At 40.3% G+C, this 144,179-nt stretch overlaps 1 protein-coding gene across 3 annotated transcripts; it reads right to left on the bottom strand.

Moving 5' to 3' along the window:
• Positions 1-29,235: 29,235 nt before the first annotated feature.
• Positions 29,236-105,744, bottom strand: gria3b (glutamate receptor, ionotropic, AMPA 3b). Of its 3 annotated transcripts, none has more exons than XM_029513324.1 (16): positions 105,564-105,744; positions 104,903-105,061; positions 82,326-82,565; positions 67,268-67,455; positions 55,871-55,924; positions 54,726-54,887; positions 53,885-54,052; positions 53,406-53,510; positions 51,294-51,398; positions 49,117-49,323; positions 46,121-46,494; positions 45,377-45,575; positions 37,690-37,937; positions 36,804-36,918; positions 31,480-31,727; positions 29,236-30,124 (listed from the first exon to the last, which is right to left on the bottom strand). In XM_029513324.1, exons 1-15 carry the CDS (start codon positions 105,640-105,642, stop codon positions 31,482-31,484), a joined length of 2,649 nt encoding a protein of 882 aa, XP_029369184.1. In that variant the 5' UTR covers positions 105,643-105,744; the 3' UTR covers positions 29,236-30,124; positions 31,480-31,481. The 3 variants fall into 3 exon arrangements, with proteins under 3 accessions (XP_029369184.1, XP_029369183.1, XP_029369185.1); XM_029513323.1 differs by lacking the exon at positions 36,804-36,918 and adding an exon at positions 33,176-33,290; XM_029513325.1 differs by lacking the exons at positions 29,236-30,124; positions 31,480-31,727 and having other exon boundaries at positions 36,646-36,918.
• Positions 105,745-144,179: the final 38,435 nt, after the last annotated feature.

Here is a 144,179-nt window from a genome sequence, read left to right as displayed (position 1 = left end):
TCACTGTTTTTAGTTTTTTCACTCTTATTGCTGCTTTTTAAATTTCATTTCTTCAATAGTCCAGCATTTTGTAACTTGGTTTGGAGAAGTCATATACAAATAAAGGTTATTATTATTATTTAAACGGCCAGTAGCTAAGGAGCAGTTTAAGATTTTATGCTGCGCCATATTTCTGGACCCAAAATAAAATATTGACTCTAGCAACCATTTATTAATCAGAGCATGAGCAAATTTAAGTATACTAAATAAAAAAGAACAAAGCCAGGTTGAGGTTAACAGATATGTAAACAGAAAAATAAATCACATCTGCCTCTGCCTCTTCCCATTGTTTATGAATGTTGGATATGAGTCAGAATAGTTTGAGCCATTATCTCATTCAGATTTTTTAATGCTTTGCTTCCCTTGCCATCATCAGAGAAATGTTTACATTTTGGATTTTTAGGCATCAAATTGCTAAGCAACACCACAGTGATAGAGATAGTTTAGGCTATCTTCTTGTTGATGCTTGTATATCTTGGAAGTACTATGAAGCCAAGGCCAATAAAGAGGTGAAATATGAGCGAGATGCATGTTTATATCAGTCTTTATATGTGCCAGGATGATGGTTTACAGCCTCTTGGTTCCCTGGATGTTTTCCACTCTGCTTGTCTCTGAGGCTCATGTGAGGCTGCCACCTCCCAGAGCAGAACCTCTGCCAGTTTCAATAAACAGTTGCTACCCATATCAAAATCTCTAAGCCAGACCAACAGCATGATCAAAAGGCACACCTGAGGTGAACCCAGAGGTAATCTACTCTTCAGCTTCTCTCGCTGTGCTGCGCTCTTTCTTTATTCCTCTGTCTTTTGTGTTTTACTAGCGTCTACTTTTTCCTGGTATGAAAAGGGAATAATATTTTGCATTGTTTCTTCTTATTCGACTGCTGAGTCCACAGTCGCATCATGATAATCTAAGGCTCTCACATGCCAGGGTGTTCCATTTCTTATCTTGGACCCATTGACCTTTGTCCATTTCATATACTGCCAACCATGCACTTTGTCACTATCTCACTGTTACTTCGAGCTTAGATCCCTGTTTCCCAGCACAGTCATTGCTGGGAAGAAAAAATATCCTTCTGCTTGGGTCAGTATTCATATTTTTTTCTCCTCATGGGGTGAATTCACCTGTACTCTACAAGATGAATGACTAGAGGGCTCTCACTGGGAAATGGCTGTAGTTAAACAATACGACCCCCGCCCCCTCAATTTCCCAACCCCCTTATACTCCAAACAGTCGAATTGTCAGGTTAAAAAAATGAGAATGGTAGGTGTGAAAAAGCCAACCGCTGTAAGTAATTGCTGTTGTGTTCACTTCAGAAAAAGAACACTTACAAAGAGGTTGTTTGCAGCACACCATGAGGGCAAGGTATCACGTTACCACAGCAGAAGTGGTGCAGGTTCATTCACCTGAAGTGAACTAATTCATTTTAAAGAACAGATTCTCTGTTATTTTGATAAAATTTCTCAACACAAAGATCAGAATGAATCCTGCAGCTCCAGGCGCCTTCACGCATTGGTGATTTTAAAAGGCAGCGAGAGACACTTGTGAGAGGGTTTGTGTAATCAGACATTATTTAATGTGGTGTTGATAAACTTCACACTGTGCCTTCAGGCCAACAAACCTGGCTCACCTGTTATTGTTTTTACCAATGGACATCAGAAACCAACAGGGACAAAAGAAAGAAAAGATCCAACACGAGTCTAGCTTTTCCTGGACTTCTTTTTTTCCCTTGTTAAGGGCCTGTGCTTCACCTTCAAGTGTTTGAATTTGACCGCCAACACTCATTCACATTTACTCAATTTTATAATACAAAGAGAGCTGATAGGTGACATTTTTGGTGCGTGCATAGACAATAAGTTGTGATAAATTGCAGACTTATTTAAAATGTAGTTTGTTAGGGAAATGCAAATTTACAAAAGCAAAAGGACTTATTGTTCATCCTGCAGGGAGCATGACTGTCTATTAAATTTCCATGTCAAGAAACACTTAATCATGAAGATAAAGTTTGTGATAATATGATGATCAGACCAATGGAATCTATCCTTTGGGGGCTCAGAGGTCAGTCCAGGCTAAGCATTGCACAACAGATCAACATTGCCGTCATGGCTGGGGCTAAAAATAGGATATTCTTCTCATGCAAAAAGCCCTCGTTACTTCTCAAGCATCCAGTTACGGTTCAAAACTACTGCCCTCACAACCTATTCCAACAACTGAATCCACAATCTCCTAAATCATGTTTGTATGAGTTGCTAAGAGAGACATTATTGCTCATGTCTGGAAAGGCTGTTGTAAGGATGATTTCCAGTCAGTAATCCATCCTGTGAAGAAATAAAGTGCATGCTATCAGCATGACTACATGGAATCTGAGCCAGTGTGAGGTTAAAGCCTCAGAAGTAATGGAGCTGGTAATCAAGAGGAGGAAAAATTAACCTTTGTTAAGAGGCTTTTCAGGCTTGGTTATTGTGAAGTCATCCCTTTGACGCCAATTAATAACGTAGTTCCTCAAAGACAGGATCATCTGCAGCACAGAAAAAAGTTAAAGGCCTGGAAATAGCATAAGCTGCTGTCATGATTTAGTATGGAGACACTTTCATATACTACTTGACCTTTTTGGGTCTTTCCAGTAGTTTAAGTTCAAATTAGAAAAGCAGAAGGTCACCTGGCACTGTTTGGAGATGCCTTACCCATCTCATCTACTATATGGGAACCATACCCAGATGGTTCCCATTGGAAAGCTTAGGGAGAGGTTTCTTCATCTGATATGGAACCTGAATCTAAACAGCTGATGCTCCACACTCTCTAATGCTATTTGTAGAGGCCATGAATATTTATAGATGATTGTGGGTTTCATAGGATGTATTACCAGCTAAATTAACAATCCAGTAAGTAAGTCATTGTTTCCAATTTATTACTGCTGCCATAGTAGTTTTCAAACTACCAAGATTTAATGTTGCTAAGATTGTTTGTGAACTACAATGACATTAATTATTTGCACTTATATGAAGTAGAGCATCTGTCCGTCAGAGCATCAGTGCTTCTCTGATGTGTCTGTGGTCACACAGGCTGATGGGAGAGTTTAGAGGAAATTCAGCATTCAGCTCTAGAGGTAGAATTGCAGGCATGAGGCTGTGTTACTGTGTCATTGGCTCATACAACCCGGCTTTGACTGGACTGCCACAGCTTTTTTTTCTTAAAAAAAAAAAAAAATCAAAGTAAATTTTAATGTGGGGGTCTCATGTTCTCACCAGATGGAGAGAACAAAGGAAATTTTAACTAGTCATCACCAATTTCTCAACCAGCGGCAGCTCCTGTCACTTGAAACTATCTTTCTAACTTTCATTGTTAGTATAACTATTAATTCACATGTAAAAGAGTTTTTGCTCTAAATATGAGTTTGACCTTGAAAAGTGCCTCAAACCTCAGACTGTCACTTTGTGTTAGGGCTTTTCTAATGATGATCTCAGCTCCTTTACGCCCTCCGTCTCCTTCCCTCCATCTCATTATCTCTCCAAATATCATAACTTATTCAGAAGCCCTTAGAAGGCAGACTATACCCTGACACAGCAATATTCACCAGGAGTCTGCTAGTTCATTAAAAAACCTCATCAAACATGCACAACACAAACATGCAGAGATTCACACAAACTGGCATACACACTGAAGCTAATTCAACTTTTTGAGAAGTCTCGCTCTGTGATGCTAACAAGTTTCTCACAGCTCTCATATATTGTGTTTCATATGGGTGCAGCAGGGAGATGTTGGGCCTTTCTCAGAACACACGCATTGCACGAGATGTAGCTTGGCATAAGGCCTCCATAAGTGAAGTTTAATGTACATTTGGAAAAAGTGTGCTGTCCACAACCTGCGAGCAACCTGTGCAGCTTCGGTCTGTCATAAGCTGAGCTGCTGACCTGAAAATGTATGTCGTCAACTGTCACACACCCTGATAATTTTCCCTCCTGGCACGCAGTGCTTAAATTACCCACACCTGGTTGCCATGTTGGCCGCACATTTTTGATGAAAGTCACTTGCCAGGAAGGAATGCTTTTCAATAGCCTCTCAGTAGAATAGCTTAGGGCTTTATAAGGGACCATACGCCTGTCTGACAACACACTCCTGATGTTGTGTTAAATCCCATATGCAGCTGTGTGTGTGCGTGTGTGTCATTCAGAGCTTCTTAAGGTATGTGTGTGTGTATGCGCATGCTGTTGGGTAAACGGCCCTCTTCAGCTTTATTACCTGGCCATGAATCATGAGCCTTCATTACAGCATGCTCATTGTGCTCTGAAGGTTAAGCAAACCAATTAGAGTTCCCCACACGCCGTTGGGGTTCTCAGCAACAACTGCATCCTCACGTCTTGCATTTTAAATAGGCAAATGAAGGCTGGGATTAAAGGAAGGAAGTGGGAGGTAGGAATGAGGATGTTTAGGAGGCAGGGAAAAGTTCACACTTTGCTTTACAAGAAAGGAGAATGAAACTATGGCAGAAGAAGAGAAGGGAGGGAGGAAGCTGAGTATGAGAGAAAGAAAAGAGAGAAAGGAAGAGAAAGAAGCCCTATTAAAAGAAATGACACCGTCATGGTTCACTGAGCGCCAGCACTGGGCAGCAGTACCTCTGTGCTTAATGCTCTCTGGCTGTCAACGCCACCGTCAGCAGCACTGCCTGGCTGCTCCCAGAGGGAAACTGTGTTGGTCTATACTCTCGATTAACTCTGTGGCTTATTAGAATAGATCCCGGGAAAGGAATCAGCCAACCAAAGACGAGATCCGATAGAGTGCAGACATGGCGCTCTGTGATCATAATGTGAAGCGTAAGTTTGAGAGTTCCTCAGCAAGTCAGATCTGAGGTTTAGATATAACAGAGGTGCCATCAGATTCTTTCATCACACCCATGTGCTCCTGGTGAACTAGTGTTGACCGATGCCACAGAGGCCTTTTTGATCGTTGTCACATTCATTTTCCTTGGGTGCATGAGTTTTTAGATGTGTCCACCAGGACAATGTGAAAACCTGTGTACATCTGCATCAAGAAGAAATTGGTGCCATTTTCTGAGATGGTGAAAGCAATGGCCTCTCTCATATTTTGGAATGCACCCCCAGGGTTCAGGTACAATGAAACTGTTAAAGGAAATTTTGAGAAACAGCTAAAATTATAGCTTTCATCCACATGCAAAGTGGATAAAGCTGCACAAAATTGGTTCCTTTCAGAGGAGTTAAAGGAAAGGTCAGTGCGTTGGCGAATTTGAGACAAGGAGACTGGTGTTTAATAGCATGTGGTTGATTTGTTTTTTTTTCTTGTCATGCAGAATGCAACATTTACATGATTGCTGACCTTCTCACAAGTTTGTAGGTATTTTAAATAAGCTGGATCCAGACTCTGCTTTTGTGCCCATATAGCAGAGGAGACAAAGAGACAGCATGAGAAGGACGGAGAGTGATCTTTTCCAGGAGATGTAAAGATGTGAGGCAGGGAAGGGCTGACGCTGGCGCACTAAGTTGCCATATTAGCATTTCAGAGGGAATAGCAGAGGAATCAGCTAAGAAACAAAAAGGCTGGATCAGCACTGACTGACAGAAACAAGGACTAATGTTCAGTGGGGGGAAAAAAAAACCTCCTCCTACTCCTCTTCCTCTAGTTCCACTCAGCCAGAACACCAGCTAAAGATGAATGACTGTTAGGATTTCATGTGTCCTAGCTGCAATCATTTTTGGAATAAAGATTTTCATAATTCTACTCCTACAGTTTTGGCTAATTTTCTTTCTCAGCAGTTGAATTAATTACAGCTTGGCATTTTTCTTACGTATTTATATTTGATGTTTCTTTATATTTACACTCCTCTAGATCAAAACTAAAAATAATAATCTCAGTAGTTGCCCATTGCAAATTTTCCAATTGTCCCATTTTTGTGAATGCCAAATGGGAATTTGGCACAAACATTCATTTGGACTGGATTGAGTAGATTTTGGTGTTCAGAGGTCAAAGGTTAATGTTGGTGGTGACCTCAAAAAACTGTTTGGTCCCTGGAAATGCCTTATTGATATCTTGAAGCCTGACACATGGAGTTCACATGGATTCAACAATGAACTGATTAGATTTTGGTAGACGTAAGACAAGATCAGTGTGGCCACAAAAAAACACACTAGCACACTAACTATTTGGCCTACCATGATAATGCCAAAAGGGTTAGGTAGGGCGGGGATTTAATAATATTTAGGATAAATAAGGGCATACTCTGAAACTAGTAAGAATAGTGGAGGAGTACAACCACAATGCAGCAATTCTAGTGTGCATATAATGCATTTTCAGTCATTACCCTAAACAACAGCAGATACATTTTTATCTGCTGTGGTTTATATTCACTATAGTCAGCAACAATGTTAAATCCTCCATGTTGATGCATCAGGGACAGTAATTCATTATTATAATATGAAATAATATGCAACTGAAAGGGGTCATTGGTCATGATAAGTACTTTAACCTTTAATGAAATTAGTAAATTTTATCATTAGGATGTTTACAAGACCTGAATACTTCCACTGTTGCCGGTTATAAAATGTAGTCATAGATCTTGATTTCGTCAGACCCCATATTTACTTTCCAGTATTGAGTTGTGTTTGTTTTCAGATGTATTACAGGCTGAATGTGCAGTTCTGTTCACTGGTGTATATCACATGGCCCCAGGAGTCGTCCTGGCAGTTAGACAGTCCAGTTGTTCCGTTCTTCAGTCAGATTTTCCTCCACGCAACACGGGGCATAGAGATCCTGGCTGCTGCCCTATCAGCTTGACCTGCTTTAAAACAGCACCATCATCAGAAGAAAAGAGCCTTTAAATGCCTGTGTGTGCTGAGCTCCAGCTTCCCATTCACAACCATCTGAAAGCCCCACTCACACGAACCTGATAACAGCTCCAGGTGTCTGGGTGGCTTCCAAAAAGCTCCCTATAGTCTTCACTTTGTTAGAGTAGCTCAGTCCTAGCACCCAAGCTTTCACTGTCTCACTCCTTCACTTCCCCCCATTCCTTTTTCACTCTCCCTCCACACATCTACTAATTTTCGTTCTGCCTGGCCTCCTGCCTGAGATACTTCTGAGAAAATCTTCTCAAAGGACGATTCTGCATTGATAAACATTATTACCAAGTTTCTTGAGAAAGTCACCTCAGCCCATGTAGTCTTCAGTTCGGTGCCTTTCAGCAGCAGTTAAACTGCATGCTGAGATGGGACTTATATTTATTGCAGTCAGCAAGTTTATTATAGCTCATATTGCTTTGGTAGCTGCTGTTTCTGTATGATTTTTTTGTAATGTCACATCTCCTGAGATAGTTTGTATAAGGCAAGGTAAAACCATTAAAGTTCTTTCTCTTTCTATTTTATGGCCTTGGTACATAACTCATATGCTAGGTCATTCTAGGTAAATTACTTTGGGGTATCCCTATTCTCATATTGAACCCGGAGGATTTGTTTTTCTCTTATTTTTGAACTTTGTTGAGCACAGCACAAAGTTTTATTGCAATTGTCAGATTTTGCATTTGATAACCTGCTTTTGAGACACACGGACTTGATGCATCAACTCCAGCCCTTCTTTTGTTCCCATACTGCAGTTGTGTAAATGGTCACACAATAACTCCTTCCACATCCTGCTTGACAACTGCAGTCAATGAAGTTCATTCACTGAATTAAAACTCACTCTCTTCTTTCGAGTACTCCTGAGTACAATGCAAATGCTCAAAAGTTCTCTGTTCCATTAAGATTATGTGACTGGAATGTGAGAGTGCTAGTTCGACCCACTTTCTCCATTATCACAGAATTTTGAACATGCAGAAAAGGGGAAGATGAACCTTAAAATGAGAAGACCCAGTTTGTCCTTGAGGCATATGGCTGGAATGAAATCTACCCAACCCAGGCAATCTGTTTGCCAGGGAAGGAGACACTCAAGCCTTTTTGATATATTCATGTTCCACTCGTCCACCCAGCACCTGCCTTCGTCTAACCCTGCCTTCACTTGCTTCTTGGCTTACTCTGTAGATGGCTCCTGTCCCGTGGGGCATTTTGGCACTCCAGGTAATGGAATCACAAGGCAAGTATCAGTTAGACACAGACAATGTGAGGTTTTTTTTTCCTCAGTGAGTCTTTAGAGACTGCTGATATGAGTCCTCAGCTCCCCAGCAAATTACACAGAGAGCCATCATGGAGGACACATTCATCTGGTGAATACACTGATCAGGTAGTGTCATTACTTATTTGATGATGTTCAGTCAAAAATAACACATTTTATAAATTTAGCCCAAAGCAGATGCCAGCTTTTTGATTTTCGACAGTCACTTCTCACTGCGTGCAGTACAATTAGGAAATGATTTAATGGTCCAATTAAAATACTGTCAAGGGTTTTCAGTTGTTTGAATTTTAATTCTATTATTGGCAGCCTAAAAGGCAGTCGGTGCGTATTTGGAATGACACTCGGCTGTCACACAGCTGGGCACCGAACCAAAATGTTGGCACAGTGATCATTCACTAAAACCTTTCCCCAGTCACTGATCACCAGGTCGCAGCTAGCAGCTGTCTAGACAGGGCAGGTCTGTTAAGTCTTGGATTTCTCTGTGTTTGAAGCAGGTGTGCTGAGTTGTAACCAGAGCAATGCTTGGCATCTGGACTTTGGAGTGAGATGTCTCAGTACGAGCGCTTCCAAAACCGAAAACAAGCTCCAAAGAATAGGGAATGGAATAAACAGTGTTTATCCACTCAAACATATATGCCACAAATATGAGAATATCAAGCCAGCCAACTTAGTACAGTGGCCAAATAAGATCCAAGATTAAATTCAATCGTCATTCAATTATGAACCCCCCCACCTTTTTTTTTTTTTTTTTTTTACAGATTGTATCACTTCAATTCAAGTAGTACAAAAGTTATAGATGAGCAAAAATGACTCGCAAATTCCTCTTGCATGGTAGCTGGTGCTGAATACTACTATATCCAAGTATGTACACAGGGCTATGGTTTATGAAATACCAATCTGATGATATAATTCCTTCTTTTCTTTTTTTACTTTAATGGCAGGCTATGGCTCGTCTACTGAAAAACAGGAACAATGCCATTTCTTTGTATTCTCTCTGTGGATTGTAAACTGGTCAGGGAGGTGGTTCATGTAAATTAGTTTGTTTTAGCACAATCACATGCGTGTAGCAGTCAAAAACCAATATAACATTTGAGCCTTTCTCTGGGGTTTGTTTCAACATGAGTGAGGGGGAAACATCAGCTGAGTGGGGTTTTTAAAGAAATCGCACACCCATGTGATGTGTTAGCTAGTGAGAAAGAATGCTAATCAACTCATTTTCAGCTGATAAAATGAAAAATGTCCTTCTGACTTCTTGAACTAGCTGTCTCAGAGTTTTTGGATCTGCCTCTGTTGTCTTGTACTCCACAGTCTGTGTGAGAATTGGAAGTTTGACAGGCAACTGTAACTATAAAACAATATTCAAACAAATATTTAAAGTGACAAACTTAAACAGATGTCAAGTTCTACCTGACAAGGGAGATTTACTCTGGTGGAATTTCTTGTTATTACCAGGCAATCCAAGATTTATGCTGAAGTAATGGATGGAGCTAAAGTTGTCAGGAGGAGATGGAAAGTCAATGCACGCTAATAAAGATGTGCAAGAAATCTAAAAATAACAAATTGCTGCCTACACATTTCAGTGTGCACAAACACACAGCCTTTTTGCTTCCTGTTATGCCAGCTGTAGGTTTCAGTGAGTATTTCCACTGTTTATTCCTTCATCTCTCTCACTTATCTGATGCCTTTCACTGCAGATGGTGCAACAAACACACTGCAACTGAGTTTCAGAAAAGCAAGCTAATTATTGAAAACATATTCTTTCATCATTTGCTATGAATGACTTAAATTAAAGTGTTTTAGAGCTCAATTCCCTATGCATCACAGAAACCTCGTTCTCAGGGTCCAATTTACAACTAGGAGTACCGATGCTCGACTTTAGGCTTCCTTGCCACAGTAGGAGAGTGGTATCATGATTAATTTAGGCTTGTTTTGTCAGTGCAGGAAGCCACGAAAAAGCTCATTACAATCAGCTGGGTTTTGTCACAGTCCAGGCTCCCTCTAATCTTCCATAGAGAAGCGGAGCGATACAGTCACTCTGAATATGCATTGATGATGATTGCATGATTTATGCATGAGTCACTGCACCTTAAGACTGTCCCGCCCAATAGAAGCCCTTGAAGGTGTAAAATTAGGGCTTTTGTCACTGTTCTCAAAATGTTTGTTTTAGGCACTCACAGGACCACTCTCAAATGTGTTGGCAACACAACTAAGTAAGTGTTTAAGATGGAAGTATAAGATGACAGCGGCTTGCTTGTTTGAACATTTGCCAAATGCTTGTACAAAGCTATTAGTAAACACATTGTCGAATGGCATGTTCCCTTCCAGATGACACTCACTCTTCAGGTTGTTGTACTTCTCTGTTTGACTTTGGGCTTTCATTGACATTCACTGCAATTAGGCTATTGTAATTGCTTGACTTGTCAGTGATAGACTTAAATCTGAACGGTGATTAATGCTGGTATGGGAGTCACAGGAGTGATGTGTGCATTGACCTTCCCGGGGGCTTAACTCTTGTGGGTGATGACCCTGTGGTGATACAAGACCCTCCAGACAGCTTGTGTGTGTGGCGTGCAGGGTCTTCCTGTTAGCTTTGATAAATGACAATGCACTGGTCTGTTTCCGCTACGTGCTGCCTTTTTCTAGGCATTAAGTGAAGTAGCAATTCCACAGTGAAATGATTTCTACAATAAGACAATACTGTCAAAAGACTATAGAAATGTACAATTGTCTCTGTTTACGAAATCTGAAATGTTGTGGGTTAATTACCTGTAAAAGTATTTTCTGAAAATATCTTTCTTACCAGTCCTACTATTAATTTTTTTGCCCTGTTGCGAATTCAGAGAAGTTACTTTCGATTTGTGGTGTTTCAGCTCAGCAGAGCCATCAAACTCTACTCGCGGTGTAAGTGTATTAGATAAATGTACTACTACATTTACTATTTAGATAAAGGTAATGCCTATTGAAGAAAATAGATTTTTTTCAATAGACATTTAATGGAGGAATTGTAGACCCCTTGACTTTTCATCAAGGATCATCGACAGGCCAAAATGTTAATTCATTTGGTTTATTTGGTATTTGGTCAGCAACCAAATAATAGAGAACTGTTTCAGCTACTTGTTCTATTTAGTAGCTTACTAATTAACAAATGTATGCATGCTCTGTCACTTGCATGGCACATCTTTTTTTTTTTTTTTAGAGAAAATCCAAAAAGTCGTGTTTATTATTAGCCAAGTCAAAGTCTAATTCCCATTTCTATTACCGAAGGCTGACCATGTTCAAGTCTCCTGTCTCAGGTTAACTGCTGTGGTGAGTCTGTGCACCTGCTGGCTTCTGTCCACTGTCTAAGGATGATTAAACCAGCAGACCCAGGTGGACAGACAACAAAGTCATTGACAAATTACTGAAGGCTGAACAGAAAAATCAAGAGCCCCATGTCAGGATAAAAAATGAAGAGAGCCTTTCCTAGCTTTTTAAAGAAAATTCTTCTTCGCTTCATCACCAAGAGCAGGCTGGTGTGCTGCATTAGCCGATTAACAGCAATACTACAAAAGTACAAACCACTCTTGAGCCTTTGATGTTCGTTTGCATAGCTGCAGTCTCTCACCTCTCAGCACAGACTGGTATTTTCCCTCCTGCCCGTTTATACCCTCCCACTCTCACTTTGCTTTCCAACTTTCCTCACTCTCTCATCTCTCTCTGTTGAGCCAGATCTCTTCTATATTCCTTTTTTTGCAGGCCCGCAGGCTGATGTAGACTTATTTTAACAAGCGCCTGCCTGGCAGGCTGGGCGGTGGATGTGGCAGCTGTTTGAAGGGGCTGATGTGGCCCTCTCCACCACAAGAGAGTGAATCCCAGGCAGGGAGTCTCCAGATGGGCTCAGTTTGAAGCCATTCACCCTTGGTTCCCGAAGGTGAGCCCCATATGGGATAAAACGGCATATCTGAATACTAAATGCAGATTGAGTGTAATTAATTACCTGACTGCATTTAAGTCTTTATTTACATACTGCACCTGATACTTGCTTTTCTTTTCAGCAACACAGAGCAGTGTATTTAAACCCAATCCCCACCTAAAAACTGCAAATACCCCAATAAAATGTGTTTGTTTTTTGTTTTTCTTACATTAATGCACACACGAAGCTGACTTTGTCACAATGTATTCTCAGTACATGACAGATGCTTTGATCTATTCCCGCTTGGATGCTTCTCTCTCTCCTCTGACTTGTACAGGATGCTGGTATTCTCCCTGCGTGCATCTGTGCTGACAGTGCTTTCCTCTGCATCCCATTGATTCAGGAGCCCTGAGTGATAGATGGGTTTAATAAAGCAAGGTGCAGTCCTCCCAAATATATGAGCAAACGTTGGATTTATTACCAACATCTGCATTTCAAGGGGAGTAAACAGGGCCTGAGATAGGAAGCATAGTTTGTGGTACTCCCACTACTCTAAGTTCGCACCAGAATCATACATGAAAGTGAATAGCTGTGCGCAGATACCCCACATGCCTGCTACACACACACAGACTTACACACCGCCAATCACTGCCTTTTTTCCAGTATTCCATGCACTGTGTCGCTTAATTCTCACATCTTTTGGCATTTATCATTTATCATTATTTACAAAATGGGACCTTTTGTTTGCTGAAATTCTTTTCTCTTCTCTTTCAGTAGTTCTTTGGGCCTTTCTTTCCACCTCTCTTCTGACAGACATTTCCTCCTTTAGAAGCAACAGAGTGGGTCTTCTGTGACCCAAAATGCTCATCCTCAGTTTTTCATCTGCGATATAACAATTTAGTTTCGTTTTTTTTTTTTTTTTTTTTGCAATAAACAGCAGCTAATATTATTTGCCCTCCCTTTTTCTGCCATGGCAGTGGCACATAGTGCTTATTGGTGGTGATTTATCCAAGTGCTGTGCCAATGGAGCTAAATCTCTACTCCCCTTGGCACTGAGACAGTAGTATGCATGGTTTAATTTCAGCTCTGGAAGAATGTCTTGCTGCAGCGATAACACAGGCCTGTTTGCCAGTGATTGGACTAATTAATAGGCTCACAGATGATCTGTGGCTGTCTCACAGAGTTACTGTGGAGCGAAGGAGAGGAAAAAGGAAAGAGCAAAACACAAAGTAGCTTGACCTGTGAACTTTAGAGGCCCAGAAGAAACAAGTAGTTTGCTCTGTAATGTCTATTTGCAGGAAAAATGACAACGATTGGAAAAAGCCAGAAAACTGCACTCAGATTGTTGCAATTTATCCAAGCAAGTTTTTTCTTGTTATTGATAGTATTTTGACAACTCAGTCAACCCCATTTTGAATTTCTTTCACAGATGAAACACTTTTCTCCCCATGCACTCCCCATTGCTACCCCTAAATCTGATGCACTGACAGATGTACCTATGACTTTATCCCTCCTGCTCTCTCTTCTCTGTCATATTGGAAATGACCCACTAAAGCTTTATTCAGTGAGTGCAGCTCTAATGGCCTTGTGTAATTACTGACTGAGCTGGTGAAAATAAAAGAAATGGTGTGTTTACCACACATGCATTAATGTTTCATGAGGAAGCGGTGCCATTTGTGCACAGATTGACGGCTGATAATGATTATATATATCTTCAATTTGTCCTCAAAGCTAAAGTATGGAATTTAAGTAGCAACCTCATTTTTTACACACACATAATTTAAAAAATGTAACAACTCACTAGATTTGTGATTGTCTGGCACACACATGCTGCCTGTCTGTTTTTATATGTGAAGCACTGTACATCATGTGCAAAAAAAAAAAAAGAAATCCATTCACTTCAAAGAATTACTGTTTAAACAGAAGCAGTAGTAGTTGTAGCAGAGGCAACCATACTGGAGAGAGGGATCTTCAAATGTGTGCTGCAAAGTGCTTCTCACTCATTTGATTAACCCAGTTTATCTAGTGTAAATACTCAGCATGGAGCCAATGTGCAACAACGCAAGGACAGATGTATTCAATTTATTCTTGCTCTCAATGAACATTTGAATCTCTGCAGTGCCTGTTGATGGTAGCACATTTGTTTGGACCATTTTTAGACTGGATTTGCCCAGCTGACATAGTGCAAAAAATTTAAAGAGGTCCTGGTTTCTATCTCCCTTAAGCCACTGGACTATTGCTTGATACCAAGGCTTTTTACATAAATCATAACCCTCTGTCTCTTACCTATGTTGTATTGCTACTGATAAATTTGAGCTTTCAGTTATTCTTTGCACCTTCATCTCACCAACAATGACACATGCTGAACAAAAATGAGGACCAGACTAAAACATACCTTTTCATAACAGTAGAAATTGCCAATCTGTATTGAATTCAGGGCCTGTTCTGTCTCATGATTTTGTGCTCAAAAGTCTTTTTTCCATATCTTGTTTCTATCTGCCTGGCAATCTTCAGATGTGCAGTGTAAAAGAAAAAAATGGAAAAAACAACTCGAGCGGTAATCTTCAAAATATGTACAAACAGTTGACAGCGAAAGGCTCGGGTCACAACATGGACTCTTGCATTTTCCAGTGTTATTACATTTTCCTGGCTCATTCAGTTGTGACAAGCTGTAACTGAATATCATTGAGGATATTCCACTGCTATGTTTCCAGCTATACTGCTAGCCACTAGCTATCTCGTTAACACACTGCTCTGGGTGGCATCATTGCTGCTCTCTCGGTCTCTTTCTCCAATTTGCACGACATAACCTACTTAGCCTGTTGAGCTTTCCCTGAAAATAGCTGTTCTTTTTTTAACCAGGAGTTTGGCTGAGTCAGGCCCAAGAGGGCGACAGAGCCCTTTGTGCTTTGAAAGCCACACCTCAGGAACATCCAGGTAACTTCACAGAGGCTATATGAGCCCATCATCAGAAATAAACAGCTACAACATCTGGTAGTCTTAGACATACAACATCTTTCCGCCAACACAGGTGGGCACTAAATTATGATATATTATGATGGTTGCAAAAAAAAAAAAAAAAAAAGCAACAGATTCTTTATGAGACAAACAGCAACTCTGAGATCAGCAAAGGGAAATATCACTTCCACCCAGCAGCATTCTGCTTGACGTATTGGGGAGGTTACCTTTAGACTGGGTAAGAGCTGTTTGCCCTGCTTATCCTGACAGAGCACCACTGATTTCATATAACTTCTAACTCCCAAAAACGTCTTTGCTCATATTTATGTGCTTCTACCATACTGTTGATCCGTCATGAGAACACCAAAGAACTTGCTGTGAATTTGTCTTATCCAGCCAAACCTAAGCCAGGCTCTGAGCGCCATCAGGAGATGAAGAATGCAGTCAGCCCTCCCTATGGGCTGGACAGTGTGTAATGCTGCTTTAACTACATAACATCGCTCCTCTGCATAGACCTCAGGGGTCAAAATCATTGTGTATTCCTGAGCTGCTGGTTCAGGGATGCCTGGGGGAGTCTAAGAGCACAAAGGCATGTTAGCAAGTTGTTGGAGCATGGCTGTAAATGATTCATACTGTACAGGCACCCATGTTGATGCAAGGGCTGATTTTCAAGCAGCTGCTGAATGATCTGGAGTCCCAGAGAGGATATTCAGCCGCAGGTTAGCCCCAGTAATGAGGAGAAAGTGACTGCCCCCCTCTCTGTAATGTTGTTCACATATGTTTCAGGAGGCTTTTGATGGTATGTGGCATTGGAAGGTCTTTAGTCCAGTCATGCTCACTGGAAAGATGGGAATCTGCTCCGGGATGATCCGTGCTGTCACTGTTCCCCCAGTGGAAACATCAGTGTCCCACTGGTAAAATTAACACCTCTCATACTTAACACTTTTCCCTTCTTGTCTTCTCTGGGGGCTCATTCTCTTGTCTCCCACTGATCTCAATCTCCCTTTCTTTCCTTCTTTCTTCTACCTCCTCTTCCTCCATGAGCTTATATTTTAACTCCGTCAATCCCCAAGAAGATGGAGAGGCTGAGATAAGGTCGCTGCGTCTGTGAAGGCGCTCTTTGGGCCTTAATGAATACCATTAATTCAATCGGGGTAACTTGTTGGGACGGCCATGGCTTTTGTCCAGTCATGATTAAGCGATGCTATCAGTTATCAATCGTAATGAGCTTCTGTAGCTGTGGGAGACGGGCACCAGCTGATTAAAATAATAACATCTTGGTCTGATGATATAGCAAGTAAGGCCAGACACCTGTCTTATTTGGACTTAATGATATATGTGAGAGGCAGGATGGCCACAGAGTATCATATAGCTTGATGGAAATATCAGCTCAATGACATCTTAATGCATTTAGATATAAACTATATTTAACTTAAATGTCTTTCCTGTGAATTTTTTTATTAAAGGGGGCTATGATCAGTATCTTTATTTGAGCCCAATGGATCAAATAGTAATAATGATAGTAATAAAAATTATGACCCCAAAGAGAATCATCAGCCAACTTTGCAGCGGCTTCTACTCTTGGTTAGACTTAGGGTTAATTTGCATTTTTGACAATATACATTTTTTTTCAACATCAATATTGTCTTTTTTGACTATTATTGACTTTTGGTCGAAGGAAAATGGTTACTGGATGCAAATTTATGCAAATTGTGGGTCTATTTGTATATTTTGTGATTTTTTGGTTTCATTATATACAGTCCAACAGTATTACATATTTGTCTGATAAGGCTTCAAAGTCACAAGAATTGCTCCCTTGTGGGATAATAAAGATTTCTTTACTTGGCTCGTCTAGACTGAACTTTCACCCTTGGCGCCATATTTTTTGTTCCATTTTTTCCCCCAGCTTCAAATATTGGGAGACAATCTGGCTACTTCTGCTGAGAATAAGTATCAAAAATGCATAATACTCTCATGGCTTTCTGTTTAAATGAATAAGTTCATATTTGAAATGTAAATGTGGTGGGTTTATGTGAGTTTAAATTTAGGGAGCATTAGGGAGTTTAGGGAATTTAGGGAGTTTCATTTCCAGGAGCTGGGGCAGGACTAGCGAACGATTCAGTTTCCGTAGAGCAGTGGTTATCACATTCACTTCACACGAGAAAGCTCCCAATTCAGAACCATGCAGAAACAGAACCCAGCCATGAGGCACCAGCAAACCAGTGGTAGGCTTGTGCCGGTCCCAAGCCCATATAAATAGGGAGGGTTGCATCAAGAAGGGCATCAGGTGTAAAAACTATAGCCAAATCATTCACGTGGCAACCCCAAATAGGGAAGAAAGATATTAGTAAGATTTAGACATGCTGGTGTGTGAATTCTGCTTCCTCTGACAGCCTAAAACAGACAGATTTTTGGCTCTTCCATTTTTGGTTAATATTTCATCTTTGGGGTTGCTGCTTGGTTTTAACACCCATTAACTTGCCTATATCTTCACCTTCAAATGGCTAAATCTTGACTGGGATTCTACTGACCACTGCTCAAATTACTGTTTGTTTGTCCTGCCAGCAATTACCTTCGTACCCACAGGAACTGATTACGAATGCAGCATCTGTATGGTCTTTGGCCTCCACATTTAAATAATTCACACAAAGCACAATCTCCATTCAGTTTTTATGAGCCCCAAGTGGCTGTTCAAGGCAGTTTCAGCCTGTTTATATCACAGTACCCCTTATGTGCCCTCAAACCAGCATTTTTTAATTTTACATTTGGTTGCAGCCTGTGAAGCCTATAACCTTTATGTCCTCCTCTAGTTCTTAATAACAAACCTCACCACTATTAAAAAGGATTCTGTGGCCTTTACAAAGAACTACTGTCTTACTTAACACTGAGCAGCACTGTGATTCATGGCATGAGTTATTTAAGTGCATGCATGACTTTAAAGCTAAACCCAAGGGTAAATTCCTGGATGGCTTATGGAGGTCTAACAACAAACAAAAACAAACAACCCATCATGCACAAGCACCAACAGCAAAGGGAAGGATCTATTGCACAGGAAGGCAGCAGAGTGCTGCACCAGGCCTGGAGTGATGCACTATTCTCATCTCTCTCATAACGTTATTAAAAGTTTGAGCCTTGAGGCCATGAAGGTTTAGCAGAGGATTATTATTTCAAGCTCCCTGCAAAATAAATCAATCCTTTATCAAAGTCCGCAGTACCCATGAACTGCGTAATCAAATTGAACAGTGTTCTAGGCTAGTATCCCGTTACTGTTCTATTAAATTGAGCTATTGCTGAGGGAGATGGCTCAAATATAGCCTTCCACAAAAGACATGGGTGTTATGTGCGGACAATTGAAAAATCCCATAAATTTGGCACTGTAAAACATTTTTTCCTAAAGGATTCTATCTTTTAAGTTTTTTCCCCTCATTACCTCTTCAGTGCAGAAAATGTTTTGTGTAGACGTATGTCCAAGAGGCTAGCTGTAGCGGTTGTGTGTGTTTATAAAATGAAGCATTTCACTCCATGTACCAGAGAAATCCTCATCTGATCAAAACTCTGCATCAGTTGGGCTGGCAATAAAAACGACAACAATAATTATCATGAAATAACTTTTCCTTGATAGAAATATAAGACATGGTCAATAGAGCTCATTCCATCCATGTTTTGACAGACAACACGATCAGCCCATGATACTAAGAATAGCGCTGTGCCGAGCCAATCACGCAGCTGGAATAGAGTGGGTTGGCACACACAGAGAGAGTAGGTGATGCAGCGTCTTAAACGCAAGCACACGTGCTTATGTTTTGGCCACCAGTATGTTAGGAGGGGGAGCGAAATACGTGAAAATGGCAGAAAATGAAGAAGACACCCAGACGGACACAGCCCAAGTCTCAAAAGATGAGGACATTGAGAAGAAAGGTCAGAGGTAGTGTAAGGATATTTTGGCTATTTAAAGTCTGACAAGAAGCAGATTAGTGTACACTGCAAATTGTGTCGAGCTTTGACTGGTCAGAATGAAGATTTTAATTTATTATATAATCATTTTATTTATTTGAAATACAGTTCTACAAGGTCTGTAGTACATTTCATATGTTTAACTTCTGACAGAAAATAAATAATATTTAAATCAATATTAATGTGGTATCTTCAAATCTCACATAGAAGTAAAAAGGAACCTTTAAACTTGACAGAAATAGTTATTTGATTTATATTGTGATATATTGACTATCAATAAACTGATATGAAATGTGAAGGGATTTTGTTCCATATCGCCCAGCCTTATGCATAAGGATACCAAGAATGCCTTTCTGACATTTAAAGAGCTGGAGGAAGACATATTGGTTAGCACTGTTGCCCCACAGTAAGAGGGTTGTGTGTTTGTCTCCCAGCCTGGGGCCTTTCTGTGTGGAGTTTGCATGTCCTCCATGTGCCTGTGTGGGTTTCCTCTGGTACTCCAGTTTCCTCCCACTCTGTCTGTCTCTGTGTGTTGGACTGTGATGGACTGTGATGGACTGGTGACCAGGGTGTACCCTGCCCTTGCCCAGTGAGAGCTGAGATTGGCTCCAGCACTCCCTGTGACCCAGAAATGGACAAGCAGTTGAAGATGAATGAATGAATTAATTTCTGAACAACAATGTCTCTCTTGGTGCTTTGGAGCAGCCTCCCTCATTGGCCAGCGTACCTCTCTGCTCCCAGTGATTGGACAAGGACAGGTCTTTCTATTCAGCTTTTCCCTGTTGAATAGTGCCCATAAAGCAGCAGAGCAGATCAAGTGTTTTTGCTGTTACAGTCAATGAAGGAAATGACAGTGAATTGGAAAATATGCTGATCACTACCCTTGAAAGAGCAATTCCTGGGAATATAGAAGAGGCAATATTTCCACTACAGCCCCCACGGTTTTTCTAACAGCGTTTCCTGTAGTTTTGGCAGGGATTTCACCTTAGACGTGCAACAATGGATACAATGTCTGCCTGAGACCACACTACAATAGTGTTTTTCAAACAAAACTGAATTCCAGTTTTGTTTTTTTTTTTCCAGTCAGTTCTCTACACAACATCAGAATACACAAACATTTGGATATAAATATTTTAAAGAACAATAGCATAACTTGTGTCAACAACATCAACTGAACAGACTGAACCAGTTCTGAGGCTGAAAAAACAAAAACAAAAACAACAAAAAAAAAAAAGTCATGCACAATTTCTGGAAACAACTGGCATCTTGACCTTATGGCTCCTTTGATTTTGCATTTAAAAACCACTTCACACCTTTTACTAATTAAGACCATTAAAATAAATCACCTCAATAACGTCCCATTGAAAGCAAAGGCATTTGTGCATTGGGAAACATCCACTTTCCTGTGGAAGCCAAAATATCTTATTAAAGGACTCCCACTTGTGTAAAGGTAGCAAAACCGTTTCTCAAAACACTGATGTAGAAATTCTCTACAACATGTCGTTTTTCATGTGTGTGCTTGCACTGAGATTCATTGGTCTCCGCATCTTATGCAAAACATGCACCACAGATGACATTTACACTTTACATCCGGTCCTGAAACCTAACGTGTGTCTTTCAAAGGGAGAGCTAAAAAGCAATTTAAAGTGAAGCTTTGATTGAACTTTTGATGATTGCTCAAAGGTGTTTTTTTTGAGGTACATCCTCACTACATAGCTGGACGACAAGAAAGAGCCGCTCTGTCTCCGGAGCTCTAATTAGATTCTGGAGGAGCGACTGTGACAGGAGCATCACTTCCTGTTCAAAGATCTGGACTGTGTAGCTCAACCTGCATACATGCACATTTCTTTCCAGTAGTAATGAGCTGGGCACGTCCTTTCTGTTTTCCTCAAGCAGGTTTTGTTTTTTATACCCATTCATACACTGCAGATTATTTATTCGGTGAAGAGCTTGCCAAATTTGAAAAGCACTGCTATTATCTTGTAACTACTGTCAATTGTGAATGGAAACATGAAACAAGTAGAATATTACCGCATCTTTTCATCTACCTCTTTCACTCCCAGACACACAAATGCACAATTTTTTATGTTTCAGCATATGAACAAAATGACTTTTCTGGCTCTGCTTATACTTGTTGTTATTAATGTCTCGGAATGTTTCACTTTCTTGCTGAGAGTTGTAGTCAATGTCTAGTATTTTAAAATAATGATAGAACTTTATGCACTGTCAAATGTTGACAAAACCTTTTGATACACTGAACTGCAAATAGACTGGGGAGAGGAGAAATTACTGATTTCTTTGTAGTGGGGTTCATAACTTGAAATAATAATTTAAATTATTCTGCAGGAACTATGATAAGAAATCTATACAGGTTTATTATGAATTAAAAAAAAAAAATCAAAATTATTATGCCAGCCGAAATGATTTATAAGAAATATAACATTTTATTTTAGCATTTGGCTGTGGTCTTAAATGTAAGACAAAGTAAATATTAGACTTGGTTATGCAGGAGGATGTCATATTTTCCTTATATTCCTCATATTACAACTCATTTACTGGTTCATTGTCTTCACACTACAAAAATTTTTGTCATTTTTGCAATTATTGTTGTGTCAAATCAAGCTGTTACAGAACTGAGAAAGCCAAATATGTCTTTATGTTGGATTAAACACCTCTTGGCTCCATAACCCACAGATTAGTATCAATCATCCAATTTAAAAGTTGTAGTATCTTGTGAAATAACAAAACGAAAAAGTGTTGCAGAAATTGTAGCACTGAAAGCATCAACTGCCAGATTGCCTGTTCAGGTTATCAAGATTTTGCTCCTTTACTCTCAAATGAAGGTTGATTAGTCTGAATATATCTTAGTGTTGCTTACCCCACACCTCAGAGGAGCCACTGTTATATGAGCTCTGGCTATAATATAAAATAAATAGGCAACTGGACAGGGGGCAGCACAACCCAGACTTATGCTTTGAGGGTCTATGACCTCTGCTGAAAAAGGTTACTCCACACACATAAAATCAACAGTGGAAGTGGCAAACCACCAGCTGTTTGGGTTTTAAATCCTATAGTCACAGGCTCAGGGAGACCAAATATGGTGTATATAAACAGTTTATGTCGATTTTTACAGACTGGCAAACAGCCTCGCCCCCCCTTCCTCAGACGCCTTGATTAACAGAAAGGGAAAGATGTCACATATTGACCACAGCAATTAGTAAAACCACAGCTAGTCCTGACCTCCCTGAGGCTTGAGGTAAAACTCTGAAGGAAACATCCTAACTGGCCCGTGAGCGATGTAAAACATTTGATTTTACCTAAAGCACACCTGAACCCCCTCCCCCGCCAACAGTAATCTTCTGTTGGTGATCAGAGGATCTACATATAACACAATCAGGTATAAGCAATGTTCATTGAAAAGAAAAAACAAAAACAGATTTAGTCTTGTTTATGTGCCTTTTTCATTCAGCAATGTGTTTCTCTCAACCCTAGAACACCAACGTCACAATTGGTAGCACCATCACTAACACTGTCAATACATGGCAAATTGAAGTACTCTTCTTTTATTTTCCACGGTACAATGTCTCACAAAAAAAAGGATCATGGGGGAACCCAAAACAAACACTTCAGAATTAGAGAAAAATTAGGAAGTCATTAACAAAAAATCCTTGTGTATGATCCACAAGTTTATCACAACTTGTTACCCTTGAAAAGTGCTAAGATCGACTGATTTAATACATAAACACTAATGCTGGCGGAAATCCACTCAAACCCAAACACTGCCAGTGGAAAAGACCAGAGATGGGAGCAGGGAAACATGCCTACCTTCAACGGCTGAGGCTACCCGAGTACCCACGCAACACGTTACACCTAAAAAAAACAAAAAACAAAATGAATTATTGCTTCAGTCCGACCAAAACTGGACTTTTAAAGTACATGTCAATACATAAGCTAGACTGAAATCGAGTTTATAATTGTCGGACTAACACACCCAGATAATGCGATTGAAAGTCGATCTGCCGCTGCGTGTCGGACTGGAGTCGGAGGAAGGGATCTGCGCGTGCGTTAAAGTTTCGCGCAAAACTATGACCCGGAAGTCGACCGGCATTTAAAAACATAAACGCAAACGTAGGAGGTCAGACAAAAGAAGTCGGCTAACTGCTACGTGTCGGACATGGCAAAGTCTGCAACAAAAGCTCATTTTGGACGGATACGGAGGCTGTATCCGTCTGTGTGTATTTTCTTTCCACCTCAGCAGCGGTGTGTGACGTCATAGCTCAAGCGGTAGTGGCCCATTTACCCATCAGCCTAAAGAGTGCATATCGCCACCTATCGTAGCGGAGGCGACATGATTTCAACGAATCGATTTCACTCCCGTACAAGTGCACAAGGACAGGTTAGTCCGATTAGATGGCTTTATCGCGCTATAACCATAATTCAACTTAACTGTGCAGATAAACGTACAAAGTTGCATGGGTGAAAATCACCCAACGTTAGTGTTCTAGGGTTAATATTGTGTTCAAAGTAAAGGAACCTCTCTCAGCTTGAAAGCATGAATGCTTTATTCCAAAATAACAACGACAAAGCCATCACCTTAATCTTGGGGTTATCTTAATATGAGTATAAGTCTATTTGCTACCATGGTTTACGCTTCAAGATGCTTTTGGGAAACATGTCCCAGATTGGTCCCAGACATTATTGCATATGACTCACGGACGAGTCAACGAATTATGTAGTAACCTTTCTATGATGTGTTTATTTATGAAAATGTGAGACGTTATCATTCCCCACAGTTTAGTAAATTCCATTACGTCGTGTCGCCCCAGGACAAACTGTGATTTAGAAAATGCTGCAGTTGAGCAATATACAGCTGAACAATATACAGCTGAACTTTCATCAAAAGCCAATCAGTGGTTTCTAAAGGGATGGACCACAGCTGACTCATATTTGCTTTTGCTTTTGTGGGGAGCAATTATAACATCATAGAAAAACTGTTATGATGTTTGGATCACACATTACACTGTAAAATCCAAAGCCAAAGTTTAGTGACCAGCAAAGCCCGAACCATTAACAAAGCAATTTCCTTTGTGAGAAATAAAACAGCTTGCTGCATGTGACAGCTGTTGACTGATGACTATATCATTTCATAAATGTAAACTCAACTGCGCATTTCATCCAGGTCAGCGTGAATGCAAGAGGGATATTGTTTGTAGTTGGCTGCATGTTAAATCTGTTACTGAGTAAAAACGCTCACATATAGGAGAAGAATAATGAAGTGCAATGTCCAGATGTGAAATCACCCTGAGCTACTTGTCACTTCTAATGGGCCGTATTAATGAAGCTCCACAGGACATCAACTCCTGCTACTTTCCATTCATTCCTTCCTGATCCAGCATCGCCACCCTCTTCAGGCTGCTCTCTACATGTTCACCGAAACAACACATATGAACGGTCACATCTGGCATAAATCAAAGCAATGCACTTGAAAGCTCTGGTAAACTTTGCTGGTGTGTGGCAGGACGTTTTTTTTGTTGTTGTTGTTGTTGTTGTTTTTTTGTCCTTTTACGGTCACAATGGCTGACTTGATCGAAGTGTAGATCCAGCTTGAAGCTGCAAGAAATGCTCAACTGTGATGGATGTGGATGTTGGTCCAGATTGACTTACAGCTGTCGTGCAGTACCTGCAGATTTTTCCTCTATTTTGTAATACCACAAACTTTTCATGCTTCAGTTTTGGTTGGATTAAACAAATGATCACATGCTATTCAGAGAAAGAAAGAAATAAAGGCCAGCTATGACGCCAGTGCTTAGTTAAACTAACCAGCACCAGTCTTCAAGCTCCCCATCAGACAGGGAGAATAACAGCCCACAGGTATCACTTTACTTTAACTCCTCTAGTCGGTGGTTGTAAGCAGTAAACAACTAATGTCTGCATTCATTTTTAAGTTGGCTATGTCTTAACTCTTAATGGAAATTGAACAAACGTAATGAAAGCCAAGAGTTGTGGCCGCAAGTGTTGGAAAATTTCAGAGAACTGAGAATAGGTTAACACATTTCTGAAAGGTTTTCAGCACAGCTGTGAATGATTTGCACCAGAAACGGTGTTAAGGGGGCTATTTGAAAGACTTCTCAGATCCAAACACATTTTTTTGCTGTTGTTGTTGTTGGGAGTGGGTGTTGATGATGATGCCAATTAATTGTGTTTACAAGACAACGTTTAACGCAGCAGAAGAGGCTCAGACTCTCAAAACCACCTGGTCAATGGCATTTACTTTTAAGGTATATAAGAGCAGTTACACCCATTGAAATGGAAATTGGAAAAATGGAAAAAAAATGGAAATGGAAAAGTTTCACTTTTTTCTATGTATCTTTACGTATATTTTGTTTTCAGTATTCCAAAGTTGTGGATATTTTCATGTAAAGTCCATTACAGATTACAGACATGCAACACTGCTCCTTATTCACTGATGTTTCTCTGCAATATCCAAGTATCCAAGTGCATTTCTGCCATCTTTTGCAGACTTCTCCTGCATTGTCCTTGTGTTTAGGCTCGGTCTTGTTTCTCTTCTTCACTTCCCTCTGTGCATGGCTGACTTCCTGGCCTGGCGAGGTGGTAGGTTTATTTCTGGCTTGGTATGGTACAAAATGTGAGCTACACATGGGTACCATTAAGTAGTCTCATATTTTATTTTTAATCTACCATTTTTGTTGTTGGTCAATGGGGAAAAAAATATGATTGTCTACTCTGGCATAGTTTTAATTCATAGATAAATATGGGGACATTTCCAGGAACAGCTCAAGCGGTAGGTTGGGGCACCAGACTCGGGGACTGGCAGCAGACGGGCTGACGCCATGAATACTTCTCTCTGGTAATAACAGTTTCAGGTAGAGTCCACACAACATTCATGTGTGCAGAACTCTTTATAAACTATTAACACTTAATCTCACCGTTGTTATGTCGCAGCAGAAAGAAGGATTTGTCATTCGCCTTGTCAATCTCACCTAATCTCGCTCTTTAAGGTTCTCTGGTTCTCAGAAATGCACTTGACTGACTGTACGTGTTTTATATATCACAGCATTCTTTCTCTATTAATGCTGAGAACCAAACTAGTCTAAAGCCATAAAACTCTTACGAGGGCAGCTGTGCGTGCACATGCTGCAACTGGCACATCTATCATGCTGTCTTCATTATCATTATCACCACTCTTCCCCATTCAGGGTTAGTCAATTTGTAACAATATCTCTTTTTACTATCTGCATGGTTTGTGTGACTCATACTTTCATCCCTCATCGTCTGCTGAAGTGAGGTTTTGCATAAACAGCACACGAAAGTACATCTTTTATATAACTTTTATCAGCATGAACGGTGTTGTGTTCATGTGCTTAATCACCATCTTCCATTGAGTACAGGATACTAATGGCATTTTTTCATATCTCATTATTTGGGAGAAGCCCTTTAGGCTTCACATATGAGCTCTGTGTCATATCACCATGTATCTGTATCAACTAAATACTTTTGGAAAAGCAGATTAGTGGACTACAACAAACAGATTAAACAGCCATAAATCTGAAAAATTGTTTATATGGAAGTCAGTCCAGAAGGTATTGCTTCATTTATAAAAATGCCTTTGGACTACTTTTTTTTTTTTTTTTAATAATGGGACATATATTTCGGAAGCAGATCGATGTCAACTGGACTTGAATGTAAAGTGCATTTAAGATATCTTAAGAGCCAAAGTGGAGAAAAGAGGGAAGTGGAACAACTGAGTTGGAATGTGATCTATTCATTGTGTCCTTGGAGAGTGAGGCAGCAAGAAAGACTGCAGTATACCGCAAAGTGAGGGAGCTAGTGAACCAGAAAGTTTTTTTTTCTGTGGCAGTAATCAAAGCATCCTTCCTGTGACACGTCCTCCTTCAGCCCTCTGACTATCCTCTTTTCTCTCTTTCTTGCGTACACATGCACACACACTGCTTTTCCTGTCACTTGAGCACACACATAAACCCTCCGACTCCTCATGACAGAGCCCATGTTGGATCAGATTAACTTCCACAGTCGCAGGCCTAAAGAGACAACAAGCATGAGGAGCTGGCTCTACAGTCACACAATTCAGCACATGCAAGAAGTGTGTGGTGAAACAGCAGGGGGTGATTAGTTTTCCTCTGCTGGGAGGAAACACGCTCCCCTGCTCCTGTGATTAGCCGGCCTGTTTCCGTGTCACTCCCTGAATGAAAGGCATCATCCTAATTGCTTGTTGCCGGTTGTTTCCCTATTCATTGCTGGACAAATGCTGTCACTCTGACGCCTTCTTTGATAGGTGAGTAAACTCACGGTCTCATGAGTGTTGCGTACTGCAGTGCAGCGCCACCCTCAGACACACACACACACACCACTCCCCCATATTGTTTTTTCCTGTTTGGAAATTCCAGGCATTAAAAGAAGAAAAAAAAGGTAGAGGTAGAGGCAGTGAAGCAGAAGAAGAACAAAAAAGCAATATCCTTTCATGCTTTGTCAGAAATGGGTTGTTTGGATCGAACAGTAGCATTTCATACAGACTGAGTCTGTTTCACAGGACTGGAGCAGTGAATAAATCCTGAATCATAGTGTCTGCATCCAAAAATGAAAGAAAAAAATAGCACTCTGGTCTTTTGCCATGTTTGTTGGATTTGCTATTTGAGCCGTAGTCGGCTGGATCTCTGGAAGTAGGAATTCATTTAACTACACAATGCAGACCCAGAGACCAGTAAAATGACACAGGCTGTCTGGCCAATCTATTGGCCATTGTGCTGATTTACTGTATATGAGACAATTTAGACTATTGGAATGCAGTTTAAATGATTAATTGTCTCTTATTTATTGCATATCCCCAATGCTCCCTAAAATACAGTTTTTAGTTCAAAAACCACCGCTAGACAACACAACATCCATGTACAGTTTGCTTTGTAAGCAGTTGTTGGTTATATAATACATTATTGATTGTGTCACGGGGCATCTTATAAAGAGAGAGCCAGAGAAAGATCACATGCCAGATAAAGCTGTCAATGGAGCCCTCAATCAGTGGATGCACAGCAGGAGAGCGAGAATGAAGCAGATGGTGCTTACTATTGATCCAAAACATACACACATATTTCCACACACACTAACGGCTCAATATCAGACTATTATAGGAAAAAATTGTCTCTTTGTGCGTTTGTCTGCAGGGGATTGCTCAGGCTGCTGATCCTCCGTTGGCGCTGCACTAGAATCAAAGTAAGCAGTGTGTTTAACCTGAGCACACACGTGCTTCTGCAATTCCTGCAAAACAAACACCCCCCCCAAAAAAAAGGTGGACGGTTTGTTGCTAAATGATACTGACACAGACACAAACTCTTTCTGTACATTTTATTTACAAAATGTATTAAAATTCTCTGTACAGTGCCTCACTAATGAGGTTCAGCAAATTATGCATGCATCTCTTGCTCTTTTGTACCCACGACTATGCCTGGTGATTTTTGATTTTGCAGAAGGTGAGGTGTCCAAAAAGAAGAAGAAAGAATAAAACAAAGAAAAAGGGGACGATGAAACCGATTTACAAAAGAAGGACCAGGGCTGGATTTCTAAAGTTAACCTAAGGTCAGTTTGTGAGTAGCAGAGCTTGCCAAGCATCACTGATTTCACATGCAATTTCTTATAAAAAAAAAAAGAGAGAGAAAAAAACAAAATGGAAAGCAATCGTTCATCATGTAATATAAATAATTTTCATTTATCTAAATGTACACATTTGTCTAGCTATGCGTTCCTTTTCTTCACATTTCAGATCATTTTTTCATATAAAACTATCTGCCCATAGTTTCAGGTGATTAGATAAGTATCGTCCTAAATCCTATGGAATCACAGTCTTTTTGAAAGAAAAGAAATTATTACAGCAATATGGAAATGTGCTAAGCTTCAGGACTTGCCCTGGTATAACCTTGTATAAATCTATTTTCTGTTGTATTCATATATTTTTTAATTTTCATTTTACTAAGTGAATTCACCAAACACTGTAATGCTCATTAAAGGAAATCAAATCAAAAGCAAACCACAGCTCATTGTAAAATGTGCAATTGTGAAAGAAAGTGGTAAGGTAATCCAAATACTACAGTTTAAAAGCCATTACTGTTATCCTTTAATTGGATTGCAGTTAATCTACAATTGAATTACCCTTTTTGTTTGGTTTTACTTTCATGTACAGAAGACTTGAATGACTCTAAACTCCAGGGAAAGACTTTTTGGAGCAGCAAACCTCAGCGGCAATGCTCCTTTGATATTTTACAAACTGTAAATCACAAACTTTTTTTTTTTTGTTTTGTTTTTTTAAATCACACATGAATTCTTTGCTTTACACGACTTTATTCATACAAAACACGCTCTTGGCAGTATTGGAAGTGCGAAGTATGAGCTGGTTCTACAGTGCGTTAGAGCTAGACCAGCTCATCTTCACATCTTCATGAGTCCCATCAAACCTTCAGAAGACTGTGGCAGCAGCACCAGAGTTTAGAGTACAAACATCACACTCGTCATCGATTTGGGCTGAATGGCATTTTACTCCAATAAGGTCAATCTTTTAAAACAAGTACAAGGTCACCATAAGTGCCTTACAGTAGTATAAAAGCTATTCTTTCATAACCAGTGTCTTACACTGCGCTGAGTAGATCTGATAAACTTATTCGAACACACAGAACCAGTGAAAACCTGGCAGCAGAAGGATGAAGAGAAATCTGATCATAGTGATGACAAGAAACCAATTAGACACTTGTCATATAAGATTTGTCGTCTGTCTGGCACTTCAAAATGTGCTTAGGGTTGCAAATGATGGCTTTAGTTCTCTCATTCATTGTAACGTCAACAAATGTGTTATATGTAGATATATATTCTTTTTTTTTGTCACTGCACCATTCTTCTGTTTTGTATGAGTTTCGAGCAAAAAGCAATATCATTGTGAATGAGTTGCATTGATTGGACTCAGAGTTCCATAAGGCACTGACAGGAGGGGAACCGTGTTGGTTCTTCCCAAGACCAGTCCAGTTCAGTCGTGTCATCTCTGCAGATTATCGTGCTGTGTCCGTGCCAGAGGATTTGGCATGGAGCTCAATTCCCGTGATCCCGTCCTTTCATAGTCACAGTTGTAAGGGACAATGCAAATGTTTCCTAAACCTGTGTCAACATACAGAGCAAAAGCAAACATGGGAAGATTTGAATTTTTTTTTTTTTTTGGTGGCTACCAAGAAGAACTGACATCTTCATGAAAGATGGTAAAAAAATGTGACTGAACATAAAATTTCAATGAATAAAAAATGTGATTTTAGTGAAGGACTACACACTTTAACTCCATTAAGTTTTTAAAGGCCCCAAAACATCAACTCAAAGCTCAATTTTTACTGAACATCAAATAGTTATGATTAAATTAGCAACAGTGAAATAAAAGTTAATAAAACAAAAACCTCCTTAGTAATTATTCGTTAAGAGTTTAACATGCAAACACTCTGATCTTCTCCATCTTTACTTTGTGGGTGTGGTTTAATTAGACGTGATTGATGGCAACGCTATTAAACCCAGTCATATTTTGTCTATTTGTTGGCTTTGTATGACATCGCTTTCCTCTAACCAAGCTCCACCCACCTCCAACCCGTGAGAAGAGCATTGACAAATAACACAAACACAGACGTCTCTCATGTCAGCAATAAAAACTTTTCTACTTTGGCACTAAATCGCGTGTTAGAAGTTAATTGAGAAAATATGTTTTCAAGGCTTTTAGAATGTGTTGCTGTTGTACAGCTTTTCTTCTGTAAACAGGCTTGTCACATTTTCAGTTTAACGAGAAGCAGCAGCACAAACATGCAATCAATTCAATCAAACAAAAGACTAGCAGTTCATTTAACAATGGTATGCTCCCTTTTGTGCAGTGCAAAGCCGAACAATTGCAACATAAAATCACTTTGTGAATTCCCAGGTACTTTGTGGAGCGTTCACTGGAATTAATTTTTAAGTTTCTCCAGAACAAACAGTCCCCCAGGCCTAGAGCAATTCTGCATTCACAGCTTGTTCTGCTGCCCCCAAGTGGGGAAAAAAAACATGTTGCGTTGAATTTAATTTTTTTATGAGGTGAGAACCGCTGAATTCTTCCTCCACTGTGAGAAAATATGTCTTTTAGCGTTTGTGAGAGCAGACCAGCAGTTTGTCGACACTGCACCAAACAAGAAGTTGAAGATCATGTGCTCTAACCCAGAAACAGCCTCGGGCACTATCCATGAAGCTATGGGTTAAAAGGCACAAACAACACTTTGTGTTTGGGTGGGCATGCGTATTCTGTGGAGTCCAACCTGACAACCATAAACAATTTCAGCGAATTCACAGGAACACACACATGAATCATTTATTCCCACTTATATGACAGACATGAGCTGGGATTGGCTCCATGAATGAATGAATGAATGAATATATGACAGACAGAGAAATGATCCAATGATTCATCTCGCTCAGTGCTCTATGACGGGAGGAGAATGTCGTACCTCTAGATCTTAACGCTCTCAGTTCCGTATACGTTGTAACCTTCTCTGTATGTGGCAAAGTTCTGCGTGTTGGTCGGGGGAGCCGGCTTAAAATTCTGGGCATTCTTGGCCAATTTCAGCCGTTTGGTTTCTTGTCGTGATTTATAACAGAACTCTATCAGAGCCACCATCATGGCCAGCCCCAGCCCTCCGACCAGAATATAGAAGACACCAGCCACATTGCTTAGGCTGAGAGCACTTGTCTTGTCCTGAGGGAAAGTGAATAACATAGTTCAGAGTTTTGCAGTGGAACAAAGGCAAGCAGAACAAAATGCAGCCTGTCTCTTTCAAACTGAGCCTTACATAGCCTTGGCTTTCAACAGAGTAACTGCCTTAGTAAATCATCATATTCTATCTTACTGATGCTCTAGATTATGGATACTAACAACTAGAAGCAAACAAAAGAATTAAAAATGTAATGAATTGCTAAGGCTATAATTTTGACTGAACTGATTTCCCTGTGGTTCTTACAAAGTTATGAGGAACTTCAGACGGCCATATTCAAACCATTCTCCAGTAAGGAGAAAGAAGTCGCCTCTTAATGCTCTGTTGGCTGGTGAATGTAGATCTGACGCTTCCCTGCGCTACGTATATGTTAAATGGCTTCTGCTCTTGACCATGTTAGGAAGGTGGTCAGTATCGCATAGGTCGACAGCTCTGAAAATCCCTGTCTTTGTTCATCCTCTTAGAGACATGTACGTATAACTCTCACGACAACAATGTCATACAGTACAGTCAAATTCATAGTAGATGAATGATAGCTCCATTAAAAGTTAAATAAAGCACTAAAGATCAAACCATTTTGCTGCTGCTTACCTACCAAACATATTCATAAAAAATTTGTTCATTAGAGTTTTACTATTTGCAGTTTAACCCTATGAGTGTGGAGATATCATGAAACTATCTAGCGACCCTGACCAGCGATCCGAGGCTTTAACTGTATCTCAGAGGGTTAAATAGTGGGTTTATTACATTCCTCAGCTTCTTGTAATGTGCAAACAGAACCTCTAACGTCAACTCAGAGCAGCCAGAAGATTTGGTGGACACCCTACAGTGCCCTGGCCTCTTAGAAAAGCTGAATTTAAGTAAGTAATCACAATAAGAGGCTTCACTTGTTTGTTACACCACAGGACGCCAAAGAATCTAATAGACACATCTCAATGCAAACTAGTAACAACACAAATAAATCAAATTTTCATTAACAGTTTGGTAAATAGAAACAGCAGCATAATGGTCAGAGTATCATGAATGTCAAGAGTGAAAATGAGCAAAAATAGCATTTATCATCAACGGTTAACTGCTGTGATTCAGCTGAGACTGTGTTACTGAAAGGCACTTGGGCAAATTCCCCTCAGCATTATCATTACAGTTGCCATAAAAAAAGAGTTTCTACAGTTTATATTGCATTAAAAAGTGACTCATTTCTATAGCATAAAAGAAAAAAAATGAATTTGGGGAAGCAGTGCCATGTGTTAACACCACATGTGAACTGTGTTACAGTTAGTGGCAGAAAAACTCAAATACTAAAAAAAGAAAAAAATATGTGTAGCAAATAAACAAAATGTACACTATAGATGTTAGAGAAGTTTTGTCTTGCATATGAACAGTACGTCAAAATGCAATTTGGAATCAGTACAAAAGACCTGCAGCGACTGACCTTACTTCCAGAGTCCTTGGTTCCACATTCACCCTTATCGTACCACCATTTGTTTTTCAGCTTGTCTAAGATGCCTTGTTCACTGAGTTTCAATACTGCAAGGTTTACAGGAGTTCTTCACGTGGGAAATAACATAAATAACATTATATTATGTTATTTTATGTTATTCAACTTTTAAACTACTACATACTTTACAAAGCGATAAAGCAGGGCTCCTGGCCATGTCAACATCACAGAGAGCAGGCATTCTACCTATTACCTTTATAACCCCTAGTCTAAAGCCAGGGCCTGCCCATATCGCTTTGAGTAATCGGCAGACGCTGTTAGCAAGGCAACAAGCAGGTACTCCAAGTACAATCTGCAAGTCAATAAATACCAAAAGCAACTGGTTTACATTGGCTTGGGGGGGCAAGTAGTAGATTACAGGGGCTTTCTGAAGACCATTTAACAGGTTCAGTCCAACAGGAGCTTTGTTGTAACAAACAGAAAAATCTAAGTGGCAGACACTAGTATCAATTCATTCATTATTTTCCACAATATCTGCTTAATCCTGCGATTGCTAATGACTCCGTCGCTACGACGACACAATCAATTTTGGAGGTATCAGAACCAATTTCATATATGCCCCAAAGTGAAAGTGTAATTATTTTCCATCCCAACATATTGCTAAGAAAACCTTATCTCCCAATTATGGCAGATTAGTGTCAGATGAGTGTGTCCAAACCAAAACTGCACAGAGCTGTAAGACTGTGCTCAGATGTATCAGCAGAATAATTCCTCTAATATTTGCCTGTAGCTGCATAGTCTGTCTGACCCAGCTGTTTCTTGCTGTTTGATGAGAGTTGGTGTAAGAGTTACATCCAAATAACAAACACTACATGTTGACAAAAATCATCAAAATATTCTTTTGCACTAACTAACTAAAGCTGGATGAAGATCATACCTTTTGGTCATAATCTAACAGCGGATTGTTACATCAGTGTCACTCTGGGGGCCTTTAGACCTTCCTCTATGACAGTCTATATTTAAAAAGTTAAAGTTTAAATACTGTTTAGTTGTTGCTGCTGTAGGCTGAGACTGCTGGGGGACGCACTGAGCACCACTCTCTCTCATCCTTACATGCCGCTGACTTTTTCTTCCCATAGTCTGTATTTGTCCCTCCTGTACTCTCTTTTCCTGTTCTCATCCTGCAGGTGATGAATCATCTCTGCTCCGTGATGCTGCTGAAAACCTGCTGCTGCAATAGTTATTAGTCATCATCAACCACTAATTATCATTTCCATTATCACATCTTTTCCTTTTTTACCTACTGCTAATATTTACTAATGCACATTTAGTGGTACCAGACATGAATCCATCATTATATCTGTATGTTTTTGCTTATTTTCTCTTAGCTGCTTCTCTCGTTCTCCCCCCTTTGTCTCTCCTGTCTCTCTCCTTGTCTCTTTCTCTCCCTCTCTCTCAATCCAACTGGTCGAGGCAGATGGCCACCCATCCTTATCCTGGTTCTGTCCAAGGTTTCTGCTTCTTAAAGGAAGTCTTTCCACTCCACTGTCACCAAGTGCTTTCTCGTGGCAGGGTTTCTGTGCTCTCTTTAAATAACTCTATAAAGATTTTGGTGTAGACCTGCTCTAAATGTTAAGTGGCTTGATGTAACTTTGTTATGATTTGGTGCTATTTCAATAAATTTGATTTGATCTGAGTTTATAATTTGCTGTTCAGGTCAATCTCTGTAAAAGTGAAAAGCAAATTGGAGGCAAAGAAAAATAGAGCATCAATAAATGAGTGACCCGACTACTCCCTGGGAACAATGTCCCCCAAGGGCATCCATGCAATGCATAATGCACTGAGAGAAGATTACATTACTGTATATCCCTCATAGCCAATCTGGAGAAACGGACTGTGAAGACCAGACCATTGTCTTGGCTCGGAGAGACATTGATTAACAATGCAATTACCCTGTAACATGCTCTGTGTCTGAAACTCAATCTAGCCTGCGCTCTGTTGTGCCTGGGGGTAAGAAAGAGCTGTGTTAACTGTGTGTGAGTGGGTGTGTATGCAGCGATGTGCATGATTATGCGTATCTCCTGTTGTCTGTTGGAACGCTGAGCTGATCCGGATGGGGCCAAGCAGTGTACCGTTTGGAACATGAGTGCTCCAGGCCGCTTTATTCCACCTAATCAGGCCTTTCCACTGAGTCCTGGAGAGTCAAAACAAGCCAGGAAACAGACACGCGATACATACCTGGGCATGATGACAGCACAAGAGACAGATACTTTCAAATGGCTTTCAAGCTTTGAGCAGCATCGGGAGACTTCCTGAATTCAGTGTCTACAGAACATAGCAACATTAAAATCTGATCTTAGAAATGAACGACAGGCATCTGGTGGGACATTATTTGGTCTGTGTCTCATGTAGCCTCTTACAGAGATGCTGTTTTAACAAAGTCACTACAGCTTAAGTGTTCGCTGTGATCCAGGCCAATCTATGACAAATGACACTGAGGGTGTAATTATATAATCTGGAGTCCACAGGAACATGCAGTTTGTGTGTAATCCAGAAAGTTATCTGACCTACATCACCAGATGTGTGCTGACGGCGTCATTTGTCATTAAATTGACCTGCACTGTGAAGAATGTAATACCGCTGCCATATATGTAATTTAGTGAAAATAGCACAATGCTTCATGTCACATAATCTAAGTAACATTACACTAAATTGTCACGGATGAGTGGGGTTTGAGCCATTAGCTGCCATAATGGAAAAATCATTCATCATCTAATCAGAGAAGAAGGTGTAGTCAAAAGGGTCAGAGCAGTGTTATTAATGGGGTAGGAAGCGCATGTGGTGGAATAAAACTAAAGGTGGTTTATCAGATCACCCATTAAAAATGAATTATGAGTCTTTTGTTTAATTAGAATTCTCACGTTTGCGTGCAATGCTTCGTCCCCTCAAGACGCCGCTGTTCCCCTTGCCTTCCTATTGGCCTCGGCTGAGCAGCCATTTTGAGGATTTGCTTTTCAGGAGAATTTATTACATTGGCTTTAGGGCTCATGGGTTCTGGGCCAGTGTCATGGATGTGAAGCAGCTGTGTGGTGAAGTGCTGAGGAGCCTTCACTTGCAGGATTAGCAAACTTCACCTTCATGATGGCCGGCTGGAGGTTACAGACTTTTAAACATTTACATGTGTGTTACTGCAATAGGAAATATCTGATACTTCCAAAACTACTGCGACAGATTCCTGACAACTGATACCAGCTGATCTGCCCTACAGGTGTGTAAAAGTGGATAAACCAAAGCCCAACCTTTAACAACTGCAGGGCAGTCATTCTCTGCTCACCATAGTCAAACAGTAAGAAAACTACTGGATTCATTCTTGTTTGCACTAACTTTATAGCCTTAATAACCATGAAGAATACTTTTTCTGTTGGCTAAAAAAAGGGCTCCTTAGTTCGATCTGAGCTGTTAAACCGTCCTTTCAGACTGTCAGTTAATTTGGTTGATCTGCCTTGGGGCAGCAGCAGGTTGGCTGGGTCAAACAGTTGGCTTTGTTATGGTTGGGTTGGTGTAACAGCCTTGCCGATTACTCTGCACTATGGTACCCGATTGTGGTGACATCGAGGCTGACCTTGGAGTCACCTCCCCCGCTGCCGCACTCTCCCTTGTCGTACCACCATTTGTTTTTCAATTTGTCCAAGAGGCCTTGCTCATTCAGTTTTAAAACTGCCAGGTTAACAGCATTTCTTGAAACGATAAAACATAACTTGTAAGAAAATGCACAGGTCCGTGAGAAATCTAATGCAAAGTAAGAATTATACTAAGCATCATAATGATAGGTAATGGTAGAGAGACTACCACTGTCAAAGCAGGGGCTTATGCACAGAGAACCATTAATCAGAATGGTCTAGGAAAGGACAAATTGTTTAAGAATTTAAGGAATATGGAGAGATAAAAAAGGCTCATATAAGGTAAAGACAGTGTTAAATCTTGGTAAAGGTGGCATGAAGGATTACGTAGAACTGAAGTGTGCGGGATGGGGACACTTGTCATTGAGAAGAAAAGTAACAACAACAAACATCATGCAATTAACATTCGTCACAAGTGACAGCGCAGCTTTTAAAGGCTAAATTGAAAAACCATTGAACTGTTAAATTAAAAGTGACAACACAACAGTCAGGTAGGACAGCACATGGGACAGAAGGAGAGATCGAAGGAGAGAGAAAAGCAACAGTAAGAGAGACATAAATATGAAATGATTGTTAGCTTTAGCCTTATTGTCTGGATTTGACCCGTCTACTGTAAAATTGCAACACATATATAAGGATATATACATAAAAAAAAATAGTGATCATCATTATAAAACCTTTGAATCCAAGTGCACTGAAAGGCATACTACCGTTACCTCTGTGTCCATAAAAAAACAAGAGGAAGAGAAGAGAATGACAACAGGGGGACATCAGGGTAGGTGGAATACTATAACAACATGGAGGATATTGTTATATTATTCCACCCACCTTAATGCTGAGCCTTTGGGTGTCGCCACACCGTAGCCTTTCGAGTCGAGGTTCCCACCCACTTTCATGGTGTCGCAGGGCTTCCGCTGCTCGATGTACTCGTTCATGGTGGACTCAAGGAGAAAGGCGAACTTGCCCTTTGACTTTCGTACCCGGGCTACACCATCTGGAGTGGTCTTAACAAACACTGAGGGTTCAGCAGATTTCATGTATGACCACATCTTCTCATACACTGCTATTTTGGATCGCTGTGCAGAGAAGAAAAGGAGGAGAGAAACAGTTTAGGCACCAGAAGATTGTTTGTGTTCAATGGATTTTGTAGGATTTTTGTGCTTAATGATCACTTTATTTAGATTAGCACGGTGAAGTATTTATAGACATCTCCGGAAGCGGTAATGTGATATCTTCAAATACTTCTCTGAAATATAGCTGGTGTGAAGATCATGAATTACAAAAATTTACAAAATCCATTTACTTTCATTAGTATAAGTGTACTCTGTAAATATTGTATTGCAGCTTGAAGCTGTAGACTATATCTGAGAATCACAAACAACCTATACAGCTAGTAAACTGGGGTTTAGTAGAATTACTGGCATTTGTAGGTTTGATTGTGCAAGTATGCGCCTCATAAGGAAACATCAGTGACAGTGAATCGCAGGTAATGAACATTTGAACACTGATTAGTTTGTTGAAAATACAGTCTCAGTAAATTTTGAATTTTAATTTATACTCCTAATTTAACTTGTAGAATTTGTTAATTTCAACAACATTGTCCTGAATGTAACATCTCAATTAACCCAGAGGCGATGTGCAGAGGAGGCGATGGAAGTGAACGCAGAAGCGCATTACACGCCCATAAGGCAGCGCATCACAGAATGACATAGATGAGCATTTTCCCGGCGCCCAGGGTCAGGCTTAGTAAGCCTATGAAATCCAGGGGAGTTGAGTTCTATCTATAATAAGCATCAATTAAATTATTCAATGCTGCTGGATTTATTTTGGCATCGGCATTTTATACTCTGCACAGATCCTGGTCCAACCAGTGATGAGCCAGTTCCTGAGTGGCACTGAGTGTGCTACTGAAGACTGGATACCACATAAAAAATATGCTTCCTTTTAGCTAAGGCCAGAGAGAGAGAGACGAAGGGGTTGGACAGTTTTCAAGATTTGGCTGAATCAAAAGATCTACTGTCAGGCGATGGGTTTGTGAACAGAATATGGACGAGCTGTTGATATACCAACATCTGTCAGAGATTCTTCCCTGTGGCCCTTGTTTCTAATCTCACATGGTCACAAGTCATGTATCAACAGTGCTGAAATTATTGTTTGATATAACTTTGATGTTCAAATGATCCTTTGAGCCATTTATCAGGCAACAAGACTGTCTGCTGCTCCGTAAGGCACAGTGGGACTTTGAGTTAAACGCTTTATCTTTCTCGGCATGTTAATATGCTGAGAAAGATAAAGCTGATGTGCGGATGTTTGACCATTATAATAATCTATTTCCACCATATTTGAATGCCATTCAGTTGGAAAGTATTTGTTTATGAGCTGAGTATTGAAAAAAAAAAAAAAAAAATCAAACTGCTTTTTGGTCACACCAATTCAATTTAAGTGATTAAAGAGATTTTTAGTCACCAACTTTTCCTTTTTTTTCTGCTTGATATAATAATTTGCTCTTATCAGAATAATATAAACTTTATGTCTTTGGGACACTTTGTGGGACAAAGCAAGCTGGCAGCGTGACCTCATTATAAAGTTTGGCATTAACTGTGTTTTGACATTTTATATATTGTGTTCAAGCATCGGCATTAGTAATTCAACAACCAGATGTACTGATCAATAAACAGAATCATTAGTCCCCTGAACTGGTAAAAGCCCCCTCAATAACAGCATATCCATCACTAATGCTTTTCTATTCATAAACAAAAGAATTAACCTTGACATAGCGTACTTCACTGGCTTCATGTAATCACATACAATTTGTTTGTAGGCATCTGTCACAGAGCATCAGGCAAAGGCTGTCGATGAGATGAGACAGCTACATAAAAAAATAAAATAATAAAAAATTAAAAGTCTGCATGATGAATGTCCCCTGCGCAGATGAAAAATCCTTGAAGTTGAGGTGATGGTTGTGTTTTTTTTTTTAATGCTAATACGACAGATGGTATGAGGGGAAGGGCATGGTTGCAGACAGAGGCAATGGTTTTGTCTACAATCTTGTTAAATCTGTTCATCATGGAAAGGACACTTGTTTCGAGGACAATTCCCCCAAAGGCCTAAGTCTCATCTGCTCGATATGAGGATGCTGCAGACGCATTGTCGGATGAACAGAAAAGAATGGATCAGGCCATTGATTACCTCTGTGCTTTATGAAGTGAACTGATTAATATCCGAGCGGGGGACGATATGTGACCAAAACCTAAATTGGCTGATTTCAGTGCAACTTAAGTCACCATGCAAGTTGCTTAAAGCAGATTCTGACAGAGAGAGAGAGAGAAAGAACAAAATGCTGCGAGAAACCTTGGCAGGGGAAAATAAATATTTGATTATTGACTTCCAGCACATCAATGTGCATACACATACATACATAATAGAAATACAGGCAAACATACACACACACATATAGATATATGCATATCCTAATCTAGACCACTCTCATCTACCAACATTCTGGTCTGTGGTGGCCATTTAACATCGAGTTACGGAATAATGACTGCAAAAGTCCATCATCAATGAAAAGACTATTTGTTGAGTGATATTATTCTTCCGTAAACAGAGTTTCATACATGTGGCTCCCCTTAACACCATATTATGGCTCTATTAGAACAGCCTGCTGTATTCTAAATGACTTTCCAGATAATTAACACAGAGTGGCTACATTTATAAAGTGAAAAGTAACACGACTGTACGCTGGGTAACTTGCAAATGACACATCACTCCTCTAAATGCCTTCACATTATACTAAAGCAGTCATAATGTTGCTGTATTCATAATGAAGCACTCAAATAGCTGATCTCAGCCAACCCTCCCACCTAGGCGACACAGTTACATCATCTGTGTGGGTGTTCCTCCTGCAAACCTGTCTGAGCTTCCTGCTGTCTCTTAATAGTCATAGAGACAAACACAGGTCTTATTCCAGCCTGTGTGACCTAAAATGAGGAATGGAGAGAACAGGACTCGCCTTCAGCAAGACAAGGTTAAGCCATCGGAAAACTGGTGTAGGCTTATTATTCTTCTACATCAAGGTCTTTGAATCACCACTTCCAAATCACACACCAAAGTGAATAGACATGTACCCAGGCAACCTGACGTAGGAAGACACCGATGAAGGCTTCCTCTGCGCAGTTTTTGTTTTGTTTTTCATTCTGAACTCCAACGACTGATTTTCTTTTGGCCACTTGCGACAGTACAAACTCACTGCAAACACGACACATTATTTATCAGCTTCAAAACTGAAATAATTCACTGGTTAGGAAAAAAATTCCTGATTAAAGAGCCAACAGATATGGAGCAGCGAAATGAGTTTAATATTCATTCACTTTAAGCTTTAGATTTAACTCTATAAAAAACATTGCAATCTTTTGCTACACAAAACAATGTTAACCAGTTAGGTCAGACTATTTTTCTGAGATTTTGGAAAGAAAACAGCTGCCAGTAGAGACTGAAACAACACTATGAGAGTAAAATGTATTAATACACCTGTTTTGGAAAAGTGCCTGTGAGAAGATACCGTCTTTCACAGCAGAATTGGAACATCAGTACTTAAAATTTACTGGTTAAATCGCCCTAACAAGAGAAATTGTTATGATATAAAAGTATTTTCATTGTCTCCAAGAAAAGAGAAAATATCATTTTTTTTTAGCTGTCACCTTAAATATACTAGAGCCTTGAAATTTAGTATTTGAATTCACTTAAAGATCACTGCTATCTGCTGCTGTCTTACCATTCCTCTCTTACATGCAACCTTTAGCTACCTCAGGCAAAATTATCAGCAAAATTTAATGATGAAATTCTAAGCATTTTGTGAGAGACCGAAGTGGACCTGAGATGTAAAAGAGTGGTTTGGGTATTTTCAGAGATCATTGTAAATATATTGTTTGAAGATTCTGTTGTTCCAGTAATCAACATTGTCATTAAAGTGTCTGAGAGAGAAGCAAGTGATTAAAGCCCAAAGTCACAGGAATTGCACTCTCGTTCTAAATGAGCACTTAATCTGTATTGATTTCTGAGTTACACAGTGTTTCCCGACCTCTGTCTACTCTCCTATGAACTGTAGCCTGCATTTCATTCTTCGTTTGGCATCGCAGGTGGCTTTCATTACAGCTGCTCCAGTGTTTGTATATCTAAATGCCATCTCGAAACACCCACCACGCCACTTCCTTCCTTCCTTCTCTTCCCTTTTATTTTGTTTGTGGACATCACCACTTTCCCTCAATATCCTGTAAGCCAGGACTACCTGTATCTCAAGTATGCAGAAATGAAAGTTGAGGCTGTCTGGGTACACTTTGTCATTGAAGTGTCACATGCTATGCCCTGAATACCAATTCCTCATCTTTGATGCGTTTGCTGGACTCCAGTAACTCCTGTCACACCTGCTGTTGTTGCTCATTGAAAGTTTGACAGGGCCCTCTGAGGACAGAGCTCTTCCTCAGAGGTTACGCCCATCTTGGACTAGTCTCTCATTACTTTTGTCAGCGTTCCCTTTTATGCAAACAGCTCTAATCTTTAAAGGAGCCTCCTCTTCTTCCTCCTCGGACTGTGAGGAATCACAAAGTGACAAGAGCGTAAGGAGTTGTGCCACAATGTGCTGCATATGAATGCTCCCAAACCAGGGATTTCCTGGATAAATCTCCTTGCTGGCTCCTTTTCATGCAACCCTGGCTAAATGCAGGTCCGCTCCACATAACAATATCACTTATTAAACCTTTTGCTGGACCACGCAGAAGCCATGGAGTGTCTGAGCCACAACAGCGGAGAAATCAAATTGATTTTTAATGCTGAGGGAAACGCATTGGTGACCGCACACAAGCTGGCGTTCCCATCTTCACCACACCTGAAGATCGGTGAGATGCATGACGTTTGCTGCTGAATGCATAATGTTTTGACGGGAACAGAAAACAATGCTGTGGTCTAATTTCACTGCGCAATTATCATTCTTTCATTGCTACCCTATTAAATGGAGTGCATGAAGGGATGGCAGTGTGGTTGTCTTTGATGGTCTCACCCCAGTCTTTACACATAATTAAACAGACACATCAGCCTATTTTGGCATCTCTGCCGTTGTTATGATCCACCTTCTTTTTCAATGTATATTTTTAAAATGGAACTGAGCCAGGCCTTTTGATTAAATGAAACCTCATCAACAGGATAAACAGGGCCTCAATGGTACAACTCATTTTCTAATCATCCCAAACACAAATGTTTAACTGACTGCACGAAAAAAGATCAGACGGGAGGACAGGTATTAAAATGATGAAACAAACCACAGTGGTGCAGTGGTGCATGACAGCTGCTATGCTGAGGAAGAGCAACACAGAGCTTGAAGTTATTCCACACTGTCTCAGGGTAAAGCAATAGACAGGCTGGAGACAGAGGAGGAGAAGGTGCCCAAACAAGCAGGATAGTCTGGGGAGGGAGAGCCAAGAGTGGGCAAAGCTGCACTGCCAAGTGCCTAGAGCCATTCAGGCTTCCGTTGGGCGCGTCGACTGGCTCCCAGGCCAGCTGTCCTAGTTGGTTGTGAGCAGCAGAATCTGGGCTTTCTGAGGGATTTGCAGTAACACCACTGTCTTTGAAAATTCCTCCATAGCCTGTCTTCACTACCACCCCCAAAAGAGGACACACATGGAGATGTGAATATTGTCACTGGCCGGTAAAAAGCCATTTTTCCAAACTGTAATTTTTTAGGGGCGATAAAAACTGCCTTGGAGGGATATCTTAATGGACAGACGACAATGAGGTAGTCCTCCTGATTTTAAATAATGACAACCAGCAGTGGAAATTTTGGAGATTATTATTACAAGATTTATTCATATTACTGAATCTTATTTTTCCCCATCATTGCTGAGCTTGTTCTTCCTGTCAGGAAGCTTTATAAGATAAACCAGGTGAAACATGAAAAATTAAAGACCATGGGTGTCAGAGATGATGGCATATGTCTTGTTTCAAACATTGGACTTGATTTAAAATTTCCAGCTGGCTGCTGCCGTATGGGTCTAATTAAGCCTGAGTGTATTTCCTGAAAAACAGATCTGAAATAGAACTTGAACTCCTATTAATCAGTGTGTTTTTTCCTTGTCAGCCCTCTACAGCTTTAATTAAAAGTCCCTTGGAATAGTGGTTCACACATGTCATTTCCTATTTGAAGACATGGGGATGTAAGTAGGACACTCATTACACAGAATACAGGAAACAACTGCGATTCCCTCCACCAACCTCTCAGATTGTTCTATCAGCAGACCTTAGGTGGCTCTTTCCTCAGCATGGAAACCTGAAAATCTCTAATTGGCATCCATCATGTCTGTGACACATACACCTATACAGTATATCCACCTGTACAGCAACTCTGATGAAAAGTAAGAATCAAGTGTTTCTGTCACATGTCATGTGCCTGGAATATGATCGACTCGCTCTTTTTACAACCAACTCCTAACAGTTAACTGGCTTAATATAAAAGGACTTTTCATGTCAAGCTTTGAAGACACTATCTTGTCCTTCATTGTATAAAAAATAAAGCGTGGATCTGATTTAGAATTTTGTTGTTCTGAGTGAGTCAACCCAGGGGTAATACAAATGAATAGCTCTGTCTGCCAACAGGCTGCAGCTGTGAAACATATGAATTGTTTCTCTCCTGCTGATGAGTAATGAGGGAGTGTAAGATAAAAAGACTGTCACATCGCCTTTTTGCCATCGAGTGCAGTTTCATTAATTTCATTTTCAACTTATTGCTCTGCAAACGCAAAGGATTAGCCTGTCGATGTAGCCATAATATCAAGATGGTTTTCACAACAGAAGGTTGATCGGTGTTAAGGATACACGGCGCTCTTGAACTCCAGCATGTGGTTGCTTATGTGACTAATAATACTTTTGCCTCAGATTTTTGTTAATTTATGACTCAATTGCCAAGCTGGTCCCTCATGGCGATGGACATATTGCATATTCCATCTGATCCATCTTTCAGACTGCTCTGTTCGACCTACAGGGCTCCTCTTCATCAGGTCCAATTTGCCAGCTATGGCCAGCTAGCTAATTATATTTCATGAGCTGACCCCTCTGAATTTGAGCCTGATGTGGGTGCTTTGATTAGCCTCCTGTTTTTATCACCTCTGAGTCTGCCACGTTGTTATCACACTTTCTGCTGACAGCCACACTGCCTCAAGGTTGTACACTGCAGTACCGCTGCATAAATTTCACGTTCATGTCAGAAGAGTTCAAGTTCTGCTTCTCTGTCAACATGCCTCATTTGGGGCAATCTTGTACCGGCCAGGAGTACTGCACTAAGGAGACACAACGGTGGAGCTGCAAGGAGGATTTCATCAGCGACACAAAATAGTTTTTAAAATTCTAAATACCAGAGTGCAAAATGTTTAGGATTTAAGCATCGTTTGCCATTTCAACCAAAACCAAAGACACACTGGCTGATTAGGCAGGAGTTGAGTGTGTGAAACAGGATGGTGGGACCACTCACCCTAAAAAACTCTTTTGTGGAGCCTGAGTCCAGAGTGCCATATGCTATCTCTGTCTGCTTGGCCAGGTCTTCAGCACTTTCTATAGGAGAGACCATTCTCTCCACTGTCAAGAAGGCAGCCAGGTTGGCTGTGTAGGAGGAGATGATGATGAGGGTGAAGAACCACCACACACCACCGACGATTCGGCCTGACAGAGACCTGCAATAGAGAGTGTTGATGACAGGGAAACACAAAAATCTAATTACACGTTGACATGCGGTGCCCATCAAAATGCTAAGATCTAACAGTTGTGTTTAGCTAATTGCATTAGTCAGCAGAATCTCCCTGTAAATTATCTAAAAAAAAAACAAAAACCTAATGGTGTCAGCACTCTGAAACAGCCTCTTTTCAAGCTAGCAGTTCAAAATGTTCTCTAATCCAAGTCTTTCATATGCGCTGAAACAATCAGGGTCAAAGGCCATTTCATCGCCTGAAGGAAGTAGTATCGATGAAACCATTCTGTTAATGATAATGTCAGCATACAGAGTGACAAACTCATTTGCACATACAGTGTAATAGCTACACTAAATGTGGAATAACTGTGGTGTCAAATAACAACCACCTAAAGGAAGGGGGAAGAAAATGAAAAGCACATTTTAAGGATTCATCTCATCACTTGCAGTTCAAATGTGTCGTATTGATTTTGCACTCTTTTTTCACTCCGCCCTGGCGTCCCCACCTGGTGTCTATTGGAGCTGACCCACCTGGGGGAGATGTCACAGCCCTGCTGCATGAAGGCGCCCAGTGAGAACCAGAGGGAATTGAAGATGCCAAAGTCATTGGGAGGATCAGGGGGAATCTGAGGGTCTTTGGTCTCGTCCTGTTCCTCGAGGTTCCACTCATAAGGACTGAACCGACTGACCAAGAACAGGACCACGCTCACCCCAATATAGGCAAACACTATACACATCCAGATCTCATAGGCCAGTGGGTCCAGGAAGGAGAACACGCCAGGCTTGGACTTTTGGGGCTTCTTTATCATAATGGAGATGCCCAAGCTCATAAATGGCTTGGAAAAGTCTATCACCTCCTCTCGAACCAGAGTAATGGTGAGAGGTGCAACAGCTATATCTGCTCTCTGGAAACAGGGACATGCACAGTGAGTATTAGTTACAACCTGCATGAAGACACAGTCATTTTAAATGTATGTGTGAAAAACTGGAGCTAGGGAGGGAGCTTAAAACAACATTGTTATCACACATTTTACATATAAATATAGAAACCAGTCTGTGACCAGAAACTATGATACTTGAGGGCAGGCTGAAAACAACAACAAAAAAAAAAATACATACAAACACACACGCACAGGAAAAAAGCAGAGTAGCATTTGCACTGGGTCATGATCTGGGATGGGAACTAATACATCTGTGAGTCACATCGAGATATTAATCAAATTTTCCACTGGAATGTGGCCAGAGAGGTTGGGAGGTAAGATAGACAAAAAGCTCACTCAGGAAGTCTGAGACTTTAGAGCCACAGCTTGGAAAAAAATCACAGAGGCAGATTGACTCAGAGTTTGAGTCATGTCTGACCAAATACTTCATTAATCAAGACCAAAGGCAACACTGTAGCGGGAAAAACTTTTTACTTGTAGAAGTTTACATTAAAACTGCAATGTAAGGAGTGGTCTGACTCAGCTAATCAATAAATGCCTTGAACTTAAAGCATCCATTTTTTTGGCGTCAATGAACAAAAATGCCATAGTCACCTTTAGGCATATTGAGATTCAGGGGGTCTGAGATCAAATTAGACGTTTGTACCTTTTGTTGACTCTGTTTTTAGATTTTAGAAAAATCGGCCTGTGAAGGGAGAACTGGCTGATCACAGGTCTTGTCAGAGGGACACAGACAGGTGTCGATAAAGGGGAAGTGTAAGGAATTTAGAGCAGCCTGCCAGCCTCACTGTCCTGCACTATCTATATGTGATGAAGTGCTTGGCTGTAGTCATAGATTTACCATGAAAGCTAATCATCTGTGGCTGTTAATTATGTTGCATGCACGCATATGCTTGTGAGGGTAAAGCTGCAGGAAGGTGTCTGCATTTCAATTTATTTTTTCTTTTCTAGATTCCTGCCTGCTCCGTCTTTAAACTTAAGAAAAAAAACAAACAAACAAAAAACAAGACCTTGCTGTGTGAACTTCATCGCATACCATTCAGTAGGCTGGATTTCCCGAACATTGCTGGTTCTGGCATTCAATGCTCTTTTTGGTGTTTTGTTTTTTTTTCTCAAGCTGTTTCTCTTTATCTCACTCCTTTGCTCTGCTCCTTCAATCACATTATGTTATCAAAACACATCCATGGAGGTGGTGCTGCCTTTTTAGAAATCACAATGGGCTTCTTTGTAAAAGCAGAAGAAAATAATTAATCACATTAGACAGTGTTACTGCAGTCAGTGTGTTTATGTGATTAATTAAATAACTGCTCCTCTTCAAAGGAGCCACTCCGTAAAGGACAGCTCTTTGGATTCTGCTGCACTGTTTTTATTTTGAAATCCAGAAAACACTGGATTGAAGCAGCATGAAGCAGAAAATGTGTTTTACAAGGTCAAACTAGGAGCAACACAAATAGACCCAATAAACACGACTGTTTTCTTTGCGCTGTCAACACAACATTGTGAGGGGCTATAACCATTTAATCCTCGTGCAGGCGTAAGCAGCGCTCAATCAATGTTGAGAGAAACAAAGCAATAAAGACTGGCCTCAGGCCTAACCTTTAAAAGACAACTAAAATCAAATTAATTTACTGATCAAAAGGTCAAATGTACAAAACTATTAGTCCCAGCCCACCTGCTGTAAAATTACAGGCCGGGAAAGACTTGACAGCAACATCTTCCATCTGCAGGGAGCGGACTTTTCCCATTTGAAAGATAATTTGGAGGCGATAGCACATCAAACCAGGCAATCTCTCAGGTTGATAGTTGGGAAATTGAACAGATGAGGAAGCCTTACCCTCATGCATTTTGTATTTGGCCCCTGTTCAACTATTGTGGCCTTGGAGAAAGTGGAGAAAGGAGGTGGGGGTTGGTGGGGGGTTAATTTTGGAATGCTTGAGGTGTAGCGAGAGCCTAGAGAGCTCTGTCAGATGTAAAACACGGCATGACCCCTCGCTAATGTGAGAGGTTCAACCTTTATGGAGCACAACACATATGGATCTTGTTGCTCCAAAACCGCAAACCACCATTTAGCTGTTGATTCTAAAGCAGATTTTCTCAGCTGTGAATTTACAATGTGGCATATTCATCATACACATCAAACATTGAACATAATTACACAATCACTTCAAAGGCATACAATCTTTCATTCATCAAAGTGATTACAGTGTGTTTGCCATATGGAGTCATTGTTTTCATGTACCTACCTCTTTTGCGACTGTAAGAGAGAGAGAGTTAGAGAGAGCGAAACAGAGAACGCTTTCTAGGCGAAGCAAGAAGGATTAATTGCAATGAACAGCACTGAGAAATGATTTCATTTTCTCCGTCTCAAGATGATCATCAACTCCCCAATGCTTGAGGCTGCATTCGCCAAATTCACTCACAGCTGAGCTTCCTGAGACAGCATTAGATTTTGAACTGTGGGCAAGGGCTGATGAGTTCACAACGGGTTGGTGATAACCTTAAGACAGAAAAATGAGATCTCCTCTCATGTTGAAGTTCCTTGCAAACTGTCATGTAATCAGTGAAATCAAGGCTCCCAGTACTCACCCCATAGACCAGTTCACCCACCATCCCGTTCCACGTCTTGGTCTCGGGGTCTCGGGCTCCGTACTTCCCATCCATTACTATAGACAGTTTGTACTTAATTCCAACATGTTTGGCAATCTCAGATGCTAAATCGACGCAGTAGCCTTCATATCTTTCATTCCCCTCCAGATGCATATAATTTTTCTTGTACATCACATAAGGAGCTTCCTGTTGATTCAAACACACGCTGGTTTATTCACTCCCATGCCCCAGCATACGTTCAGTTATACAAAAATGTGCATACATACGTGCATACGCGCCCGTGCACACAAATACATACACTCCCTGACACATACAGCACACACACACGCGCGCACACCGACACACATGCACGCTCATCCACAACCGCACCCCCACGCCAACACTCAGAGAGATTCAACATAAGAAGCTTTAACCACACCCATGCAGTCATGCGTACAAAGATGATGCCCTGCGAATGCACAAAAATGCAGTGATAACAGTAGCATGATCATGTGGTCACTCTGCTTTCATCAAGCTGTGGCAGCCAGCAGACACCAAGCCTAATGCACCCAACCCATTTTGAGCCCAGGGGTGCAACTGTGGCATAGTAAAAAGAAAGTTAGAAGACAGAACAAAGTTTCTTTTTTATTTCTGTAGGAGAAAACAGAAGGCCAGAATGAGTTTTAGTAGGGCTGGGAGTCATGTACAGGCAAGGTGTGGGTCAGCTCAGAGGTGGGTGGGAATGGGAATGGGGATGGGTTTCATAAGTAAATGCCAGTGACAGGAGAGGGATCAGAGAGTGCCCATACTGTCTCAACATATTCCAAGCACATTGCACCAATGCGCAGTTAAAGGCTGTTTCATTCCAAAAAAAAAACAACAAAAAAACAAAAAACAAAAATAAATAAATAAATAATAAACAAACAAATAAATAAACAAATAAAATAAATTCGAGACGCTGTCTGCTATCCAGAAAAATGCAAAATAAAAAACAAAAAAACAAAAAAACAAAAAACAAACCAACCAAAAATCCCTCCTATAAATGAAATAATTACATCAGGAGATCAGGAGCGTGCTAGTTGTTGCCTCCTTTTCAAAAGGCTAGTGCAGCTCGGCTTTTCCCTTACTGAGCACATCATCATTATCAAACAATAGGACTGCTCAGGAGAGCAGGCATTGTCATTACAGCCACACACAATTAAAGTGCAAGAAGGAGAGCAATGGTTCGTTTGTTCTGTGCTGAACGTATCCCCTCACCTCGGATCCACTGACTGCTTCCCTCAAGTTAACACGTGTTTACCTCCTAACTGTATTTCTCTTCCGGAGATGTTAAATGTTTCGTCTTGTTTCGTCTTGTTGTTGAGTGACACTCCCTTATGCCATGGAATACAAATGAAAGCTAACAGTGGATAAACACAGAAGATCCAAAACCTTTTCCATCATCATTTTACCACGTTTGCTTCCAATAAAGGTTATTACTATACAGTCAGCACATACGTTTGCCAAGGAGGCTAGCCAATGAGCCTGAAACATTTAGCTGAGTCCATACAGTTAAAAGTAAATACACATAGGAGATTTGTTTGTTTAGCATATTTTGGTCTGGGAAAAAGCCCAGAAAATGATCCTCCTCTAAAGCTCTGACTGGAAGTTATACTTCAACACAGAACATATGGAGGAGCAATACAAAATAGATTGGAGAGGCATTAACAAGGGTAAATAGCACACCTTCTTATTCCTTCTCCAATACAGTTTATTTTGCTTTGCCCAGCTTGAAAAACCATTGCATCATTGTCCTGTAGTCATTCTTCGGCCAGTCTATCCCAAGTGTCATTGAACATTTACTTGATGAGTACAGACAGGTCTACTTACGTATGCGTTTGTATGCGTTTTGTAATTGATGGAGTCAACCATTATCATATATACCATCATTGTGATGTCACTGCTACGACAGGCCACTGAAGTATGGAAAATCAAAATGCTTTGACACCCACACGGATACAGTTGAAACACTCCCCTGTTTGGATCGACTGTTTCAACATGTAGTGAGTGGATGGAAAGCAACGCAAAAAAGATGTGGTTCTACCCGCCCAGGACAGAATGTATCACTCATTGGAATCAACACCATGACCTTGAGTGGCAGAATACGTGAAACATTTAAAACTGCATGGAAAGTGTACCATAATAGTAGTGACCACAATCGTTCGGTTTTCCACTGAGGAGTCGTTGGAGACCTGCAGGTCCATAATATTTACAAATCGCGTGTACTCGTTCCAGTACCCAATCTGTGAAGAGAAAGCAGTGATTAGTGGTACGTTCCAACCCACTGACAACACTGAACATATAGCTGGCAGACTTCTATGCATTACTGGGACCAGCCACGATGCCGGGCTCATTAAAGCTAAGCAGAATTTCCCAGAGGTCTGCTGCCTCTGTGCTACAGACCAACACAGGAGCCAAGACTACCAGCAATCTACGCACAGAATAAATATACAATATTTCTGCATTCAACAGGAACTTTGTTGCCATGATCAAAAATACTATGAAAATATAGTACGGGTTTTTATGATCACAGGATCAACTGACAAACATGCAGGATCTGCACTGTACGAGCATTCAGCAGACAACTTTAGTGCCTTCCACCTTCAGCTTCTAAGGTTTTATTGTAAATAATTGATACTCAGCCCTATGAACTGCATACATGTTTAATAATTTAGCATAATATTCCAGTGGCTTAACAGTTTCTTCTACACAGTCCTGCCATTGCAGTTACTCTGTATTCTGCTGTACAGATGAAGTCAAACCAATGTCAAGTGTTTGTTTGCCCATCTGAAATAATGGCTGCTCTGGCTCATGATGAAACGTGTTGCATATGTTGCTGCCAATAGTCTAACTGTTGCTGGCGAGGATTTCCCCCTCCACATCTGGTCCACATTTCTCCCCCCCCCCCCACCTTCAGATCTTTAAATGTTTGGGCCAGACAGGTGTACGAGAGTGCAGAGTTTTTAAACACCAAATGGAGGCGCTAGAAAACAGAAAACTTCCAACTCTTCTGATCCAAACTGTGGTTGAACTTGTGGTGGAGAGAGCCTCAAATGTTTATGCCCAGTTCTTGTCTGACAGTGATATTTGAGAAGTGCTTCTCGGGGGATGGGGCTGTAGGAAGTTGTGTCAAGGAGTGTTGCTCTGGAGGCAAAGTCCTGATCTCACCCTGAGCAGCTGGGACAGATATCAGCCCATACATCACCGGTGACAGTCACAGCTAAGAGCCTTCATCCTCTAACTGTCACTGGGGTGACTCGGGGGCTCCGGGTCCTGACAAACTGCTGCCCAGCTTGTCTAATCTTCCCTCTCTCCCTCACTCTCTCCTCCTGACCTCCTTTCTCCCACTCACTCCATCCTTCCCGCTGCTCTCTCGTCTTCTGTGTAACTGTGCAGATATGGCTGTAAGAGCTGTGTGATGCTAATTGAAGTGTGGGAGGCATGCGGCATAATCACACGTCATATCAGACTGAGCCTACACTTATCCAGCTAACGAGAAATTCACAGCTGTCTCTTGGAACCCGGTGAGGTTTTGAAATAAAACTAGAGGTCATCATATGGTACTGCTTATAATGTGAATGAACCACTGGGAATTACCGTTTTGAAGAGGAGCCAGAGGAATTCTTGGATCCCCTTTGCAGTAATTGGTTATTTGAATGGTAATTACTGTCAAGAGAGGACCAAAAATCATTTCTGCTCTATCCCACGGCACAGAAATGGTCTTATATCATTCTTTTGATAGGACAGTTTTAGCTATCAGATTGCAGGCTGTGTGTGATTTGTGGGGCTTGTAATGCTTGGCATAGCTCATCAGTGCTGCTACCTAACAGAGGCAGAGAAAAGCAATCAGCATTACTCTACACTGTCCTCTGAGCCCTGTTGGTCTCCCACAACTGAAAAAGCTCTCGGTGTTATAACAGTTGGAGGCAGAGGCTTGTTTGAAAGTCTCATCTACTTTCACACAATCACATGCTTCTCTCAAAATGTTTTAAACTGGTGGCACGGCATGGTTTTGGCATCCCTAAAACATGTGGCTAACATTCATAGAGTGCGGTTCCTTGTGCAGATGATCAATAAATCATTTGAAATTACAGGTTGGCCAAATTCCATGATTTTGACACGTAATGAACCAAACCCTGATGTGTGCCAGCTGTTAGCTGTTTTTTGATAAAGGCCAGAATTCTTTTTTGATCCTGTCTGGAGTTGACGTTGATGGATGAAAGCTGACAGAAGTCACTGCTCCGTCTTACCTTCCTCGGCCCACCTGTTTTCATCTCATAAACATCTATAGTGTAGTTGGTTCTGCGGCCATAGTTGTCAAACTGGATGTTTCCGGTCATACCCTGCACTTGGACCTGCCATAAGGGACAGACAGACACAGCGGGGACGTGTTACACTCGTCACATTGCATATATAGCTGGCATTAAGGTGCTCGTGTCCATGGAGCAACCAGAATGTGCACAGCCTGTTAATCAAATGATGAACTGGATACGCTTTAGTAAAAGATGTAGTTTTATGGTAATGAAGGTCTGGATTTGAGTGAGCTCTGCGCAGAGATATCTGGAGGCAGAGGGAGGAGAAGAGCTATGTGCTCTCTTCCCTTCTCTCTGTCACTTTCCATCTTTATCAACTCTCATTCCCTATCTCTGCCTTCCTTATTCGAGCCTTTTCTTTGGTTATCTGCTTGCCAGTCTCTTGCTCTCACCTCCTCTCTTTTACCCCTCCCTACCGTTTTCAGAGCTCTCTCAATGTCGATGCCTTGGCTCCAAGGAACAGCAGGATTGGCTAGGCAGTCTCCAGCACTGCCCCGGCGAGAGACATCCACACGTTGACGCCGCAGGTACCTGAAAGCCTCTGCTATCACCAGAATAGCATCGTGGGTCAGAGCTGAGGTGTACTGTACCAAACAAACAAAGAAACAACAACAACAACAACAAAGAAACATCAGTGCACAGCCAACAGGAACACATGGTGGGAGAAAGAAGAAAAAGATAAGATTACTGTTATGGATGACTCTGTCCAGTGACTCTTTAATGTTTTGCTTTACATCATCAGAGTCATCGGTTCACGTGAGTGTAAGCTTTGATGTCCTCTTATTGTTCAAAAAGTAGTTCCATCACAAGATCTGATAAGAAAAGTCAAGACCTCTTCAAAAGCTTTTGGTGCAGAGTTTGATAGCAACGAGAGCATTAATTTGTGGTTTCATCTCCTGCCACTTCCCCTCCAACTTCACCTGACCTTTATACCACTGAGGGCTGAGCTTCTTGTTTGTTGACCAATGCACCATGACAAAATCTAATTAAATGCCATTCAAAATCAATTTCTTTCTTGATGATTGTTTAATTAGATGTAATTTGAAGCTGCGATATAACCTTGCTTTGCACCACCTATCAATATATTGATTGCTGGGAGGGATGCAAAGCAGAGTTGAAATCAAGGGGTACAGGAAGACAGAATAACAAAGACGAACAGACGATGAGAAGGGGAGCAACCAATAGGGAGCAGGTCAGAGGGGAAGATCATTGTACAGTATTTTGCATGTGCAATGAAAAGTCTTGTATGGGAAGTACCTTCAGAGGAGCATTTCGGGCTTCTGGGAATTCTCTTTCATCAAGCCGCTCCCAGCGCTGAATAAACTGCTGCACGATCGGGTTTTCAGGGTTGACTATCTGAAACCCAGAAATGTTGGCTCCACCAGCAAAGACTTTGTCCAAGCTCACATTAGAGAATCCCTGAGATTAGAACAAAAAAAGGAGGAAGGAAAGGCTCATTCACCTTGTTTTTCTTATACAGCCTGTGGTTGAGCTCAACAAAATATTAGCAGTTTGGCAGTTTGCTAGGTGCATTCCATTATGAACCCTGCTGTATGGGGGAGTGACACGTGTGTGCCATGACACTGAGGCAAATGCTTCTCTTCACGCTTTGTGGTGTAACCTGAATTCATTTACAGATCAACAACCTGGAAGTAGATACTTTACAGTTTGCCACAGATCCTGTGGAAAACAAAAAAATATTTTACTTGAACCAGCTAACCTACTTTCATTCAGAAAGCTCTGCCAGGGAAATATTTCTTAATGCATTTCAAAACCGATGCTTCTCCAGCTGCCTTTAAATTTCCTCTCTAGCCTAGAGCCATGACATGAAGTTTCTTTTTATGGTCAAAATTGCTGTTTTTTAAGTGCAGATTGTGTCATGGCGTGCAAGGACGTGTCTGGCTGATGCATAATCACATCTTCTAACATCAGGGAAACACCAGCAGGGGGATCTGCAAGTGATAGCAGAACGGGGCTCCACTCTGAACATTTCATTGTAATATCAATGCTGAAGGAACATTTCCAACCCCACAGTGAGGTGGCTGTGGGATGGGGGGCTGCTTTCCAAAGACCGTTCAAAAGGTTAAATGCTGGTGAGGATCTTATATTTGAATGTAGTCATTTAAGCAAATGTGCAATTTTGGCTGACTGCTGCATTTTGATAAATATACACACACATACGTGTGAGTGTGTGTGTGTGTGTGTGTGTGTGTGCGTGTGCAGAGAAAAAAGAAAACATACTGTCTATTTGCTTTTTTGTTTTGGTTTGATTTCATACAAAAGCCTATAATCCACTTATTGTGCATGCACATTTGTGCCCACGGCTGAGACTAAGCCCCATCACTTGCAGCAAAAAGCAGGTTCCACTCCCTCCCCCAGGGAGCGGCTTGGTTATTACTCACAAGATTGGCCAGAATGTAGTGGTAACCACGGCTATTCTTCCCCAGGGTCACAACCTATGGGAGAAAAACATCAATACAGTAAACCACCCATGAGATGAGAGCCAAGAGCCATGGCTCTTGTAAGTGACTACCACAATCTCTCTCAAAACGCAAACTCGCAGCATGCCTCTGAAATTGAAACAAAGCAAAGTTGCCTGTGGAATAACAAGAGAGAGAGGCAGAGAGCAGTTAGAAGAGGCATTCATTAAGGAGGAGCTGATGCTAAGAGAGAAACGGGCACAACGAGGAACATCCTTGAATAGCCTGCTCACTTTGAAGTCACAGTGCAGGGACACGAGTCTTTAGCAGCTTGCTGGACTGAACACAGAAACAGGAGAAAATATTTCAAAGGAATTTACAGAGAGACAGAACGATGTAGATCCTGGTCTACTTTGAAAATATCACACCTTTGGAGCATAACAGCATGTTTCAACCCACGCAGCCTGTCTGAAAATAGTGAGTGGTGCTCCAAGCCATTACTGTGATACCAACAATATGTTGCATTTAATTCTCGATTTTGTTCTTGTTTTTGTTCCAGGCCTGCAAATAAATTTGAAAGTGGAACTTTAAATTGTCCTTTTTTCTGTGTATTATGTGCTGGACATGGTTTTGTACTGGGCCTCATGAGTTTTTGTATGTTCTGCAGTCTGTTATGGATGGACTTTTGAGCGGCTGCCATGCAGAAACCTGTCAGCCATGTCTCAGTTTTCATCTGCTTTCTACAAACAGAGCAACACAAGTTTACAGCAAAATCAGCATGTTTGCACATGTTCAGGCTTTGTCACTAAAACAAACCGTCAGTTCATCATCTGTTTGCGTGTGCGTGTAAGGCCGGGGACGTTGGATATTTGTTACTGCGGATCGTTTACAACATTCCCGCTGAGTAAGAGAGAGTGATGAGAAGCATTTGTATTTTCACATCTCAGGCTGCAAAAAAAAAAAAAGAGTCTATTAGGGACGTTTTTTGTTTCACTCAACCTTGACTAAAATGACAGTGTTTCACCTCAGCTATGCTGAACTTTAGCTGACCTGAGTAGACTTCTGTACAGTAGCTCCAAACAATAAAAGAATCATCCTTGCATGGAATGGCTACCTTTCCAAATGAAAGAATGTGTGTCCCTTTTTTGCAGGCTCTCGAAGATTGTCCATGAAGGCAACAGCAGTTGGTGTTTTTCAAAAAGAGCACTCATGGGAGCACAGAGCCCTTCACTCAAACTACAAAGCTGTTTTCTGACAGCTTCCCACATCATTAAGAGTTTAAACTTCCACCACTGCAGGATGTTAGACAGAGAGGGACAAACCAAGAAGGTGTAACAGGAACAAAGTCAGAATTAGCTGTTTCTGATGAAAAAATAGCAAGGGTTTTAAGAATCCATGACAAAGTGACAGAAAGCTTGGTGAAACGACATCACTGCCATGTTTCTGTACTTCACTGATAACAGAGCAAGACGGCTCATGGCTACTTCCTTCGTAGCTGCTCGCAGGTCTGACTTTCAGACGTTTAGCCCTGCTGCGTTTTCTTGGACAAACCCTGCAGCTCCCCGCTCCCTTACTGTGCGCTAACCTTGACTCAGGCTCTGAGCCCTCCTTCTCACACCGGTGCTGGAGCTCTGCAGAGAAAGGTCTTACCCCCCCGCCTGCAGCCCGCAGCTCATAGCCAGTCTGGCAAGAGCTACAAGCAGCAACCTCAGGATGGAGCCCAGCAGGCCACTGATGACACATCAGATACACTGAACCTCCGGCCAGATCACACCAACCTCTCATCGCAACCTCTTTAATTAGGCAGCGACCAAGATCTGGCTCCATTCGAGAGGCACAGATTTAATTGTTACTAGTTGTGATGCCCTGCTGACTGTCTTGTAGGTAAACCCCTCAGATGATCATAACTATTCTTTTAATAGCGTCCATAAGATTTGATTGTCTCTTTTTAAATTAACTAAAATAAAACATAACAAAATAACTGGTAGTTAATTGTGAATAAGCAGCAGTTAAAATGCTGTTAAGTTACAGGGCATAGTTCTGGGAAATACACTTATTTGCTATCTTTTCAAGATTAAAGTGAGAACACTGATGCTCATCAGAGCCGTAGTTGGGGTGTGATTTGCTTGTGATAGTATAAAATGTTTAAACAGGGCTAGTAATCTTTAAATAGAAATTCAAGATTCAAGATTGAAAGTGTTTATTAATATAGACATAGATTCCCTGAACAATCAAATTCTTTTTTGCTGTCCACAATGAATGCATGCATATATAGAAAATAGATAAATAGAATTATAATAATAATCCAAGAATAAAATATTTGAAAAAATTTAAAAAAAAAAAAAAAAAAAGAAAGAAAAAAACAGGACAATCTCAAAAACAGCAATAGAAATAGATAAAATAGAGAAAGCTGGCATAAAAGCTATCAGCTCTGTGTGCAACAGTTAATGTGCAAAATGAAACATCCAAGATTATGGCATGTGCAAATGAATTGAGCAAAATGTAGAGTAAACAATTGCCTGACTGTTACATGAGGTAGTCAATGCAATTATTAACTCTTAACTCCATTAATTATTAACGGGAAAGAAAGAGCTCTTTAGTCTGGTAGTCCTACATTTCACACTTCTGTACCTCCGGCCTGAGGGCAGAAGTGTGAACAGTCTTGGCTGGGGATGGGTGGGGTCCTTCAGGATGGAGGCAGCTCTCCTGTGGACTCTGCGGTGGTAGATGCTCTGCAGTCCTGCTGACCCTTTCAGCAGTCCTCACTTCTCTCTGCAGGTGACTGCGGTCCATGGCAGTCATGCTGCCGAACCACACGCTGATGCAGCTGGTCAGTATGCTCTTAACAATGGAGCTGTACATGTTGCTGTGGATCTTAGGTGACTTGCCAGACTTTCTCAGCCTCCTCAGGAAATAAAGCTGCTGTTGGGCCTTCTTGACCAACTGTGTGGTGCTCAGTGTCCAGGTGAGGTCCTCAGTAATGGACATTGTAACGCCCAAATACTTAAAGCTGCTCACCCTCTCCACTTCAAGCTCCTGGATGAACAGTGGCTGAAGACGTGTCCTCTCCTTCCTGATGTAGGACTCTTTATTTTCCAGGTAGGAGAGGGAGTAGTGAAGGGGTGGCGATGGCGATGGCGTCCAAGGTGGCCCTGTTGGTCCGATAGGTGTACTGCAGGTGGTCCAGGGAGTCTGATATGCTGCTCTGAATGTGGGCCAACACCATTCTCTCAAAACACTTCATAATGATTGGAGTTAGTGCCACTGGCCTGTAGTCATTCAGGCAGGTGGTGGGGAGGATGATGGTTGTGGTCTTGAGGCAGGTGGGGACGATGCTCTGGCTCTGGCTGAGAGAAAGGTTGAGGATGGAGGTGAGAACATCAGCCAGCTCGTTGGCACATGCTCTGAGGGCCCGCCCAGGAATGTTGTCTGGTTGCGGGGGTTGATCCTATTCAAAGCTTTGTGCAGCTGGTCTGATGAGATGGTTGGTGGAGGGGAGTGGGGTGGGGTGGTCCAGGTGTGTGTGCACCTCCTGTCTGTGCTGTGGCTAGAGGTCTCAAAGCGAGGTCATCTGGTCTGTAGAGCTGATGGTGCAGGTGGTGGTCCTTTAGTCTGTGGTGTGCTGGAGGCCTTGGTGGGCAGTAGAGTAGAAGCTGTCCAGCCTCTCTCTGTACTGCCTCTTGGCAGCTGTGACGGCTTTCCTCAGTGCGTATTTCACAGCTTTGCACTCGGTCTCTTGCATTCAGATGCAATGCATGATGCAATGAGTACTAAGCACGCAGCATGTGACGCACCTGGCTGTTTATCCAGGGCTTCTGGTTGGGATACTTCTTAACTTTTATGGTGGGCACAATGTCAACACACGTGCTAATGTACCCAGTCACCTACTCAGCATAGCCCTGTATTCTGACAGAGGAGTCCTCCAGGGTGGCTGCAGTTTGAAACACATCCAAGTCTGCCCGAGCAAAACAGTCCTGCAGGGTGCCCTCAGTCTCAGGTGTCCAGAGTTTAATCTGTTTGGTGACAGTGTTTGTTTGCTTCAGTCTGTAGGCCGGGTACAGGAACAAAGAGATGTGGTCTGAGTGTCCGAAGTGGGGGCGGGGTGCAGCCCTATAGGCACCACGCATGTGGCTGTAAACAGCCCAGTGTGTTCTTATCACAGGTGGGAATGTCCACATGTTGATAATATTTGGGGAATACAGTCCACAGATTCCACTGGTTGACCTGTATTCTAAACAGCTACTAACTTCTTCTCTGTTCTTTTGTTCTCTAACTTGTGATCTGTTCATAGACTAACTAGTGATCTCCCATCACATAAAACTACCTAATAAACACACAGTGTCTTCTTTGTGTCATTTACACAATGAGAGATGCCTATACTGTTGCTCAATGTTTCAAAAAGAAAGATGCTCTAAGGTGGTCAAAAGGGTTTAATGCAATCGTGTTACCAATTCATAACTAAATTGAACGATATCTATTTGAGCCGCTATGCAATGGAGTCTCACTGTAAGATATTGTACTCCCAAATACACTACTGTGCCGTAATATATTGTACGAGTACTATATATACACACACATATTTATATTCATATTTATTTGCAGCCATCTGCATTCTGTTTGTTTTAATATATAATAATAAGTAATAGTAATATGTCTTGTACCTGAATGGAGTCAACCCGTGGTAAACATAATTCATTGGACACTTTTTAAGGAGGCAAAAACCTATATAAGGTCTCACAGTTCATACGGCAAGTCAGGACAAAAACCAATTGTTGTAAGGCATAGTTCAGAGCAAGAGCATAAAACGAGTTCTAAATCTCTGAGGGCCTGAAGAGCACAGTGGCCTCAATAATTGTGAAATGGAAAAACTTTAGACCCATCAGGACTCCTCACTTTAACAGAACTTGAAAAGTCCTCTGCAGAAGTGAGAGGACATGCCAGAAGGATGACCATTTCAGCAGCACTCCACCAATCAGCCCCTTATTGGAGAGTGGCAAGATGGAATCCACTTCGAGTAAAAAGGCATAAGGTAGCCAGTTAGGTGTTAACTAAAGGACGAGTGAAAGCACATGGAAGAAGATTCTCTCGACACAACTTACAAATCAAAACTCCTGATAATGTCTGGTGAACACTCGAGGCACTGTTAACCTTTCAGAAGCCAAAGGCACAGAGTCAAGACAATGCAGGAGTGGGTGTGGGTCTGTTCCTCATTGGCCCAACCAAAACCCAGACCTGTCCTCTATAGAGCATCTGTGGAGAGACTGAAGGATGGCAATTCGCAGATGCTTGCCGTCCAATCTGACAGGAAGAATGACAGAAACTGCACATATCCAGGTGTGCAAAGCTCGCACAGACTTACCCAAGCAGACAATGGCAATGTCATTCATTTAAAAATTGATTATAACGCACTAAAATGTGTAAAAACAGGCTATCGCGCATGCCAAGACAAGCTCAAACACAGATTTCTTTTTTTTTTTTTTTATTACTGTCTTCACCAGTGACAGTGACAGGAGGGAATGCGTTAAGTGTGCCTACACTCTCAATAACGTGATTCTTCTTTTTCCTCTAGTTTGCCTTCCTGATCGATCGAGCCACTTGCTGGCTCCACGCCTTTTTGTTCTGATGCTGAAAGAGAGGCTATGTTTTGCAGACTGGAGTTTTCTTTTACGCTTGATAGGGACAGACAACCAAGACGACCTTGACTTCACCCTCATCCAGACTCGGTGTGCTTGGACCTCACCAGACAGACGGCCTTAAATGTAATACTATGGCAACATATTTCCAATAAACGCGAGACCATTTTCCTTCTAGTCTGACCTTTTTACTGTAGACTTTGCCACAGTGCAGGAAGAAGGAGACTGAAAATGATAGGTTCCCCTGAGTTTGTAAATATCATTCACTGAGGCATATAAAAGAACAAATAATGATGCAATTATTTTTAGCATCTCCCTGAGATATGAAAACTATAAAACAAACAAATTGTAACTAAACCTTTCAGTTGCACTAGTGGCTTCAGGGTTGCATGAAATAAATATTTATATAATCAGTTAACGGTATTCATGATTCATTTATGAGTTGAAAAAGAAAAACGCAAGTTTTGGACATTTGTTTTGCTTTTATTTCATGACTTTTCCTTTACTGCCTTGGCCTCGTGGACTTTCCCAATCATAAATAACTGCAACATCCAGTCTGTCAGTCCCTGCTAAGTAAAAAGTTATTCATGCTAATGTTGATTACGAAGCCAGAACAAAATTTACAAATAACTCCTTTAAATCGGATCCAGCTCAAGCGGAGCAAAACATGTAAATCACAGTTTTAGTATTAATAACAAGCATTATTGATCATTACACATAATTTCCTGATAAAAAGTGTTATCACCAGCAGATCACGGGCAGTGAAGTGCTCCACTTCACTCAGGATTGGTACAAGGGTGAATTTGACCTCAACATGTTTTGACACAGAAGGACTTTCCTCTTCTCCCAGCTCCATTTCTGCTTCAAGGCTCTTGGTAGAAGTGCTCTTAGTGGAGCACGCTCTAATTAACAGCCAGCAATGACTGTGGCTGAGATGATTTTCTTGGCAGAAGCCACACATGCCCCTGAAGGTAGCACAAGTTTTGGCATCCCCCCAACTGAATAACATCTTAGATGCACCTGACTCATATTCAGATGATTACATCTATCACTTTTCTGAGATACAAGGAACAATTAGAGACCTGATACTTTGGGAGGAAGGAATCGCTGACACTGCAGCTGAAACATCCTCATGTTTGTGCCAAGACTTTGAAATGCTTAGGTGTCCTACTCCAATTTCAGTGAAAACAAGTGGGGTCATTTTACTTGACTGATGAGAGGAAAAAGTTCCTCAAGTTTACAGGTAGTAAAATTACATGTGCAAATCGCCCACGGTTGGGGCCCACAGGTCTAAGCCTCTCATTCACTTGTGAAGTCTGCAGGTCACATTCTCTTTAATGATAACGCCTTAATCCCATTAAATTCTATACGTATAACTATAGTGAGTAAATGGCCCTCAACAGTCCAGAGTGGTGCCGGAGATTTGAAAGTACTGAGTATTCCCAGCTTTAGATTGAGCAGGAAGGTTTCGGCTATATTTCTGCCAGCCTCTCCTCTCAGCAGCCCGGGGACAATAAGCTAATGTTGGGATCAGGAGCACCTTTCCTATCAGCAGAAATGTAAGCTCACAATCTCCCCACGTTCTTTGTCTATCATTCCACCTGAGACACATGCCAGCTTCTGTTCCCAGAAAACAGAATCAAAGTAACGACGAAGCTTTGAATTGATGCATGAGAGGAATATGTCGAATGAATATAGTTGTAAATGTGGGGTTGTACATTTTAATTTTTTTGTGTAACCCCTTTCGTTAGGTCTGTGTTGGTACTGAAATAGTGTGCTGTTCTGTCCCCTGGTTTACAGAAAGCTGATATTGCTTTGTCACTCTCAGCACTCATTGAGGACCTTCGTTTCACTGCTGACATCTTTCTGTTAACCTTTTGCTCACGATGGTGCATTCTCTCTCCTTCAATTTCTTATCTCCCACGTTCAGATTTCTTCCTCTTTCTTGAACCTGATAGAACCCAGAGATTCACATTCAGATTCTCTCTCAGTGTTGCTATTCTGGAGCAGAAAGAGGGATATGGAGGCTCCTCAGCTCTCTACGGTGAGAGCAACATGGCCACCCTTCATGCCTTCACAGGCAGCAGAATGTTGTCCTAACAAATCCCCAGATGCGTTCCTCATTTTTTCTCTCTTTTTGTGAATCCTTTTCACTTCTTTTTTTTTTCTCCTGCATGAAAATGTAGCTTTTGTGGCTGGCACAAAGCTCAATGCATGCCTTTCTTTGAACAGCTTGCGCGCCCTGGGCCTGTCCCAGATGCTGTTCTTTTTTTCTTTTTCTTCTACTTCTTTTTTTCCCTGCCTCTCTTTAACTAGTGATGAGCAGGTTGTTGCCTCTGAGCAGACTCTAGCACAGGATTCCCTGGAGGGAAGACGGCCAGCAAGGCAGAAGCTTAAAGACAGATATAAGAGGCCACATGGTCAATCTCATGGATGGGATACATTAGGCAGGAGCACAGTCTATATGTCATTTAACTCATGCGCATTTGCTCTGATAAAAATCTTATAATGACAAGCGGCATCAATAGAAACATGATTAACTTATACTCAGTCATGGTACTTATTCAAGCTACCCCTCTTTCATACAACAAATACTCATCTCAGCATATACCATCATAAACCCAGATGGTTCAATGAAGCACATTTGTTGGATATGATTCAGAGAGCAGAGCTGGCAGAGACTCCCCCATTTTCGTCGTAAGGGAAGGATTGCCATTGGGTTAATTTATCTGCAGTGCAGTGTATTGATGGAAAAGTCCTATGGGCGATAAATCCTGAGTGGTTGTTACAGCATAAAATGATAATGGCCTGGGTAGAGCATTCTCCTCAGTATCCCAAAACAAATTTGTAGGGAGAGTCACTCTGCTCTTATATGAGCAAACAAAACTGCTCCTGATGCAGCAGTATGCAAATATTTGCCTTCCTGTGATTCTACATCATGTAAAGTGATGAATGAAACCAATAAATGTGACATTCAGCTGAGCACGCTTATGACTGAGGGAGGGGTACATTCACTGTCAGGACTGAGGTTAAACCTCTGACTAAAATGATCAGTGGACTACTGATCATTTTAGTCACTCAGCTGAAAAGCTAAATCATCTCTTCAATAACACACATTAATAATCAGAACATTTTTCAGTTAATTAATAAATTATTCCTGCCTTCAATTTATTTTACATTTACTTATGTGCCTTATTCGTCCCAGCACTTTAAATGAGAACAATAATTATATTCATAATAATAGTAAGAATTGTATGAAAATACTTTTCCATGGACTCATGCACAGTATTTGAGTAAATACAACACCACTGAGTATCCTTCCCACCAAACTCCACAAACTTCATAGCCTGACATAAAGACATTCATCCTGCAGTGGGAGTGTGTTGACAGAAAAAACAAAACTAAGCCACTGAGATGATGAGCATTTCCCCCGACAATTAGCTAGCTGGATCTTTCCTCTCTCATGATCCTCTCTGAACACACAGCGACCTTGACGGATTGAAACGACACGTCAACCTTGCGACACAAACACTGGCCTTGACACACAGCCTCTGTAACAACTCCCCCTCCTGTCCTCCAGAGATGAAACTCTGGCTGCAATCATTGGTTAATAGAACTACAGCAGCAGGTAGAAACAGCAGGCTTTAACACGGCTGCCACCGGGTGCCATTTTTTGTGTGATGGTCCTCATGGGAGTCAGCCCATCCCTGTTTCAAAGCATAATGGTATGACCCAGTAGGCGGCAGCTGCAGATCGATGCCCAACAGCTTCCCTGAATGCTTGTGACTCATCCATATTGGCAGAGCTGACCAGATTATTTCAATGAACTCAAAAAGAAATAAATAAATCCCACAGTGGGGTTGCCATTAAAACAAGGGAAAATTTGAATACACTGCTGTTTTCAAGGTTAGACATTTTAAAGCTTTTTCCCCCATCTGCACTAAAACAAAGTTTAGGCAGAAAAATGTACAATGGTGATGATTTAAAGGTGGAAGAGGGAAAAGAGCTCCCTGTTACAAGAAGATAAACGATTCACTGATAAGAACAAAGAAAGAAATAAGAAAACATTAAACATAACCTGATGTCTTTATGCAATTAAACCCCACAACCATGAGCATGCCTCTTATGTGATTCTTATGTGATCAAATGAAATTAAATTGAATTGTATTTATTTAAATTTCTCTGAGTCATAAAGTTACATCAAGGCCATAAAGCAGGTCTAGACCAAACTCTTTATGGAGAGACCCAACATATCCCTCCAAGAGCACGCACTTGGCGACAGTGGCAAGGAAAAACTTCCTTTAAGAGGCAGAAACCTTGGGCTCAGGGGGGCAGCCATCTGCCTCGACTGGCTGTAGTGAGAGATGCAGAGATGGGGGGGCAGCGGAAAAGGCACGAGGGAATGAATAAGCTTTTCCAAAAAATGATGTATGTTCTTAGCTCAAAAAGGAAGCAGATTTCAGCATTGCCTCCAAAACATAAAAGGAGGGAATTTCCAGCACAAGAATTAAATTAGACACAACAAATTAATACTAAAAGCAATTCTGCTTTAAACTATGATTCTGGGACCAAATTAGTATCATAAAAAAGTAAAACTAACAGTCATTGAGGGGATGTTGTGGCAAAGAGAGAAGCTGATATCTAAATGAATGTTAACGAGCAGAATCCAATTCGGGAGCTGATTGTCTTATAAAGAGGCAGAAGCAAAGAGAAGGCTGTGGTACAGAGGTGTGGGGCTGCCGAACAGAGGAGATGCATGGCATAATAGCCACTCATCTATTCATGGTAATTTTGTTTCCCCTACTACAAGGACTGGTTGTCCTTTCATTTCCTCCTCAGGCAGTGGACATGATAGAAGAATGGAGGGGTTTGGGGTTGTTAAAAGAGGATTAAAAAGGCTGCATCATCAGTGGTCTCTCCAAATGGCTGCTCACACTCAGACCTCTCAATCTCAGACTCTTGGGCAGTTTCAACACACTGATTTTCAAGTGAGCTGGCCTGAAACTCAGCACCCAAACAACAGCAAGCTGAGCTCCACCAACAGGTGGGTTTACAGCCAAGGCTAACATTTCATTTAGCACAGCCACGACCTGCTGAAGTTGCATTAAGTCAACTTGTTTTCAGCAAAAAATGGCATAGGTCTGAAATTATTTGTAAAACCTGGCACACAAAACAAGCAGGAAAGGATTTAAAATACAACATAATTTATATTCTAATATACCAAATGAATGAAAGGCCCTTCCTAAAATGTAGCATTCTTTCTTCATAAATGGGATAGAAGTATGAAGTGATAAATTGTCTTCTGGCTACAGTGAGTGGCCATGGTGCAGCATTATGATTCAATTGCACTCAACAAATATCCCTTGTCAGAATTGTTGCTGCAGAAATTGAGATATCCTGAGCTTTAATTCTTAAAATGGATCATATGGATCAAGCTCCAGAGAAATGGATTGTACATTTTTTTTTGTATTGGCAACTCTGGCAAAAGAGTTTGGCAAAGGTTTTATCTTATGTAATCTTCTCTTTTTCCATATTGACACTGCACATATCCATCTTATTGTACATTTTTTTAAAGCTTCTTTAACAAATCTACAGTAGCTAAAATTAAATGGATTTATCAGGACTACTAAATTGACTTTGGTCTGTAAATTTAGTGGAATGCCCTTTAATATCTGCTATTTTGTTGATTACAATTCCTAAATACTTACGTTACTCAAGTAGGGTTTGATGGTCATTGTAGTCTCACCTGTTCTAATATGGTGTTGATCCTGTCCACCTCACAGTCAATCACGTAGCGCTTCTCCTGCCTCCTGTCCATCTCCTCAATGATGCGCTTGAACTCTGCAGCATCTGTTGTGCTGCTAACTGAGCGAGCGGTCACCTGCCAGTTGTTAGCCACCGCTGCCTCCATGATGGCCTGCAGTATGGAGAAACCTAGAGAGAGGGAGTGTTACAGATACAGACAGGGAGAGAAGCCCTGAGGATTATACACACAAGAGGCTGACACAGTCATGCAAGAACTGAGTGGCTGCTAATTTATTCTAGCGAGGTTTTTGCTTGAATCCAAAGGTTAAAGGTCATGTCATTATAATCTAAAACAGCACTGAGAAGTATGCAGGCTCACTAAAATATTGTCTAGAGTCTAGACTTTGTGTGCCTGTGTGTAAGAGTGTGAGAATTTACGTTTTCATATTGAGTAGGCAATATCATAATGACATTAAAGGACATGAATTGTATCACCATAATATTAAAAGATCAGTGGGTGATGTTTTGCGCTTGCCATCAATTAAATTGTGGTATTTAGTCCAGCCACATGTTAACTTTGATGGTGAGGGGAAACACTCTGCGGCTTGCATCCCTTTGGAGGATGGTGCCAACTCATTTAAAGATAAAGACAATGAAACATTCATCCTGGCCAGTGGTAGAAAAAGATCATTATACCACCAAGAATGGAGAATGAACCTGTTTAATGATTAATTCACAGGTGAAATATTTTCATTTAACAGAGCGCTAAGAAACACGATGGTCAAATGACATACCACAGGATGAAGAATGGAGTCCTATTTTTGGAAGGGATAGGTTGCACATAGCACAAACGGATATATGCTCTTTTCCAATATATAATGTCCATAAGAGAACATGAAGGTTATTAATGAAAATCAAGCACACTGCTGGTATCTCATTAAGCCGAGGACAATGCAATTGCAAACTGTATGTACAATAAGCTTCTTTTCCATATCACTATTCATTTTTCATCATCCGCCATGCAGTGAACTGATACAGAAGAGGGGAAAAGAACTAAGGTCCAGCTGCAGCGAACTATGGCTGCATTTATATAATTTCTTTTTTAACTTATTGTTTCTAGCTTCTTCTTTTTTTTTTAAGTCATTTCTCTGCACAGCTTTATCTCCATGAAACGGCTCCAGCTTGCCAATGAAGTCAGTACAGAAAGCAAAAGAAAACAACAGCTACAACAAGAAAATCACTTTGAAACTCCCTCCATTTCTCTGCTCTTGCGTTCCCCTGCTTTTCCATTTCGTATGAATGGCCAAGCTGTCTTTTTGTTCTTGGCTTGTAAATGCTATCAAACAGCTGCACTACATGTGCCTGCCCTTCCTGGTGTGACGCCGCCACTGCAGCAAGCGGCCACTTTCCAGCAGATGACCTTTGGGCAAATTGCACAGCGAGTAACAGAGACCTGTACACAGCATGTCATCTGTCCAGAGGAGCAATGGCTTACTGCCTGAAGACATCAACATGCCAGACCTCAAGGTTATCAGGCAACTTAGCTATCAGGTCGCAACTCCAAGGAGTTCAGCACATAGTTTATGAATGCAACTTGTAGTGCAATGCAGAATTGAGATGATTTGTGGAGGACATGTACAGGTACACATCCAGTTCCTTTGTGGCTTCTGTGAAACAAAGCTGTTTAAGGTTGCAAAACTTGTACTTCGGAAGTAAAGCATTCTGGGACAGAAAGAACATGAAGCTAATATGGTCTAAGGCCATAAGACTGTCTATTGTAGTTGGACTTTTTACCTTGACAAAAGCTGCAGTCTCCTCTGAAAAAAAAAAAAAAAAGCGAAAAAAAGGCGAAAACATTTGAAGCTTATTCAAGTATCATTATTTCATAACTGAGCACAGTCTCTTGTGCACACACTGCCTTCTCACATCTTCCTACCTACAGCAAAAGTTACAGGATGAAGGTTTGAATAGCAAGGATGAATTATTAATTTTCCTGAGGCACAAGCTCAGAACCTTGCCAACTGAAAACCAGTTGGATAGCATAGCACTGTTTCTGACAGTAAACAGAGCTTTTTACTTGATGTCATGCAGATAAAGTGGGTCAAAGTGGTCTCTGTTGGTTTGCAAGGGGGGCTGTGAATGCAGCTAGTAAAGCTAAAAACACAAATGAACCATTTAACACACAATCATAGCAGTGTGTCGTCATATACACAGTGTACAGCATAATACGTACATGCATAAGTATCTTATCTTTTACACCAGTGCAACCACCGATTCCTGTGCTGCTTGACAGACACAATACCACAGAGGATTTTAAAAGCGAAAGAAAATACAAATGCTCATGGGGGAATGCCTTCCAGATTAGGGGTTCTTATTAGGGATGCAACAGTACAGTTTTCTCACGGTTCGGTTTGCATCACAGTTTTTGGGCCACAGCAATGGTACGGTTTCCATATCTTAATATAAAACTACTCACTGGAAAAGGCAATATATTGCACGTAAAAATAATTAAAAGCAAGCACAGATATAGTCAAACCACTTAATTATAAAAACGTTACACCCTTCCATAAAAATAGATGTAGTATAAAATAAAACAAAAAACAGCAAACATTATTGTAGACATTACTGTAGCCACCATAATTAGCAACTTTGTCACTGTTACAAGTAGAATATCAGAGAAGAGCTCAGATGTAGTCAAACCACAAAATGTAACATAAAAAGGGCAAGCACTTTTCTTATCAAAAATAGGCAATAAGTCTAAATAGTTAAACTACATTGTGCTTTGTTTATTGACCGTCATTTTTCCGCGTTCATCATAGTCAACTCTAAATCCAAAATGATCCAACTCTAAATCCAAAATGATCCCACACCGTGGACTTGTAAGAGGACGGCGTCTCTTCAAATGTTCACTGTTCCGTTCACTCTCCATTTTTGCTCAAGGTTTACTCTCCACTCTCTTTTCCAGTATTTGCATGCCTGAGCGCTGATTGGCTCCTAGAAAATTCAGGGACTTCTGATTGGCTCTGAAGGCAGCATGAACAGTGCAGTGCTGCTCTCTCTACTGTGTCTGCTCCGAGTGTAACTAATCTTACAGCATGCGCTGTACCAAGCTTTGATAAAGTTTTGTGACAAAATACCATTGTTTGCCTTTGTGTATTGAAGCAAACAGGATGTATTGAAAGGTTCAATAAAATATTGAATATTGATGCATCCCAAAGTTCTTATAGACAAGAATCCTCTGTGTTCTGTCAAACAAACAACAGCAACAACAACAACAACCACAAAAAAAGCCCCTGCATTTCCAGTTTTCATTTCTGAGGTGCAGGAAATACATAAATTATGCTGACATGAAAGAAGGAAACAAATGTCCTGTCAATCAGATTAGAATCACAGAGGGCTTTTATTTTGAAATTGCTGATTTGCTCTTCTCCCTGTGCCTCTGGCAAACCCTGAACTCAGCGGGAACAATTGGATTCATTTAAGATTCACAGAAGATTCCATGCCTGCCTAGTTTTACATTTGTATGGAAATTAAGAGATGGAATCTGGTAGTGGTAAATAGTCTGTCCAGAAATGGATTACTTCTGCTCCTGTTTTTTTTTTTTTTTTTTATTAACATCAGCAGAAAAGTTTATGTTCCATGATTTCGACTTCAGAGTTGAAATGAACAAAATCCTAAGCACAACTTAATCTGATGGCAGAAGCAACACTGATAGTTCCCTCTTCAACTCTACCAGTGAGTTGAAAAAAATAAAAATCTGTTTGTCTCTGCTTTTCTGCACACATTTACATCTGTGGCAGATCTGAGTTCAGCTTTACCCAATCAATGGATTCAACTTCCTCAACAGCATTGGAAACCCCAACGAAGGCTTTTATTAGTTATCTTCATTTCCAACATACAGAACACCTATAAATGTTCTGCCACTTTGCCTTCAGGAACTACACAGCTGTGAAGCATCTAAAAATGTAATACAGTCAACTACATAAATTATGGAAGACAACAACATTTCCTTTAGCAAATATAAATCCACATTACATGAATGCAGCAACAACACCTTGCCGTGGCTTCTGCTGATCGGGCACCTTAGTGCATGTCAGACAGGGAGAGTTTTCACATGGCCCTGCTACCAGCCAGCAGCCAGGTTACATGGCTGTTGCCCCATAACAACAAAGTCGCAGGTTCTTATCTGGAAATGCATCCGCAGTAGAAGATGAATGGGTGAACAAATGAATGTTTGCCTGATAACCAGGGGCATTCACAGTACTGGAAACTCTATTGGACTCCTAACAGAGATGAACAACAAGAGACTTTGATTTTCTTTATTTGTGTCATCATTTTCAAAAATTGACTGATACTGGCCTGTTGTTCATCAACATGTAAAGCTTTTCCAGACCAGCACCTACTCAGAACTTTGTCTCACCTCAGCTCACCATCACCTCAGGGCATCTATTCTTACTTGTCCTGCTACCCATACCCAACATTTTCTGTGTGTTCAGCCAAGAGAGATGTTTTTGTCTTTTTCTATTGACAGAAGAATTTCCAGCCTTAGCTGCAAAGGCTTAATATTCGCAGACTAGTGACTGACCTTCAGACAAATTTTCCTATGCATATGGGGTAGCTGTGAGTGCAGGATCAATTTAGAGGATGATGTTGTGTGTCTGGATCTGGATCCAGTGCTTGAACATGTGGAAAGGGTTCCAGTAGGGTGGTAGGTTGCTAAACACACATTTGAAGCAACTGTGTACTCTTTGGAGCAGTGTATAAATGGGTGTCTTTTGGGTAAAAACCCAAGTATTTCCTTTAAATCTATATCAAAACGTTGCAGAGTCTGCGCTCAAATCCCGGCGGAGCCTGATGACGCCCAGTGTGCTTATAAATCAGAGCTGTTACGAATGAGATCTTGTGGCAGTGTAGCATACTAGCAGCTGAGTGAGAGCTGCAGTACTCCTCTTCATTTGGGAACCGGATCTTAACAGGATGAGTTTTGAAGCGTCACCCATGGCGGCTCAGCAGTAATTGAATTGAGTTGCATCTAATCTCATTGCCCAGCTCCTTTGGTTCCCTGCCTCTCATTAGGGTTCGCTGCAGAGTGTCACAGGCCTCTCTCCCTCCTGCTCTCGCTCTCTGTCTCTCACACTCACATCCCTCTCTCATATCTCACAGCTGATCCAGGCTAACCAGACAAATCAGAAAAACCATATTGCAAATTTATCTCAGCATACAACTTGACATTAGCCCCCAACTGGCTGTCGGTTTTCAGGAACCAGCTGTAATACTTCGTATTATGTTTCAGTATCATTACACTGTGTCATTGTGGCATTACACTAATCCACATCAATCCAAAATCTAATCTACCATTCTGATCAAATAATGACATGTTAGTAAATAAGTCACCACTAACCACGCTGCAATGTGCAATAAATAAAGAAACCACAAGCAATCGAAACCACCGGCACAGTGAAGAGTAAGAAATGAACAGCACAAACAGCACAATCTCTGAGGGATCAAAATCTAAAGTGCACACATGGAAAAGTGGCAGTTGTTGCTGAGCCAACAGTAAATGTGGCTGCTTTCCTCCCTAACTTGCCAATCTTCTGGTAAATGAGGGTCTTTGGCAGGCTGAAATGCCCTGCTGAGTACGGTCCAGGGTCTCAGAGGGCATCAGAAACAACTGAGCCGAAACCACAAAGATAATGGCCTTGACTCCTAATTGTAGGACTGGCTTGCTTTCAAGTTTGAGCGGTTGAAAGGCAGAAGGTCAACTTTACAGATGAAAGACTGATACAATATATGATGGTTCAGTTTGGCCTCACGCTTCATTAAATGCAACTCTATGTATGCACAAAGTCATACATACTCCCTGAGATGATGTGTCTCCATTGTCTTTTAAGCAAGCCAAAATAAATAGTAATAGTATTTAGGGCCTGTTGAATGTTTGCCTCTGAGCTAAGTATGCTCACAAGGCTCTAAGGATTCTCCCAGTGTTTGTGCAGTGAAGACAAAAACTCATGCGCAGAGAGAGGAATATATTTCTTCTGATTAGTCAACTGGCCAAAAACTAGTATAACATCGTCAAGTGTTACATGACCTGCAGTTTCCTTTAGCAAACTATATAAAGTAATGTAAAGTAAAGAAAAATAAAATAACATAAAAATGGAACGAGTTAAAGCAACATCTGATTGTTGAGTGTAGAAGGAATCTGAAAGTAGCTGTAGTAAAGGGATGGGAATTAAAAGGGATTTTACACCTGACAATTAACAAAGAGAGAAACAATTAAGAAACTGGTTCACCCAGCTTGACTAATTTAATGGAAAAATATATGTTTTGATGTAGAGTCAGCAAGAGCTACAAAATGAGCTCATCCAGAGAAAAGAAGCTTTAAACATTTACCCTGATGGTAGAAAATGCATTCACCAGGAAGCCAAAGCCAAAGAAGCCTAAAAGTCTGTAGCCAAGTCTTTGAAGTGTTTTTACATTAGGCCTTTAATCAAAACAGTCTCACTGCCAAGTGCTGTCCTAATCAAAAAGGCAGCGCATGTCAAATCAAACAGAAGCAGCATGCTGTCTATATCTTTAGAAGTGCATACATGCAGGAGGCAGAAGAGCGACGCATTTCCACTGTGAAAATCCACCCACAGACTTTTCAGAGCTTCAGCATCTCTTCCTGTCTGTCTGTCTTTGTTCTCTTGTCGCTCACACTCCAAACATACGGCGATACAACAGCAGATACACTGGCATCAGCACTCACACACATACTCCAGGAAGTGTTGATTAATCAGCTGAAAGTGCCCAAGAGATTTACCTTCCATTAAATATTACTCTACTCTTGTGTTTTTAGTCTTGACAGTGACATATGCACATTTTATATGTTGTTTCGAAGAAACATATCAAATTGGTGCTGGGACACAGTGTACCATCAAAGCAATCTGCCACTTCTATGAAGCCGCTGCTTGAAGCAAAGGCCAGGACGTTTGGTGTAATGAAAAAAAAGAAAGAAAAAAAGACGCTCCCAGCAGTAATTTCATGGCTGCTGAAGCTAGCATTGGGTAGGTGGTAAAATGGCTTTATTCCAGGTTCAGTTAAAAGAGGACACTAAGGTAGCATGGAGGTTTATTGTGTGCTTATTGTGACAGACGATGGCTCTCAAAATGCTTTTTTTTTTTTTTTTTTAAAGGTGCTTGACGTGTAGTTTCTCAAGGGGTTACTGAATTACAGAGGTTGCCACTGCAAGCCGGACGGTCTGTATAATGGGATGTCACTTTTGCAGTGATACCTGTTTATGTGTGCAAAATAAAAGAGAGGGAGAGAAAATGCCAGTGATGCATAGCTTCATGCACATTTCTTTAATATTATTTTTCTTGTGTGCTTTATGGCTTCTCTGATGTGCCCTTTCTTGTCAGCGTGTCCAAGCTGATTTATTCTCCTGATGCATGCATAATTTAGTTGTTATGAAGCCGGCATGAAGGACCACTAAAGCACCAGAATCATGTGTGTGTGTGTATGAAGTCTCAGCTGGATGCAGCTGATGTGCCATTATAGTGGCTGTGATGAGACCACAAAGCCTGGCAAACAACTGCAGTCTATGATATAGACATGGCTGCAGTAGCAAGATGGCATTCACACTTATGAGTGAATCACATCATGAGCTGGGACTATAAATCAGCAATTGTGGGTCACAATATTGCATTTGACTAGACGTTATTAGAGTGAAATGACATAAAAATGACTTATGCACAGAACTGAAATAGGGAAGAAAAAAAAACCCAAACAAAACAGCTGATGGTTTGTAGCACCACTTGGAAAAGATTTCAAAATGCAAACTACAGAGCCACTTCACAGGAAAACACGTCACCACACGTCTTTAAGTGGTGATGCTGGGGCAAAAAGCCTTTTAAAAGTGTACTTAATAAGTTCAGTTTTGGACTATCCTTAATTCATTTGGTAGCATATCACACTACTTGATTTGTTTTGTTGTTTAGAACAGTAAGACTGAGGCCAAACCGCCAAAATCAAATTAAAGGATGGACCTGATTTTGTCTGCCATCAAAGGCATCTTGAAGAGCAGCGGGAGGCATTTATTTTTTGACTCTCAGGGAACAAAGGCAACTGTCTCTGGGTAGCCAATTAGAGGGATTGCTGAAGAATGGAGGAGCAAAGTTCGCTTTAGTTGCAGTGCCTGATTGCCCCTCCAGCCCCTCACACCCGCCCCCTCCTCCTCTTTCTATCTACAGTAACTTGCTAGAATTAAATGAGATGAGGCTAACTACGTGGGGTCATCCACAATCCTCCCTTTTACAAGCCTCTTGGCCGTGTTGGCACATCACTTTGCCAATCACGCCAGACTGCAGTTATCTTGTCTGCCTGCTTAACAACTGATCAACAGTGCCTGTGCTGAGTTATGAAGGTTTAATACAAAGCCAAGTAGTCTTTGATTAATGCAGCCTCCGATCCAATACTTGCAAATCATTTCATTACCCAACCACCGTAATTGCATGTTAGAAATTCTTACACACTTCTATACAATAAAAGAAAAGCGACAAATATCACAGACAGGTGCAAAAATACAGCTGATGCATATATCAGTGAATTCCTGTATTCTGAAATTAATGAGACTTTAATCTGATCTGCGCTCTGCTTATTAAATAAAAAGACTTTTCATACAAGTATCAGTGTTATTTAGCATAAAAACTGCAACTGTCTGGACACAGACAAGAAGCATGTAATCAGTGTATGAATTCAATGAATTCAACTAGCCAATAGAAATAACTCAGGATGCTAAGGATGCCAATTTGGCCCCCTTAATCACTTGTGAAATAAGACCGAATGAAAAGATGCTTTCTGTCTAAGACCTGATAAATACAGAGAAATTTAAAATACTTGAATGAGTGGGTTAGGACTGCGTTGAGTGATTCACAGTGGCTGCACATTAGCCTGTCAAAACAGTAATGAACTCTACGGCTGTCTCTGAGCGTGCTGAGAAGCTGAAATCCCTTCTGCTGTTAGAGACAATGACTTCCCTGATTGTACATGTGACTCCAGTTCTGCATTGCATGTCCTCTGTCAGTGTCACACTGGTTCCACTCAGTCATTTTTGTCACATACAGTTAAGACTAACTGAACCAAAGGCACCTGAATAAAGCAGCTCAAAAATGTGATTTTAAAGGCACAACTAGTTGAAAAAAATCAATATAATTTATAATTATTCATTTTTCATTATTAATATTGAAATAACAAAAGGATGCATTAATTGTTTGAATGCGGGGTTAATTTACCATAATGGAAAGAGAAAAAAAAACCTTCAGCATTTTTACTTTAGTACTTTAGTAGTTGATGGTTTCAGTCGTTTTGGAGCAGATTCATTTGTTTCATCATTGCTTTCATTGTTGAAATACCAAAATTGGGCTGTTTGATTTAGGTTTAGGTCCAGACTGTTGGCTGTCTGGGAGACAGCTGCCTGAGTCACAGTGAAGGTGAAATTAGCTATTTCAGAATTTAAATATATATCTCTGGTTCAACTTCATTCTCATTCTTCTGAACACATACATTTCTCCAACAATATATAGTACAGTTCAAATCAAAACTGACAATTTAAGACCTTTTACAAAAAAAAATGTGAGTGCAAAAACACATTAGTGGGTCATAATTTGCACATATTTGCATGTCTTAGAATAAATTATTTCCACTGTGTTCAAAAATAGCCAACAACCTCCAGTGATCAATAACGTACCTTATTCTTACATACATTTGCTGAATAGACTCAGCAGCAGTTGAGGTCACTGAAAATATTGACAGAGTGAATGAAAGAAGTACCCTGGAGGTATTTTTGTACTGACCAAGAGACTATAACTTCTTGCTGGCAGATTTTTGTTCAAAGTACATTTGACTTCCTTGTGCGATAATGATGGTTTTGATATTGAATTCTATTTCAGCTGTAGTTTTAACTGTCAGCAGTTAAATGATAAAGGCAAATAGCTGTGCGCCCTCTGAGCAGCAGCTACATGTTGGATCGTTTTCCTCTGAACTGGATCACATTCAGAATATTGATCGCTCAAGGAAATGATGGAAGGAGATGACAGGAAGCCCAGCATTGTTCTTGGTATGTCATCAACGCCTTGATATGGCGATGGCAAATGTGAAACTGGCCCAAATCCTATGTCTCACAAAAGCGTTATGGATTTAAAGAGGTGGCTGCTCCAGATCTTTTGCACAAACTATTACAGGTTTTACTCTCCACAGATTGGTATTCACAAAATGTCACTGGAATATAAACAAGCTTTTACAATGTCAGAGGATTCCATCAGTTACATTTCCATCTTTATTTGGGTTCCTTTTTTTTTGTTTTGTTTTTCATTTCAAGGTGAGCTATTTGTTTTTTGCCTTACAACTAACAAAAACATTGTAATGCAGAGTAGCAGAGCAGCAACATAAACAGCAAAGGAACAGGGTGAGACAGCTGAGATGAGAGAAGTTAACATACAATTGACCCTTTACTGCGCCCCTCCCCAAACACTGATTGTGACAAGAACCAGCTGACCTGTCAAGCTTTGAATTTAGAGCTTTACATTGTGTTTCAAGTGTTTGGATGGAAATGTCCTGTGTTGTAAACTGCTCTGTCATAAGCTGTAATTATTGTGATTATTCATATTCTGATTGAGTGTCCAGCTAACTGACTTGGTACCTGAAGAAGTAGACAAGCTTAGGGCTCATGGTGGTCTATACACACACAATTAGCTAGTTGGTTAGGTAAACTGCATCTTTCACAAAAAGCACACAAAATAAGTTGCGTTTACCTTTATACAACAGGATGCAGACTGAGGTTCAGCTAAAGTTAGCAGAGTGGCTTCAGAAGGGTAAGTTCTAGTCACTGGGAAAACAAAGATACAGCCAGCATACACTGTGCAGTATAATATTGCATGGTAGCTGCTTTAATATACCACACATGTCTTCAGTTTCCAAACACACGAAAGAAGAGTTTTTGGAGCAGTTGGGGTCTGTTCTTAAAATGTTTTATTTTATTAATTTATTTTTTTTGGTGACCACTTTTAGAATCCGATTCTAAAAGTGGTCACCAAAAAAAATAAATTGCTCCAAAAGTCACGCTGTGCTACTGTGCTACAAAAGTCAAGCTGAGCTCAAAGGTACACTGCAGGGAAGAAGGCCCATAAGAGAAACCTAAAAGCATAAAGATAAGGTATAGGGGTTTCTGAGAAAGTGAGAGACTGAATCATAAATCAAGCAGAGGTGAGATTGCTGAATCAGGGTTGATTGTGCCTGGGAGAGACAATCAAGCCTGTAATCATCTTTCTCTGCTGCACAGACCTGGCAATTATCTGCCCATACCTGACCACTAGAACAGAAAGGGAAGGATCCATCCACCTTCAGCCTATTCACACACTTTTTTTAATGGCTTTACTTTGGTCAGTTACTAGCAGAGCGGCTGAGAGGAAACAGGGAGAGAGAGAGGGGCGAATGACCTGAAGCACAGGTCCCTGGATTCGAACCAGGGATGCTGCAATTACATGACACGCACTCTTAGCCACTCAAACACACACAGTCCTATTTGATGGGAAATTCAGCTGCTGATATTAACTGAAAGGAGGTGAGCTGAAATTTTTAGGAGACAGAGGACAGCTGCAGGAATCGTTCCCCAGTGTACATAATATTTGGAGTGAATCAAAAGAAAGTGGCCATATCTGTTTGGATCTTTCATCTCTTTATACCAAGACATGTATTAACACAAATGCAAACGCAATCTCGCACCCACACACACATCAGTCACGTAACCTGCCACTGTATTACCTCGGATAAAAGAAGAGTAGCCACTCATTTTGCAAGTATAACACTGCCTACGGAGGCTCCATTTGCGGTGCCTTCATCCTAATGTCAGCTTTCTAATAGCTGTCTGATATTGGCATTCAGGGCAAAAATTTACCTCTATTTCAATCCAATATGTTGAAGCCTGAAGCATATGGACATCACTCTCAGACTGAAAGCAATGCACTGTGGCCTAAAAGCATTTTTTTGCCAGTCCAATAACAAAGCCAAATGAATAGTGTGGTTGTAATTAATCTTCTCTATTGAATGGATAAAACCTTTTGGTGGAACTCGGCTCGTGAATGCCTTTTTTCCCCATAGAGCAGTTTTCTCTTCCTAATAGGCGAGTTTGAAGCTTAATTGCAAAAATACCTTGAGTATTGTAGGATGATCAATGCTTTTATCAAACACAAATAAAATGGCAAAAAGCCACCCAAGAACATAATGTGTTTCAACAGATGTTTTGCGTTTAGCAGTGAGTCATTTGTCATCGGTCATATTTGTTTATTCACTATGTATGTAGCGTTGAATCAGAAATCTGTCAGATCATCCTGTATACGGGGCTGGAGGTTTATTATTTTTTGACTTTGTTGTGTCGTGAGCATTTGCTGCACATCGGTTCTGCTTATGAGACAATGTGTGACAACACCTGAGATAGTAGAGCACTGATAAAGGTTATTGCAACACAATACTCTTTCATTGATCCTCGGTTCCATAGCTGCATCAATACGGCTAACTCATTGAGACCAAACAAAGAGATAAGTGACTGCCAGCCAGAGCTAATTGTACCTCTGGGGTTCTACTGCTGCAGTTGCAAAAGAGGATATGACTGTGTAGTAGGCTAACTCAGCTAAATATGGGGAAGGAAATATGGGAAGGAAACTAAAGAATATTTCCTTTTGAAATAGAAAATCCAAAATGAATTCTACATTAGTGTTATGTTAATCTCAGATTTCGAGCATCTTCAGACTTCATTGCAGTGTCACTTATAACACCTCAACACCGCATATTCACAGTCGATAGGAAAGGATTAAATTGATTGTTAATTAGTTGTTAATGTGTAATGCTTATTGGTCATTAATTTAAGACGGACATTGGGCTTTATTGCCAGCACTTTGTAACAGTTGAAATAATTAATTGAAGTAGTGAAATCATCCTAAACAGTTGACTGATAATGGTAAATGAAAACATTTAAAATAACCGTTAAATGGAAGGTTTCAAATGAAGATATTTGCCAGGAATTTGCCAGGTGGTATTGATGACGGGCTGCTCAAGCTTTTCAGACAGCGTTGTCTAGCTGTGTCAGACAAAATTTGTTTGGAATCGCTAAATAAATAGATTTTTTTTAAATTGCGCATACAAAAGCAAATTGTCTGTAAATTTTTCATTTACTTCAGAGCTGAAACATGAACAAAAACACACCCTTGAAGACTACTTTCCCCTTGTCACATCTATAGGTTTTGCCAACAGTCGGTGTCCATATTGTGGGGGGAAGTGCACTACCTGATAAGTGGAGGTAGAGGCTCTCTGACACATCTGTCTGCTTGATGAGCCAAGTGTCAAAGCCCCCTAAGGTGCTGGATGGAGTGCATCAATAAACGGCTTTAATCCCCTCCTGGGGCCAATGTCCTCCACTAATAAGGGATCGTCTTATACCACTGGCAGTAAGCAGTGAGGTAAAAGTGGCTTGGCATTGGCCTCAGCACGGGGATGTAGGGTACACAGGGAATTTGTCTGTACACAGGTAACAGGCTGTAAATCACAATTGCCTGCTGTTGCTTTAATTGCTCTGGTCTGAATTGCTGTTTTGACGACCCCGCCTCCCGCCCCCTGACACACACACACACACACACACACACACACACACACACACACACACAAACACACACACGCGCGTACTCACACGCATGCACACACTCAAACACACACACTTTCCCTCCCACTTTTGCCCTCTGTCCCTGCTTTTACTCTTTAAAGTTTGTCTGTGTGTCACCACTCTTTTCAATATCAATTTCTCTTCCTTTTTTTCCACAGACACTTTTTCCCACCTCCACAATATATCCAACTCTGCTCCAGACAGTCTCACTTTCCAGAGAGAAAAAGGAAAGGCGGAGGCACGGTGGCCGGTAGCTGGACAGTATTGGTTGTGCTGAAGGACGTGTGGGTTGCTCACATCCCCAGGGAAGATCTGATGAGTGTTCTAGTCAGAGTGACCCTAATTAACCACATATTATCTGCAGGCTGTGTGGAGGATTAAGGCCCTCAGTTCTGGACCCCTCAGGCCTGGAGACCCAAAGACACAGGACTCTGCACAGAAGCACACTTCATGTTGTGCCTGTAAGCATAACAGAGTGAAGAGGGGGAGTGAGGCTGAACCATAAAAAGAACCAGAGCAGAGAACACACTGCATAGAAGACAGGTTGCTTGAAGCATATCTGCAGGTCTGGACCTTTATATAATGAGCAAATAAACAGCACATCCAAGCTGCTACATACAGAGTGGCAGGAATGTGCTGCAACCCTTTGTGGCACCCTCCCAAAGAAGAAGAAATTGTCTGTTTATTGTCTGTCATATGTTCAACACATCCTTCGCCTATGCCCAGGTGTTGTTTGAGCAAATTGAAGTTTCTTAGGAGGATGGGACCATTATTCTATTGAGAGATAATGGATTCATTTTCTCCTTTGACATGAGAAACCGCACATATGAATGCTACACCATGTTGACAGGTTAGGCTGCAAACATTAAACCAGCATTTATTGTCTACTAGTCAACACAATCTTGAAACAGTACTCAAAAAAAAAAAAAAACCCTCATAGATGCAACACAATGATCAAAACCCCCAGGCAGGAAGAGAGCCTGGCTCCTGTAGGAAATACTTTAGTGGCAGATGTGACATACTGTACCTCACTTCAGATGAAAGAGTATATCGATAAAATGATTAAAAGAAAGATTAACTGACTAAACCAGCCAACTGCTAGAAGAATCTAAAGGTTATAGCTCATAAGATATGCCGTTCATTAAAGTCTAATGTGTTATTACAAGTGTTCTGAGCAGCTACTGAATATATTTCACATTTAAATATCACCAAGCCACTGTATAAAAGAGTGCAGCGTAAACAGTTTAACAGGGCTTTCATAAAGTATTACAGGCTACATCTGAGCCTATTCTGAGTCGCTGAAACATGTTCTGGGCTGCCTCACTGCAATTCAAGCCTGATGCCACTGAAGGCCTGCACCTTCACCTACCTCGGTCAGTGTCGTAGAGGTAGACAAACTTCTGCCACTTGTAGTGAGAGAGCAGGCTGAGGACAGCACCCCGAAGGGCGGGGCGCATCTGGATGACAAACTGCACCTCATTATCGGTGGGGTAACTGGGTGTGACAAAGGAGGTGTGCAGAGCTCCGCAGAAGGAGGTCAAGGTGTTCATGGACTTCTTGTCGTAGAATCCGAAGATGGCGTAAACCCCACGGGAGAACTGGGAGCAAACTGCAGGAACAGCAGAGGGCAAGAGGACATGAGTGTTAAGGTACTAGTCAGCAAAATATGCATGCACTTTCACAAAAGCGTGTCTCACTTTAGGCGGCCATAGATCAATCGTTTGACCTGCCGCAAAAAGCTAATTACAGGTTTACTCTAAATGACCCCCAGTGCAAGCGATTGAAGCACTGAAGGCATTACCCCTTGGAAAAAAAAAAAAATTGATAACTCCACATTACTTCTGTACAGACAAGTTTTATTTGATCAGGTAATTATAATAGTAATAATAATAATAATAATAATAATAATAACAAATACATTTTTCATAGAGCCTTGCATGAAACCCAAGGCCATTTCACAATAACCACAAAATCACATGACATGAACAAACAAAAACCACAACTAGCTGGGAAAGGCCAGCAGGAAAAAGGTGCCTTAAGGTGATTTAAAAGAGATATTGTACAGGTATATATCAGAGACTACAGATATTGTAGTCTGATTTTATTCAAGAAAATACATGCACAATTTAACTAGTTTGAGACATTTAACATTTGAACACAAAAATTAAATATCCTAATCTCTCTAAGTTTAATGTATTAAAAAGGGGGATGTCAGAACTTGAAACTTGGATATATCCAGAAATGTAAAAGGAATAGCAAGAAGAATCTTCTTCTGTGGAAGGAATAGGTGTTTTTACTTGTCGTTTGTGACAGTAAACCAGCAGGCTGAGGACAGCACCAGTACAAAATGAGCATAATGATAATGTCACCTTGGGCTTGAGGAAATTGCAAAAGACATTTTTCCACTGTTTCTGACATTTTACAGACCAAATGAGTCAGTTAAGGGGCATTCCACAGATTTTACACCATAACTTCAGTCATTAAGGCTACTGCTCAGCCTGTTTGATGGCCTTTAGGGCTCTGAAGAGAGATTTTCATAGTCTGAAAAAGTAACCTTAATGATGTCAACAGGGTTATCTCAGCCTGGGCTTGAAGATTACAAATCCTTTGATTGAGTACTCAATCATGAAAATAATTACTAGTTGCAGCCCTAAGGCCTGATACATATCCCCGGTCGTCACATTATAGAAATGTATTCTCTGTATTAATATTCACTTTCTGCATCTGGATGACAGATCTGAAGAAAACCAAACATGTGCTGCATCAGAAGGTGCAGCGAATCTGGCAATAGTCTGGCTCACATTGTGACAGGTTGCCAGTAGTGACAGGATCCTGTAGGTGTAAATCCAAGCGCCATGTTTATGTGTTTGCGATGGTTGAAAAGTGTCAGCCAAAGGACGGAAACATCATGCCGTTCACCAAAGGTCTCTGGCTCTTACTAGGAGCTCTCACCAGTTATTGCTCAATTCCCGCATCCACAGTGAAGGCGTCACTGCAGCATTCACAGCAGCTGTGAGCGCCACTGTTGCCTACCGCCGCTTCTGTTACCTCCCACGAAAGAGCTGAAAAAGACAGCTCTCTCTGCCTCGGGTGAAAAGGGAGCACGCTTTCTCTGTCAATGACCTCAGGTGTACCCACAATGTTTTTGTTGATGCCACAATACACACAGCAATACAACAACTTCCTATTGCATTTACAATTGGTTTTAAGGTTTTCCTCTGTGCACACAAAGCCCTTAATGGGTGAGATTCACGCTACAATGCTAAGTTCCCTATTAACTATATATTACAAAGGATATTATGATCCTCTACTGCTGACTGGTTGGATTTTCTAGGAACAGCAGTAGGAAAACTGGAGATGCAGCCTTTGTCAATGGCCTTAAACCATCACGGCACCTACAGTACTGATCTACAGCAACATAAAGCGTGATGAGTTCTCCAAGAAAAGGGACAAACTCTAACTAGCCCTGAATTTTTTCAAAGCAAGCAACCTCTTTCACAAGCTTCACACAGCAAGACACAATTCAATAAAATTACAACCTGAGACGGCCAAAGATAAAAGAAAATAAAGTTATAAAATAATTTGAATGTTTTCACTGGAACAAAGCTATAACAACTATATAACTCTGGCAGCCTATAACTTTGGAGGAATGAACATGTCACAGTGACAGAAGAAAGTTGTTTTTTTTTTCTTCTTCTCTTAAATTAGCACACACATCTGATGAAATTTTTGACAGGCAATGAAAAAAAAAACCAAACATGTTTCTGTTTGCTGGTGTCTTTGTACACTCCAGTGGGATAGCATACATTGTCAGGCAGGAGTGACTTTATTTTAGGCAGAAGCCATTAATGTGTAAACTAATATTCAGACATACAGTTCTCTTATTCCGGCCAACTCTCAAGCATTATTGCTGAGTGATCAATTCTTCTTAACTTCTACAAACATTGTGAATATTCCAGTAAAGTGGTCCAGATGACACAAGGAAGGGTTTGGGCCTGTGTTGTGCAATACCTGTGTCAAGTATCTGGTTCTAATTGGCTGATGGATGGGTGACGTATGATAAGATGCATCACACATAGCCAGAGCTCAATTCATCACTAACATGACTGTTTGCACTTTGTGCCTCCGTTCTAATCGAGGACAAGATGAAATAACACACAAATCCAAAAGTGCAATACACAAACCCCCCCACCCCACCCGCTATTTCTGCCTGGGATGGTGCCACAGTAGGTGCAAACCTTTCCGATGCTAAAAGGACGACATGACATCGGCTCTTAAGCACAATTGCTCTGTGAATGAGAGATCTAGTCACTGCTAGGATTTGCCTTTGCCCCCCCCCCCCCCCCCCCTCCAAATCTATTTCCTCCTTCCCTATCTGCCCTGGTACAGACAACTTTCCCAAGGTATAAGCATCCATTGTCGGCAACACGTGCACACCACATGCACACATGCCGGCATATAAACACACACACATCACAGCTTCTTGATAAGTGAATCAACAGATGGACAGCAGTATTGTGGGTAAGTGCTGCAGGGTGAATGGTGCAATCTCCCTCACTGAATGGGAGCCAGTAGGAGTTCCAGACCTTGTGGAGGCCCAGTTTTCTCTGCAATCTCTCTTAATTTGGGCCAGTACTGACACAGAACCTATCTTAAGGGACCAGATCTGGCAGCCTCTATCTCTCTGCTCAGCTGTCCTCTGCTTATTAGGTTGAGCTTTGAGCAAGCCCATGCTTCAATAACAGATATGTCCACAACACACTCAAACCCTCTCTCCCTATACCCTCGTCTTTTTGTGTTCTCATCTTGGCCCCTGTTAGTGAAACACTGTCTTTGTGCTCCCTCCTTTTCAGGGTTGCTGCCTTATAGAAGCAGAAAGGTTTGCGTTGAAGGGATCCCATGAGCAACTTCATCTATGGTGATCTGAGTTGCACACCGGGGGCCACGGAGTCTCACTCCACCAGACCTGCCAGCATGCTGCAGCTCTGCACCTCAGGCACACTCCCTCTCATCACAATTCAGCACCTTCTGCAGAGTCTGTCCTCATGAGCATCATCTGTGACAGGTTACATGGTTTTACCGGGCTGCCCCCACACAGCCACACATCATAAACTGTGGCCACTACAGGTAGTACAACACAACATACAACTAATGGAAGCAGCGTTATTGATCTTCGATGGGGGGCCATAAGCTGTGCTGTGCAAAAACCTCTGATCCATTTCCATAGTCAAAGGACAGCAAATCTCCTCGCCACATGTTGCGACATCAAAAGATTTGAAGGTATTTAGTATTGACTGGAGCTGATAGTGAACCAGGTGGAGCGTCGCTAGCAGTTCTGTTGATTTTGCTTGATTAAGTAAACGTGCTGCCACATCAGCAGAGATGACTCTTCCTCTGGCAGCTACAGTACAACCTTCGACAAAAACCCTAACCTCTGTAAGAAAACAGCAATTTGCAGCAAAGTCCTGCTGGCTCTTATCGCCAACAGCTGGCCATCTGTGAGGCCTATGCTTTATTAAATTTTGTCTTTAATTTGCATATTTTAAAATAATATTATAGCTTTTAATTAATCAACATTTCTGTTAGAGGCTGCGCCAGATTTCTAATTTACTGTGCATTTAATGTATTCTGTAAACCTTTCAAATATTGATAAACTTGCAAATGAGCAAACCACTGTATACACTGAACAACAGCAACCCCCCCGAAAAGTTTCACTTAAGGAAACTTCTGGATTAAGAGTCACACTGGGTATAGGTATGTTTTCCCTTACTCCCTTCCTTCCAGAGAGATGTCTCTCCATGCAGTACTGATCCCCTCCTACTTCAACGCTTCACTGTCTCTCTCCACTCTCCTCTCCTCCATCCTCACCACTCTCTTTGACCTCTCCTTTTTTTGTCTTTTGCCTCAGCCATCTGGTCATCCCCCAAAGCATACATCATCTTCAAGCATGGCAGTATCTCTCTCCACCTGAGTGCTCCTCTCTCTTTCGCCTCTCACATTGTTTCTCCCATAATATCGCCCTGCTCTATCAGTCGAGCAGATACTGGTGTTGGACAAAAAAGAAAAAGAAACTATTTTGTGCTGTACAGTCAGGGGAAGAACTGCTGCGGAGAACAGCCCAGCGAGGGCTTCATCCCTGTCAATAATTAAATAAACACAAAATAACTGTTGTGCTGTAGGTGGAAATGAGGCAGACAACCTGTCTCCAACTCTGAGGAAATAACACATCAGTTAATATAATTCAATGAGTGTATGAGTGTCACCTTGAATTTGTACAATGCACATTTCTGCACAAGTCGTCAAACTGCCATGTGCATGTACACAGACTCATTAGAGGAGCTTGCATGAGGCCTGAGTGGTAAACAACACAAAGATAATTTTCTCTCATCAGCTCTTTCTCTTTTCCCTTTTTTTCCCCTTCCTCTGCAGCTAACCGTGCGTCCTCCTCCTCCTCCCCCTCCTCCCCCATTCCCTTCCTGCTCAAGGGAACCATGCATCCCATCTCCAGTTCACTGGTCAAACACACACAGTGTGCCGCCCTCATTCCCTTCTATAATCAGGACACTCGGCAGTGCTACAGGGATGTTACATTTCTGATGCATCACTTGAGATGGCTGGCCTGGAATGCTAGTTCAGAGGGATATGTGGTATCCTGCAGGCAAGCTAGGCTAATTCATTAGAAAAAAAAAAACGAAAAAGCCTTTTCATGCACTCTAAGTATGTGGGTTTCCATGCTCTTTAGCGGCCCATGAGCCAGAGCCTTGCACAGCCTTGGGAAGGGGACCAGGAACGGTAAATGTCAATGATGATTGCATCTCTTTAGCTGTTGTCTTCTTTCAACAAAACCCACATTCTTGCATTTTCTCTTTGGCTCGCCTCCTCCATTTTCTGCTTGTGTCTCCGTCTCCTTCTCCCGCTGGTCCGCTGGTCCAATGATCCTCCCCACCCCCGCCAACCTCCACCTCCACCCAACCCCAACCCGCTCTTTTTCCACCAGCTGACATCAGGACAAGCCTCCCCTGCTCTGAAGAAGGGATGCTGTCACGGGGAGATAGCTCCTAAGTGCCCTTGGGGATTGCATCAGCTCTTGTCATACAGAGATGTGAAGTGCTTCAAACCGTTAACTCAAATGGCAGACCTAGATTCTAGATCAACTCTATTGCAATGGTGCTGTGAAACACTGAAAGAACGCTGTTACTCATCCCGTCGCATCTGCATCTACAGTCCAGCACTCCAAATTATTGGCTGGGATAAATGAAGACGATTCACAAACTGTCAGTGAATTCAGTGAACTTATCTTGAAATTGTCTTGTCATGTCAGTTTTACAAAACATTATTTTGTTTTTTAGTTTTCAAAGATTTTAGTTCAAAAACTAACAATTACAGGTTCAGCACACATTACGAGTTATCACTGATGTTACATGTAAGAGCAGAAAACATTTCAATTCACTTTATAATTAATGGATATCTTGTGTAGTTTCACCTGCCTTTGCCATATAATTATATAACATGACATCAACAGAATACAATACCACAGGCTATAACACAAAGTATCATTTAATAAATAGACTTGAATCAAAATAAAAGTGTTTGTTTTATAAGTGAAAAACTGTAATAACATCTGAAATTGTTTGATTTGTTGGCGTACTAATTTGTCTCATGTGCTCTGCTCCTGCTGCCGGATCAGGAATCCCTACCACAGGTATGAGTTAGAGTGTGTGTGTTTTTTTTTAGACATTTACACACACGTTTGAATGCTGAAGGGTATGATGGATGATAGTGGGGCTCAGAGATGCTCTGTCACCAAGGCCTGCTAGTCTGGAGCTCAGCCTTCCCACATGATGAAGACAGGTTTATAACGTCCACAGTCAATTTTGATTTAAAAACTTTAGATTTTTTGAGCCTCGCACGCACATGAAGAAATGTGCTGTGCATGAGGGAGCACTGCTGTTTAACCCTTACATAAAGATTTACACATCACACTACAGCCAGGTAAAGGTATTCGAGCATGAACGTGTAGGTTTTATTGTATATACCACTGCAGATTGTGAGCACCCAACACATGTCCTTCTCTGCTTTTACATTAGTAAAAGTCACAGCAAAAAAGGTTACTGCACCATAACTTTGATGGACAGATTAGTGTGTCTGGATGGGGAATAGTTATCTGTAAAGCTGCTGGTAAAAAACAACAAGATGAATCAAACAAGTCTGTTTTTTGCTTCAGTGCTTGGCTGAACAGAAAACATGTTAAATATCACAGTAAACCAAATTCTATTCCAACATGGCAAAAGCATGTGTGAGAGTTTTATCACATTTCTTATTCACACTTACACTTTTGATCCAAAGGCAATGTGGGAGATAACACAAGGTTTATTTTTAATCAATACCATGTCTGACTGCATTGGATAAGGATTATTAGCATGGCAGAGGGATTACATTTTAATTAAATATATTAAAATTAACTTTTTGAGTTGAAGGGTCTCAAGGTAGGACAGTTACCAGGTAATACTGGTTTTTAAATGAATTTATGGGAATTTGTATGAATTTAGATGAGTCAAATTACAGTTGTTTTTTTGTTTGGTTGGGGTTTTTTTGCTATGTGCAAGTTGTGTGTCCAATTGAAAAGGACATTATGGAAATACGTGTGAAAGGATAAAATTCAAATTCTGGTTAGCTGGATTTGCATTCTCTTTGAAGCTTCAAAAATTGGACCTGAAAGTCATCCATAAGAAAACCACTTACTCCATAACATACAGTGCCTGAGCACTCAGATGGAAATCTTGTGTAAAACTACAGACCCCAGTCAGTCCATACAGGATGTCACTGAAGTTCTCTGCTGTTAGCAAGAACGACTGAATTAAAGCTGAGAATCACACCTAAATTAGGTGCTATGATTGTGTTTGCCAAATCCTTGGTTTGCAAGTGAGCTGAAGGAAGATTACTTCTACGCAAACAAAAAATGTCAGCTTTTCTAATCAACCAAATATTAATTGAAATCCAAGTCATTGAACAATTCTGAGATATGAGTGAATTCAATTGCCATAGTTTCTGTAATGATCAAGTCTTTTTAAATAAAAGAGCCAAATTGAAAAACAAATCAAACCAGGATCCAGCAGGGGGAAAAAAAGAAAAGGTTGATTGAGACATGTATAATCTACTCCTGTCTATACTATATACCAGGATATTTAATGCTTTAATGATGAAACACACTGTTAATGATATAGAAAATGTTATTTAAGATTCATCCTTCCAACGCAGCTCATGCTGATGAATCTGTGATTCCCTTTTGTGAATTACAGCTTTATAAAAAATAAAAATCTGAGGATTAGGTCTCTTCCATTGTCTGCATAGAATTTTAGCATTCCAAACCTTTGTAACATTAATAATGCCTGACACATTGAAGGTTTGACTGCTGGAAATTACCATGTATATGGTGCAGTGAAGATGAGAAACTGACCTGAGGAGCACAGTTACTGAGGTCAGATGTGCCCTACAAGCACGTACTTCCCTATCACTAGACTTCATTAACTATTCTCTTTCCTCTCATTATTCGCTGAAGCCCTTCAACCACCAGCTCCTTCCTATCTTCACCTGCCATCTTGATGTTATAGCCCTGTATTTGTGGCTGGTGAGAAATCCCCAAGGGAGTCAGTGACTCTCAACTCCATCTCCTTCTGACAGATATTTTCACCTTCAAGGTCTTTCCATGATGCTCTTGTTTCAGCATAGTACAACAGACGGTGCTCAAAAGTATTTTGCAGGTCAAAAACGGTGCCATTGCCACAGAGAAGCCAGGTCTGTAGTGATGTCCACATTATCATGGAACTGCCTTCTAGCAAAAATCATTATATAGAGCAAAAGAGCAGAAGGTTTGAACAAGAATGCTCATGAAATGTTCCCCACGTTGGCAGTATGAAAAGTTCAAAGGTGTTGGGATGGTATAGTTGCAAGACTGGATGTCGTGTTGAATAATTCTGATGGAAAATCAGCTTGCTAGGGCTCAAACAGCATGTGCAGAAATTTTGTTTTGAATGCTCCCCCATGCCCACAGTCTGCATGCTTTTTCCTTGACAGATGCAATTAAAGCCTATCTATGCAAGCAGATAACAGACCTAAACCCTTGGCCTTTGCTTCACCTCAAGAGCCGTGCTCCGAGACAATCATGTTGAGCAACCCTTTCTTCGGCAGACTCATGCAGTCCACAATTTGCTGCAATGCAGAGGTGAGAGGAGTGCTATGGGATGAGTCTTCTCCTGTCAAAGATCCTCTCACCTTCAGGAAGATGTCAGCACAGTACACAGCAAGGATGGCTGCTAAACACTGACCCTTTGAGTACAGCTGTGTGCATTTTAAGGAGGATTCGGCAGAGTATGAAACATGTAAGGCTTATGATATTCTGTAATTGGATTTCCCAGAAAGCTGGTGACAAAGTCCCTCACACAACACTAATCCTCCCAATCAGCCCTGCAGGCCTAAAGCGGGCTCTTCTTTGCAGATGAATGTGGAGCAAGAGGGGCGAATGGAGCATGAAGTGAGGAAGAGGTGAAAGATGAAGATGGGTGTTGGTTGCGCAATGTCTGTATGAGGATGCGCAGACACCAACGCGTCTCAACATGCCATCGTGTCGCCATCTCCGTAGCAGGGCATGAGATGAATTAGAGGAGTTGCAGGAGGAAAAGCGTCTGGGACAGCTGTTAACAAAAGATGAGGGAGACGGGGCTCAACATGTCAGACCACAATAACAAACATTCAGAAGTGGTCTGGGGCTCTGCCTTAAAACAAGCTAAGTAGATTAGCTTGCTGTATCACAGGAAACTGTTCGCTTTCGGACTCCATGGCACGTGTCTTTAAGAAAAAAAAAAAAAAGATAAAAGGAGAAAAGTGAAAAAAGCTCTATCAGACAGATAACGGTTTAAGAGGATGCCTCTAAAATATTCAGCCTGAGTACAGGAGAACTGGGCCTGCCTGGGTAAAGACTAGAGGTGGTATTTCAGGTACAGAGCGCTGTACCTGACTGACTTGTTTTGAATCCAATTCTGCACAGCAGGGGAAATACCTGGCAGCTGAAAATCTCTCTTGTCCCTGCTCTTATTTGGATCATTCGAAAAGAAAGCTGAATAAAGTTGGTGGCTGTCTGTCATGCGCATATATTTTTTCCCATCCATGTCAAAACAGTGGACTTTTCTTCCTGCCCCACTGCATACTGTACATCAGTCGTTTCTGTTCTGCAGTGTTCCCGGATAAACTCGTTTGCATTGTGTTAGCATCTGTTTTTTTTTTTTTTTCCCAAAACAGGACAGCAAGACACCTTGAAATTTCCATATTCTAGTTGTTTGCTCTTTTCCTCTTCTTGTGAAGAACAGTGGAATAAGTCAACAAGGACAGGTGATGGGACTAGTTGTTTAACCTTGAAGACATCACTTCAAGAATTCTCTCCCCCTTTCAGCCTCAATCCAGGTCTGGTTAAGTATGTAGAGTCCTGCACCACTTTTCATCTTATTAGCACCCTTGCTGAGATGGTGCTCCATGCCTGAATGATAACGCTGGAGGTGGCACAGAGAGAAAGAGAGATGGAAAACAGAGGGCTATGACAGTGAGATGTAATCCTATATATTTCAGAGCCCTGCCTTGTAGTCCTTTAAAATATGCCTCACTCACCTCACTTTTCTAAAGCAAATTTCCCCCCAAAAAACCAATAACAGTTCTCAGCAAGTGGCTCCACTTTAGAGCCACTTCATGTAGCAACTTGAAGAGAAGAGAGCAACAGGTTCTCTTGTATTGGACGAAAATACATGCTCTGTTTGACACTCACTACTTTTCATTATCTGCATAAACGGATCACCAATGCCAATAAGAAGGAATCTGTGTAATTTGGCCACAGTCTGATGTTTGCTAATAGGGTGCAATTTAGTCAGAGGCTACAAAATAGTTGTCAGAACAAGGATAACCTCTAACGAATGAGACACATGGTCAAATGATCAGCAAACACAAAAGTCTCTGAATTTTAAATCTGTTGCGACCAAAAGTTGACTGCAAATAGATCTTAACATAGTTTCAAACTTTTACTTTATTGCAATAAATACACGATTGTTTTAGTCCTTATCTGCCTGCCCTTTATTTGGAGCCAAGCGCTCCTCATATTCAAGGCAGAGTTATTGTGCTCCAGGTAACCAAACCTACTGGTTGCGTTACCCATCCATGTTAATTTGCCCCCGTGTGGGAGTCGTGACTGATAAGACCCTCTGAGGAAGTGAGGCTCCTGAAGATGCGTCACTTTCTGCCCATCCTGACTGGAGCACAACCTAAGAGTTTTCCAACAGGGCCAGCATCATTTTCCAACAGTAATTTCAGTTGCACAAAAACGTGTGGAAAAAAGTAGTGTGGATAGATGGGGTGGGTACAGCAAAAGTGATACTTTTTAACATTAAAACACAACAGTTAGGACACATCCTGAGACTCAGTATTTGCTTAGACAGAGCGACGGCAATGGGCTGAATATAAGGCATTGTTTTTTAAGAGGATGGAAGGAATGCATGAATGAAGTAATAGCAAAATTAATTTGGATGAGCAAGATAAGGATGGGGAGTGCCTGGAAATGTCAGTGAGGATTTGGTTGATTTCTTCACCTTATATGGAGACCATGGAGAGCATTTTGGCTTTCTTTATTTTTTAGATGTTTACCACCACATTCCAATACAGTGAAGTTCAATGAAATATAGCTTATGGTTGCTTTAATGACATAGCAATTTCATAGTTACACAGAGCTCTCTGTCGGCAGCCACCATTGGAGCCTTTTTCCATTCAGAAATAGCCCAAATGAAATTGAATCAAGAAAAATACTTTTTATTAAAACGGTTTGATGTTTTTGTGGTTTCAGACAATTGGTTCAACAAAAATGAAGCCTCAGGCACAAAAGTGCCTACACTGCACAGAATGGAAACACCAGTTTTGAATGAATGTCTCCCACTTTTTAATCAAAACCATCAAAAAGTTGAGTGTGCCATTTTGGAATAACAAAAAGGCGAGATATTTCAATACTTAAGCTCTAGATTGTGTTAACTTCTGAAAAAAGAAAAAAAAGATGGCTGGTACTGTATGCAACAAAAGGAAGCTCCCTGTGCAACAAGCTCTCACTTCAAAATACTTCATGTTACAGGACATTCTAGGGCTAAAAACTTTACTTTCAGACAAATCCCTGAAATTGGGAGTGAAATGTTTACTGACGTCTCACAAACTTTGGACACTTGAGAGCAATTTCCAAACTTAAGCCTCTTTATGCATAAAAGACCCAAAGTCTATCCCCTTACAGCTTAGGGATGGAACTTGTAGCGGCAGCAGCTAGGGCAATCAGCAAGAGGAAAATACTGTCCTCAGTTTTGACAAGAAAACGAGAGAACATAAAGCAAAGTGCCACTCCCCCTCAGCCACACCTATTTTAAGTGTCATTGTGGTAACTTAATGTCAATGTGGACATCATGCCATTTTCGATTGCTGTTCTCTTCACAGTCCCTTAAAGTGTGCAGCTCACCCCCAGAAGCACATCGAACCCCACACACCTTCTGACAGCAGGTTCTGGTTAAGTAGCCTGCTTCAGTTCAGCGTCGGAGACAGGGGAGATTGAGGATAAGAAAACTGTATCTACTTACAGTCCAGTTCCCATCACACACGGGCATTCACAAACATAGTGGTTAGTGACTTTATCTTTCCATCCTCAAACTGTGACTCTTTTCTCCACTGTTCCTTCATTCATAAACATAGCTAAGCCGCTGAACTCTCCCAAGTCCTTTTTCATCATATTCTAGCAGTGTCAAGGCTGCAAAGGGCACTGGCTTCTGAGAGAAGCTTTCTATTGAGGCCTTAGCAATGGATTCACTCCAAACGGCCTTTTCATTCTGCAGCTGCAATGGATTAGCTCTGTCATGGGTCCAGATGAAGTTTGCCTTCCCGATCTGCACACCACGCTGTGGAAAATAAAGCCAAGCCACCAAGATAAAGAAGGCAGAAAAAAAATAATAAAATTAAGGGACAGGAATCACGCTGCTGGCTACCCAATGGTCATTGATAAGAACACTTCAATATTTCATCACACAGTCATGCATGGACACACAAACATTAAGAGTGGCCTGGGAGCAACCGCCCACAGGTTTTACGTAGCCATGTGTGAAATGGCAAGATCCACACAACAGCACTCTCCGAATTAACCATTGGAGGAAGAAACAGAGGAGTGTCATGGCTGAGCAAGCACATCATGTTCACTTAACTCTCACTCATGGGGATAGTGAGCACTAAGAACAAGAGAGCCTCAGAAAGAGTAGAGGAAGACGACAACACTGTGTCAAGTGAACATGTTTTCCTTTTTACACCTAAAAATACACCTTCTTAATGAAAGTTTGACAAACGGTTACAATCATTAGGTGATGGACAGCGATGACAACCGCCTCGTCGGTGACTGAGCAGCGGATCAGTCAAAGGACCGTAGAGCTTTTCAGTCATTTACAACCAAGCAAATAATTCTGATTATTCATGGCCATTTCATTATTATTGTACTCTTTGACAGCATTTATGCAGATGTGTTCAATGTGAATCGGTGTAGATTCAAAAAGACATTGGCACTTGTTATGGGGCCAGCACAACTAAAGTGGTTTGAGTGGCTTGGGTTTGTACCTCAGGCCTCACTCAAGATTCTCTGTGATTCTGCATAATCAGCAGTTTATTCAAACACATTTACAGATCCAATGCTCTGACATTGCTACTGTCTTCAATCTTCAACTGCAATCAGAGTTGCAGTAATTGTCTATAAATTCACCCTGCCTCCAGAGGTGCTGAGCTGCATTATGTCTTTCATTACATAAGATGTGTTTAATATTAACAACAGAGCCTATTCATGGCACGGCATGGCTTATTTGCATCTCTGTATCACTGCAAGGAAAATGCTAATATCTTTCTTTTTTTCCCTCTTCCTCCTCTCCTTCAACCTCTATGCTAGAATGCCCATACACTAGTTTCACAAGGTTATGATGCTTCAGTGGCCCGGCGACCGTGAACTGTCACAAGCAATCAGTTATGATGGAGCCCTCGTTTCTGCACAGACATGCAGCTTTGGCAGGGCTCTGCTAGCGAATGCCTCTTTCGAAACAGGCCAAAAACGTGCAGATCAATCTGCTCAGTCGGCAGACGGAGAATTGGAAGCTGGAAGCGTCCTCCGCACTGGGATCCAATATTTACTAGTTGGGAGAGTCTATCATGACACTCCCTGTTGTTGTTTTGCATTCATCACAGCACCGCCCTGAAGTCCTCTTCATTTTGACGGTTTTTAGCAGAGAAATTATACTCAGCCACACGCATACAACAATAAACAGCTGATAATGCAGTCCAAGTGGACTGCCAAGATTAGACAGCACATGTGTGCCAATTAATGCTTTTCTCTGGGCTGTTGAGGAATAATAAGAAGCTCAGAAGTGTTTTCTTTCATAAGCTGTGTGACCTTGGTTAGGGCAATGCAGTCAGAGGCTCCTGCTGAGGAAAACTACAGAGTTTGTTTTTCTCTTGGGCCCAGTGAAGCTAGACCAATGCAGCAACTTCTGATGAGGCACAATGTGCTATTCTAGCTCAACTTGAGGATTACTGATTCAGTGATTACTGGCATTGTAGGGGAGTGTAGTGAATGGCCAATAGCCAGCTGAGTGTGACTGCAACTGCTGCAAGAACATAGCTATAATGGGCTTTGTGGGAGAGATTAAATATATATAAAGAGAGAGAGAGCGAAATGATAAAGACAGAAAGGGGGAGCACAAGTAAAAAATGCTGACTGAAATGTCAGCGATCTTTACTAGCGACAAGTTTTGAAAATGTGTTGCCTCTCTTCTTCACTCTAACCCTGCTTTGCAAAACTGGTGAATAAGGATAAATTACATTTTGAAATGAAAAATAATCTCTGCCACAAACTACAGGCCCGACTCTCCTTGAGAGGTTTTGCTCATGGGGGGGGGGCAGCCATTACACAGATCTGGGCTGCTGGCAGACATATCCCTGATGCACCTGAGATGAATAGTTCTCAAAAGCAGCTTGTCCCCTGTTCATTTTATTTAACATGCACCACATGCACAGGCTTTTTCTCATCATGAACAGTTTTTCCTTGCACACAGCACAGCAGCAAATGGGTTTAAAGCACCACTAAGATCTTCTGTCTCCTTCTGTGCGGTCTCTGATGGTGTTTATCACTGTTTTTTATACGGTCAGCCTTCTCCTCTTGTTCATCACAACGCACCGCTGATATCATCTTCAATAAGGGAGCACAGACTTAGGCTGTCATTGTTGAATTATAGTTCAAAATCCACCCTATTATTTGAACAGTGGTGAACAGATGTGCAGTGCATAGATGGGCTGTCATGTTGTATCATGTCTGCAAATGAAAAAGGGGCCTGATTTACGCTTTGCATTCATAGATTCCCCATAAAGCTCACATATGGGTCAGTGTTCCACATATTATTCTTGGAACGTATTCTTGTCAGTGGTTAAGGCTTTCGTTGTTTGTGACTGTCATAAATAGCCTTTACAGATGTGAAGGCCTAATTGTAAAATATTTATAAAAATTCTTAAAAGATTTATGAACAATACAATGTGTGTAGTAATACATTTAAAGTATTTCTGGCATACCAAGGTTTTTACAGAATGGATGATACTGATGAAACCATCTGTTATCATATTAATATCACAATCAATATAGCACTATAAATACATATATACATTTCCCATCCCCCCAAAAAAAGTCACACACTCGAATATTTTGTTGGACTGCCTTTAGCTTTGATTAGGGCATGCATTCGCTGGGGCATCGTTTTGATCAGCTTCTACAATGTCAGAACATTTCTCTCCGGCCAGAGTTCCATTAATTTTTCACCATGATCTTGTATTGAGAGTCGGCCTGCTACACAAAGTCTTCTCCAGCACATCCTAAAGATTCTCATGGGGGTTCAGGTCCGGACTCTGTGGTGGCCAATCCATGTGTGAAAATGATGTCTCATGCTCTCTGAACTACTCTTTCACAATTTGAGCTTGATGAATCTTTTACATCTTGGAATATACCCACGCCATAATGAAAGAAAAAAATCCATTGATGGAATAACCAGATCTTTCAGTGTATTCAGGAAGTCAGCTGACTTCATTCTTTGGGCACATAACATTGCTGAACCTAAACGTGACCAACTTCAGCAACGCCAGATCATAGCACCACCCCCACAGGCTTGTGCGATGGGTGCATCACTTCATCCGCCTCTCTTCTTACTCTGATGCACCCATCACTCTGGAACAGGGTAAAGCTGGACTCATCAGACCACATGACCTTCTTCCATTGCTCCAGAGTCCAATCTTTATGCTCCCTAGCAAATTGAAGCCTTTTTTTCCAATTAGTCTCAGTGATAAGTGGTTTTCTTAAGGCTACTCAGCTGTTTAGTCCCAATCACTTGAGTTCCCTTCACACTGTGCGTGTGAAATTGCTCTTACTTTCACTATTAAACATAACCGTGAGTTCTGCTGTTGTTTTTTTACAATCATTCAGATTTTTTTTCTGACCACATTTCTTCCTCGAAGATTATGGCTCCCCACTCTCCATCCAGTTTATAAGAATGTGATAGTTCTTAACTAAATTTTAGTAGTTTCAGTAATCTCCTTAGATGTTTGCTTTGCTTGATGCATGCCATTAACTTGACTCTTCCGAAACAGATTACCATCTTTTCCACAACTACAGGATGAGTCTTCCAACATGGCAGTTTATGAAATGAAAAGCTACTCACTGCATCATTCATTGATTCATTCATTCATTTGCTCAACCGCTTATCTGTTTCTGGGTCGTGGGGTGCTGAAGCCAATCCCAGCTCACATTGGGCGAGGGCGGGGTCTCACCCTGGACAGGTCACCGGTCCATCACAGGGCAAAGACACAGAGACCAGCAACCACTCACACCCATCCCTCCTCTCACTTGCAATTTAACACAGTTGTCACAGAAAATTGAGTAGATAGATGAAGGAAATTAATAGGAAATTCAAAGACCCCCCCCCACATACACACACACTACATCTCAGCATAGCACAAAAGACAAAAAGAAACGTAGAAAAGTAGCAATGTAAATCTATGATGTGATGTATTTTAATCCGATGGCCAAATGCACAATGTTTATAAAAGATATATGGAGATTGGAAGGAACAAAAGTAGCGAGGGAGGAAAGCTGTTGTTTCATCAAACAACATCTGCCAGCGATATTGATTCCAAGACAAATAAAGCACCGACCGCAACACTTTTCCTCAGGTTGGGTTTAAGAGGATCTTTTGATATTCTGATTAAAAATTCACTGTGTTGAATGTGCCTTAGAGTATATTCTGTGTGTTCTATTCTGAATCTCATTACAGCTTCAGCTATATGCCTGAATTTAGAAAAAAGATAAGAAAATGCAGCGGACAGCATCTCATAGACAGAAAATTAGGTCAAAATAATATTTTCCTCGGAGGTTTGGCCTTTGGAGTATTTTCAGCATGTGATTTAACCTTATGTGATCACAGCACATATTACCAGTCACTGTAATCATTCGAACAGGGCTTCAAGGAAATTATATACAATGTAGAGCCAGGACTAAATGTCTCAAGTCTTTCTCTGTATTATTGTTACAGTTACTGTAACACTTGTAGTGAAAATTTGTTTTATGTGTAATTTAACAGTAATTTTCTAAGAAAAATAATGATAATAGTGCTCTTGGACATTTTCAAACCTCAGTCAGATTATAAAATGTGACAAAAGCTCCACCCTGTCTCAGCCTCATCTTATGCTGTCAGTTGCCCCCTTCTGCTGTTGTCCTGCTCCATTCTCAGAGGCCTTCCAGCTCCCATAGCATGTAACCTCATCCAGAGCTGTTATTGTACCACTCATCTGAGTGGGACCCACACCCAGCCACCTCAGAAGGTCTTTGGAGACCGCCTGTCTTGCTGGCCATTATGTTACTGTACTGTGGCTCATGTTTCTCTGAGACACTTTTGTGCAGTCATGTTGCTTAAAAACTTGATACACAAAAGATGAAAAAAAAAAAAAAAAAGCCTTGACATGCATTTATGTTTTACTATCAATCCCAGTCGGAATGTCCTTTTCAAAAATTGAATTTTCTAGAACTGGTCTAGCTTTGTGCAGGAACAATTGCAGCTTGAGCAAGTAATAATTTTACTGTGACCTTTACTAAGGATGAATGGTGAAGTACATCATGGGAGTGTAAAACTGAGATTCACTCAGTCACAAATGCAAAGAAGAGGGAGATGTGGGTGTGTGTGTGTGTGTGTGACTGCACATGCCCACTCTGTCAGTGTAGCTCCGTGCATATCTGCACACACATGCGTACATTTGAACATGCCTGAGCATCCATAAACAAACCTCCATCTGTGCCTCCAACACAGCTGGACTGTGATGGCGTGTCCCGGTTCGACCCCCATAGCCTGAAGAAGTCTCTCTCTCACACACACACACTCGCTCAAAAACACTTATACACATACACAACACACATATACCCTCCAAGATAAGCAACCTCTAAAACATGTTTAATCAAATCCTTTTTACTCCTACTTTCTCTTACTGCAGCCTCCATCTCTACCCTCCCACTATTCAGCTTCCTTTCTCTTTCCAAGCCTTCTCTGCCATGTTTCCCAAGTCACACCTTTCAAGTTGAGTTACAGCCTGCAAGGAGAAAAAGTGTGGCACCACTACAATCACCTGAGGAGCTTCTCTCAACCATAGCCTGTCTCTGTCAGGTTGTGTGCTGCAAAAGCATGCCTCCTGTTGCTTTGTTTACCATCCATTCACACATCACCATCACCTACAACAGCCCCAGAAGCTATACACAACAATGCATGCAAAGATGGGATAAGGGCTTTTTTATCTGTGCCTCACAACATATGCCATTTGCCACATGTGATCAGTCATAGAGGAGGCCGCCAGTGTAAAGAGATATTAGTGTTTCTGGGGAACGTGCAGAGCTGGCACTGCCTGGGTGGGCATAAAGGTCAGTGGAGATGATGTTTCAAATAATGCGTTGTTTCAAGAAACAAACAAACAAACAAATAAATAAATAAATAAATTAACTAAATGTTATTGAATCTTTATGATAATCCAGATCAATGAAGCTGACATGTCCAAGTAGAAGCAGGCAGCAGTTGGGTTCCCTGCTGCATTAATGCTGCTGCCCAAATTTCCTTCACAGATGTTAGATGTTCCCGATCATGATACTGAACGTACAACATTGCACACATATTATCACACACATAACCCTGGATTATCTGCAATGCAACTCCAGCATACACAATGTGAAATCCCTTTCTGACTACTGACAATGCTAATAGCTGTAGCAAGAACTGTTAGCAGATAAGGTGACAAGGTGAAATTAACTGTTAAGAGACAGAGCTTACTTGTTTGCTTTCTTCCAATTTGAGGATTAATACCACACTCATGCCTGCACTGTAGTATGTAGCTGGAGCTCGTTAGTTTTAGCCTTACTTACTACAATAACTGAAAGAGATTTAAGCTTTATCAAAAAGCAAATTTCTCAAGATCTCCTTTAATACCCCCACCCCCCGCATCGCACACACCTTTCAGTCGCGACTTTTCTCTCGTCTTTTTCATCTTTCTCGCCTTTTGAACACACAAAGGCAATCACAGTGACTCTTGTTTTATCCTGCATTTATTTTTTTTCCATACTCTTGGGATGAGGCAGCGTTGGTATGCAGTTTTCGTGTACAGTCACGAACAGCAGCGAGAAGGTGAGCAGCACAGGCAAGGAAGCATCTGCTACTGCCAGGACCAGGAGGATTCAATAAAAGAGGGGTAGGCACATGTAAAAGGGCTGGCAGAGGGGACACAGACCATTAGCTTAATGACAGAATGAGGAATGAGGATCACGGAGATGAGATTCAAAAGCCAAGCATTGCAAAATTTTCCTTGAACAGGAATCAAGGCAAGTAATCTAATAAATAGTGTGGCACAGAGAGGTGGTTAGGGGGCTTGATGGGGGTTTTTTCTGCCTGAGGTAAGAGAAGAAGAAGAGGAAGGGTAAACAGGAGAGAAAAAGATGGCAGTATCATTAAGTTGCCTGGCTGTGACCATCAGGAACATTAATGCTGTCTGCTCTGCTTTCTTCAGACTGGTAGCCTTTGCTTTGAACTGCTCCTCTTTGAGCATACCTGACTCCGAGCTTCCACAGCTATTATGGACCCGGCACTGGTAATTACACATTTCACAATTTCTGATGTCACTTCAAAGCAACAACAGTCTTGCCACCAAAGCACATACCATGCCTCTGCAGTACAAAGCCAAGCCTTGAGGACTACTGAAGCCACACATTGTTTTGCTGCCGGTCACTAATTCAATTAATAGCAAAAGGCTTTAAACTGACTTGAAAGAAAGTTTTCTGAAATAAGACTGCACCATACCTAAGGATTTGCATATTCTGTTTCTAAAAAGCAAACTCTAACAAGTTTAATTTGAATTACTGTATGCACATCCTATTGTTCATCTCTCTTTTTTATTTTACTTTTAAAGGATGTATAGCAAATGAGGGTGAGTGATCTACATAAGTCACAGTAGATGGCTTTGGCACTCACTCTCTCCAAGAGTAAAGAAAATAAACACTGAAGCAAAATAACAACAGTAGTACAAAAAACTATTTTTAAAAAAAAGCAGTCATTTCAATGATTCTGCGAGGCCTAAGGCAGCTAGATCTCATCTTTATCGAAGAAATGAAGCTTGTCTCAAAATAGATTTACTCCCCAAACCCACATAAATGGCACTTTTGTAAAACCTTGTTTCAGATTGTTCGATCATAATATAGATGTGTGTGCCTTGTATGCACAGGTCTGAGTCATCCATGTGGGACTACTGATGACAAAGGGAATTTGAATGTCCACTAAAATAATTGTGACAGCCCGGAAAATAAACAAGCGCAATGACAAATTTAAAACTCAGAACACAGGAGGCCGTCACCTAATACAGGCTGAGTCTCAATGGCCAGGAAGCCAGCAGATAAGTGATATTTAATAACCGTCATCTCTATTTTGTTCACTACATTTGTAGAGACAATCTGAGGTGCTTGTGGACTGTTGTGAGCTCAGCATGAGCTGTCTGCTCAGCCAGACAAGAGTCTTAGTGCACCATCTAGAGAAAAGAGGTCTCACATTGTGCATTACAGAAATAAGTTTCCAAAGCAGCAACACCCTTTTGTCAAAGCTTATTGATTTTTTTTATTAATTATTTTACAATGAAAAGAGAACTCTGAGTGGTTTAAGTAGAAAAACATCTTTTTATCTAATGCAGTAGTCCAAACATTCAGCCAAATGTGGAAATTTTCAATTCGAGCACATTATTAATTGGCACATCAAAGCCGGCAAGATGCTCGTACTTAACATTATAATTACATTTGACAATAACCCTCTAAATGTTTCATCAGTAAAAAAATAAAACATTGCTTCTATGCACTGTTTTTTTTTTGTGTGTGTCATTAATGGTTCATAGTTTTTTTGCATCCGAAGTTCAGTGCAGTCCTGACACGGTGCTCTGATGGAGATGCTAAGACGTAGCAATGAGAAACGGGGCCATGGCTCCCTCAGGAACCCCTTCCTCTCACCAAAGCTCTGTCTGCCGCTGAATTTAATTAGATTTTGATATCAAGTCTTTCTCTCCTATGCTTCCCTTCTTCTTCAACATGCGTGAAATTGCACAGCACTATCTGTTATTTATTTTTCTCTCATTTTCTTATTGTTTCTTACGGATGCCTTCGTTAGGGCACTTGCAGCTCTGCTTCTTGTGATATGACGCCCTGCTTCATCTCCCTCACTGCTCAGACCCACCTCCTCTGCAGGTCTAAGCCCAACTCATTTGCTGGCATCGGTTGGGGCGCTATGGATTTTTTTTCCCCTTTCACCCAATGACAGCACGGTGAGGTGCTATGAGGGCTGGTTGCTAATGAGCTGACTCTGCAATGCTGGGGGAGATGCTCTGTAGCATAGGGGGAGTCAGAGGACAGAGCAGGCGGGGATGGTCTTGCACATGGATAGGCAGAGGGGACATTCATGTTGTGCCACACTGGGGTTACCGTTAGATGGACCAAACCCCACCAGTCACAGAGCTACGTCTCCAAAGTCGGCCATTTGGCCAAACTGAAGCTATCATTTGAAATGACACCACAGAATGGTGTTCTTCCATTTCTTCCTCTTTTCCCCTTCTGTTTCAGCTTATTTCAAGAAACCGCTGCCAAGTGGGTGTCCATAGAAAGCAAGTTATTTGTTGGACCAGCAAAAAATCAAAATAGGTGTGAACCAGTATGCCATGGAATAACCATACCAAAATATTAAAGTGCATTAAAAAAACAACACAAAACTAAATATGCTTTTATGTTAACTAATATTTCTTCTTGAACCATTCAGGTAATGTCAATCAAAGATGATAAAACACAACATTCTCCCATCAAATTTTGATTCATGCTAAGAAAAGCCATGTGACAAGTCAGTGACAGTGTTTGCGTAATTGGCCACAGTCAGTCTTCAAGGCCAGCAGGCATGTTGCCAGAGGAGTTCATTTTTTATTGTGGATTGAACGCATTGTCAAACCTTCTTTAAAACTCATGACTAATAAAACATACTACATATTTTGTGGTGGAAAACCTAAAGAATGCTATGCAAGTTGAACTGCGGGAGGAACACAGCGTACACTAGAGACATTTTGTGTTTGCAGATGTTTCTGTAATCCCCACTGGGACTTCATGAACCACGGGGGAGCATGATGAACTTCACTGCTCTCCCCCCTACATTGAGCTGTAGCCTCCATAAGCTCCATATGACTTGGACATAAATAATTCTCCTCGTTCTGCGTGGACAAGAAGCTTCGAGGCTGTGGACAGAGAGGCTGAAACAGGAGCACACTTACATGCATGGGTGACTGAAAAGCTGTTGGACGACTCGAGGTTGTCGACATTGTAGTTGAGGTGGAACGGCTTTTCAGTGGTGTTGTGGTTGGTGTTGTAGAGTTGGACAGCGAACCTGAACGCGCTGTGCTCCTGCACCGTGGAACGCATGAACAGCCCCCCTTGAAGAGATTGGAAAAATAAAAAATAATTAAAAAAAAAAAGGATCAGACAACGCTGTCACACTCACATACTTAGTCCAGTGTCAGCTCAGGACAATGTCTTATTCAGTCAGGGACTGTGGGACTCTGGCTGTCCCACAGTCATATAAAGCAGGTTCATTTTTTATATGGAAGAATAACTATCATGCATTTTGAGCAGCGCGCCTTACTCCTCAGCTCGGACTGACCGTCTTCCTTATTGTACACTCCACTTCTTTGCGCACAATCACCATCCTATCACACCGTCTACGACACACGGAGCTTAGGTCTAGTTTTCAACAATCGGCGGTTTTAAGACTGCAGTATATGTGTAAAAAAAAAAAAAATCAAGTTAGTCTCTGGCATTGCGCAGAGCTCTGCGCTCCGTTCACATCTTTTCGCTATAAAAATTGCAGGATATTACATCTGCTCTCTTCACATGCAAACAGTCCACAGCCCGTGGTAACACAACAGGAACACTTACCGATGTTAATCTGGTTGGGAAATCCTGCGTATGATCTGTCAAACAGCCACAGTAGGAACAAAACCACGCGTTGTGCCATTTTCTCCGACCTATCTGTTCAACTCCTTAAAAGGCTCGATCTAAGAAAATTCATATGTTCTGGATTGAAGTCGGGCGCGATGGAAATCCAGAGGAGAGATGATGGTCACTCACAGTGCGCCAATTAGGTTCATTGAGGTGCAGCCCAGCTGCAGAGCATTTTTTTTTTTTTTTTTTGCAACTAAGGGAGAGAGCTACAGAGAGACAGAGCGAGGGAGAGAGGAGGGTTGGGGTGGGCTGCTGGAGGGAACAGGGAGATGATCTGAACTCCGATTGGACCCGTCGCAGCGCGGGCCAGTGTTGGTCAAACTTGATCTGACGTTGAATTAAAAAGCCTCAGCCCGCCGGATGACGGCAGCTCGGAACGAGCGCGGCACTTGTCAATATTAGCCCACCGCTAGCTGAATCAATAGAAACACCGCAGTCTCAGGTGGCCGGTGATTGCGAACAGCTCGGCCACTTCCAGATGCTGCTGCATTATCCCGAAGATCAGCGGACAGCTGCGGTTATTCCCCGCACTGAGGACACGGGCGGAAAGTTCCTGTCCTGGCACAGCGAGAGGAGAGGAGCGAAAAACACAGAACTGTCTATGGTCCTGAAAATGATCACCAAAACAACTCAAGAGTCGCTTTGTGTTTGTATCTATTCTGCCTATCTGGGAAAAGCATTTAGGTGTTGTTTAGGTGTCGTGTTGTTTTGCGATAGTAATATTAATAAACTGACCGATGTCAATAAAAGCTACAACTTATTTTATTTACTTTAAAGTTTGGCTCAATCTCTAATGAAACATCTATCATTCCAGTGATTCTGCCTGAGAGAACAATTAAGGGATTACTGGCCCATTTATCACCCTCAGCAAAGCCTTTGAAAATGGAGTTTTTAATTGCACTGCAAATGGCTGAGACTTAGGCTATTGATACTGCAATGCACTGGCTTGCCTTTAACCTAGGGAACATCATGTGCCCTGTTTTACAGCATGTGCACTCACACTTTGATACCTGATCTCACAAAAATGGAAGTGACTAATAACTGTAAATTGTGCAGTGTTTCTGCTGCTATAATGCAGGAAATCAAAAGTCATTACAAAATAAACAACACAGAAGAACACAGAGCTGCATTTGCCTTGATGTCTAGGGGAGCACATTAAGACTTAACATGACCTACTGTTTGAGGATTTATGATGATGACTACAACGGTTTCTCGTATGTATTGTTCACACCATATCAAGATAACCAAGCTCATGTGTTTGAAGGCGAGCTGGTAATCATTGGCATCAATCAGGTAATGATGTGTCATGACCCCGCCATCAGAGAACGATGTTTCCTATCCAAACAGGGTCAAAGTTGATCTCTGCTCCCACAACTCACTGGGCCTCTGGGGACGAATCTGAAATGACATCCCATTGATTGGCTGGTCTCGGCAGCTTCTGTGTCAAAGCCGTAAGGAGCCAGTTATGTGACCTTCAAGGCTTAAGTCATAATGACCAATGCCAAACTGCCAACCTGCTGACTTCTTTGCTCTGCCATTCCTGCAAAAATTTTCACCACATCATTCCTGAATTAGAGATGTTGATGGTTGTTTTAGTGGAAACAGGAGGATACCCACGATGTTGTTTCACTAAAAGGTTGTATAAAATAATTAACTATAAAAATAACAAAGGAGCCATTTAATTGTTCATTTACAGTGCATGCTGCTTCCCAGTGTGAACTGAGCTAATCATGCACCATTTCAAACAGTCCTCACAATGATAAGAACATTATTCGCAACAAGGGGTGCCCAGATAGTTGTGATAAGACCTTGATATAATTGATATTAAATGGTGATGTTTGTGGTTCATTATTTGCAATTAGGACATTTGTGGACATACTGCATTATCCTCAAGGCTCAACCTCTGCTGGAATTCAATTATGTCAGGAGTCAGAAGTGTAAAAATTCACAGATATGATCTACAGTATGTGGAAACAAATAATTAAATGATATGCCTTTTTGGATTTTGAAAAAAAGGAGTGTTACTGGAGTATGTAAAATGAAAGGACTGAAATATAGATGAAAAGATGTAGTCTTTTCTCTTATGATGATGATGATGATGATGATGATGATGATGATGGCAATTCACAGACTACAGCTCAGAGCAGTGAAAACCTCACCAGCAGGAATTATTCATTTACTCCCTGCCTGCCCCTCCTAACACAATAGGATTAGATCTTCATCGCTGCCTCTTTGAGGATATGTGATCAAATAAGTTAGAGACAACAACATTTATTAAAAATGACATCATCCATCTCCATGGGAATCCACAAACCACTGGTATACTTATTTTTACATGGGATTTTCTAACAATGACGGAATCATTCTTCACACTCATCCTGGCATAAGATCACAAATTTTCTCATGATCAAACTCAGCCTCAGTCTTGTGATTATACACTAAAAATGAGATGACAACCTTTATGACTTGTTGCTATATTAGTGCTGACTGAGGCTAATGCAAATGCAGTTGACTTTATTCCACAATTATGGTTGCTATGCACTGTTTTCCATAAACATAACATTTCAATGTATGTATGCATATATGTGCATGTTTGTATATGTATATAGATGTTGTGGAGGTGTGTATGAGGAACACATATGTATGCACACTTAAGGGCAGATATTATAGACTGCTTCTACCAAGATAGATAGATTTTTTTCTTTGGGACAATAAAGCTTTTATTTTAGTTTATCTCATTAGATATCTTTTCATATCATATATCTTATTTTAAATTATCATAAATATCCATTTGGACCGGGCAGCAAGGTGGCGTAGTGGTTAGCGCTGTCGCACCACAATAAGAAGGTCATGGGTTGGATCCCGGCTCTGGGGCCTTTCTATGCGGAGTTTGCATGTTCTCCCTGTCCTCTCACCATCCAAAGACTCTAAATTGCCCGTAGGTCTGAGTGTGAGTGGTTGTTGGTCTCTGTCTGTCTCTGTGTGTTGGCCCTGTGATGGACAGGTGACCTGTCCAGGTTGTACCCCGCCCTCATCCAGTGTGAGCTGGGATTGGCTCCAACAACCCCCGTGACCAGGAAATTGAAAAGTGGTAGAAGATGGATGGATGGATGGATGGATCCATTTGGACCACATTAGTAGTATGTGAACCACCATGCATGGTTACAATATAACCACAGACAGTGTTGTAATGGCTCCAATGCTTTGGCCTGTGTTGCAAGTCATTTCCCATTCTCCTGACATTTCCTGTCTCGTCCTCTTTCCACAACAAATTATATGAAACATAATAACTCCAGATTCTATTTTGGTTTTGTAGGGATTTTAGTGGCTAATAGGTGTGGTAAAAAAAACTAGTATTTAAAACAAAAGGAAAGAGAAAAACTGGAGTGGCTGATCTTTGTGTAACAAAAATAAAATCTTTTCGTTCAAGCAATCAGCATGTACATCAGTTCAAGAGTGCAATGACTGAGATCTCTGCCTTTTATATTCAAATATTCAAAACAAGGTATTGTGTGAGTGTCACCTCTGGACATGATGAAGAGCCAATTTGAGCTTGAATTTTGTAATTTTTTCAAGCTAAAAAAAAATGTTTAAAAAAGTGTGTGTTGTAATTCCACAGAGTCATAAGTCATAAGCAGAGCCCACCAGCAGCTGCTGTGCTCAGGTTAGGTTTATCGTTTCAATGTCTAAAGTTATACAAAATCCTTTTGGCAGTGTTCCTTTGGGCTGCACTGGTGACTCCTACTGGCTGTTCAGGCATCTGCGTAGAGTTCAGTTCAAATCTGCAGGAGATTTTTTGAAACTCTGTGTGCTACACCCTCCTAGCAGAGCATCAGGTGAAAAGAACAAGGTGGCAGCTCCATGTGTATCGGGGGAGGCCTATGGCTGTGTATACCCTCCCCAGGTGAACTGCGGGAGTCAGCACAGCGGTGTCTGCAGTACATGGGGATCTGGCCTTTATCAATGGGATAAAAAGGATGAAACAGGCCAAAAAAGAAATTCAAGAAAAAGAATCAGTTAGATCTGAGTGGAGCTGGAAATAAAGATGTCACGCAAGTAAATTTGTTCTGATTTGATTATTCCATGATTGCTAGATAACATGTAGGAATAACAAACTAATTCTTCGGTGACAGAGAGAAAAAAAAACATTGGTCCCTCTTGCCCATGTCATACTGTTTTGACAAGAACACAACAGGCTTGGTGCAACACATCTGCTCCAGCTGAGAGGCTCTGCATCCGGTGACTTGCTAATACAGAACCAGGTGTTCGGATAAATTCTTAAATCTGGCGCAGATTACCTCAGGGCTTTAATCTAATGAGTTGCAACGCACCAAGTCCGCATGTTTTGAATCAATGATGATGATAATTTCAAATCCCAATTTAGTGAGATTCTCTGCCGACGTTTTGTGCAGAAGGAAAACTGCTTTTCATGAATTGAAGCACTAAAGAGCATTAAAATTCTATATATTTTCTGACTCATAATATATGATTGGAATTGGTCATGTACGACTTGACTCACCTTTTCCATTTTACCTTTTGGTGCACTGTCTCACATCAATCCCACCTGGCTGTGGAACTAAATTCAGTAATCATGGAAATGGCTTCCCCTGGTAAAAGACATAATGAAAGGGGGTGAATTAGTATTGTAGGAAAGATGCAGTTAAATAAGCATTATGCAGCTCAAACTCAATGATATTTGAAGAGCTACTCCAAGAGCCCATCAGTCTTGGCCAGATGTTGGAGCCTGATAAGAGACTGTGCTTTCAAAGAGCTTTTCTTTATTCTGTCAGTGCCTCTTCCCATGAAAGAAACTGTGGGAAGGCAATGGCCTGAGGAGATAGAAAAGCACTTGCCATTGTGGCACAGAGTCGTACAGATGTAAAGAAACAACAAATCTACATGTGTTCAAACACTGAACAATGTCAAAATCACATTTGGTTGACAAAGTCTGAAAAAAAAAAAAAAAAAATCTCCAAAGGGACAAAACTTGGCATATGTCAAGCAGGAGACCATTTCGATGGAAAAGACGCTCAGGAGGAGTCATGAACTCCCCATGAGGAAAATGAAAATGCATCATGTGATATAAGATAAATGACATGATACATTTTAGGGGACGAGGGAAAGGTGCCTACCCCAGTACATCTATTTGAATGGCACTGTGTGCGTCATGAACCCATCACGGACTTTGGCTCCACAAACACACTTTGGCCTGAGTGTGACAGAGGCAGTGTTATCAGCTGCACAGCTGACACATTTCACTCTCTTGCTTCAGGCTTTGTGCAGTCACAACCATGCGACCGCAGCAGTCAGCACGGCGTGGCGGAAAGACATCTTTACCAAATGAGCTTTAAGCTCGAAGAAGGTAACCCCTCGTTAACATACAAATATTTACTGGACAAACATGTTTATGCAGACTAGTGTGTGTGCACATGGAAAATCTCACAGGGCATTTATGGTTAATTGAGCTATGAGTGTGGGGGATCAGAAGGTTAAATATGGTCTAGTGCTGACATGATTAGCTGATTACATAGTTAATCGGGTCAATGGAAAAAAATATGGACAAGTGATAAATGAAAAACAATGAAGTCATTTAGGAGCCCCGAAAGCCAAAAATTAAACCTAATATCATAAAAATGCTCGTTGTAGCAGATTTCAGCTTACAATGCCAGTTTCAGCTCCAGAAAATGCTGATTTTATACAAATATATGGTAAAAATGCTAATTGTAGCAACTAAAGTTTAGCCTGAGGTTTACAGGTTTGAGTTTTTGCAAGTTCCCTTAGTTGGTAAAAAAGTTCATTTTTTTGACAGGGAAACTGAGGGCTTTGACATTGGCTGTTTCATTTGATTAGACGACGGTAAAAGAAAACATTGTTTACAGCCCTTTTGTGCTCCCTGTAGAGGGCCAGAGAATGCTTTAAAATATCTTCAAGGGTCAACTGGATAAAAACTGTATCTCAAATCCTGTCTGTGGCCACTTAAGACCTGTCAGATAATGTAAATGTCCAGGACCATTTTCCAAACAGATTTTCCTTCTATGTCAGAACATGTCAGATTCCAATTGTCTATTAAGGAGTGACAGAGGTGTAATGGTGTAGGCAAATTAGAGGAGACAGAATAGAGAAATGAAATACAGCCAAGAAAATGCTCAACACAATCCCTCAGCAGCCGTGATGGTATAAACAGCAGCAGCCTCATATTCTCCCTTCCCCCATGGCCTCTGCTGCCATATCCCAATAACAGGAGATGGGTGTTGCTCAATGCCTGCATGCCTAATTGAGAGGAAAACAAACTGTTTGTTACAGATAATGGGAAAGGTGAGGCAAAAATACCATTAATAGGCAGTGATCCTTTTAAATAATTACCAATGTCCACTGTGTCACGTTACCAGCACTGTTCCTTTGATGGATGTTCCAGCTATTATGGCTGTTAAGACAAATCTGCTCATGTAAAGAGAAATCCATCATACTTATTATTTATACTGTATGATGTATATTCTCTCAGTAAATACTACAGTTTGAGGTAATTTAACAAAAAGTATTACATCAGGTGTTATGTAGACTGAAGTGCAAGCACGCTGAGCAGGAATAAACACACATGTTCACAATTTGTGCCATATAATCATAACCATGGGCAGCTTAGAAAATATTAATATTTATAATATTTATATTTGTACAGCTGACAAAGGTTTTCAGGCACATCTAGTTCACAACACTAAGCTAATGGTACTCCCCTATGCTTTGATTTCCAACACACAGGGGTGCATGAAAGCAGCATTCAAGGTCATAGTGTTCTATTGGAAGGACACATTAAGCCAACAGCACATGATAAATTATTTAAAAAATACTGCAGATAGTTTGTACCATACTTCTTAATCATGCACTCCACATCTCTACTGTTATAATGAAACATTCAGGAGCTGTGGGTATTAATATTGCAAGTCATTAATGGCTCAAAGAATCAAGAGGTCAGCGGCTGAAGGATGGGGGTTTTTTTTATACATGTGTATGCCAATGAGCACCACGCTGGTTTAATGGTATAATATTTGTGTGCCTGCCTGACTGTGTGTGTGCGTTCCGAGGCTATTTGTCAGGAGAGAGGCTCCTGCTGTTTGTTGCTCCCCTCACAGTCTGTAATGCTTCAGTTATCCCATTGTCAGCCAGTTCTACTGTACCTGCAATTAAATTTCCAAAGTCGGAAGAGCTTAACTAATTACTCGCAGCAAATGCCTGTCTTTCCAATGCAAATAACAGCCCAGTGTGCTTTAAAAGTGCAGGAAGCCATAACATGGACTGGGTGAATCTTGGGCTGTCAATCAATACTAAATTGGATTTGCAACATAATGTTATGTCAGCCATTTCTGCACATTCATTTGACAGATAAAACTGTAATCAAGCAAATGCAATGTTCTCAATAGAATAGTTTAGCAGGCAAGTTGAAATGAAGCCACTTTTTCCTTTTTGCCTGATTGAACAGAACCCAACAAGTCTTGACTGCAACATTTCTCATGTATGATACTGACGAGTGCTTGACAAGGCCAAGACCAGGCAGATTGTCTGCACTAGAATGAAAATGACGCATGTTCAAAATATTAAAACACCCTAGAAATAGCACCTTGAAATATTAAGTCAAACGTAAATTTTCCATGTTTTGAAGCATATTTGCATATTCTCACTTCATGTGCTGTCACTGGTGGCAACGGGTGGCAGTGGAGCACGGAGAAGCTTTAATGTTTGTTCAGTTTGGCAGCACATTGCTATAATCATATTAGGACATCTGCAAGGCCGCTATTGGCCTATAAACAACACCTGTGGAATTTGAAGCCTTGCAAACCATCTTTTCATGCTTAGGAATTTCTGTACAATACTGGGGAGCAGAGCCTGAGCCGGAGCCCCCTCAGAAAGGTTTCCATGGTGACTACTGAGACAAAATAACTTGATCGAGAAAAAGAAACTAGCAAGCAGCAACCAAAACAGACAGAGAGTTTGGAAATTCAGCCTGAAACTTTATAATGTGCACTTAAGAAATGTTCTTTATTGTAAGGTTTTATGGAAAAATAGATGGGTGAAATGTGAGTGGGGGAATGGTGATAATGGTTTCAATGACAAAACACAAAACAAGCAGAAAGCATTTAAAGCAACGAATGAAGACACTACCAACATATTGTGGTGGGTATTTTATGCTGTGTTCCCAGCTCTACTGCGAATGCCAAAAAGGCCTCCTTATTGCATATGTTGGGTGAATTATATATTAAGTTGAACTGCAGATGCACAGGAGTGCATTATTTACTGATGCCAGCAGAGGAAATGCTGATATTCCAATCTAAGTTTGGAACATACAGTTTATACCTGACCGATGGCATTATCTTATAAACTCCTTATAGTTGCATATGAAAATTACAAGGATATTGTTTTGCTGTTGGTATTCACAGAGATGTGAAAAGTGTGACTGGTGTTAATTTTTATCTTTTTGACAAATAAAAAAATCTGACTAACTTTGAGCTACATTATTACAAAATTTCTGAAAAAAAAAAAAAAACTGAATGCAAAATGTGAACACTGACTATGCTTTTATTTTATTTTTAACATCCTGTACATGTGACATTTTTTTGACATGCTGCAGTTTATCACATCGCTCACATCACCTTTCCTGAACACCAGATTCCTCTTAAAGCCATTAAATTTTCACATATTTTCTCCTTTTCCTCTGAAGGTAAAGTGCACTGGATGTACAATCCCTGTGATCTAATTCAACCTGACAGAAGCCTTTATTGCCCAGCCACATTTACTTTGCATGTATGTATGTCCTTGCAAAATAACCCTTATTCATTTCCATTTATTTTGACCAGCGAAGAAGCTGCAGCAACACTGGCAATAAAACAGCTCATTTATTTGACATGAAAGCTGATGATTAGTAAAGACAGCTCAAGTGGTGACAACAAAGGCAGAGGAAATCCAGAGAAGATAGAGTTGGATTGATCTGCCTCAGAGCAAACAAATAGCTCTGTCACTGAGGGGAATATTTATACTTTATCCTCTATTGCCCATCAAGCAAACCAAGAGTTCTGTTTAATCTTATGCTGAAATAAAGGACACAATTGAGCACAACCTGAAAATGACAAATTCTCCAAGTACTTGAAAAGCATGGACAGGTGGTTGTTATGCATACTAACCTGGACTGGCCCGCAGAGGGGTCAGTCCAAGTCAGTGGGGAGTTCTGCTTTAAAAGGGGTTTCCAGGAACATATCTGAACCATAACAAATTGCTCTAAACTGTAAGATTCATCACTGTCAGACTTTCTTTTTGCCGCACTGCTATAGGTCATGGTGAGCCCCCTGAAAAGGGAATTTTCTGAAAATATAGAACATTTACTTTAAAACCTCTCCACCTGACATTTGAAAAGGTTAAGCTCCCTGGAAAGGCCAAGCTAATTAAATAATTTCCCCTCAAAAAGAAAAGATATTGGGTAATGACAGTGGAGAAATCTACCTCACAAATTTTGCATCATCATTTCAAGATACTGGAAATCTGTAGTAGCATCAGACGATGATGATGATGATGCAGTAGTAAAAGGAGGAAAAGCTGTAAGATTTTTGGCCACTCAAAAACCAGAAATAGAAGAGCAAAAGTGTAAAGCATGTGATTTTCTGCTCCTTTATAAGCTGTAAACAGAAGTAAACCAAAGTTATGTCCTTTGCCAAGGCTATTTTATACATTATTTTGTTTAAGGTTTTTTCTGGCAACCCCAGCAAAAGTCTTATCCAAGCTACCCAAACATGTTAAATGTTTTCTGACTCTCAATTTTCTAAGGTTGCTGTTTGAAATGTACTTTTTGAGAAGATGAAGAAACCAACCCTTAACTCTAACACTCCTCACTCTTAAAAACTTTACTAACAACACTGCAAGAAAAAAAATGCTGTCTCTTTGTCTTTTGGACATATCATCAAATAGCGCTGATGGAAATTTTTGGCTTGAGAGCTTGAACCCCAGTTTATCAAGTTGGTTATTGCTGGGCTCTTTGTAAATTGCACATGTCCTCCACAAGAATAAAAATTGTGACAACGTGCAACAATTACCATGATTTAACCCTGGTGTTTTTTTTTTTTTTTAAGAAATATATATCTGTAACGTAGTTCCTGGCTCCAAGATACTGTATATCATCCTTTCAGCAGCAGAGGATCTAATGGGAGCTGCGATATCTTACATAATAATCACCTCACTAACAAAACACCCCCACAAAGCATTGAACTGACAAGTTCAAGAGGTGTGCTCGGCTGATTGCTCAGATATTAGATGCTGCTTCTTGACAAAATGAAAACGTCATCATGTAACAGTGTCTCTTTGTGCCCTCCATACAGACACCCACACAAAAAAACCCACTAATCAGGCCCCAGAACCTCCAGCTGTCACACATGCAGGGTTATTACAGTAAAATGGTATACTTTCAAGGTTTTTTTTTTTCCTCTCTTGGTCAACCAGGTGGAGAACTATACTCTTGGGCCTTTGCCCCAATCCCAAACTCAATTTAAGGTATATAGTGATTTTAAGACCTCTGGTTCATGTTGCTGCTGTCTGAACAACTGCAACACTGACCAGCTGCAGATGCAGCGATTTATCAAGATCCTCATCTTAAAATATTCACAGAGACATTATGTCCTAATGTTTGCATAGAAGAATGTATTAGCCTGATTAGGATCAGAGCAAAAGGAGATAATGCTTGATGCAGTTTATGTAATTTTTGGCATACTTGGGTATGATACAAGACTATATCCTATCAGACAGGCAGAAATGGACAGACAAGACCGGTGGTCTAATGCAGAGTGACATTCGCTCTCTCAGCGACTCAGTGAATAGCCTCCAGACAGACATGCAAAACTGGGTGGTGTGAAGGGCACTGGGTTACAGGTTTATTCAACCCCTTCTCTATCTAGTCAAATGCTCTCTATTATTGCAGTGTTCACATTTAGATACCAAGGACAAAAGAGATCATGTGGGGTGATACTACTTTTATTTAAAATAGCCATTCAATGGTAAATTTTTTGTTTAATCTTTCTTTTTTGGTGTCTGAGGATTTTGAGGATGTTAGTGAAAGAAAATCTGACTGCAGAACAGAAAAAGATCTTACTTTCATGCACAACTTTCATATGGCTGCAATGTACCTGGTCTCAGCCAAGGAGACACATTTAAAAATTTGATTTAAAAAAGGTATAACTTTAGAAGAAGTAGAGATTGAACAACAGCAAAGCCTCAGGGCCTGGCAGCTGTGTTTACCTACAGTATGCACTGGAGAATGAAGGAAGTTGCACAAACAATGTACAAGGCAATCACAAACACAATTTCTACAAAGGGCAAAAACCTTCAAAACATGGCTTCTCAAATTAGATGTACATATATTGCTCCAGTCTTGGTCCTGAATTCTTCATGTAATTTGTGGGATCTTTTTAACAGGTTACATATCCACAAAAGTGCATTACAAGTTGCCTTCTCTCAGATCCAGAATTGAGCTTCTTGTGAGAAACACAACACAAAGTAGGATTTCCTGTATGACAATGATGTTGTATTATATATGCCTTTCAGAAACCCAGAGATGAGTATACTCTAATTTCAAAGGAAGTCACAATATGACTCCCTGTCTGGAGTGGATTGAGTTTTTATTGATAGTATCTAACAGAAGAATCAACCACCAATATCGTTATAATATTCCCATAATAACACACTCTGAACCATATTGTAGCTCCTTGGACAACTGAAAGCTACAGTGATTTGCTATTAGAAAGTGACAAGACAAGCCAGGGCTACCTTGTTAGAATGCTAACTTTAGTATTTTCATCATTAATTCCTCGCCTGGTATTATCCTTTATACACCCCTGCAAGATTATACATTGGACACTTGCTCGCTTAAGAAAGGTATAGGTATACTATCCATATTGCAGACAAATTAGTGAAATCATAATAAATTAATAAATACTCTATTAATGTCAGACAACAATTTAAAATTGTACTTTGGTTGCAACATTAACGTATATTTTGAAAGTTTTTCTATGTCAGAATTATTGAACAACCTTACACTCTTCTGGCAATCTCTCTTTCAGTATTTAGAGAAGATAAACAGTTTTTAAGCATCATAATATAAAATCTGTCTGTTTTGTATTTTTCATAATCACTAATGACATGGCTTTGTTGAAACAACAAAACTTCATTAAAATAATTCTGGGTTATTTTGAAGAATCACCACTGAACAGCGCAAAAAGGCAATAAGAGTGCAGGCTGGTGGTAAGTAAAGTAACAGTATTCATTTGTCACCTTGCAGACCACTGAGGATTGTTGGTTGGAGTACAGGTTATGTGTGCCTGTGTCTGCCTGTGTGTCTTTCTAGGGAGAAGTGCTGGCAGTACGGATGGCATGAACAGAAAACACTAGTCACAAGGAAGATTGGAACTGAAGAATCAGTTGTTTTTTGTTGTTTTTTTTTTTTCAGCAGTCCTGCCCTGCTACTATCAGCTGTCTGCAGTAAATACAGTACGACAAAATACATGTTAGGCTTTAAATTCATTATTCAGTACAATTCACAACATTGAATCCAATAAGTTAAATTAAACAAAATCAACATAATGATGCTGTAGGTGGTGCTTACACCTACACCTATATTGTTTCTGTTGATTTTTTGTGCCTTTCTGTTTGCCTTGCTTTATTAGTTATCATGTTGGATCTACGTGAAGAGGTAAACAGACACTATCATAGAGATTTCTTCTGCCTCACTCTACAGAGTTGTGACGTTATATAATCTGCCCATGCAGTGGCCCTCAGCCCCATTGAGGCTGCTGTTGCAGCTTCAGAGTGTGCACCTGCCTGCAGAAAATGTCTTGAAATTGAAAGAAGACAGTTTTTTGCTGTGCTTAGCCTTCTGATGGTATTGAGGGACCCTGGGTCTGACTGCAGGCTGCTTCAAGCTACAAGTGAACGATAGCTGTACTCAATGAGGACATTAATGTTCATACGTTTTAGCAACTACTCTAAAAAAAAAATAAACAAGGATTCTTTCAAAATTCATATTCCTGCTCAGAATTTGAGGTGAATTTAGACAAATGTAAGTCTGCTTTCCACTGCACAAGTAGCTGAGTTTTCTGTGTACTCACTTTGTGGACTAAGATATGCACGAAGATAACTGCAGTAACATGGCAATCATGTGATGGGGCAATATGTCACTTTTATTTCAAAAGACTCCATTTCCCTCTCAAACAACACACAATGAGATTCCAGAGGCAATATCAAGGCAAATCAACTTCATCAGTACATTTTTCACTAAATTTCTTTTTGGTAATGGCGCAAGAAATCTCAAATTTATTTTTGGGTGTAAGACCAAATCAACGCAAATGGCAGCAATTCCTCTTAGTCTGAATCAGACTAATGTAATTTCTTCTGCAATATAAATGTAAAAGAAATACCAACAGGTGTTGCTAAGGGGAAGGGTGGGGGGTTTAACTGATTCATACAATTTCATACTAAATGTCAAAGCCTTTCAATCGTCGTAATGCAAGCCTCCTATGCTCATTTAACAACTTGGATCATAACATTGTATTTTAAGTAAAAAGATTATGCTCCCTGTGGATTTCTGAAGACTTTTTCTCCCCTCTATGGTCACTGGAATCAAACACTGCCTTATCATGTGATCAACTCAGCAGGTCCCCGTTTTATACAGTTTATGTATGATCTAATCTTGTATTTCATTCAAGCTTGTATAACTGTGAGAATATGTTGGCCTAAATTGTTTCTTTTGAGGCCTAATTAAGGTTCTGTATTTGCTTGCCGTATCTATCTGACTGAAAATGTCTATCTAATTGAATTAAGTGGACGACATTCATTGAAATTATGGTATTCTAGTCAGGCCAAACCATTGATCACTACTGAGACATTTGAAATCAAAAAGTTTACAATTGTAAACTGCCATAATAAAACAAAGCAATATTGCAAATATAGATGATTTGGGGGAAACAGATTCAGTCAGTTTATAAATGCTGAACATAATATAACTGACACACAATGTTTGTAGTTGCAGTTGAAATGTTGGTTGCTGTTTATTCTCTTTCGCAACACTAACAAGTCATATGAATTGTGTAAGTAGTTGGTAGTATAATAAAGGCTTTAGTCGTCTGCAGTAACTTGTCAGGCAGCTACAATAATTGGTGATGGGATTTTCACTGAGCTCCGGCGCCTGAGTCAAAACAGCAACATACTGTAAAATAATTCATTTCTGCTTGGGCCCTAATGGCAAACACTTGCTATGCCACAGAATTACCCCATACATATGCACTGAAATAACACAAGATTTAAAAGGGCCTGCTTCAAAGTCATTGAATCAGTAGGTGCACAGTTAGTTTTTCCGTAAAAGAAAAGAAAGAGACAAAGTACTTTCTTTTCTCAAAGGAACTCCTCAATCAGGTTTTAAATAACCAGTCATACCTAACCGTTATTTAAAAAGGCAAATCTTACAATCTGAAACTAAAAAATATAATGAAATCTCATTTAATTATGGGAACATAGAGGAGGGATATGGGAATGCCAGGACATTGCATTCCCATGTATGTACAACATCTGAAAAATGAAATATTGTAGTTATCTTAACTACAAAAAGGATTAGAGCACACAGAATGATGAACACTAAATGGCTGGAAATGCTAATTTATACAATATTATAATAGTGTCAAATGGAGGTGGAACCTCATTACACATAGTTGAGTGAATTAAATCTCCAACAGACAAAAAAAAAAAAAAAAAAAAGGAAAATATTTAATTTGTATTTGCCCTACAGTCTTCTATAACTCCAGTAGGTTTTATGGTGTTATAATACACTTAGAATGGGTCAGGTTTGTTTAAAGTTCAGCGTTGGCTTTAAATAAGCACTTTGTTATGGTGGGGAACCTTTGTGGTCAGGCCTGGGCTGGTGTGGTGTGTTTAAGTTATGAAACGATCTTGATCATACTTGAGAAAACCAACACTAAAACAATGTTAGCTGGCCTGTCATATTTATCATGGCTGCTAGAAAAAATTGTTACTTTAGCATGAATGTTTGTGGTTATGGGACATTTGCTAAAATAACGGAGGCTGTCATTCTTCATAACAAGAAAGACATGTTTTTGCCAAAACCATTTTTTTTCTTCCTTTTAGTGAAACTTTCTTGTCATTTTCTGTCATAGTTTGGTCTTTTTTTTTTTTTTTTTTTTTTTTTTTTTTAATGGTGTAATCTCAATGTAGACTTCCTTTTTTAATAGTTTTATCTTGGATTATCTACTTTTTTGAAATATATTTCGATAGTAAAATCAACTCGACTTTCATGTGTGTGCAGCCAATATTAGGGTATTGCCTATATAATATATATAAAAGTAACGCAGGTCTGTCCAAACACAGCATTTCATGTTAATTAGAATTATTTTACAATTGCACAGTGAAAAAGATATTAAGAAAATAAACTTATCAGTGCTCTGTTGGACAAGATGCTGTATCTGTATATTGGTGATTTACTGATTTGCTTGAAAATGTAATATCAGATCACCTAATCCAATCAGTGTATGGCTAAGACGATAAGGAAGATCAAACTAAATGTTTGCTTTCTCTATAAATTCTGAAAAAGATGTCTATGTCTATTTTACAAAAACCTTTAAATGTCTTTTAACAGTGTTAGCACTGTCACTGCTCCCTCCCCTGAGGTTTCACACAGCTGACACTGTGTCCAGTGGGGCCTTGGTGTCTTTAGGAGATCACAGTTCATTGACATGAGCGTGTCCAAAGTGAACAGCTTTCAATCCCTGGGCGCTGATCCCTCTTTTTGCAACGCTCCTCAGTATGTTATGCTCTGTTTGGGATTGTCACCAAAAGCTGCTGTGAACAAGGTGAATGAGTAAAGACAAAGCAATACTACAGAAATGTTGCAGAGCTGGAATACAGATTACACTGGGCTTTCAGACAAGGAAATGTTGAAATCACATTTTAGTTTTTGCAATAAAGAGAATCCCATAAATATTCCTATAGCTGGCCTTTTATAATATGCTAAATTACATAAACATAGTGGGATTTAGTGGGGGAAGATGCCGTCTGTTTAACAGAGACACATTGTTTTTCTCAATGATTTGTGATATTCGAAGGACCTCAGGGTAAACTTTTACATTATCATTAGCTGAGAAATGTGTTTAAACTGGATTCCTGTGCTGGCAGCTTTGTCCTTCTGTGCCTGGATTTTTGCCATTTTGATTTTTTTTTTTTTTTTTATAACAGTTCCTTGAATCTTCTTTCCTGATTAGGCAGAAGTAGTCATTTGGTATTGTGTGGAAACGGGTGCTTGTTATTGTTGAACTTGACTATTGTGTGTGTTTATCTTGCTAAAACATTTGTTACTGCAAAGATTTCTGCAAAGTTCCTGTTCATGGGGCTGAAAGCATAACACTCAACTGAATTACAGAATAAAAAAAAACAAAAAAAACATGCTTTTCCACTATGCAGAATTAGAGACCTTTGCTGACTTCAGCCTGCATGTGTAAAGATAAGATAAACAAATTGAAAACAGAATGATCGGGTACCTCAATATTCCATATGGTCCAAAGTTTGTTAGATGGTCTTTGTTGTTACTGTTTATATAGCATCTACAGTACAGGCCAAAAGTTTGGACACACTTTCTCATTCAAATGAACAAGAAAGTGTGTCCAAACATTTGGCCTGTACTGTATATAGGAAAGTTGAAGGTCCTAGAGTTTATGAAGCTCTGTTTATGAAGAACTGTAACACTTTAATTAAAGTAACACTTATGGATGTGTGATAAATATGTTTTTACATTAGCTGAAATAATCTCATTCTGTTTACAGTATATTCAGTAGGACTTAATCATATATGTTTCCATGGTTTTAAGAAACCAGGTTCTGACAGGACTATTGCAATATAGTGGAAACAGCAAAAGGGAAACTATAGTAGTTTAAAAATGTATTGTAACTACAGCTGCACATAGGTTCTGCCTTCATCAGCAAAAAGGTGAGGAATGTAAAGTACTTTTTTCAAGACATAGATGATGGACATAGTTAATTTGCAGTTTAAGATTTGAGATGACAGTGTATGATGATTTGATATGGGGTATGTTTTTCTTACATCATGTATAACAAAAAAGCTATTTTATTTTCTTATTTTGCACGGCTCATTGAAGGTGACAAATAAAACAGTTTATTCTCTGTATGCATTTTAGTTTCTACTGTACGTAATTTGAAATTGAGAAAATATAGAGAGGAGCTTTGTTGTTTCTATATATCTGACTAAAAACAGGTTTGTATGTACATTTTCAGAGTCGATAACTGTTTAACAGAAAAGTGAGCTTGAAACAACCTCTGCCATTAGTATGATTACACACTGAGAATACGCATTTAAGGAAAACACCAGGCAGCATTTTGATCAGTTATGGAAGCTGAAACATAAATTGATGGTGCTTCCTCTGACAGTGCTGTCTTGAACACCTCTGTTTACAACAGACGCAACAGCAGATTAGGGTGTTTCTATGTCAAAATCCAACCATTAAACAGACAGTCACTTTTTATCCCTGTCCACAGATATTAAACCACTTACTGTACTGTCGGAATTTAGACTGCTCTGTTAAAAGGATTCCCTCCCTAATTCCCGTTTGAAATGTAAAATAGCAACTCTATCAACATAGGAACCCAAATGTGCAGAGCAAATTTACATTTCCTGGATGTGAAACGTGGAGAGAAATAATAAATAAATAAAAATCACAGTGCTCAGCAGCATAATCTGTCCTCCTGCTGGTTAGTTCAAGTGTGGAACAGAGTTGTGTGATACATAGTGTCTACCTCCATTGAGTACATTATGTTGTAAGGCACTGAAAACCTCTAAGAGAAGACATGTTGAATGGTCATATCAAGACGAAGAGAGGCCACCTCTCATTCTTCTGCAACTCATAGTGGCACTAGTGTGACTAACAGTGGGGCTGAATGTCTTTTGTCAGTAAATGAGAGTTTAATATGTTGCACCATGGAGATGGGACGTGGAGAGTGTGGCCCCTGCTGTTTCCTTCATCAGTGCCTTGGCTTGTCACAGACAGCACCACATGAACCCACTCTCATCTTCACCAACAGGAGTCTGAAAGAGCACAAACCTGAGACCTTGGTAACAGCTTCCTGAATTGCTTTCTGATGTACATTCATCAAGACTGCTGGACTCAAAGTTACCTAAAGGTATAAATCCCCATTAATATTCTCACAGCTAGGAAAGCTAATTTGTCTTTTTTTCATTACTGTCCTCAAAATTAATGACTTACAGTTATCTCCAGCTGTTTCAGAGTAATGAAAGTATGAATGTACAGGGCTGTTTGGTTATTGCAGTTAGGTTGACGCTTATTTTACTGTTGGCTTTTGTAGTTCATGGTGTAAAATAGTAGCAAGGATATTCCCTTATTTCCCTCCAGATTTCAATGAAAAGTGGAAGCCTGTAGGGTATCCTGTGATTAATGTAAAATCATAACATCTAATCTTAATGCTTTCCAAGTGAAAGCTACCCTAGCCAAATTTCAAAAGCCCATCTGGTCTTCCCAAGGGGAAAAGGGAAAGCTGTCTTAAATGTCCAAACAGGAGTCTATAACTGTATTCAAATGTCAATAAGCCGCTGCCATTGGAAATGTACACTGAATTTTGAAGAAACACCGTGCATAGTAGCTGCATAAAAATTGTAGTTTAGGCTTGTTACGCTGCATACTAGTGCTGTAATGATCAGTTTTAAAAACTGAATATGCTTAACAATTTTATTTTTTGCGAAGCATCCAAAAATCCATTATCTGTCTTGCTTATCTGCATAATTGTCCAATACTCTAACTTTATGAAGCTTTTTTTCTTACCAACTGCTAGTTTCAAATCATAGCTGGATTTGAAATGATACAGATTTCTCTATGCTTATTACAGAGAGATATGGCATTTGACATGGCTTAAATCAGGTTCACGTTTGGTCATTTTCAGATCTTAGTTTGTCTTTATCAAATAGAAATAAGCATATCTCTTTTGCGGTTGGTGCCATTAGTCTGCTGCAAAGTACATCATGTATTTCAAGCAGGATGTGAAATGCCCAGTGGAGAACTTTAGGAGAGCCAGTTTACAGTTACAGTTAATAAATAATAAGATAAACACAGATAATCTTACTGGAACTAGTGTTTACAAATCAGATGAATTTAGTCATTGGCCTGATGGTTAGAGTGTTAAGTTAAATGTTTCATATTACCCACATTTTGAAATATAGCAATTACTTTAATCTTGAGCGATTCATTAGCAACAACACTGTTTTTTCATAAAGATTTTTTAAACAAAAGATCCTACAGGACTATTGTATTAATTAACTATTAATGATGCTCATCAGACCATAAACATCTTTGTCCAACAGACTTCACGCCTATTTAATGGTTACGTAAACTGCTGTGTTCCCCTCAACCCTTTTTCTTGCTCCTAGTAGCTTCAAGCCTTTTCATGCATCATCGCAACAAGCATTCTTTCAGTGAAATTGTAGTAATATGGATGGTATTTGGTTGGAAACTCCCAAATAGTTTTGACAAAGGGTCATGATCAGAGGAGAACCTTAAATGTGAAGACGTGTTATTATCTGTCGAGTGAGTTTTACATAGCTTTAAAACCTCTTACAAACAGAGCCATCAGATAAAGCCAGAGACGTATCAAATTGAGCTGGCATGGTTTCTTTGAACTTAATGATGAAAGGTATTAGAAGAGTCACATTTTCTTTGATGGATTATATAATGATAATTATAGATGTCACGGCTGATCAGGAGCATCCATAGTTTATAAGCATAGCTGAGACACTTTGTGCATCACAATGTCCATAGATACCAAGGGGCATGTATGGTATACTGTATTCCTGGTGTCAGGAAATTATTATTTTATCCTAACCGAAAGTCATGTATTACATTGCAATTGTGTATTTAGTAGGAGGGAAAGAAAATCAAATAAAGCGTCTGTAAAAAACTGTTTATTTCATTTAAATATGGGCCCATTCTACATATGCAACTCAGTTGTGATGGGTATTGACGATGAATTTCTATCAGTGATGATATATATACAGATCAGCCAACGCACACACCATATGGTATTATACTTCATGAGACTGCCAAGAGTATTTTAAAACATGAATAAATAGCTTTAAATATAGCATACCAATTAGGCAGCATAAATATTCACTCTCACACTGTGTCGTGAGTCCAATCATTTAAAACATAAAAACACAAAAATTGAGAAAATAGACATGTCCATCTTGTGAGACCACTTTTTTTTTTCTTTTTTGTTTTTTCACACTCAAGAGTCACTGTAGTTACTACTGCAGACTGCCCTCAGTCAGGGATTAGAGGAGGAAGAAATAGCACCACCCAGAAGGCAAGAAAGTAAAGACAGCAAAGAGGTCAGACAGATAAAAGCAAATCAAGAGTTAACAATGGCATTGCTTTACAAACTACTAAATCAACATCTGTCAATGCTAATGTTCGCTATCTAGCGATAAGCAAATAGTTATTTATAGCTCACATATATACATATATAATTTGGTACTTTCTCAGGGCAGGCTTGTGAGCTTTCTCACCATGTGTTCAATGGGCAAAGTTAACTGTTTTCATGCTGGACTCAAATTACCATGTAAGATCAGTGAAACAAACACACCTAATATAAGCAAATGCTTTAGCGTGCCCAGAGAGTGGCGTAATTTTTGAATTTGAACCAAGCTTGAGTTGGTCCAACGTCTGAAATGTATCCCTGCCATTTCCTGGGGGATGTGAAATACAAAAGGACCCCATGAAGAAAATTAACATTTTTCACAGTTCATCAAGCTTATTTAAATAAATCAAAAGATGCAACTGACTCATTTTCACATACTATGGCTGATACTAAGCCCTGCTCATCACTGTGCCTAGCAATGTTTTTTTCGTTTACATTAAATGTTAAACATTTGGCTTAAAAATTAGGTCTGATTCTAAACACAGAGGTCCCAAATTTCCTTAATGCAGTATAAATATCACTCTGCACGTACCATGCTGTATCTTCCAGCTGATGTGCTTCTCTGTCAGTGACCATTATAAAACTAAAAACATAGCATGAATGTAACTTATGATGCACTTAATACTTGTAGCCAGCACACTATGAATTCAAGATATATAGTATTACTTCAAAATAAAAACTTTTTTCTGTACACATTCACCTGAAATTATCAGTAACCACATCAAGATTTTGCCTAGAAACACTTATATATCAAGATTACGGAGAATATAGTCAAAAAGAGTTTAATATAAACTGATAAGACATACTTGTCCCTCATGAGTTGTAGCTGATGCACATTTTGGTTATTTCTCTTTGTTATGGAAAATTATCTCCAGTAAACTTAAATTATTTGAAAGCTCTGGGAAAGAAGCAGCTTGTTTAATTCTCTTGGAAGTTTATGTTGGCATCTGATTTACAGCATATTTGGGATATTTTGCATAGTCTCAGAATATTGCCACCAAACCATCCCATGAAAAGTTATTTGCCTTGGAGAACCATTTATTTAGTCAAGGTTGGAGCAGTTTAGCGGGAAGCTTTCATTTCACGGTTCATACTCTCAATGTGATTAATAAGCATAGTGCTGTTGAAGAGAGAGAAAAGCCGTCATTCAATCCTATCTTCCTGGAATGGTAGGAGGACAAAATAACCGAGGGCATTAGGAGCTGTTGTCAATCACAGTATGGAAAATCAGGCATATTTGGATCTGGTTTGACAAGTGCCCATCTGTTTTGACTATTTCCACAGCTAGCCAGAATAAGATACACACTGCAGAGACAGTAGGGAGTTCCACACTTTAACATCTGTGTAACACTGAACACCAAAGTGACTATATCCCAGATCCCAAAGTATATATATTTTTTTTTACTTATTTCAAATGTGGTGATGAATAAATTTGATATGTGACTTTTTTTTATTAATTTGGTAATTAGATACAGGTTCCTATTAGAACTAATTTAGTCTTCATATTCTTTCATTTTGTGTTTAACCTTACATGCTGTGGGACTGACCCCTGTAAAAAGGCTGAAAATTATCATAAATTGTACATTTATGAAGCAAAGCAGGAGTGGGAAACAGTTTAAAAACATCTGGTAAATGTAATTTCTTATTCTTTTTGCAGGAACCATGCTAAAGCTGATGGTCAGTTCCAACGTTAACACCTGTTTAACTAACTTTCATAATGTGTTTACTGGAAACTTGACATTATTTCCTTGTCACCTCAACTCATCAGGTTATTAAATGGCTCTGGCGCCAATCAGTAGTCATGTAAACACAAAACCCAGGTACAAAACAGTACTTTTCTATTAAGACATTGCAAACAGACCAGTTACCTGTCCAGTATAGTGCTGTTACACCTGAAACATGGCAGCTACACTGAGTAATCAGTATTTGCGAATATTGAAAACTTGAATGTCTGCCTGACCACGAACTGCCAAAAAACTTTTGTAGGATCACCAGTCCAGGGATGAGACGTTTTCTCTGTGTCATGGACTGGCAGTAGAAAAGGACTCAATTTCAATTTATAGGTGTGATTCCCTAAATTGAAAAACTCAGGTATTGGTAACTAAGGTATGGTCATTTTCATGGACAAGGAGTATCTGTTCAGTTCACAGTATTTGTTAATATGTACACACTCATCTGTCACACTAGGGGCACGCATGTGTGCACACACATAGTGCATGTTGTGAATTGTGCGTCAACTAGCCACCTGAATGTAAACATAAGAAATTCTTCCAAATATAAGATTGAATATTTACCTTTCCATCACCACTGTCAGAAAAAAAGAATTATGCATTTAGTTTGATATGGCACTTTATTTGTGAAAGTTAATTTATACTGTTAACTTTACAATGCATAAATGCATGATTATCAGAAAATTAATTACCTAAATCACTTGGTCGCAGTCTGATGCTTTGAAGCCAGCTTTTTTTGTTTTTTTCTTTTTCTTTCCCTCTGCTTCTTTCAGGTCTATCATGGAGGCCTTATAGAAAAAGAACCTCAGCTAAACAAATTCAACAATGAACCCAATACAGCCCCAAGGTATGAGTGTTGTAAGGTGACTGATCAATTTTCAAAGAACAATTATGAAGATGTACGTTTCTAAATTAAATTTCACATCAGTATATATTCAAATTAATGTCACAGTAGTTCAAAAACCCTGGCTACATCACTGGACACAAATGCAGCTTCAATATTATGTGCATCATGTTAACTGACTCACAAGAAGCAGCACTGAATGCTGCCAGCACTGCAGACAAGGGTGTCATCAATCATTGATTAGGAGCTTGGCAGGCTTTCTCAGAATAGGAAAAAATATTAAAATAGCAGAAGTGGCAGCAACAGTGACAATAATAATACCTACAATTATTATAATGAATATGGATTTGGTCCAGAGAAACACTTCACTTCATAGCATCATATGTATCACATTGAGCCTTTACGTGTATAAACAAAAAAAAAAAAAAGAACGACAATTTAGAGTCGTGTTTCTTGTTTAAAAAAAAAAAAAATCATCAGTTTTCATTTAAATTGTTATGTTATTAATGATAAAACACATGTGACTCTGGTAAAACATTGTTACCCTAATATACACTTCATGATTACAGTAGTTACAGCATAATCGCAAATATTTCTAAATGTGTGCCTGATGCTTCCTTACCAGCTGCACAGCTTATGATTATTCACAGTCTCTTATATGTTGCACCTCGAGCTACACAATGAGTTCATCATCAGGAAGATACAGAGTTTAGCTGAAAATTCCATATACCCCCTGTAGAAACGTATGCATGATTAATACCGCCTGCGTGTGTACAGTACACTCACCATGTAACAAATGTCTGCCATGACTCATACAGCCTTTGGCAGGTAGGACAATATCCATCTAATTTCTGAGGAGTGTGTTGGTGCCATCCTCTCCTTTGTTGTTTTTTACGGTGTACGATCACCTGTCATTTTGATTAAATAAGCTCTTGAATCTTCCCTGGTGTTATTAACTTCAATTTCCATTTTTTCCTCATACATACTGATACATGATAGCTCGACGGAGAAAAGCAAAGAAACCTGTGACCTCCTTTGAAGTCTGCTCTCTAATCACTGTGCCCAGTAATGTTTTAAATATTGCTACAACATCACACACTTTCATGGCTGAATGACGACAATTGACGACAATGGAATAAAGTAATATTGGGGCTACAGTTTAATATAGTACGTCTATCCCATATAATACCTACTGTGCATGCATGTGTAAGAGACAGCAACACTGTAGCCAAACACAAATGTTGGATTGAGGGACTTTGTGCAAATGTCAGCAGGGTCTCCCAGCACCTCCCAAGCAGTCTAGCTGGAAATGGCACTGAGACACTGCTGACCATATGGCTCTTGTAATTAATCGGGCCGATTAATTTTTGGCTCGCCCTCAATGTCTGCACAGTCACTTATGTAATACCAGAACCCTATGAGCAGGCACTTTCCCTAGCCCTTTATAATGAATATTATGTGAATAGATGGGCCTGCGGAACTAAGGTTAACACCACGGCCAAGAGCCCAGTTTCATTCAGCAAAAATAAGCGGCAATTTAGATTAGTCTAATTATTTTAGACCCCCTAAATTTAAGATTAAGAGCATAAATGACAAAATAGTTTCCACTTCATTCAAAACAAAGCAAAATTTTAAACTAACAGTACAGACAACATAACTGAGTTTGTACTATGTTGGAAACGTACCTATTCTACAGAAGATCACATTTAAGTAAAAATAAACTGAGCTCCATCACGCCACATATGGTGTATGTAGCATCTGGCTAGTCTGTTTAATACAGTTTTATTATGGGGACACCAGATGAAGGAGTAATCTTAAAGGCACTTAAAGGGGAATTCCACAGATTTTAAAGCAAAACAAACTCATGAGGTTTTTGGAAGTATTTCTGCACATATGAAAAAAATGCACATTTCTGTCATGATCATCATGACAACATACTTTGTATGTTCACAGTGGTAAGATAGTTCATCATCAAAGAAGTACAGAGGTAGCAAGGCATATTGAAATCTAACATCATATTCTCCAAATACAAAAATAAATAAGTGCTACGTGTGTGCTATCATGTTCAGAGAGGAGGATTCACAACTATGGCCCTATCAGGCTACTCTCTGGCATGTTTAGCTGGTAATTCAAACAGTATGGTACAATTTCTTTGACTATCTATAAGCTTTTGGTTAAACCAGCAATTCAAATACTTTTCCTGTTAAATGAAGAGCAAACTGATGTAAAAATCTTGTTCGCTATGGTCTAACTGTTGTGTGAACTGTATGCAAACCCTCTGATGGTAGACAAAGTTGTATTATCTTGGAATATATCATCACACTAATGTTTAAAGAAAGGAAGGGGCACTGCAACACCAAGTAAAGCAGAAATATTGGCTTTCTTTGGTTCACTGTCATCTCACATAGCTCACGACACATCAACGACTGTAAGTATGCATGACCTTGATAGAGCACAAAACACTTCAGACTACAAGAGTTATCTATAATGTATTGTTTACTGCTCAACTGAAGTAATGTATCCACAAGAAAGGTGATTTATAGCCTTGAGGCATTTACCAGATGTTCATTTATAAAACAATATGTATTCACTGTAAATGTGTCTAGCAAACGTAGCAACACCTCTGCTGAATTTTTCAACACACTGTTAATATGAGCAATATACAACACTGCCTTGCATTTTTTGATCCTAGCTAACCCAGATGATGCTATCTTTGATATATCCTATCAAAGATGATGATGATATTTGGCTCGCAGTCAGTGCATTTTTCTCCAGTATGTTTTATGATGTTCTTCTCTGTTCATGCTGTAGATTCTTGACTTTAAAAAAAAAAAAAAAAAACTTTATTTTTCAGCCTACAGATAACCTACAGTTGAAGTGAACAGTTCTTGTACCGTCTTGTACAGTGAAGGCCCTAATTTGTATGCACTAAGCCATCAAAGAGTCTGCATCACCTGCTGTGTCGTAGGGCACCGTGCTAATCGTCCTTGGTTGACTAAAGAGCCCGGATTATGACATGCTTTTTAATTTTTTTTCCTCCTCATAGGAATTCAAATGTTGGCCCTTCAGAAAATTAGCTGGAGTTTCTGTATGTAGGGAGTCAGGTGTGTCCCTGGGGGGCACCTGAAGGGCTCATGCTAGTTGGTTTTTAAGTCTGTCTTTTCTGCTGCTCTTTCACCTTAACTCTGGGATTGATAAGACTACTGCTCCTGCAGCTGTGCTGCTCTAGAGCGTTGAACAGTGATAACAGACCAGCGAGACATCAAGCTGTTATCTCCTTGATGCTGACATTCACCTCATATACTTGGTAACATGTGCCCAAAAGGTACAGTGCTCTTGCTGAGAAAGCTGCAGGAAACCAAGAAGGCAAAACACGGTGAAAGGAAAACTGTGTACACTGACAATTGAACACAAAATGTAGTCAAATAGAGGAACCTTATCCACCTGAGCACAGATTTCTGTTTCTGACTAAGCCAAATAATAATAGTACCATTATTTCTACTTCTCCTTATTATTGTTTGTTTTTCCTGGCATTTGAAAATTTTGCAAAACCTTAAGCTTCAGAAGAGGTTTTTTAGAATGATTTTGAAAAGATGGGGCCCTTTTATAGTTTTATAAAACATTAAGACATTTAGACACCACCCATGTCATCAAACTATCTTCAGAAAGAGAAAGACACAATGGATGTTTTGAAGCTTTCATTCCTTTTTGTTTCAAACATGGCACAAGTTGGAAGGAACCTGTTGAGAGCCAATTTGTTTCGAGACACTTTGTTCTTCAGAATTAAATTAAGTTTTACATCAAAAAGAGGTTTGTGCTTCACAGGCGCCAGCAATAAGGGGAAGGATGTACCTTATCTCTGGCTGTACTCTCGCTTGCTTTTATTACAGAGGTAATTTGCATTTTAATTTGGAGCTTGAACCTGTGCTTAATAGAATTAAATTGAGAGACATATTGACATGGTTTTCTGACCCCTCCAAGGCCTGCAAGTACAAAAAAGGCAGATTCACTCGAGTTGTAGCGAGGCATGCCGTTGACCCCAGCTGAGATAAGCCTTAAAGGTGAACACTCGCTCCTTAAATGCCAATTATTGCCATCATTTTCTACAAACTCCCTGCAGAAAGAGTGCATTAACCTGTAAAATTGTGTGTTATTGAGAAATCACAAATGAACTAGAAATTTTATGTTGCTCTCCCCATAAAATATTACCGCTTTGGTATGGGAGATAGGAAGACCTTGCCAAAAAGCAAAACAGTATTGTCTTTTTCTCTTTAATGCAGAGCATGATTGTGGTTTGTTTTGCGTAATAATTCTGTGCCCTCTATCTGTGAAATTGGAAGTGGGCTTGTCAGACATTTGAATGTTTACAGCAGTTTGGAATTTCCCATTCCAGTCAATATTAGGTTAGGCTATGGAGGAAATACTTTGAGAGGGGGAAGTGAAGCATGAACAGCCTTGCTGTCAACCTACAAGAAAGAAAACCAAGCAGGATGAAGTTTGGCATTTTATAATTAGAAAAGAGGGGCTGGACAAGCAACAATGCATTTCAACTTGTACATGTCAATGTCTTTGTAAGTACAGTAGCAGGAGCGAAGTGTAGCATGAGATGTCTGCCTCAAATAATAACAGCATAACTCCATCAAACTAGACGATTGTTAATTTTATTATAGGGTCAGTTTCACTGTTTCCAGACTTTCAAGCTTGACTAAAAGAGCCTTTTTTGCATCTAATACTGGTGCCTTGTTGGCCCTATATATGCGCTGCCTCTTCATCTGTATCAGTGTGAGTCATCTAGTCACAGACATACAAGTATAAACACCATGCTATTCCAATAGTTGTCAGCCATGACCTTTAAGGTGCTTTTTAATAAAGGTATAATTGGCACCAAAAAGACTGTTGCTGCAGAAATACAAGAATGCAAAAAAGACATAATTTGCACCACAGCCGTTTTAGGGAGATCTGAATAGTTTATAGCTATGCGAAGCACAGTCAGCCCCTGCCCCATTTGCATATGCCTGCTGGAGCCAAACCCAGCTCACAGTGGGTGAGGGCAGGGTACACCTTGGACAGGTCGCCAGTCCATCATAGGGCCAACATACAGGGACAGACAGAGACCAACAACCACTCACACTCACACTCAGACCTACGGGCAATACAGTCGCCAGTTAACCCAAACATGCATGTCTGTAGATGGTGGTAGGAGAAACAGGCCCAGGAACCCAACCCATGGCCTTAATGTGGGACAACAGTGTTAATCACTATGCTGCCCCATAATATCAGCATATTCTTTAAGTATTATTCAGTATAAGTGCCAGCAATACAGCAGCAACAAACTGAAATTATTAAGTAGTGCAGCAATACAAAAAGGTGGCATGCCTTCTTTCACAGGCATTAATACTGGATTTAATGAGCAAGATTAATTTCAAAGAGGTCACAATTGCTTGCTTTCCTCTGTGCAGAGTCATCCAACACCATACTGGGCACCATAAAGACTAAGCTGAGTTGGCTCCTTTCAGGTAATATATCCCAACTTGGAAAACAGAGCTCACTGGGGTGCATTATTTGTGTTAGCTGCTTGCACAGGTCAGTTGATTCTTTCATTAGAGGCTACTGTCCATACCAGTTGTTAGCAGTCAGCTGTATCACACCATCACTGTTTTCGTCCAGATCTGTCCTTTTTTCCATATTATTTTGTGGTTGTATATTGTAAACTTTTCTTGCCAACACAGCAAACCTTTGGCAGTGACAATAAAAGGATGGCTTACATTCTGGGTTCACCCCGGCAGGCCACCAGTCGGACCAGGTCAGGCAGGGCCGGCATATAGAGACATACACTATTTACACCTGCGCCTACGGGCAATTAACCTAAAAGCACAAGTCTCTAGACCTGAAGGAGGAAGCCGGAGTACCCAGAAGGAAGCCACATAGACACAGTGAGAACATGTCAATTCCACAGAGAAAGCCCCCAGGCCTGGGAATTGAACCCAGAAATGCCTTGCTGTGAGATGAACTATCATTCCACCATCCTATTCACTATTCACTGGAGAAATAAATCACATCATACGTCTTCACTTTCTGTAATTACCTCATTTCCTGCAAGCAAGTTTGTTAAGATATAGTTTCACATTCAGTGTTGTATTTTAGCCCTACTTTTCAAAGGAGTTGCTCAATTTCAGTTTCCATTTCAAATTAAAATCTTTTATTTTCTACAATATATGCTTGAAGGTGGTTGAAATAGGCCATCATGGTGCTGCAATAACTCCATTCTAGTCCAAGTAAAAATAAATAATACATAATATACAATAAGAGAGTTGGTACTTTTTACTGTGCTGAGTTGAACTGATATTTTATGTAAAAAACAAAACAAAACAAAGCAGGGAGACACTTAACCAGTGTACAGCAGCTTTGTTTACATCTTTCAGATGTATCTCAGGGGCAGTGTAGGGTTTCCCATTACATTCATACTTCCAGCAAACATGACTATTTTCATGTGTCTTCTACGAAAAAAACATGTCATACCTACTTTAAAAAAACTATTGCATTTATGGTGGCAGTTCTACACTCAAACCACAGACACCACGTATAATTGCATTTCTATGCCCCACAATAATTATGTTATCAAACAAAGAGCAAATAGCAACTGAACTCATTATTTTAAGATGCTGCATATAAATTATCAATAAAACATGCAGACACCGAACCTCAAGCAGCCACTCATCTGAAAGAAAGAAGGGGGAGAAAAGTGCGTGCTCGTGAGCGCGCACATAGACCCACTGCAATCAATGGCTGCGTCACCATGGCGACGCTCGGCATGCAGCTACAATGCACCAAAAGGGCTTTTGATCGGTACATCGGGCCGAAGCCTTCGCGCAAACTTCACCCACTCTGACACAGCAGCCTGCCCTGGACTCAAAGTCAGCTGTCCAGCTACCGAACACCCGGAGGAGCCTCAGCCGGCCGACACTCACACAACGGTAATGTCGGTAAACACAACAATTAGCTAAAACAGCAGCTCCAGATAGGTCTATGATTGATGACTCCACGGGTATCATGGCGTCTGGAGACACAATACTTTGCACATGTACAATTTATCATCCTTCACAAATGGCGCAGCGGCCACTTATTAACACGCAAACACGTGAGAGTAGCTCTGCGGTGACAATGCTGCAGATTTAAATCCGTGTTTCCGCTCCTTAAAACAATGAAATGTGTACTCACCCATTAGTTCTCCCGCTGGGTCATAAACACCAATCAGGCTGTTCACGTTTAATTCCGCCGGTCCGGCTAATGTTGGCATCAGACTGGACGTCAGTATTCCTAGCATGATGAACTTTTAGCATAGCGAGGCAAAAACTTTTATCACTTATCCAGTTTGGTCAAACCTTCGCCTGTCCTTTATTCCTCTCTAAAATAAATCAGCTTGTCACTTAATTGCTTATGTGCTGAGTCCTGAAAAAGCTCACTTCCTGCTGAGACGCCGAGTCTGTTGCGTAAACTATAGCAAATGTCAGGAAGCAAACTCATTGGCTTAATTAGCATTTCCCGGCATGCCTTATTTCGTAAGTTTTGAAATGAAAGTAACCGAAATAAAGGAGCCTTTCGGCTATTGTCTATCAGAAGAGCTCTTCTTTGATTAGTGTCACCAGTATCTCATGTAGGCAGGGAGAAATAGTTTGGTTTGATTTAGCTGATTCAAGACAACAGCAATGAATTTCTTCGAATTAACATAATTTTCATGAAACTCCTTTTTGACTCTGCTAGTATGACCAGTCTAAACCTGAGATAACTCATTGCACGGCTCGTCAAGCTTTAAGCGGTGGCTCGTGTGGTAGCCTATAACAATATGGTAACCCAGCCAAGAATGTTTTTTTTTTTCCAAATGTGGTACATACATATTCAGTGAACACTGCACTACAAACATCTGCATTATACTTCACTGTCAAACCTGGCAATTTAGCACACTTACGGCATTGTCTGCAACAACATCTCACTTGGCGTGAGATGCGGGCGCAAAATTGATCGATTTCTAATTTTAAAAAAGGGTTAAAAACCGGGCGATCAGACACACAGTGTTGTAACGAATAGTGAGGACAAAGAGTCTGAGGAAGCAGCAAACAAAAATCAACATGAAGGCGCCGGAGAGGGGATGAGCAGTCAAAGTCAGGTGTTCCGAGTAAAAACTGTGTGGCTCTGCACTTGACTGCCAATGTGGCTCTTGTGAAAAAAAAAAAAAATAGTGAGGATCACTGCTTTAAACGGATATTATGGAGGAGTTTTTTAAAAATCAGACGCAATCATCCTTGAAAGTTGTGAATAGCCATCTTTTTGGTTTTCAATGCTGTTGACTTTGACTTAATTATCTTGTAAAATGGGGAGGTGAACAGTTGAATTGTGGCGAGCTAATGATGTGTACTAGTAATTCCTAAGATTCTTTAAAATGTTCGTCAGCAATCAGGTGGCTTTTCAGAGACTACTCAGCCCCTCAGTTTGTTATTCATATTTATTTATTTAAAAACATCCCATTAGAATCACTGACTGTGGTAAATGCTCTTGTTGTGAAGTGAAACGCGACAGTCATGTATTGACTGAATTCTTGCACTTAAACAATCAGTATCCAGTGATCATTTGCACTGCTAAAATATATATATTTTGTTAATAAGCTGAAAAACTGAAAAACTTCAGAGACAAGGAAGATGTAAAACTTGCCATCTCATTGTGATGGTTATTTCATTTGTTTTTATTAATCCCAAAGCATATGTCCAGTCCATTTTAGAAATAATCATACATTGCAGCTGTGCTTGACACATGTATGTGCGTCTCTCTGTTCTGTAAATGTGTGGTGACTGCTCCTAACAGTGGGATGTGAATCATGTCACACTTATTTTCAATGTTTACAAGCTGATTGTTCAGTTAAAAAGGAGAATAGAGAAATAAAACAACTCATTCCTTGCACCAGAGCAATCTCAACAGTGAATGCAATATTTCAAATTAAATAAACTCCCAATACACCAATACAACACTCATGAAAAAAGGAAGGAATGGCAGATTTAGTACAGGAAAGATTTGACTATACAGAAATAAACCAAATAATACAAAAATGGTATACTACTCTCTATCATTCCTATACACTACACACTGTATGAGAATAGATCGTCCAGGTGAACTATCTATATTTACTAAGAATTAAAGCATTGTAAGCATGTTATCAACATCAAAGCCTGCAACATCCTGCTCTTAAATAAGCATTTTTTAACATGCTGAATGCACATGTCTGAGCAAGCAGATGGTGGTTTCACACAGTAATTCACTTTGAAGCTGATTCATCACAGTGGGCTTCTCCCTCCACTGCTCGGGAGCTCTGGGCAAACCTCCCCATCTCCCAAGAAGAACACACTGACATGATTTCATATAGTTTCCTCTTGCTCTCTCTGCCTGCTGTTGTCCTCACAACAAGCAGCTCAGAATGCGAAAGTGTGTGTTTGTTTTGCTGAGGGAGAAAATGCATGTGCTCCAGTGTATGATCTGAAGGAAAGTAGATTGAGACGGGCGCAGCCCAGATCTATAATTGGAATCTGTTCTTCGATGTGGAGAGTTTCAAACGCCTATCCTCCAAAACCCCTTTCTTTTACTAATGGGAAAGGAGTGTATGGACACATCTTTTTAAGATTTCAGCTTCTGTTTGGCACTATCAATAAAAGACAGTTTTGTTGTTCAAAATTTGAATGTCGCAATGCAGAAATGTTCCTAGTCATACTGCAAGAACTCTGTTTTTTGTTTGTTTGTTTACTGCAGATGTGAGTCTTAGATAAGGTCACACTAACATAACTATACATTTTCAATGAACAACAGTGCAGCTTACCTATTGTCTGAGAGTCTTGAATGGAGATTTGTAATGCCTACATTTCCTTATTTTGGGGGTCTCAAGCTCCGTGTTTCCATTGATTGGCCCTTTATTAGAGAAGCCAACATGGAGCAGCCTGTGGTGATAATGGCACACTTTCTTATTCATACAGACACTGAAAACGGTGGACATGCAGTTCTTCAGTATTGCCTGCTGCTGCAGCCACTGATTCAGCATCCATTCTCACCAGCAGACCAGTAATTGTAGTCAAGGGAAAATGATAGGGCTTGTTAACATTTTTTGCAGAAAAGTTTGCCAGGTGTAATCTGTTTTTAAAATCAATTGTAGTTGTGATAAATATCTCAGGTATGACCGCTGTGACAATTGAATTGTGGTGGATGAATGGCAGTGATGGAATGTCCCTTTCTTACATTTATCATTGAAAACCAAATCTGACATTTGTATCCCCTGAGAGTGTAAAAAGTTGGGATTTCTGAGGCCTTTTCTCCGCACTAAGCTGCTTGGATTTCCAGAAATCCCATGGCTTTGACTGACTTCAGTCGACAAGACTTCACCAGTAAGAGAAAACAGTGTGAAGAAAAGAAACACAGAGAAAGAAAGAAAGGAGCAGACAAAATAAAGTATATGATGATGGATGATAGGAGCAGATCATCATTAGAATGAGGCTGAAAAGGCTATGGGGAGACAGTAGAGATAAAAAAATTTGATTTAAATTTCTTTTTTTCCCTTGTCTGTTTCATTTCAAAATGAACAAATATGTAGATGTACTTGAAACTTTCAAGTTTTACACCATTTCATCACTTTCTCATTCCTTCCTCAAAAGCCCTGCTTAAATCAAAAATGTTTTGCTGATTGCCGCTGTCCTTGGATCTTTGACTTTCTTTGTAGTGGGTGATGCATGTGCATGTTTGACACAGTAGGAGGCTGATTTTAATTCAGTTGCTGAAGGAGTAATGTTCACCTTGAAATTCTCCCGTGTCATGGACAGTCATGGACACATGCATGATTTTGTGATATCACTGATGCTTTTTGAAGCAAGCCATTGACCAATATCCAGCTTGTACCCATGTGATGTGTGAAGTTGAAAACTCTAAGGCACTTACACTGAAAATTGACTTTACAGGGAAGGATAGGAGACATCACGTGGGTGGTAGTTTTGAGAACAAAGTGTCAGTGCTTCCTTAAATAATTTTAATTGTAAATATTTAAATGAATACGAAATCACTGCAGTTAATCTTTCTTAATATGTGAATATTTTCCTTTAAAAATGCAAAAGTAGAGTTGGACAAGGATCATTTAAGTTTTAAAGAAATCATTAATTCGTTCATTCATCTTCAACCGCTTATTGGTTTCTGGGTCGCAGAGGTGCTGCAGCCAGTCCCAGTTCACACTGGGCAAGGGCAGCATATACCCTGGACAGGTCACCAGTCCATTGCAGGGCCAAAACACAGAGACAGACAGAGACAAACAACCACTCACACTCACACTCAGACCTACGGACAGTTTAGTCACCAGTTAACCCAAACATGATGTCTTTGGACTTTGGGAGGAAACTGGAATACCAGGTGGAAGCCCACACAGGCACAGGGAGAACATGCAAACTCTGTACAGAAAGGCCTCAGGCCCAGGAACCAAACCCGCAACCCTGTTGTTGTGGGGAAACAGCACTAACCACTAAGAAATCAGCTGAAACTAAATGAGCCAACATCTGTTCTTTGACATATACACATAGTTTTTGTTCAATTGGTTGTTACTGAGTTTGAGAAAGCAAAACAGCCAAAATATCAGGATATATTGTGTATCTGTAGTGTCCTAAAATTACCCAGGCTGAGGTCTGGGATTAGGCTGCGATGCAAAGAAATTGCAAAAAGACAAGTAAATGTTCATCCTTTTGTCCATTTTCCTTTTTTTCCCTTCTGTCGGAGGAATCTGAGAATAATACAAATCAAACTGGTTAAAAGATGAACAGTAGAAGGAAGAAGTACTTCCTTGTCCACATGACCGTTTACTATTAATTAAGCCCAAGTGGCCAGTGACAGCGATGGAAAGAAATGCTCTCAGGGGACAAAGGCACAATCCCTCACCCACAACACTATTTATAGTTGCACTTGTGCAAATGTTAATAATTTATGCTGACGTGTAAACACTGCTGTCACATTAATAACTGTTTCTAAAATAGCCACAGAAAAAAGTTTTGAGCCTAATCTAAGCAGCAGCAACCATAGAAAGCTTTTCATACATGTAAATCATCATCTGCTATTATAATCATCAAAAGGAGAATGGAAAAAGACATGAATAAAAATCAAGGTGGTTACACTAGTGAATTTGTTTGTGTTTAATGAATGTAGTATAAACCAGAGAAATGCACACTGTGCATCAATGACAAATTCTTATGCAGAAACGTTGATGTTAAAGCAGATACCCAACCCAGCTTCCTGAGTCAGCTTACTTACTGCTCTACGTGTCCCGTTTTACAATGTGCACATGAAGAAGAAAAGCATGGTAATCAATATATCCTGCACTAATTGAAGTGCTTTTTATCTTGTTGGACTTGCAGTGTACTCTGTGTGTGTATGTGTGCTGTCCACTTCTCTTTGTTTGGGGTCTCCTGACTTTAAACTTTGTTCACAAGTTTAGTGTCTCCCTGTTTCATCAATATTTATGCCAAACAGACGTTTGAACCCAGGTCATGAGGTTCTGTACCAATTACAGTCATCTGCCTGAATGCAGCTCATGGATCGTACCACATATGTATGTTTTAATCCTCAGTTAAACATCCCTTTCTACTGTCAAAATATTATCATTGTATAATTTCAACAAATCATTATTTTCCTCCCCTCTTTGATTTCCCCTGAGAGTAATGTGTGTATTTATTGTGCAGAAATAACCGTGTCTGAAACAATCAGAAGTTGGTAAATGTATCCCAGATGACTCAGAGACAGTTTGGTTTTCACAGTCAGAGGCACAATCTGTCGCAGTGTCTCAAAACAAAATTCAAAAATCAATATAGAGAGACACTCCAAATGGATATAGCTGTTTGGCAGTCTGATTCTTTTATTGTGTGAAAGAACGGTCTTAACAATGTATTAAAAAGGCGTGTCCCGGAGAGAATTAAAACTAAAGGGACTGAATGAATGTCTTTGGTAGAGAAAATGAGGGTTGCATAAATAAAGACAGTCCTATTTTATTTTAATATCGTAGCTGAGGTTTTCACTCTTAAATGGTAGGAACATAAAGATGTAAAAACATCGTCATTGGGTTTTTCCTTCCCTTAGTCATTTAAAGGCCTATAGCAACACTTAATATTCACTATGAATTAAAATAAGCCCATATTACTGTATGCGAATAGGGTTTCACACAGACTTCTCTGTAGATGTTTTGTTCAACAATCACAACTTTCTCTGCTAAATCTTCAAGCCCTTCAAGGCAATTGCATTGCAAATATCAAGTTTGCCAACCGGGAAATTTTGTCTGAGGCTATGCTTATGTGTGGTAATCTTCTAGACTTTCAAGTGCAATCACTCTTCACTGGAAAGTCCTGCTCTTCATTTGACACGGGGTGTTACACTGGACCAGTGGCTAATTATGTTGGCCCTATGATTAACTTTTGAAGGAAATGCTATCCACTACACTCAGGGCAATAGTTGCATCACAGCAGAGCATAAGGGGTTGCTGCGATTTTTTTCACCCCCCCCCCCCCTCACAGTTTTATGGTTTCCCTGTTTAGGATGTATGCAAGTGTGTGTTTGTGCATGTCTAAGTGAGTATTGGCTATCTCTGACTTACATCCAAATAATGTTAGATCACTTCGAGCTATGCAAGTCTCAGACTACCTCTAAGAATGCAGCAAGAAATGTAGACTTTATCTAAGAAAATCTTATACCTTTCGGTATACAGAAAATCGGTATACCTTTTTCTATTTATTAAATTTGAAACTAATAAAGTACAGAGGTGATGGATTACTCAATGAGTCCCTCTGTTCCTGGGTGTCTCGTGAAGAAAGAGAATTCAGTGCTGCAAAGGTGATTGGTATAGGTAGTGGGAGAAGTTGCCTCTAAGGCTTCCTGTCAAAAAGGCTGTCCAGCAGAAAGCCCCACTGGCACAAAGTCAGAAACACTTTCTGAAAGGAAATTGTATGAATAACACCACAATCTTCCTTCAAAGGAGGCTGTTGTGAAGGATGAATAGGTCAAATATTAGTAACTACGATTCATGCCCCACTTGGCTTTTTAACTCAGGTGACCATTTATTTTCAGCCTTCTGATGTTTTTGATTACGTTTCTGGTTCACAAAAATATATATATATATATTTTTTTTATAACCAAAGTGTGTTACATTAAGGAAACAACAATAAAATATAAATAGTCACATTAAAGCAGAAAGAAATATAAGAATAAAAGTGGACATACAGTAAGAACAAAAAACCCATAAAAGCAGAAGGAGAAATATTACTGCGCTACTATGTATTAAAAGCCAATCTAAATAAATGGGTCTTAAGGTTGGATTTAAAAAGAGCTACGTCATGGATAGTGCAAATATCAGGAGAAAACCTGTTCCAGAGAATCAGAGCAGCATCAGCCTGCGATATATCAACTGATGAACACATTTAAAATCATGTGTTAATGTACATACTTAAAACCCAGTTTGATTCCCTGAATATTACTGTAGAGACAAAGTCACTCTACAGTAGTCAGTTACACTGTAGTGTGCTGTTTGGTCCTGTAAATCACAAACATAGTCGATAATATATTTGTCTGATTACCTCATAATAGTATTTTTGGTTCATTTTTTGCCATCATATTAAATATTGTTGTTACAGCACAGGATCCAGCTAACGAGTCCCGTCAAGATAAAGAACATTGTGGCAACAACATTATGAGCACAGGTCACAGACTAAATAATTATGTTTGCAATTTGCGGCATGAGTAGTTCTGTGCAATAAAAATATCCTAGTATTGTGGCAGAGGCAAAAGATCAGCATCACGTTTTAGGCAGGCTGATAAGGATTAATAGGGACTGGACAAGACAGCATGCAATTACAAGCACAAATTACAGGTCACAACATAGTTTCATGTGTAGTTTCGGTGCTTGAACTATTCTTCCTGGAAGTCCATTGTTTTTTTTAGATAAAGGCACTTGCAGTTTTAAGGAAAGGATGTTTAAAATACTAATTCACAGAGTTCACACTATGCAGCAAATAGCATATTCTTCCCCTTTTTCACATTTTTGATACCAACAAAATGAATGAAGAGAATTTCTAGTGTAAGGTTTTGTTGTTGTTTTATTTTTTTGTTTGAGGGGGTGTTTTAGCTTGCAAACAATATGATATAGCTTTATGGTACATTAGGGTTAAATGGACAGGACCATAAAGTGGCAACATATTCTAAAATAAATAAATAAATCAGCTCTGCAGAAGCCAAAAAATCAAGAACTGGCTGCGTTAGTTTCAAGGCAGCTCAGTGATGCATGAAATAATGTCCTGTGGCATGTTGCTAAGACCCATCCCCGATGGGAACGGGGACTGAAATAGCCATCAAGCTCCAGTATTCAGCCTCCCATCAGCTGTAAGACTCAGGAACTCATCACCTC

Source organism: Echeneis naucrates, chromosome 10, assembly GCF_900963305.1.
Source record: "Echeneis naucrates chromosome 10, fEcheNa1.1, whole genome shotgun sequence".
NCBI lineage: Eukaryota > Metazoa > Chordata > Actinopteri > Carangiformes > Echeneidae > Echeneis > Echeneis naucrates.
This window is presented reverse-complemented; position numbering and strand designations above follow the sequence as displayed.

Bases quoted from the DNA above. Each gene is read 5' to 3' on its own strand.
- gria3b (XM_029513324.1), bottom strand. From the start codon at position 105,642: ATGGCACAACGCGTGGTTTTGTTCCTACTGTGGCTGTTTGACAGATCA. The intron at 46,495-49,116 runs GTGAGTACTGGG...CCCTGTTTCCAG, and splicing joins TGGGTGAACTGGTCTATGGG to AGAGCAGATATAGCTGTTGC. The intron at 31,728-36,803 runs GTCAGCCTCGAT...ACTTTCCCTCAG, and splicing joins GCGGGGGAGGTGACTCCAAG to GACAAGACAAGTGCTCTCAG.